At 44.7% G+C, this 140350-nt stretch overlaps 16 protein-coding genes across 19 annotated transcripts; 11 read left to right on the top strand and 5 right to left on the bottom strand.

Annotated features, from left to right (window-relative positions):
* The first annotated feature begins 5386 nt into the window (after positions 1 to 5386).
* Positions 5387 to 6261, top strand: LOC122611825. Its single transcript, XM_043785164.1, has 2 exons — positions 5387 to 5521; positions 6157 to 6261. Exons 1-2 carry the CDS (start codon positions 5387 to 5389, stop codon positions 6259 to 6261), a joined length of 240 nt encoding a protein of 79 aa, XP_043641099.1.
* A 28746-nt stretch (positions 6262 to 35007) lies between these two features.
* On the bottom strand, positions 35008 to 36134 carry LOC122626331 (casein kinase I). Its single transcript, XM_043806542.1, has one exon. The coding sequence runs from the start codon at positions 36041 to 36043 to the stop codon at positions 35084 to 35086; it is 960 nt and encodes a 319-aa protein (XP_043662477.1). The 5' UTR covers positions 36044 to 36134; the 3' UTR covers positions 35008 to 35083.
* Positions 36135 to 36300: 166 nt separating this feature from the next.
* LOC122616132 lies at positions 36301 to 36813 on the top strand. Its single transcript, XM_043791461.1, has one exon. It carries the CDS (start codon positions 36360 to 36362, stop codon positions 36783 to 36785), a length of 426 nt encoding a protein of 141 aa, XP_043647396.1. The 5' UTR covers positions 36301 to 36359; the 3' UTR covers positions 36786 to 36813.
* A 13-nt stretch (positions 36814 to 36826) lies between these two features.
* LOC122616124 (E3 ubiquitin-protein ligase RBBP6) lies at positions 36827 to 40855 on the bottom strand. 2 transcript variants are annotated; one of them, XM_043791449.1, is made up of 3 exons: positions 40589 to 40855; positions 38499 to 40528; positions 38288 to 38433 (listed from the first exon to the last, which is right to left on the bottom strand). In XM_043791449.1, the coding sequence occupies exons 1-3, from the start codon at positions 40755 to 40757 to the stop codon at positions 38422 to 38424; spliced, it is 2211 nt and encodes a 736-aa protein (XP_043647384.1). In that variant the 5' UTR covers positions 40758 to 40855; the 3' UTR covers positions 38288 to 38421. The 2 variants fall into 2 exon arrangements, with proteins under 2 accessions (XP_043647374.1, XP_043647384.1); XM_043791439.1 differs by having other exon boundaries at positions 36827 to 40528.
* A 736-nt stretch (positions 40856 to 41591) lies between these two features.
* LOC122626518 (probable proteasome subunit beta type-2) lies at positions 41592 to 42373 on the top strand. The gene is made up of 2 exons (XM_043806807.1): positions 41592 to 41738; positions 41794 to 42373. Exons 1-2 carry the CDS (start codon positions 41648 to 41650, stop codon positions 42336 to 42338), a joined length of 636 nt encoding a protein of 211 aa, XP_043662742.1. The 5' UTR covers positions 41592 to 41647; the 3' UTR covers positions 42339 to 42373.
* Positions 42374 to 42636: 263 nt separating this feature from the next.
* Positions 42637 to 43895, top strand: LOC122617958 (odorant receptor 23a). Its single transcript, XM_043794029.1, has 2 exons — positions 42637 to 43352; positions 43404 to 43895. The coding sequence occupies exons 1-2, from the start codon at positions 42637 to 42639 to the stop codon at positions 43825 to 43827; spliced, it is 1140 nt and encodes a 379-aa protein (XP_043649964.1). The 3' UTR covers positions 43828 to 43895.
* On the top strand, positions 43846 to 44631 carry LOC122617968 (probable proteasome subunit beta type-2). The gene has a single exon (XM_043794041.1). It carries the CDS (start codon positions 43955 to 43957, stop codon positions 44585 to 44587), a length of 633 nt encoding a protein of 210 aa, XP_043649976.1. The 5' UTR covers positions 43846 to 43954; the 3' UTR covers positions 44588 to 44631.
* Positions 44632 to 52154: 7523 nt separating this feature from the next.
* Positions 52155 to 53338, top strand: LOC122626414. The gene is made up of 2 exons (XM_043806666.1): positions 52155 to 52290; positions 52345 to 53338. The coding sequence occupies exons 1-2, from the start codon at positions 52238 to 52240 to the stop codon at positions 53282 to 53284; spliced, it is 993 nt and encodes a 330-aa protein (XP_043662601.1). The 5' UTR covers positions 52155 to 52237; the 3' UTR covers positions 53285 to 53338.
* A 4546-nt stretch (positions 53339 to 57884) lies between these two features.
* Positions 57885 to 60260, top strand: LOC122611827 (gustatory receptor 23a). Its single transcript, XM_043785166.1, has 3 exons — positions 57885 to 58757; positions 59958 to 60116; positions 60177 to 60260. Exons 1-3 carry the CDS (start codon positions 57885 to 57887, stop codon positions 60258 to 60260), a joined length of 1116 nt encoding a protein of 371 aa, XP_043641101.1.
* Positions 60261 to 65861: 5601 nt separating this feature from the next.
* On the top strand, positions 65862 to 108868 carry LOC122619378 (protein O-mannosyl-transferase TMTC1). Its single transcript, XM_043796283.1, has 9 exons — positions 65862 to 66258; positions 72076 to 72370; positions 93764 to 93874; positions 99761 to 100298; positions 100365 to 101184; positions 101279 to 101393; positions 107827 to 108307; positions 108368 to 108452; positions 108507 to 108868. Exons 2-9 carry the CDS (start codon positions 72354 to 72356, stop codon positions 108845 to 108847), a joined length of 2508 nt encoding a protein of 835 aa, XP_043652218.1. The 5' UTR covers positions 65862 to 66258; positions 72076 to 72353; the 3' UTR covers positions 108848 to 108868.
* On the bottom strand, positions 83816 to 84921 carry LOC122619387 (TATA-box-binding protein-like 1). The gene is made up of 3 exons (XM_043796296.1): positions 84810 to 84921; positions 84499 to 84753; positions 83816 to 84443 (listed from the first exon to the last, which is right to left on the bottom strand). Exons 1-3 carry the CDS (start codon positions 84821 to 84823, stop codon positions 83825 to 83827), a joined length of 888 nt encoding a protein of 295 aa, XP_043652231.1. The 5' UTR covers positions 84824 to 84921; the 3' UTR covers positions 83816 to 83824.
* An 11739-nt stretch (positions 108869 to 120607) lies between the features above and the next one.
* On the top strand, positions 120608 to 131062 carry LOC122614687 (ATP-binding cassette sub-family G member 1). Of its 2 annotated transcripts, none has more exons than XM_043789314.1 (11): positions 120608 to 120731; positions 126849 to 127121; positions 128271 to 128560; positions 128703 to 128848; positions 128949 to 129187; positions 129330 to 129640; positions 129709 to 129877; positions 129937 to 130037; positions 130106 to 130261; positions 130325 to 130533; positions 130596 to 131062. In XM_043789314.1, the coding sequence occupies exons 2-11, from the start codon at positions 127031 to 127033 to the stop codon at positions 130732 to 130734; spliced, it is 1851 nt and encodes a 616-aa protein (XP_043645249.1). In that variant the 5' UTR covers positions 120608 to 120731; positions 126849 to 127030; the 3' UTR covers positions 130735 to 131062. The 2 variants fall into 2 exon arrangements, with proteins under 2 accessions (XP_043645249.1, XP_043645242.1); XM_043789307.1 differs by having other exon boundaries at positions 120667 to 120914.
* Positions 131063 to 131288: 226 nt separating this feature from the next.
* On the top strand, positions 131289 to 134783 carry LOC122620352 (hepatocyte growth factor-regulated tyrosine kinase substrate). Of its 2 annotated transcripts, XM_043797778.1 has the most exons (5): positions 131289 to 131449; positions 131624 to 131708; positions 131764 to 132028; positions 132447 to 132821; positions 132929 to 134783. In XM_043797778.1, the coding sequence occupies exons 1-5, from the start codon at positions 131419 to 131421 to the stop codon at positions 134483 to 134485; spliced, it is 2313 nt and encodes a 770-aa protein (XP_043653713.1). In that variant the 5' UTR covers positions 131289 to 131418; the 3' UTR covers positions 134486 to 134783. The 2 variants fall into 2 exon arrangements, with proteins under 2 accessions (XP_043653713.1, XP_043653721.1); XM_043797786.1 differs by lacking the exons at positions 131289 to 131449; positions 131624 to 131708; positions 131764 to 132028 and adding an exon at positions 132192 to 132387.
* A 23-nt stretch (positions 134784 to 134806) lies between these two features.
* Positions 134807 to 136371, bottom strand: LOC122620366 (phosphoglycerate kinase). Its single transcript, XM_043797798.1, has 3 exons — positions 136162 to 136371; positions 135999 to 136107; positions 134807 to 135917 (listed from the first exon to the last, which is right to left on the bottom strand). Exons 1-3 carry the CDS (start codon positions 136314 to 136316, stop codon positions 134838 to 134840), a joined length of 1344 nt encoding a protein of 447 aa, XP_043653733.1. The 5' UTR covers positions 136317 to 136371; the 3' UTR covers positions 134807 to 134837.
* An 89-nt stretch (positions 136372 to 136460) lies between these two features.
* LOC122611599 (pre-mRNA-splicing factor CWC25 homolog) lies at positions 136461 to 138590 on the top strand. The gene is made up of 3 exons (XM_043784793.1): positions 136461 to 136617; positions 136673 to 136895; positions 136958 to 138590. The coding sequence occupies exons 1-3, from the start codon at positions 136600 to 136602 to the stop codon at positions 138523 to 138525; spliced, it is 1809 nt and encodes a 602-aa protein (XP_043640728.1). The 5' UTR covers positions 136461 to 136599; the 3' UTR covers positions 138526 to 138590.
* On the bottom strand, positions 138523 to 140159 carry LOC122611600 (phosphoglycerate kinase). Its single transcript, XM_043784794.1, has 3 exons — positions 139962 to 140159; positions 138948 to 139892; positions 138523 to 138892 (listed from the first exon to the last, which is right to left on the bottom strand). Exons 1-3 carry the CDS (start codon positions 140021 to 140023, stop codon positions 138652 to 138654), a joined length of 1248 nt encoding a protein of 415 aa, XP_043640729.1. The 5' UTR covers positions 140024 to 140159; the 3' UTR covers positions 138523 to 138651.
* Between the last annotated feature and the right edge of the window lie 191 nt (positions 140160 to 140350).

Below are 140350 nucleotides of genomic sequence, written 5' to 3' on the forward strand. Positions count from 1 at the left end.
TGGTGTGCGTTGCTCCGTTGCTCATGGAGGGAGTCTCCATGTTCTATGGTCTATGTGCACATGGTCTATATGGGTATATGGTCTATATGGTCTATATGTTTTCTATGGTCTCTATGGTGTATATGTTTTCTATGGTCTATATAGTCTATATGGTCTCTATGGTCTATATGGTCATGTGGCAGTGTTCGTAATGCGAAAGTTTTGCTTTTTTATGCGTGTGTGCGGCACCCTGGGGACGAAGTAGTTTCCGCTGTCGGTGGCGTCAGGTTTTATTGCCCCACGGCTTTGGTCCTGCGATGCGATTGTGATGATTCCGGGTGGGTCAGGTTACGGGTGGGGTTAGGCTCCTGGTGGGTTTAGATCCTGGTGGTTCAGGGCGGTGGTGCGGTGGTGGTGGTGGCACGTGCACTCCCACAGGTGACGATGGCCTCGTTTATGAACAAACAGCAAAATGTTGTCAACATTTCAAATTTATTTGTTCAATATACAAACACACACAAGCAGATGGCGACATGTGTATGTGGTGCGCGTTCTACACGTGTCTCTCTGTGTGTGTTGTCTCTTTCGCAGTGTGTGTGTGGGTGTGCGGGTGTGTGTGCGTGTTATTAAATTAAACACAGAGCTACCATCAGTGGGCCAAAAGCATTCATTAGCCACGTTTACTGCACCCGTGGCGACCTCCATTCCGCCTGATGAGTTTTTTCCCATTTTCGGTTCTTTTTTTTTTGTGTCCTGTCTTTCATCCTGGCAGCGAAACTTTCTGTGTTTGTTTTTTCTATGTACTCGGGGTATAAAATATTTTATTTGGGGATTATGAAATGCAGACTAATATTAAAGTGCAAATATACAGCAATGAATAAAAACTGAAATATAAAAAAAAAACAATATAAAATTATATACTTAGAACATAAAAACCTAACTACTGTGAGCACCAATTTCATTGCTATATTTAAGAGATATGATTGGAGATTTGAAAACCAATAGCAGCTTGTATATCATACCTATAACATTATATCATTTTATGAAAGCTAGAGCTCTGTGTACGGTATCGGTTATTCGAATGTCTGGCAGTTTTCGCATTTTTTTCATTACTTTGTCTATTTGCTTAGCATTGTGGTGGCAGTTACTGCTCAACTCCTGTTTTTCTCGTCCTTGCTGGCGGTGTTATTATTGCTGTTGTGGTGGCTGCTGCTGTTGCTGCTGGTGTCGCTGGCACTTCGTGACTTTGTGAATGTTGGATTTTAATATTTCGTCCTTGCCGATTTGCCGGGTCCTTATTTGGCCCTCCAGAGCGTCACGATGACGACTGCTACGTGAGCCCGTGTTGGCACACACAGAAATGATTATTGCACACCATTTTGCCTTGCCAGCCATCGTCCCTTTTCGTCCTTTCTCGTCTCGTCTCGCTCCTCGGCGGCAGCACATTGGCATTTAAATGTAAACATATAATACTATACAGCGAAATGGGCCGGCTGCTGGTGCACTCAAATGCGATTCTGGAACAGAACGGCCGGCGCATTAATTCTAATTAACTTTCTGCGGTCGCCTAACCCAAAACTCGCTTTATGAGCACTTTTTTGGGTTTCCGCAGAGCACAGTGAAGTAGAGTAGAGCCTCGGGTCCGAATTGCGTAGCAAATGAAGTGCAGGCAATAAAAAGCGACAAAGGCAAATGGCAAATGGCGAGTGGCGAATGGCGAATGGAGCATGGAGATCCGTGGTCCTGGGCCTCCTTACAGCGTTTTCCGTGCGTCGAGCCATGAAACTGGAAATGAAAATTTATACGCTCTGCGGCGGGGGCAGCGGTACGAAGGACAAAGGACGAGGGACGCAGGACGCAGGACGAGGCGCCAAGGGATGGGAGTCGCAGCTTGCCGTGATTAAAACACCTGTGCCGACTGCTGCCTGGAACTCTCACACATACAGCTTCATAAAATTAGGAGTAGCATTTAAAAGGAATCAGGAACAAGTTCCTTGAAAAGTTTTACCAAACTTCATTTATTCAACTCTGTAACTTAAGTTGCTAAACCATGTTTCACTTATTTATTCATATTTTAAAAACAAATACAATTAATGTGATTAAATCGTTACTTGTATCTGGTATTACTTAACTGCATCCACTGCTACCGACTTGAACGCGACTGTAGCTGGGCATTAGTGTCCAGGAGTTGGCCAGAATAACTGGCTTGATTGTCTCTGGCAGCTGGCTAGGCGATCATAGCTTTTCATTTCGCCAGGCTAATGAAACGTCATGTTATTTATGGCCAGGATGCGCTCCAACGCTCCAAAGCTCTAATGCAAAAGCATTTCTCCTCATTTAGGCCTTGAAATTCACGAGCAAATGGTGTCAGTAGTTGCTCCTTTGGGGCTGCGTGTATATTGCAGTGTAATAAGTGGGCAGTGGGTAGTGTGCTGTCCAAAATGATAATTTCACTGCGATTATCAATTGGCCATCGGAAATGACCCTTCACTGCTGGAAATCACTTTTCGCAATCGAGAAACGAAGCGTCACCAAATGGAGTCATCGATTTCGTTGGCACATAATTCATTCCGACTATCCCAGAAACTAAACAAGCAAAAAGTTGAACTCGAGTCGGGCCATTTGACACGCTGTTCAATTTGTCTTAAAAATCAGTGCCGGACTTCGAATCCCCCCCCAAAAAATACTATAGAAACCCAACAAGGAGCGATCCAGACATATTGCTCACTTGTCACTTCACTGAATGCGCTTCACTGCGTGGGAGCCAGGATATCTCCAAGGTGGGGCCAATCCTTGGGTTCCGGACCAGTCCAAACCATTCCAAACCAGTCCGAAACAGAACAGACCTTTGGCAAGGCAACCCAAACGTGTTCGGCATTGATAAATTTTGGGGGGAAAGCGGGGAATGACTTCCAGCGGTCACGCCATTAAGAATGCTAATGTGTCTATTCAATGCGAGTTTTATGCAAATGGCAAGGTTAAAAGCAAAATAAGAGCCGCGCTCTGGTAATGCGATAAAAAATTTGACACATCATCACTTTTCAATAAAATCAACAAATTTTATTTAAGTCACCCCCAGAGGATACTTTTTGCTCACTCGTCCTTTTCTTTGTGAGCTTTTCTCTCCCCCATCTTTTTTTTCGCACAAAAGCGGGAAGCAGGAAGGATGTGGATTGGTGGGTGGCAGGAATGGCTGCTAAAATGGCTAGAATGGCAATGGTAGTGGCACTGGTAGTGGAGGTGGTGGCACTGGGAGCTTATCCATTTTGGCCATACGGTTTTTGCCAGCGCCTTTCTTCTGGCTTTCCGCTTTTGTGCGACTGCTGGCCATTGTGTGGGCCACGGAAATAGCCCATAGTTGGATGCCAGCATTTGGATCGGACTCAACTCGAAAATACTTTGCATTTGGAAATTCGAAATCCGGTTATGCTGCTAATTTCCACCCACTCCTCCCCACCCACTGTGCTCCCTTTCTCATCCGGCTTACTGGGGCATGGCAGGATTTCGGCATTTCAGCCTCGATTACAACATCCAGCTGGGAGTTCTCAAAACGCTAACCCGAATGTCAATCACGTGATTGATGGCACTGACAATTGAGCCGCCAGCGAAACGGATTGGATTCAGCTGCTGGTATACAGTATGCAGTTGGAAAAGCGCCCTTACGCTTTGCTCCTTCGAGTTTTCCACAGCCAAACTGCATTTTCCGCTGTCAACTGAAGCCGCAGTTGGTCAAATGTGGCAGTTCAATTACGCGATTAAACGCACAGCATAAAATGTGCTAGAAACGGAACTCTTAATCCAATCAACTTGATATCTGCTGTCATGAGCAATTTTATGCGGCAATACCTTTTGGTACTATGATTAAAAGCAATCAGTAGTATCTTTTTTAACTATTTCATTGGTTTAGTTAGTTACCTTTTTGGTCATCCAATAGAGTTAACACCTGCTTCACGAGAGGGTGCCAAAAACATTTACGTTTATGTTCAGTGGTAAATTGCCTGGGTTTTAATTGCCTCGCTGGCCTTCACTCAATTTGCCTCACCTTTCGTGTAAACATCGCGTGCAATTATTTTCCCTTTTCCGCTGCCCCGAAAAAATCCCATTCAATTGAACAAAACGAAACGCTTATCAAAAACATTAAGTCACCTCGCCAAAGTCGCGACAGCCAACAAACAATTAAGATTGCCAAACAGATTTCCCCTATTTTATAGCTATATATAAATATATATATTATTTAGAACTGTTGCCTACTTTAAATAATATTTTTAATGATACTGCACACGTAATACTTTATTGCCAATTTAGTTTCAAAGCCATCTTGTTTTCTCTCTCATTTTAATCACGTTTCAGCAGGGATTTTGCCCTATCTAGATCGGGCCCATTAAATATGGAACCCTTTTACACACCCAATCTGACATAAAAGTCGGCTTCATTAAAAGAAAGGATCTCTGTTTGGGCAAAAAATGTAAAAAAAGGGGAAATAAAAAGAGAAATGTGACGGCAATTTAATTAAAAACTTATGAATGAGTGAACAAAAAAGTTTGCTCATCCTCAGACCTCAAGATGTTTTTATCGTTGTTGTTTGCACAAATGGAATCTCTCCCCCACACACACACACACTCGCACTCACACTCACACACACTTAAAAGCACACACACACACTCGCTGTGAAAGTTTTCGCTGTGTGAGTAGTGTTTTGTTGTGTGTGTGTGTGTGTTTGTTTTGGCCTGATGCAGATCAGCAAACGAAGTCAGCTCGGCATCAAACTTTCCATAGCGTAAAAATATAATTGGAGAAATTTAAAAAGTTTTGTTTTAGTTTCTGGCTTTCGGCCCGTCAAAGGATCCGCCTCAAAGGCGTAGCATTTCTGCTGTGGAAATGGCCAATCATTCATTCACTTATTCAAATACACTCTTCTTTCATAAAAACAGATTGCTAAAGTACACATTTGAATTCAGTTGGTTTTGTTTACAAAATGCCGGGGTAAACTCCACAACGGAACTCAGGGTTTTCGATTATATGCGGCCCGCAAATCCAATTGGTAAATCAATTTCCAAGAGTTTTCCTATTTGGCCAGGGCTCAAGAATGCATTGTAAATGTGTTTACACAATATTGTCTCTTAGTCGCAATTTCACTTGGCACGTTTTCCGTTCGCATTTCTCAACGTTTACCTTCCAAGCCAGAAATCTACAAATCCAGCAATCCAACAATCCAGCAATCCAACAATCCCCCCGGACCAGTGCCAATCCGTTGGTTTAGTTTAGTTTAGTTTAGTTCAGTTTCGTTTCGTTTCGGTTTGGGATTGGGTTTGGTTTGGCTTGCCCATTTCATTGTGTGCACTCGGGAAAAAGTGAATAAGAAAATTTGTTTGCCAACTTTCGGTGTAATTTGTAAACATCAAAGAGAATGGCAAAGAAAACATGTCGCCGGCTGAGTCAAAGGGATCAAGAGTTGCTTTGCGAATTCGTGCGGAAATCTTCTACGTGTGCGGCATGCCAAGAGCCGGAATATGTGCTCCGTGGAGGGAGTGCTGCCTCCGGGGTCGGGATTTTCCGGGGTCACCACCCACTCCATCGCCCAGCCATCGAAACTGATCCCGCAGGGGGGTGGGTTCAAGGTGAACTGAGTGGCCTGGCCAGGAATAGCATAGATAATACATTGAGAAAAAAAGATTTCAATGTGAAAAGAAAATATTAGGAAAATCAAGTTATTCTGTGTTTTTACAGCAGAGTTGTTCTAGTTTAATGAAGGTATTAGGGAATTTCTTTAGCATTGATTTTCCAGCTTGCTAGCCAAACTCAAAATGTTAGTGCTAATGAAGCGTCCAGTCCCAAAGTCGAGAAGTCCAGAAGTCCAGAGAACCAGAAGTGGAGAAGTGCGGGGCGCAGCCGTTCAGTTCACCAAAGTTATGATAACAAAGAACTAATTAAGAAACATGACGTCCTTATGACAGGCCCAGCCTCCGCAGGACCACACTTCCAGCCCTCCTCCTTCTGCTTTCAGCCATCTCAGCCAGCTTTTTGGCCGCATCTCAGCCGCGTTGATGGTCTGATGTACTAATTAAGTTTTGAACGTGACGAGAAATTGCAAGTAGCAATTTCGTTGTTTGATTTTTCGCTGCGAATTTCTCTGGCCCCGTCGATTCTTTTGCCCGGTTATTTCATCTGAATAATTAGCTGCAAAGTGGGCAAGTCTCTGGCGGCGATGGCGATGGCGATGGCTTGATGAGCTCCACGTCCGGCTGTGGGCGTGTGGTTTTTCCGGGCGGAGCTGCAAATTAGAATTAATTTCCATGATGCTTCGACAGCTTCACGCATAAACAGATGAGTGGCTGGACGAAAATAACTATAGTTGGGAGTTAAATTACATTTTAGTACAACTAACGTAAATTTGTGTATAAAATGGGTAATCAAGGATAAAGACATCGGAATGCATAGCTAGGAATCACTCATATGTACCCATAAAAGTATGCTACGTTTTTTAACGATCTTAGTCACAATGAATTTGGTGGCATTTGAATCAAATTGCAATAGTTTCCTTCAGAGCATTTACCTCTTTTTCACTCTTTTAGTTTATAAAATATCAAACTAAGTTTTTATAATTCGTATTTCGCTTCCAACTCATGAGCTGAATGTGGATTAAGTATAATCCTTTTCCGCATTGTCCGACATTACTTTGCTTCCTATTTTCCATCCAAAAGGTTTATACGGATTTCCCTGGCACTTTCCCCGCTATTCAGATCGCTTTTCCAGAGGTTTCATTTCGCTGTGAAAATGTTATTGCAACGGAACGCTTTCCTTTACTTTAATATGAGTTTACCACGTTTTCGCCTTTGTCTCCGCGCCTTTTGTGAGTGGGAAAAGGCGAAAAAGCGATGATAAAAATTACCGTTGCGGGGATTAAGAAGTTTCGCTATTATCATTCAAATTATAATTACTCGCAATTGTTTTTGTAATGTTCATTACCATTTAGCGCCTTCAGAAGCCAGCGCTTTTCGCCTTTCGCAGCAGACATTTTCATAATTATTTTTAAAATTGCCATTTTCCAGTGTTTTCCGCTGGCTTGGGGCAAGGATTTGCGGCAAGTGCGATAGCATGTGTTAATTAGTTTCGGGATCTTCCGCAGAGGCCATAAGCTTTCTTAATTTTCCCATTGCAATACAGTTGACCTTTCCAGCAGATCGCAGACTGTTGGCGAGCGTTTGATGTGACTTTGCCAAGTGTTAAACTTGTGTCGCTCGTTCTTTGTTTTTCTTTTGTTTTTCCCGACAACAAATTGCCCGCAAACACGCAAGTGTATCTCGCAAGCGAAATTAATTTTTCATAGACACGAAGCTCTCTTTGCAGTCAGTGGAAGGTGGTGGAGTTGTCTGCTTCAATTTATCTGATGATAGTTTAATTAAATAATTTCCACTCAATGTCAGTCGCACAAAGCGAAAGTTCAATATGACAATGCAAATGTAAATGTAAATATAACCCGCTCATTCTTCAAACTCCCCTCTTTTTTATTGCAAATCTTTATCGGTCTGTGGCGAATTTATGATTTATTTCGGTTTTTTTGCAGTTCAACGCCCACAATTAGTTCCACTCAAATAAATCAAAAGAAAATTTGTGCAAATATTTACACAGCCAGCAAATATTGCACTTGCATTTACAGTCATATATTTTTATGTGCATTAAGCCACAATGCATTCGCTTTTGTTTTTTATTCCCTGCTCTGCCATAATGCTTTATTTATTTGTATTTGCACATACATATATGCCAAAAATTAAAGCCAAGAGCTTGAAATGCCCATCAGTTGGCATATTTAGATGGCACATATTAGGCGGCCTTAAGCAAATGACATCGCAAAGTAATTAAGTGGTAGTAAGTAAGTAGTTGTCTTGTTCAAATGCAAGCGCACACATTGCATCCTGGCCAAATGCACATTTGGTGCACTGTGTGTTTAATTACGTCGGGCATTCGGCTGCAATTGCCATTAATTTGAGTTTACAAAAGCCTATTTGTGATTTGTCAAAATTGAATTTGCTCCTTATCAAGATGTGATTGATGGCCAAAACGTTGTACGTGCTCTGCCTCTGCCTCTGCCTGCCATTGCTGACCATCCACAGCTCCTGCATCCTTCAGCTGCATTCAGGACTTCAGGTCTTTCACTGAAGGAGTCCCAGATCGGCGGTCCTGGCACTTGGGTACTTCGTGCTCCGTACTCCTGGTGGTAGTGTGTGTACTTGGTGTACTTGCGAGTGCTGAACAACTTTTCCCAACAGCACAGCACTTTGTTCCAGACATTTGATTGAGAGCTCTGCGAAATGCAAATGCAATGCGGATGTCATTCAAGGAGTGGCGAGAAGTTGTGCGGGACGGCCTCCCTGGGAACAAGTCACTCAATGCCATCGCCCAGAAAAGCGAAAACCACCACCCACTGCACTCCGCACTCCACACATCAGCACATCAGATTGCATTCGATTGCAAGTTGATTGCGGCACTGCAGCATGCGGATGCAGATGCGGATGCGAATGCGGATGTGCATGGAGTGGCGATTGCGGAGGCGGAGACGGAGGTATCTAACGCTTTTCAGGCGCTTTAAAAGTGCAACGGCCATTACTCCAGGGGCTCTAAAATGTTTCAAACATAAAATAAATTTCGGTTTTTTATGCACAGCATTCGGTGCGGGTGTTAGATTTTACAGGGTGGAGGAAGGGCATTCCATTCATATGCAATTTCATGCATTTTTTGCTAATATAAATTTCACAAATATTGCCATTCCCTTTGCGAATATAAAGTATCAGTTTGGTTTATGTTAAATTGTGATTTTAGTAGATATACCTAGTTAAAATTGTTTTTCCATCAATAGATTTATGAAGAGATATTAGTTTCTAGTCTGTAATTTGTTTTCAAGCTTCGTTACAAGTAGAAACTATATTATATCATATTATATTTCTCTGAGAAATAGCTTTATTTATTTAGCATTAATCGGTATCAAAAAGTCGGCACTCCTTGGTCAGCTTTAATCCCTTGCAGTTGTTGTTTTGGCCGCGCAAATCTCAAATGGAGTCACATTTTCAATGGCTGCTGCAAAACTTTTGTCAACTTGTGGGCGGTCAGGGGTGGTGGGCGGTGCTTGGGGGGGCGGGGCCGGAAAAAATGGCAGCCGGAAGTTGAAGTGCTGTTGGGAATTGCAAAAATTTGCTGCCTGCCATTGTCATTTTTGTTTTGCGCCGCGCGGCTGCGATGGCGGCGCATTCGTGCGTTTTATTCCCGGCCAAAACCCGTGAATTCAAACCCGTCGGCGCAAAATCGAACAACCAAACCCAATCCCATAACAGTGACAGCAAAAACAGCAAAAACTACAAAAACAGCAAGAGCAATAGCAAAAGCAACAGCAAAACTACTACCAGCAACTGGGGACTTTGGCAGCCATTGAAATTTCGCAGCTATTGTCAGATTTTGGTGTTGGCTGTCATGCAAATCCCCGGCACAACGTGAGCAGCCCATCAAAATTATGTTTGGTTTGACTCTTAAATGCGAGAATCCAGCAGTGCAGTGCAGTGCACCTGCATGAAATATATTTAAGGATCGAATGCAGCTTATGTTGCCCCTAAGTCCCTCGTTCGATTTGCCAAACATTGTGGAGCAAATGTGCCCCAAAACCCGCAGCCCGCCCGATGTCCACTTAATGCCATTAATGGACTTTTAAGTGCCCCGGCCAGCAGTGCTGTTCGTTCCTTTGATTTTGCCGTGCATCTGCCGTGCCACGCCCCCCTTGCCCCCCTTGGTGGGCGGGTGTCCTGTGGTCCGAGGTGCTGATCCCGATGATGCCGTTGCTGCTGCGACATTTAGCCCATAATCCCGGCGCTCGATGCTCCAGCACGTGCGAACTTTTCGTCACTCGCCTTGTTTCACTTGGCCGGCGAACTAGCAAAGTTTTCGCCCCAAATGGCATATATAAAATATATTTAAATTGAATGATTGCTTAAGCGAACTCAATTATTGGGCAATGACTGCAGCGATAAAAGACTTCTAAAACAAAGATGCCTAAAATGTGGTATTACGCATCAAGTGTTATTCTGAATATTACATGCGAATACTTTCAAAAAGCCGTATCTATTCTGTGACAGGCTCATTGAAGGCGGCAGAAATCGATACGCCAGCCAGCCAGTGTGTATCCCCAATAAGGACTCCTGTTCGTCCTTCTAATCCCACGAACACAATGACTCCATGTCCAGATTAGACGCATCCAATGGAGCGTAACAAGTGGTTGCTCTCTTGAGGGTTTTGCATTTCAATATGCTTAGCATTAATGGACCTCAAGTTCAACAACCGCACGAAGTACGGTGACTTGGGCTCTTTCCAATTCGAAATCCATATTTCCCATGGAGCGCCAGGAATTTGTTTTATTTATGATGCTGGTGGGTGAATCCCTGGCCATATGGCCAGCTCATATCCCATCCGTCCGCCTGCCTCTGCCACAAGATATTTAAAATCAAATTTGTTTAATTTACATGCATAAACGCGTCAAATTTGCTTTAGAATTGTGTAACAGGCCGGACAAGAGCAGCGGATGCGGATGAGGATGGATGTGGATGTGGATAGATGTGGATGTGGATGTGGGTTCCAGCTGGGGGAGCTTGTGTGCTCAAAGGCAACAACTGTTTCCGTTAATATAAAATGCAAATTTTGAACAATTTTTAGCATCGCCCCGCAATCACCTCCCCCCCCACCGATCCCGTAATGCCACATCCTTTGGTCCTGCGGTCACTTTGGTTGCGAGCCGCACAAGATATGAGTTTGTAATAACCAAATCGGTTGGTTGGTCATGCCATGGCTGGGCACCCCGTGTTTGGCCAAATGCAATGAGTAGTGAAGATGGGGCTGTTGTGGAAATGATGGCCCGCAGTCGCCGGATGTTGTTCATATCCCTTCTGTAAACGCACGGAAATACGTAGCCAGCCAGCTAAAAATGGAAATTTTCGGCCAGCAAATGATGTTGGAAAAACAATTTCATGATGTTTTGATTTCAGCCACCACCATATGTGCGTAAACACACACAGCCAGCACACTCAGATAAGATCCTGCTGGTCGTGTTATCCTTTCGCCGATACGATTGACAGTTGTAATTTAAGGCAGGCCTGCGAACAATTTACAGGACTCGAAGGACAGCCGTTTCACATTCATTTCCATACGAATCACCCGGCGGCGCTTGACTTCGATTTTTGCCATATTTTTGCAGTCATTTATTTACATTTTCTCACCCTCCGTGGGCATTTATTTATTTAGTGCTTATCTTTGAGGCGCATAAATGAATATTGAATCGACTCGCTTCGCCTCGAATGACGAGCCACCACCCAATATCCTTGAGGGGATGGGATTGCTGTCCATTTCTATGCGGCTGTAGCGTGGTTTTCCCAGCCTTGGGCAAAGTTGACAACTTGGCCTTTTTCTAGACAGATCTGCTATACATTTAATAGCTTCAACCCTGGAAATGGAAGTCAACGTTTGAGGATGAGCCACACCGAACCACCAGTGCAGAATGTTGTTTATATTTTCCAATACTCTTCAGCACCTTCTTTAAATACTTATATATGAAAGTGAGGCATCTCTGAGCGATGGTTCGACCCTTCGACCGTTGTCCAACTGTTGGCCAGAAACCCACTTTTGGCCAACTGCGTCCTTTCTCCTTTCTTTGCACTCGTTCGAGGGGAAAGCGATACCCTCTGCTTCTCGCTTTCAAATCCGATTAGCATCATTTAGTTGGGCCACTGTTGTCGCTCTCGAAGGGTCTATTATTTCCATTAGATTGATTTCCTGCGAAGAGCTGCCATTAGAGTGTCCCAAATGGTTAGCATCTCACAATCGGGCTTAAGGTGAACTGACATTCAGTGGCGAACATAAGAAGCGAACCTTTTTGTGAATTCTTTATTCCATTTTTATTCCTTCGCATTAACTACTAGGCATGTTTGCGATCCACTTTGCATTTGAGGGCACATATCAAGCGCCCGAAATGTATTCAAGATGTTTAAGGACATGCCCAGGGAGTCGTACAAAAAATCAGTTGACTCCTATGTTTAATTGTCTTGCAATTGCCTAAATCTTTGAAATGGAACCGCACAGACAGACAGACAGACAAATGCGACCTGGAAAAGTGCCACCTCCTCGACTGAGTGACTTCAATTACCCCACACACTTTCGGATGGCAGATTTCAGATGGCAGATGGCAAAGTGTTTCACTCGCCAAACAAGTTCCAGATTGCATCTTTATCTCGGCCCGTACATATTCTTGCAGGCAATAAAAGTTTCTGGGCAATAAATCTGCAAGTTTCTGGAGCGAGACCTCGAACTGAGTGGAGGAAAAACATCTGCAGTCGGCGGCGATGCACACAAATTGCCAAAGAGTTGGTTGGCCCGGGGAACAGGTGGCCCAGGATGGGACGGGATTTAATGTCTTGCAGGTCACTGAGTCACTTGCCCTCCATTTCTTTGGCCTCCAATTCCTTGCCGGTGTCTTCCAGGCGGTCTTATCAATAGGGTTTTTGATATTTGCGTTTGATAAGGACGAGGCTGCATGCTCCTCCTCCGTTTTTCGGCTGACGAAAGTGTTGACGCATACAAATTGTGCATTAGCGCAAAAACTCGCAGCTTTCGACGCATTAAGTTGCAAATGCATTGCCCTCGGGTTCACGGGTTTTCGGAGGTTTGGAGTTTCCCCCGGTTACGGAGGGTAGTGGATACCCCACTCCGGGGCCTCTTTTTGTGCCGGACTAACGCGACAGCCAGTGGCGAAAATCTGCGAGCATCCGCATTTGCATAAATGCAATTTAAAATCTGAATTATTCATGAGCCCCGCCATTTGGCCATTTGTCTGAATGACCACTTGTGGCTTGCTTCTCCCAAATGCACCACCATCATGGCCCATATCCCGGCACACAACCCGAACCCAATCCGAATCCGAATCCCAATCCGAGTCAGAGTTAGAGTCAGCGTCCGATGTGAGGCCAGCCAACCGGGCGTATACGTATTTATTTTTTTATGGCACTGGCAGTGGCAGTGGGATCGTCGGCTGCATGTGACAACTTAATGGCTTCCGTTATTTGAAAGCAAAAGCATCGAAACTGCTGATGTCAAATTGTCGATGAGGATTAACTCTTCCGTCTGTGTACATTTCATATTAGCAGCTGCACATTTGATTTGCACCGAATGTTTATTCTGGATTTAGAAATTACATCGTGTGTGTGCTTAGTTTATTGAGCAAACACACTACCCGGATGTTTAATGTCTAATGTCCAGTGTCCAATGTCCATTACTCGGAGGCGGTTAAATCAATCTATGTATTTGCCAACACGCCGTCGTTAATGACTCACTTTGAAGTGGTAAATGCACTTAGGGCTCCGTTTGCATTTACTGTAAAACTCGACTACAAATCACTGCAATTAGTTGAGTACATTGGCTCGTGGCTAATATACAATTGTGTTGCATCAAAACCTAAATTTTATTAAGAAATTACTCATCAAAGCGGAGTGAAATATAGCAGTTTACAATAATACTTACACCTCGAGTCTTGTTTTGAAAGTTTCCCTTTGAAGTTCGGCTAGGCTTTGTCAAAAACTTAACCGCACTTTGCAAATTGCCTGATAATGAAAAAAATAAATATGAGGAAAAGTCCTATATAGCAAGAAACCAAAGGCAGAAACAAAGCCAAAGTTTTCCACTCTGCCGCACAAAATGTGTGGCCGTTCCTCCTTTCATGTTAACAATATTATAAAACTTTGGCGATTTCCTTGGGCCTTCGCTTGCAGGTGTAAAAACTTTGGCCCCGCGGCCCGGCAATTGTGTTTCCATTTTCAATTACGGAATGTACTACAGCTGACCCTTATTGGCTCCGATAAGTCCCGGAATTAGTTGGACTCAGCCTACGATTGCAGCCCATCCGGCATGGAATATCACGGCGTCCGGGGAATGGGAATGGCAATGGGAATGGGGATGGGAATGGGGATCACAACAGAGTGAAATTGTTTTGGATGCCGGCCAACGAGCAGAGCAGCCCGTCTGCTGCGAGATAATTTCCTGTCATTATTTTGTGGTCTTCCGCAGTCGAACGTAAAAATTGCGACTCAAAGGTTTATATCCAGCACGGCGGACAAACAAGCGAGCAGGACAGATTGGGCCTCCGTAGTCCGTAGTCTGTAGTCCGTGGTCCATAGTCCGTAGTCCGCAGTCCGTAGTCCACAGTCCGTAGTCCGTAGTCTGCTGTCTGGCAGTTGGAAAAATTGACTGCATTGCCAACGGGTCAACAAATAAATTGGTTGGCCGGGCTGCCATGTTGATTTTGAGGTCATCGCTGATATTGCGGATGCGAATCGTTTTTGATTGCATTGGCCAACTGGAGTCCCGAGATGATGACGCAGTAACCGCACCGCCATGGCCATGGCCACTCCATTCCACTGGACACACGGACAACGGACAACGGACGTACGGACAACGGACAACGAACTTGGGAGTACAGACTACCGATCCCCGGACTCCAAACTCCGAACTCCGGCTGCTCCGACGACTCGGGACTGAAAGCTGGTCCGGCTCTACGGTGTATTAATTGTGGTTGCCACTGGTGAGAATTTCCATTTGCCATTTTAAGTGCGGCTTGACGTTGTTTTCATTCCCGTTAAGGCCATAAAAAGTCCGTGCGTCAAATATTTATTACAAATGGCCATATTCGCACACACACACACCCACCGACGCACATCCATCCACTCGTTCGCAGGATGAAAGACAGTTGGGTTTTTTTGGCCACCACACCTGCAGAATGTTAAATAAATCAACTTACTGCCACTCACTGCATTCTGGCCGACTTCGAAATACACGTATTTGCAAAAAGGACTTAGCAAGGATGTACATAAATAGGAACATTCTTAGGGTTAATGCTTAGATTTATTTATTAAATATTTATCATGCAGCTTAAAGAGTTTTATTTAAGTATTATTGCTTTTTAAAGCTAAGCTATTTTATTTTGCCAAGTGTTGCTCTGCCCAAAACAGTATGCTACACTTTTTGTTAACCCCTTTGCAAAGCAATTATTTCAATGTGGCTTAGGGGAACACTTAAATCAGCTATCTTGTTGACTCTATTAATAAACCAAACACATCGTGACACTTTAAAACGCAGTGTAGCCCTCATGTGGCATAAGCCATAACACTAACATCCATACAGTGGCAGACTGTGAGCAAGTGTCCTGTTTTTGCGACTAACTCACTCCGAAAAAATGGACACAACCCGCTTTCGAGTGTGTGTGTGTGTGAGTGTGCGTATGAGTTTTGGTGAATATTTCACGAATTGAGCTGTCATGCAAATGTGGCATTTCTGTTTTTGAAGTTGACAGGCCTCGAAAATTGCAGCGTACATCTAGATTGAGGCATTGACATGGGAACGAAGTCTCCTCCGTCTGCAAGGACATGTGTGTGTGTGTGTGTGTGTGAGTGTCAGTCGACTTATTGTTGCAGGAATACTGCCGCAATTGTCAGTTCCATCAGTCAAGGATGTGTGACAGCCACTTGAAGGCGAACGCGGATCGTCAGCGAATTGAAATGCCACAGTATTTACTGAAACACCATTTTTGGTAAAGTTAAATCGAATAATTTAGACCATTAAAAGCCTCAGTTTAAGGCAAAAAGGATATATAAGCACTATACACATTTATTTTCTTAGAAAGCAAATCAAACTGTTTGTTCCTTGATTCGTCAACTCACGATTTAGTTTGAAAACATTGATTAACTTTTGATTATACCACTGTCACAGTGAATTGCTAGATTTTGGCTTTTCGAGTGGCGCAAGAAAACAATTTCCGTCTTTGGCTATCACACAAATTTTGCCACTTAATGCGCTAATAACTCAGCTGGCCGCACCCGAAAAGGCCAGAGCCCAAGAAATGGTAAAAGTTTTATTGAAAGCGCCACACAATTTGTTTGTATATTTAAATTATCATACAATTTCCAAAAGTTTCGCCCGAAATGAGCGCTGACCCCAACACAAACCCACCCCCCATACCGAATACTCCCCGTTTCCACCCAGTCATTATGGCCCCCATTTCACTTTGGACTCGTTTTTCGGGTTCTTTTGGCCGCCTTGCCATTTTGACTTGCGCCATTTGGTGTGGGATGAATGGCTTGGGTGGCAGGAGGTCCTGGTCCTGGTCCTGGTCCTGGTTTTGGTCCTGCAGTCTCGTGGCTGAATTACATTTGTGTAATTTTGCGGAAAAACTTTTTTATTTGCTAATTTCGTTAAATTAGAAGCGAAAATGAAAGAGAATTGCAAATGGCATTATAATATGCGCAGCGAACGAATTTTTGACAGGCACGTCGACGACGTTCGCTGGCGGCCAAAATAATTACACATGTAATTTGAAATTCTTTTTAGTGTCCTGCCAATGGCGGAAAACTTTTGCAGAAAATTCCTTAATTACCCGAAAGTGAGGCTGTTTCCTTGGACATTTCCACAGCTTCCACAGCTGAGCACTCAAACATGCAGATATTCACCACAAAAATGCTCAATTTGAATAAATGCTGCTGAATAAATAACGCGTTGCGAGTTCTGAGCTGTGAGTGCCACGAGATGGGCAGATGGGTTTTCGGGGCAGCTGACGTGCGGCTTTTATTCTCGTGAAAGGTGTTAATTGAGTGGCTTCATTTGTCCGCCGGAAATGCCCATCAATTAGGGTAATCACGCAACAAAGTCACAAAATGCCACGCCCCCCGCCCCCGAACACCTGAGGGAAAAGGAGACCAGGACGAGAACGAGACAGTCTCTGGCTGTGGCTTCCAGAACGGCGGCTTGAAGCGTCGGAAAAACTGCGTGACTGACATGCCACGCCACGCCATGCCACGCCACCAAGTCGACATCACATCTATGTGCAGGTCCAGGTCCAGGTTTGGATGCGGATGTGGATGCGGATGCGGATGGGGATCCAATGTCCACGGGCCCGTATCCGGGGCTTGGCCACCGCCGCCTTTGTGTTTGGCTTTGTTTGCCGGCACAAAAGGCAGAAAGCGCTCTTAATTGGGCGGCTAACTGAAAGTGGCTGCGTCTTTGCCCATTCACATGTCAATCAAGGCAGCACCAGGACACATCCACATCCACATCCACATCAGCAGCCCTTCCTGAACCCGGTCAGCCATTAGGGGTATCAATTTCAAAAAGAATCGAGTCCGTTCCTGGGTCGGATTGGGCATGGCCATTGGCATAGGGGTCCCAGACGCCTCCTGCTGGCACAATCAATTTATTACACACCGCTGCTGACAAGTCCTACGAATCCTGGCAACACAAGGACCACGGAGGGAAAAAGTAGAACCCTCCAATTTACATCTTCTATGCCAGCACACACACACACACTCGGGCACAAAAAATACTTTAAACCATTTTCCACAGGTTACATAAAGGAATATTAAATATCTGTTACCTTTTTGTTAGTCACAGCAACTGCTTTGCATTATTAAATAATTATACAAGTTTTGTAATAGGCTTTAACAAGTCCTTTGCACATAATGAACCCATCAACTCGTTTCTCGCTGTGCACAATGCAAATATTGTAGAGCATAAAATGGGCATTGACGAACGTGCTGCAACATCAAATGATGAGATTATCGTAAACTCGAGCAGGACCATAAAGCAGGCCTAGAGAGCAGGACAAGACTGGAGGAGCAGGAGGAGCAGGAGGATCAGAAGGAGCAGCAGGAGCAGGAGTAGCTGGAGCAGCAGGAGGAGGAGCAGCGGAGTGGCTGGAGGTCAGGGCCTCTTGTGGCCGTAAAAGCGCTTAATAGTCCATTAAAGGGATTAAGAGGGGCACCAGCAGCCGGGGATTCCAAGGAGCAGAAGAGCCGAAAGAACAAATTTCCCAATCCTGTCCCCATGTCAATAGATGGCCGGCGTTAAAAATCAAACAGACGTATGGCGCATGGCGTATGCGTATTATTGAAAACTTGCTGGAAAAGCGGCGCGGCGTTGGGAAAAGCGGTACAATTCTTTATTGCTGCCCATTTGGCCGGGCTTAATACGAGCAAATTAAACTAAGCTCGGCAAATTGCGTTTCGGTCACGTTCCGAGGCCAACGGAGAAATGGCTCCATTTCCATTTCCATTTTCCGTGGCATTTTCTCCACTTTCCATTCGCAGTATCAAGTATAAACACATGCATAGAACGACGGCCCCCGCTGAAAATAATGCAATAAAAGCGGCATAAAAATAAAAACCAAAACAATGCGCAAAAGGAAAGCAAACAGTATCAGTATCTTGGCGATGGAAAAGTGGGGAAAATGGCAAAACGCGCGCAAGAAATCATAAATGTAATTGAGAATTTTATGTGCGGGAGGGTGCATGTTGTGCAAATAAAAGTTGAAATTGTCGCATAGAAATTCTAAGAATAAAGCGGCGAATTTTCCACAAAGCCAAAAAAAAAGGGCGGAAGAGGGCGATACAGGAATTTCCACCACCCACCCACTCGCACACACTTACATACACTTACACTTACACACACGCACATGCATGACGTTGACGCTTTCCATTTACACTTTGGTGGGTGGCGGTGGGTGGTGGGTGGAAAAGCGAGAGGCACAAAGGGCGCCTGTTCGGTTTATTGCCGGCAATCAATTAAAACGGCAAAGTCATTTGTGACAAAAACATTCACAGAAATTTTGACTTTCTGTGCGACGGGGGAAAACTCTGCCTATGGCACGCAAAATCGATGGGCACATTTTACACACATGCATACATGTTATTGTAATATTTCAATGTCACGTCCCTGCGAATGAGGGGGCGGCTGTGGGGTGGGGGGTACTGCCAAAAAACTGAGTAAGTCCTTCCATGCACTTGCCAAATTGAATGGCAGAAGCGAAGGAGCAGAGAGAATGACTTTCCATTCCAGGAAAATGCCAGCTAACGGGGAAATACTTCAAAGTCTTAAGGGAAACAACCAAAAAACGTGAAATTTTCATAAATGCTTTAATTAAGATGTATAGATTATACAGAAAATCACCTAAATTCAGTAATCATGGCATTTTCTGTGACTTTAAATAAACTTTTCGTTTTCCATGCCTGTGATATCAGCTGATTTGAATAAAGTAATTATATTTGGCCATCAATTTCATTGCTTACTTCTTCTTTTCGCTTTGCAGCGCCTCGTATTTGCGCATTTGAATAAAATAATCATATTTAGCTATCAATTTCACTGCTTACAGCTAGACAAATCCAATCAATATTTGGTTATGTTCAACGAAATGTGTACGCTTTTCACAGCTTTACTGATTAACCCAGCCCATATTTAATTGCTGCTTAGTAAGTTAAAATCAATATTGGAGGCAGCATATTTGCAGATTTAAACATGGCAACAAATCGCACAGCCAGTAGCCCCCCAAAATATCGTAATTTTCCTAATCAGCTTAGGTGAAAACAAGCGGAAAATGGGGGGGAAAAGTGGGATTTCCACGCACAAAAGTCGCGGCGACTTAGTTCGATTGCAATTAACTAAATACACGGAAATGCGAAGCGGTTTTGGCACGGCCTAATGAATATGCATTCCATTCATTAAATCAACATTAATTTATGTAATGTATTGTTTCGGTATCATTGTTTTTTTTCTATTTTTTTTTTACTTTCTTGGGGATAAATTCTAATGAACAGCCCATACATGCGTGCCATACAATAATTGATATTGATGGTTGTAATCTTATTTAATCCCTAATTACAATCGCATTCAATGGCAGCGAGCAGGTCGTCGGCTTTGGGGGCCACCATCCACTATACACACTGAGAGCAAACATCATACATAAATTATTTTTACACAGACAAGACGGGTGGTTCTATATACACATATTCCATGTACATACACCGCCCTCTGAATTGCTAAAAACATGCAAATACTTGAGGGCACACACACCGCACCCCCCGCAAGAATGGAAATAATTTCCTAATTAGTTTGATTAGTCGAAGTACTCGCGAAAATGCCTCTATGCCACCGCCCACATCCATTAATTAGCCCCGCCCACTTGGCCCCAAAGCATCGCTTTAATTGCACAAACAACGCGGGGCATTCCCAGTTAATGCCATGCCATAAACAATAATTTGCTTGATTAAGAATCAATCATAATTCGATTGCCAAACATTAAAATTTGAATGAAAGCGCTGCACATGGCTGACTTCCAATCGCGGCTAATTAACATGTATTCTCTAATTGAAAGTCAGTTGTCATCTATGCAGTTTTTTTGTTTTTTTTGCATTTAATTAAGTTACTGATTGCCAAGCGTGAAAAGCACTAATCACCACTGTTTGTGATTTATTATTTTTGGCAAAAGGGTTTTAATTAGTTTAGTGCCATTAAATAATGATTGGATATGGTAAATTTGATTGCGGCACCAATTCAACTCTCTCTCCTAATGGACTTCTAATCCGCACAGCCAAACAAATTGCAATATGCATGGAAAAAGTTTTTCGATTTTACTTTGCTATTTGCTTAAGTGCCGGGCCACAAGGATTTCCGCTTGTCAGCAGGAAATCGAGAGAAATAAAGGAATAAAGAATAGGATTTTCCCTATTCCCCAATCAGTTTCTTTCCCAAAACCTGCACTCCACTCTCTCTGGTGCACATGAATGCAACAAATCCGCGGAATAATATGGATGTGGCAGCCACGGGGATTTCGCCAACCGGCCAACTGGGATTTACCGGGTTTTCGCCCATTGTCACATGAGCGACCAACGGCGTTGTCAGTTGTTGATTAAATAAAAGAGTTCCCTAAAAAGTGGAAAATATATATATTATATATCATATAGAGGGAGCAAAGCTGGGCTGTGATAAAAAACTAAGCTGAAAATGTTTACATTTCTCATCGATTCCCGCTGGGCGGTCGGAAAAGTCGGGGGGTGGGGGGTGCTGGAAAATGTGGAAAGTGCAGCGAATAAATAATGCAGGCCGAAATGTCAAAGAGCGTTGTGTCAGGACGATTGCTGCGGAAGTCCTTGCGATGTCTATGTCTCAGCGCAGCACTGCGAACTTTGCAGCATGAATAAGTCAGCTCAGCCATTGTCTGGCCGCCGGGAAAGTCGGAAAACCCCCTGGAAAAGCCCCCATGCCATGTCCTTGCAGCATCTTCAGGACTCGTCGCCTTTTGTTAAAAAGTTGTTGACGTTGATGCTCTCTACGTGTAAAAAGGTGAACAACATTTGTAGACTACAACGATCCAACTCCCAGCTCCCAGCTCCCAACTCCCAACTTCCAACTCCTGCTCGCAATCCTGACAATTGAAGTGGCATTTCGCACTCCGGCGTCATCTGTCTGCCAAGTGCCTTTTGGAGTTCGCTCACGTCACAATTATTTGCAGCAACTTGAAATTCATACCCAGCCCCTATCCGCATCCCCATCCCCACATCCGCATCCTCATCCCTATGCCCATCCGCATCCGCAGCACTCTCCGAATTAATACATCAAACAGCTATCCGCATCCCCTTCAGACCGCAACAAAGCAAAACAAGTAATTTCCATTGGGGGTGGTGCTGGGTGTACTGGGTGTTTTAGTGAACATCCCTGGCGGAGCTGCGGAAAATAAGCTGGACGAGCCCTTTTCGGGCTGAAGTTCCATTGTGTTTCATTACTGGATACTGGATGCCAGTTTATTAAAAAATTTGTGAACTTAATGTCCAGCTGGAGGAGATGGCGATGCACGCAGCTGGAATTTAATAAAAACGTCAGAAGCGAGAGCCCCTGGCAAGAAATCACAGCCCTCTAAACTTGCAGCTAGGGATGGCATGAAAATGTAGTTTAATTACAATCCTACACTCTTTAATAATAACATCTAAAATATATAGAACGCAGAAAAAAAGGTTGACCACAAATCAATAAATTATTTATTATTTATTAATTTGCTTTAATGCGACTGCTTTAGAACTAAATTGAATGAGTTAGGAAAAAACATTTCCTTTTCATGAAAAACATGCATATTGAATAAATTCTTTGTTTGATTTACATTTAGCGAGGGGTTGAAGCTCATTAATTTGTATTCCTGTTGTTAAAAAGGGTTTGAAAGGTTGGAAAACCACACAAGTGAAGTGGGAAATGCTGCTTTTTTGTCATCTCTATCTATAATTGCTTGCCCACCCCTTGCGGTAGTTTTCCTGCCCTGGGAGAGGTTTTCCTTTCCCACTTCCCACTTTTTCGTAGTTACCACAGAGTTCCCCACTCCTTCCTTTTGGGGGTGTTGCAACCCAGGGGGTGGCTTCCGTTTTCCACCCTCCCCCATTAACACACCCCTTTGCAACGACTTGTCTCGTTTGCAACTGTTGCTTCTGCTGTCTGCCCCTTCGTTTTCCCTTCTGCGTGGCAGGGGCCTTTGTTTTGTTTTTCCAATGTGTCGCATCATTAATTTCGCACAGATATTTGCCTGCATCCTGCCAACGGCTGCCTTCGTCCTGCGAACGAATCACGCCTTTGTATTTGGGCCGCCGTTGTTGCCATAAATTTCGATAATGTGTCAATTTATGAATGGCCAAAGTTATCCATACACCCGGGCAGCAGGATTTGCAGCTGTCAGCGTCTATTGATTGTTTTATTGATGGGCCCGGATTGACTTGGCCGGCGTTTTTTATGGCCTGCCAAGTGAATGGCCAACAGCCAGACGGCCAAGATAAACAACTCTGCAATATATGGGTGAGTAAGTTGTTCTGGCCGACAGATGTTTCATTTAAATATCACTCAAAATGAAGCCAAAGGACATTGAACCAAATGCTAGCTGGCACCTTTTCTCCACAGTACATTATGAACTTTTTGGGAGCATGTAAAATATCATATTTATATCCCTGTTTATACGAAACTTTACCAATTATTTACCTATCAGCAGGGTGCACATAGGAGTTCATTAGCGGCAAAGGGGCACTACATCCTGGCTCGAGTTGAGCCAGCAGTTCGCGTAATTAGTTGGCCAAATGCTGGGCCACTTCGAAATGTACGTAAATTGTTTAATTGTTGTGCCAAAGGAACTGAATAATTTGCTCAATTTTCGTTCATTACTCGCATTGCCTTGTCTCGTCTCGTCCTTGAGCAACTGGCTTTATTCCAATCCATTCTCCTTCATCCTGTCTTCGTCCTAGCTTTATCCTGGCTTCGTCCTGGCATTTCGCATCATCATCAGCACCAGCGTCGTCCTTGGTCGCATCTCATCTCTCGGCGTCATAAAAGGCACTTCATTTGCATAAATGAATTCTGTAAATTTTGAGTAGCACTTGACGCTGCCAAAGAGATCACAACCGAGTGAGGAAGGTACTGGGAATTCCCCATCTGGGGGAAGGCTTATCCACAAACCGCAATTCAATGCGTAGGCCAAACAAATTGATATGAATGGCCTCGTTTCGCCAGGACGAAGCCAAGGTCCTCGACTCGAGAGTTGACTCGACTTTCGAGTGCAATGCATCGGCCCCGTCGGTGCTTTCTATTTAATTAACATGCAAACTCCTCGAGCGTATGCGTATTCAATGTTGCCATTCAAGAGCTCACTTCATTCGCTTCTTCATTCGCATTTTTATGTGCCTTTCTCTGCCCTCAATGGGGAATTGGTTGGTTGTGGGGGCTGGGATGAATACTAGTTGGGGAAAAAAGCCAACCAGCTATTTCGGTACTTTACAAGATTCCAAAAATCAGATAGCAGATATGATTTAACCCAAGGAACAGAAGATAGTAGATATGATTTAACCAAAGAAATCAACAGAAATCCAAAGGAGTTCTAAAGCAGCTGTGAAGGTGTCTCAAAGTATGTAACTCTATTTCTGGTTTAATCATCAATTGCGCTGAGGTGTGTAATTATTTAAAGCATATTTCGCACCCGTGCACTATGGGGAATTCGACCTGTTTTTTTGGCATAAATTAATATCTCGCAAACTATTTGAGATACGATGATCATTTTTTTTACTAGTCTTATACACACCTTTAAAATTATTTTGGAAAAGTGGGTGACCACCCCCAACCCCCCTCCCACCCACAAAAAAAAAAATTTTTTTTTTTAATCAATATATTCTTCAGCATCTATTTCAATGTTAAATAATAAGTCATTTTCATATTCCTCTCCAATATGAGGATCATCCAAACATTCGTCTGCATGTTTAAACTCGCACGACAACAATTCAATGACTTCTCGCGGAAGAGGAAGTCGCCTATGTTTTTTAGTGCGCCTGCCTAAATTTATTGATGATATTATGGGGTCCGAAGTTTCCAATCCTCTGTGAAACACATCTGTAAAGTTTGAAATTCGACTGTGCTTTCTGGCATGATGAAGTCTGTCGGACTTGTAAATTTTATTTCTGGCTTCTGCAGCCTCTTCGCCAAAATAGCCGACTGGAAGAACTGTGTTTTCAAGAATCTGTTTTGAGTGAACCAGAATCTTGTGAACGGTCGCTGTCATTGGAAGCCAGGGAAGCCGATCAATAATTAGTTCTCCGGTCTTATGGCACAGTTGTTCATACTTATTCAGGTCTATTGGCAATTGACAAGACAGGCATATTAAAATTGTCCTCATGTTCAAAATAATTTGGATGTCAACGCCAGTTATATCGGAGAAGACTTCGAAGTTGTTGAAGGCTCGGCGAGCAGTATTACCAACATTGGTGCTTCCAAATCCTCCTTGTTTAGGTTGGTCAACCCTTAACGATAGCTTTTTCCAAAATGATTGCTGAATCTCCTTTTTTCTTTCTGAAACTATGCTTTTGTCGACGGCACTCGCTATCCTCCATTTCTTTACACCAATTTTATACCCAGCATGAAGTACAAATTCAAAAAATCGAATCCAGCAATGTAGTGGACTTACACCATGTTTTAGGTTGTCCAAAATCGGTACGAACTTAAGGCTCTTAAAATTTTTGTTGCACAAAAAATCTTTTGGAGTCGCATTGCAAATGGGGCAAGCCTGGAATGAGTTTGTATTTGTTAAGGCGTTAAGCACTTTTCCGTCAATAACTGTCAAGTACAAATTAAACTTAACGTACAGGATTTTGTTATTATTCAGGATTACTTTACAGGATATTAAATTTTTGATTTCCTCTTGTACCAGCCAATTTTCTCTAATAATTACACTTTTTGATTCCTTCAGAAACTCGAGTTTCAGAGGCCGACAAAATCGTATGCTTTGTGGGGTACGATTGTTCCACAACACGTTGCCTGACGAATCTACAAGGCGCAGAGGCGTTACTGTCGTTGCAAAAAGAGATGACTCGTCTTCATCTGACTGGGAATCAGTGTACGCCTGGTTGTATTTGGATTGTCCCGTGCTTCCATCAAAACCGTAACTTAATATCAACTCAGTGGATAAGAAGTTTGATTGCTGATTTGTCATCGCCATTGTAACAGCCTCCTCTTGATAACTGGCTATTCGTGCTACTGTATGATCTAAAAGATCTTGTAGGCTTACTTTCGCTACGGTATCTGCAACTTGAATATTGACTGGACGACAGAAATTTTTTTTTCAGCCACTGCCTTATAGTTAAGATAAATTGCAGCCTCTCTGTTCTTTGCGTCCTCCTGAATCGCACAGTACTGGTCCTTTGTGAGTCCATGATCCAGAATTAGGGCCAGAGCCTCTTCAGCGGTAGAGCGCACCGGATGTTGTACGGGCTTGCTGATCCACTTCCTAATTATCTTGGCTTTAGCTGGGTTAAAGGCCAGTATTTTGAGTACTGCAGCCAGATCGTTGAGCCCATTCTTCCGTGCAGCTATACTCGACGCTTGCAACAATAATCCGTGGTTATGTTTTTGGAGTCTTGAGAGGTTGGTTGCTTGCTTTCTCTGCCCTCTTGGTCCTTTCAACCCGAATGTTATTTTTGGACGACCAGCTTGATGTCTTTCAGGCTCAACTTTGCTTAAACTTCCAAGTAAGTTCAAGCTAAGATTGCCTTCCGTCCATGCCGAGTATTTTGCTACAAATGTATCCAGATCTCTATTGCACATTTTCCATTTCTTCAACAAATTTACATGAAACATGCGCGCTTTCTCCCATATGTGACTTTTATTAATTTCCAAAATGCATTCGTCGATATGCAAACAAATAAATTTGAATATAGCATTTAGTTTTTCACGAGCTACCCATTGGGTGCGCCACACTTCTAAGAGGGCCGCATTGCCAATTGAGAGGTTGCTACCTAAAAATTTAATTTTCGCGAAAAGCGGCAAAAATTTGCAAATGAAACCAATATGTTTTAAATAGAGAATTAATCACTCTACAACATGGACTAACACACTTACTAAACAAATTTCAACAATTTTTTGAAACTCTATTCAAAGTTGAAATTTTATTTTAAAAGTTGGACGAAGACATCACTTGCTAAATACACAAATTGTTAAGTTTACACGCACACAATAAGCAACATATTAGTAAAAACACATAGTACACACCTGAAGGTTGATTATTCATTTCAAATTTGACGGGTTTAGGCCTTGTGGTTCAAAAAATATTAATTTTAGTAAGCACTAAAAAAAGAAGCTCGCAAATGGCATGTGCTTTTTGTTTACAACAGCTGACTTTACAGCTGTTAATTTTAACAGTGGACTGTTAATTTAACATTTGCGTTACAGATTATAAATCTTTGATCAATTCTTAATATGTTAAAAAAAAAATTTCAAAATTTGAAACACTTTAAAAAACACATTTATGCCAAAAAAACAGGTCAAATTCCCCATAGTGCCGTGTACACCCACGTATTTAGCTGCATATATCCTTTTGCTGCAGGGACATTCAACTTTTATCATTATGATGCGCAAACGGCAGCAACTTTTTCGCACCGTTGTAGCCCGCAAAGCAAATTAGTTACAGTTCGCGCTGCTAAGCGATTTAGTTTGTTGATTAAACTTTTCGCATAAACGCCAGGACCTCGCCCGAGGGTCGAGAGCGAGGAACCCAGTGAAAAAGCCAGCCCAACTCGTGAATTAATGCAGCAATTTGCGTATTATGCGTATTATTACGCATACGACGTGAGGACGAGCTTTAATTTGGCAACTTTTAACTGCACTCTTTCAATTATAGCTCACACAACTCAATTATGACCCAAATAGGCATTAGCCTATATGATTTAACGATTCCTTATCTTATATAAAAATGGCAATTGCCAAATCTATATTAATTAGGCTGAGCAGTCACTTTCAAACTTATCACGCATGCAAATGACGTTTGGAAACGAGACAAAACACAACGCACTCACCTGCTGGAAAAGTTTATTTTCCATGCCATTTTGAAGAGTGCAATTTGGAAATTACATTTGAATAATTGAAACAACAAATGTTTGGCAGTAGAAATTTTGACATTTTAGAGACTAACGAGGTCGCTCAATTTGATGAGACAAAGCCGGATGAATAATTCATGCAAAAAATAAACTAACTGAGCCCCCAGCCTCGCCACTCAGTCACACATGTAAGAGCACTTGTTTTTCGGCAGATCTGGGATCCCGAGACATATGTACATTTAATATAGCACCCAGGAGCAGGACACGCAGGACGAAGGACGAGGGAGCCAGGCACACAATGCCCTGGCATTTTGCTCGCCAGCTGTGGGTAATTTGTAAACGTCAGAAGGCAAACATCGAGTCCTGCCGACTATTCCCAGCTCCTGTTTCCGCTCCTGCTCTTGTTCCTGTTCCTGCTCCTGTTTCGAAGCCAGAGCCTGCCATGTCAGAGATCAGGACGAACGCCACACGTCCTGAATGAATTCGCACGTGTCCGGAATGAACGAAGTTGCCCGGCGACTGTTTCATTTTAAATACAATTTATTGTGCATGTCGGCTAGCTGAAACTAAACTGAGCCACACATCCCAAGCCCAAGCCCAAGCCAACCCGGCATAATCCGCATTTGCTTGCCTGGCATTTAATATTTAATGCGGCACCGAAATGTGGCAAAAATGCGATTAATAAAATAGGCCACAGAACATGTGTCATACTCTCGTACATGCCGTACGGCTATGAGTGTCACTCGCTGAAAACTATTCCCATTTCTATTTCTATTTCTATTACTATTTCCATTTCCACTGCCATCTCGATTCCCATTCCGATCCTGGGCAGGACTCCTCATGGCAGGACTCACGTCTTCGTACGTGTTCGATGCCAATATGCCGCTGTATTTTCCATATTTACCCGGCATAAATTCTTAATAATCCGCTCGCAAGGCTGCCACAATTGATAAGTGAAAAGCCAAAGAGCCAGCATAAGTGCCACACACTGTGGCATGTGTGTGGAAAATGTTTATGTTCGTCTTCCCCAAAACTAATGCAAAATACAACGAATACATTTTTAAATTAAATCCTTTGCACAGAATTATAAATAATTTAATTGACAAATACAGTTCTATTTGCATTTTCTAACAACAAATGGCCTTTTCAGTTACGAAGTGATTTATACATAAATAAAACTGACCAATTTGCTGGCGAAAAATGTAATTATGAAATAAATGAGTTGCTCGGCATTCAATTAAGCAAAATATGCTTCAGAAAACTCGCTTCCTTAAATTCATAACCATAGCCATTGCCGGGGAGGCAGAGCTCATTTCACGTTTGAAATATTTAATTTATTTTAATTGCGAGTCAACTCTTTTGATTCCTGCACTGCCATTGCCACTATGAGGCAGTTGTTATTTTCGCATTTATTTCTCCTTTTCGGAGAGCGGCAAGAAAGCGTTTCTCGAGCAGCCGCGACAAGTGGCAATTATGTGCTCACCCGGCCACCAAGTGGAGGAGAGCACTCAAATTGCCGGCAAGGCGGGGCCAAAATGCATTTAATTTCTTAAAGGGGCGCGTAATTAGTTTGCCTCGTTGACGGGCAGCGCCTCGTCCTCGTCCTCATCCTCGTCCTCCACGGTGCACACATAAGCAGGTGCACCACGGCAGCTCCTGTGGCACAGCTCCTTTGGAACAGCTCCTTTGGAACAGCTACTGTGGCACAGCTCCTTTGGAACAGCTCCTGTGGAACACTTCCAGGAGTGCCCACTAATGTGTTTCTTTGAGGTTATGCAATTACACACTTTGCAGTCAAGCAGCAAAATGACGTTTTTTATTAGCAACATTTCCAAGGGCTTAATGGTTGCCATTACTCCAAAAACGTAAGTGCTCTAGGAACTGCTGAAAATGTATGAGCAACCAAAATTGATAAATTTATTCAAGGCAAGAAAGGGTGCCATACAAACCTAGTGACTTTAAGACACTAATAATAATAATATCTGAACACATATATCACTTATCACCTGTATTATCATCAATTATCATCTCACCTACTTATATATTATCATTAATTATCATCTCACGCACTTAGTACAACTTTGGATAGTTGAAACCCAATACAGCTGCTGCATTGAAGCAATCAAAATTCTCCACTGTGTGATTGCAATTTGGGGCATTCGATATTAACACATTTCGCATTTGTACCCCGACATGCAGTTAATGGCCATTCCTGGCATAGAGCTCAAACACAGCTCAAACTCACTTCCAAGATGCAGCCGAGTGCAGAGCACACAGAATCATGCCGACTTCTCCTCATGCCACCCCAGGCGACTTGGGGTGGCAAAGTCCTGGGGCTGGTCATGCCACACACCCACACACTCACACACTGCCCCATTGTTTGACCTGGGGTGGCTGGCACTCCCCAGTGGGAGTGGAGGCGCCTGTTTTGGAGCCCACGCCACTTGGCACGTACACCTTGGTGCAGATGGATGCTGCTGCTGTTTGGCAACATGCAGTCGAGTGGCCACTTGAAGGGGAACTTTGTCGCTCCGCCAGCTCTCCATTTGCGGCCCGCAGGCGCTGCCAAAGATCAAGGATCAACGAAGGAGCCGAGCCACTTCATCCGGGCTGCGACAACACGAGGGGTCCATAACAAAGGCCCGGGCACTTGAACTGCGTAATCGCGCCTCTCTAGAGTCCTTTGGCGCACTCGAAATTTGCATTTTTAATGCACTGACAATGCAATGAACGCAACAAATCACAATTAATGCTATAGAGAGGGGTCTTATGGAAAACTAAACAAAAAGCCTTTTACGAAGGGCTGATACCTACATTAAACCCACGCCCAAATGGCAAATATCCTGTGGGGATATCCTGGCCACACCTGCCACATGCCACCTGCCGCTGCAATCAAAGGCGAAAGTCAACGCCCAGGCTTTTGACCCCGACTTTGGACTGACAACTTAATTGTGGTCCGCGGACAAACAAGTTCTATTTTTCGCTTTTCGCGGCGAACTTTCAACGCGCCCAATCCCAATGACAACAGCATTAATAATTCAATTTCGTGACGGTAGCGGAAACGGAAACGGAAGGGGAACTACCAACGCGACTCGCACCCACCAGCCCACCAGCGTTGTCTCAATATTTGGCAATTACTTGGCCTAAACCTGTGGCAGGTGCATAGCCACGGCCCACGCCACTTGGCTGAAAGCGATATCCCTGGCATAATCCGTTTAACCTCCATGTCAACTGGCTCCGTTATGACCCGACGGCAGACGCAATCTAAATTACCTTTCCCTCGCCTGGGACTGGGATTGGGATTGGGTCTGGGTTCTGGTTCTGGTTCGGGCGCCCCAGGATGTGTCGTCACATCCTGTCACAGGGCCAAAGTGTCGTTTTAATAAGCGATTCGCAGCCTCACCTTTGTCGGTGTGTTTCTGAGTATCTGTGTGCCTGCGATGGGATGGCCTTGTTTTCATTTTTGCTAATGGCCCACAAGTTGGCCATTGTAAATCCGACCTAAGACTTACGGCTGGCTCTCCATGCCGTTGATGATGTCGTCTCAGCCCAGGACATTAGCCAGTGTGGGTCGGAGGTAACTGCCTCCGTTGGAGGCGACACCCTCATAATGCATTCCGGCAAATGATCTTATTACGCTCCGGCTACAAAAGGATGTATGAATGGCCGGTGTTCCGCCTCAAAATTGCAAAGTCCCAGCACTTAAGCACCGGCTATTGAACATGCCCTGCCATAGAAAGTGTACCCCTAGTAAACCGTGTTAATGCCACCCTAAGAAGCCGTACATACATGGGAATTTTACTACCCATTAGATGCTAAAGGCTGAACTCTCAATCTGCACAACTCAATCTGCGGAGAACAAAGAGCTGCTGTGGTGGGTGGATAACTACAAATGCGTTGGGCAATTTGTAAATGTAACTAACAGATACAAATCTGCTCGGCAGAAGAGCGCACATAATCAAAATTAAAATAAGAATCTCATCGCTCAGCCGCAGATACAGATACAGCTACAGCTACAGACATACAGATACAGATACATTCCGAGAGATATGACACTGTGAACAAACGACCCAAACAAATTACACATTTTCCTTCGCTTTATTGTCGGCAATTTATTCGCAGCTAAATTGAAATACACACCATTTACCTGCAGACAACAACGCAACGCACAGCCGCTGACTCCCGGTGACATTGACAAACTGGAGCAGCGAAATGGATGTGAAAGTGGGGTCCACCAGTTGGTTGGGGTCTTGGTTCTGGAGCCGAGCCAGATCGTGACATCATCTCGTCCCATTGCCCCCGGGAGTCACAGTTGGGGGTCAAAGGCGCGTTGGGTATTGTGGCTGCTTGACATCATCCAGGCCCGCAGGAAAATTCCATTAAAAATATCAATTTCGATCAGCTTGTTAATTAAGCCACGGCGAAATAAAAACGTTCTCTTCGAAGCTCAAAATCAAGTTTAGTCTTCAAAATACCCTTACAAATATTGTTTACTAGAAATAACTCGAATATTTGGAGCCAGTTAGAGTCATTTAATTAAAGTTTTTGCATAAGCTTTAATTTAATTAATATTTAATGATGAATTTGCTTAAATTCCTTTTCCATTTAGCAAAGCAATTAACAACTAGAAACCGCTTTCAACGCAACTCCTGCAACGTTTTGGCCAAGTGGAGTGTCCACACGTATCCTTGCCCACTATGTACCCATATATACCCACATATATCCTGCGACTAACTTCCAGGAACGGCGCTCAATTGGCGTGCTGAATGAATGGCGCTGGGTCGGCAGAGTTTTTGATTTTAATTTAGATAGAGTGCGCTATGGAAATCAGTTTCGCTGTAACTTTCCCGCTTATCCGCACTCGAATCGCGGCCCCAGACAACTAAACACTCCATAAATACAATAACAACAACAGCCGAAGAGTGGGCGTGGCAGATCGGGGGGCTGAGCTTAAGGTAAGCTGTAAATTGCACGCTTTCATGTAGATAATTAATCACCGCGAGCGCTAGTTTCGTGGGTAGTACTCTTTCACTGGCCATTGAAGATTTGCTTTTGCGGCGAATGCAAAATGTGAATGCGAATGTGAATGTAAAATGTACCGTGTACCATGCAAATTTATTCCCGATCTTATCCGTATAATTTTAACCCGGGAACACAATGCGAGTCCTGGCAGCATTGTGTAGTTCGAGATTTATTGGCGGCGCCATTTTCGGCGGCATCCGCGGAAGTCAAATCAATTATACGCCCTGTTGGCCGCTCGATGCACGAGAGGAAATTGAAATGATTTGATATAAATTAATGCAATTAACCACTCAGCTAAGCGAGTTGAGGGATTAGTGTTTTAATGGTTCAGCTGCGGGATCAGATGCAAATGCTTGATTAAAACATTTATTTGGTTATTTTGCAAAAGGTGCAAGCTAAACCAAATCTCCACATACATTGACAATTTGGTTTATTTTTGTGCTAGGAAAGTGCACTTACAGCAGCAAATCAAATGGAATGCCCATTTATTTAGAGTAAAATAAATTCATCGGCTGAAGTAACACATTTATAAAGTAACACTCTCTAGTCTCTGGCTATTGCTGGAAAACAATCAGAAGAACGAAGGCACTCGCAACTCAATCGCCAGAGCAGCTGGTCCTGGGATGGGAGAACTAGGACCTTCACATTTGGCTTGGCAGATGGGGAAATATTTAAATGTAACTCAATTTCGAACGCAATATGCGCTTCGGTAGCACTTCGACTTGCACTTCCACTTCCTCTGCCGTAATACATGATATTTTGATTTGATTTATTTACAAGTTCAATTTGTGCATATTATTTTTCCAATATTAAGCTTTGATGCGACTGCAGTCCGCCGGGAAATGCAAACGAAAATCAATTCAATTTGCCGTTGGCAAGCGCAAAGCGAATGCCAAATGAAGATGACTAATACTCGTGACGATGGGTGCATAAATCCCATCAGCCATCAGCCGCCATCTCCTTGGAAATGGCAACACGGCCAGGACTCTTTCACACATCGCAAAAAAGTTGTGTCCTTTGCATTAGCAACCTCAAGTTCTTCGTGTCGTGCTGGAAAAGTTGCTGGAAAAGCTGGAAAAATGCAGCAGACGACGAACAATTGCCGGCGAAAATAAAAAGAAGAACGAGCGACTTTTCCTTTTTTGCGAGCTGTTTCTTCAGTTGCTGCACATAATTACATGAAAAGAAAATTAGTGTCGAGATTCGCCTTGAGCGGCTCTCCAGGTGAAAACTTTTAATGAGCAATTTTCTCACAAATTCCCAAGTGTTGCCGCATTTAATTTTTTAATGAGAGCATTTCTTTCTTTCGGCCGCACACAAAAAAGAGTGCAAAAATCTGGCAGCAAAGATTTCCATTTCCATTACGACCACTTTCCCCTTTTGGGGCTCTCAATCAGTTTCGACTTCATTTAGGACTCGCATATTTCTTTGGCCCTTGGACCGTTTTCGAAGTGCGTAATTGGGTGGCTAAGTGGGTGTGGATTTGGAAGTGGGTATGGGTATATGGGTGTGGGTGGTGGTGCTCAAACTAGGTGTTTGTTTTTATTTATCGGCGGCACAGGGAGAGCGCCCCGACCCATGTTAATGGCCGATTGACACGCCACTTGGCCTTGATGGGGCTTTTAGCCCGGCTCGCACTTGACTGCTGCTCCCAAAAACAAAAAAAAACAAAAAGAGAGACTGCTGCTCCACACTTTCACAGGATTAATGGGGGGTGGGGGAAAAGTGCTCGTTCTCGTCCTGGCGATTCCCACACTCGACCAACGAGGTGCTAAGCGAGCGTGCTGATTGCTGCCATTTTTGATAAGAAGTCCGCATTAATAATTCCCTTGCGTTGCTCGCCACCGTTTTGTCCAGTTCGGTGATATATGGCTTCGACTCCAAATGCCTCATTAACACCAGCCACTTCACACCTAACATCCTGGCATGGCAGACAATTTAGGAAGTCATATACAATTAGTCCTCGGACATAAATAACAGCTCATAACTGAAAGGCCTGCCAAACTGCAACGCAGAAATCTTTCTGAAAATATGCTCAACCAACAACTATTGCCATCTGTACTTTCGAATTATATCTATGATTTATAAATCAAAGCTGAACGCCAAACTACTTTCGACATATTGCCAGCAAATTGAAAATTCTGCCCTCCACAGACGGCTTTCTTGTACTAAATCCAAGGATGGCCGACTACACGGACCTGTTCAGGTGCCACAAGGCAGCGATGATCCTAACCGAGGAGCTGGGACTCCCACTCGCACCCGCTCCCTGCTGAGTGGATGCTGGTCAAGATTGCTGCCACATAAACAGGCAAATAAAGAGCCATTTGGTGTGCTTTCATATTCATAAATCTGGCCATCGACTGGCCACGTCCATAAATCGACATTTCTTCCCAGAACCAAGTGACTGGTGGGTGGGTGGTTGGGTTTGCTCCTGGACTCCTGGCTCCAAGGACTGGCTGCCGACTAAATCAAGTGTCTGTTCGGTGTCAGTTTAATTGCAAACGTAAATTGGATGCTGTCATTTGCTACGTTTTCATTTGTTCGAAACTTGCTCAGCCCTTCTGCTCTCAAATGGAATCTGTGCACCATGCAGCATGGAGCATGGCACCCCTGGCTGTTTCCATTGACTTTTGCTGCCATCCCTTCTGTTCTGACGGACACTTCTGCCAGCTGCTGCAGAATCTCAACTCACAACTCGTAGCTGCTGCCGGGAATGCAAACGTTGCACAAATGCCAGTTTTGTTAATTGGACTCATTTTGGTAGCTGGCAGCTTGTGTATTTTAAATTGGCATTTGTGGCATCTAGAAAAGTCCGACGCTTTTATTCAACATGCAACATGCAACATGCTACCATGTCCTTAGACGACTCCTAATTCGACCTCTTTCCCCACTTCGCCGCCACCTTTCTCCGCGTTACTCTCGACCTGGTCCCAGTCGTAGATATGGTCATTGATGTAGTTCAGGCTGTACATCAAGGTCAAGAAGGAGCACCTGATCGTCCGATAGTCCGGCTCCTCTTCGAAGCCCAGTTGCCGGGTGTAGTTAATGTAAGTGTAGAACTCCCTGGGATAGCCGGCACACAGGCTCTTCGGCGACGTGGACAGCTTCATCTCGGTGATCATCTCGTGCTTCTGCTCCCTGCTGTTGGCCAAAAGGCCTTGCCACGGCAGTCTACCACGTAGCAGATACATGAGGACGTAGCCCACCGACTCCATATCGTCCCGGCGGCTCTGCTCGCCGCCGCACAGCGCATTGATGGAGGCGTAGCGGGCGGTGCCGGTGAGCCGGGTGCCACGCCTTTGGCGCACATGCTTGTTCTCCGTCATGTCCCAGTAGCGCTTGGCCAGACCGAAGTCGATGAGGTAGAGGCGGTGGCTAGTGTCGCCGCCGCCCATCAGGAAGTTGTCCGGCTTGATGTCGCGGTGCAGGTAGCGATGGGAGTGCAGGTACTCCATCCGCTCCACCATCTGCTCGCCCAGCATGAGCACCGTCTTCGTGGAGAAGCGGCGATCGCACAACTCGAACAGGTTCTCCAGCGACTGGCCGAGCAACTCCATCACCAGCACGTTGTGCCGCTTGTTCGAGAGGAACTGGTAGGTGGCCGGGATGCCCATGCCATGCCTGAGCAGATTGTACACCGTGTACTCGGTGGGCAGGTGCGAGCTGCCGACATCCTTGCGCTCCACCTTGAGGGCTACGTGGAGGCCCGACCCCAAGTGCTTGGCCTCGTAGATGTCGCCAAAGGAGCCGCAGCCCAGTTTGCGGACCACCACAATGCTGTTGATGCGGAGCATGGTTTCCAGTTCGTAGTCCTCCATCTACTCGCTTCCAAGGTTTTCTATTCTCTACAAAATGACTAAATGATTTTATCGCAAAGCTTTTCTTCGCGCACACTGTTGCAGCGGCCAATGTTATCGATAAACGTCGATTTCCGGACTATCAAGCGATGGGGTATTCCTCCAACTTCCCTTGCAACAAGTTCATGATCATTTAAATATCACATTTTAAACTAAACAGTGCTGCGTATAAACTTTTTAAATAGAGCTTTTTTATCTCTTATTCTCAGAAATATATATCAAACCTGTTTCACATGATCAAAGCTATCAAATCAAATTATAATAAAGAGCATTCAAAATGTTTGCGCAAAAAAATAAGTCGCGTATATCCGATTCCCAAGTATTTAAAACAATGCAATCCGAATACGAACCGAGGGTGAACCAACTGGAAAAAGATGTTTACGAGTGCTGTCGAATGTTGAAACAAGACGAAAAAGTCAAAGATAGCACCACCATGAGGAAAAACCACAGGGAAATGGAAAAGTATGTATCCTGGAAGTTCGATATGCGCGATTTTCCCATGGAAAATATTCGCATTCAGCTGAAGGATGAACTCGTTTACGTTCGTGCCTATTATAAGAATCTGAATATCAAGCGAGAAATTCTTATGCCCCAAAATGTGGATGCCTCAAAACTTACGGCGTTGCTAACACCCCGCGGAATTCTTACTATATCAGTTCCTATTGTACTGCTGATATCAGACGACCAGAAGATGAGGTTCTGAACTATTACATAGAATGAATATATTCTATTTCGTGTTATAATTATGTTATATTTTATTAAATCTTAATTATGACTTTGGAGCTATGTCCTACTGCAGGTCTGCTGAGAGTGAAAGATGTAAGTCCTTTGAAGTGACCAATCCTCAGATGGAATTCTGTGGCTTGGGGCAGGTTGTCCAGCACATCACAGACTCCGGTCTGCGGAATAGATTGGGATTCAGATTCATGTTGACCCTGGGCTGGTACATGACATCGGGTGGACAGGGGAATATCATAATCTGCGGAGTGGGTCGAAGGAAAGGAGATTGACTCCTGATTTGCTCGTCGACTCTGAAGCTCTGCAAGAGCTCTCGTTTCAGCTCCTCCACAATGCTTTTCGGGCTGAAGGACTCCTTCTCCACATCGGTAAATAGCTTCGGACAACACAGATCCCCTCGATTGCTCGATTTTGTGCTATCCAGACCTCGCGTAGCTGTGAATCTGCTTCCATATTCACTCTGGGACTGGCCAGGATACGATGATTTGGGATCGGCATCGGGATAGCAAACCATTTGCATATTCTTCGGCTTGTGGCTAGTTTCCTCTACATTATTTCCTTGTAAGGAACCACTGGAGCATCTACTTATGGTGGATACTAGACTTTGAGTGGATGTTCTGGGTGACAATAACCCTTTTCCTAAAGGTTTAGGATTTGTAATGTGGATCGGTGGTCCTAGGAAACTTCGTGGACTTTGGCGCGGCCAACTGCTAGTTTTTCTTGGGAATACCTCACATTTTCTATCTTCGCCAAAGTGAAAATTGTGACTCTGTGATCTGTGGCATTCACTTCTGTCTTCGTTCTTTCTGTGCCGATTTTCCCTTGTGCAAAGTGACTTCGTACTGCTACCAGAACTGCACAGTGTCCCACTAAGCGAACTTTGCGAGCTATTTGTTTGCAGGACTACCTTCTTGGGCGCTGATTTTTCGAGGCTGTTATCCATCGTTTTTAGGCTCGACCTTTTGGTGACATCGCTTGGCAACAAAGTCGGTGGTCTAGGGGACCAGCAGTGGTCTGGTTCTGGCTTAGAACTATGGGACTTGGACCGACTGGTCAAGCTCCATTTGGTGACGTGGTGATGACGAGGAGGAAGGTGCTCCGAAGAACTGCTAGTACTCCTAGGTATTTTGGGTGGCTTGGAACTCGCCTCAATGCTCATCCTTTTGCTGAAATGCTCTGGAGAAGTCCTGGCCGCTTGAATTCTTGAAGAACTGCTTTCGGAGCTGTTTTCGGCAGAGGAACAACTTTTGTGGTCAAAGTGCGAGGGGGAAAACCTGACATTTCTGAATTGGTTTTCCCCACCAGCACTTTCACAAATTGTGCTTCCACTACTTTGTCTCAATTCTGAAATATTTTCTGGCCTTGAAAGGGCTACTTTAGCTACAACATTATTGCTTTTACAGGATATGCCGCGTTCCCCAACGATTTTTGATGACACAATCCGCGGACTGCCCGTCAAACTCACATCGGTGGCCCGAATCGTAAGGCAGACGTTAATTTCACTTGTCCCGATGGAATCTTCTCTTTTTCTCTCACTGTAGAGACTGCAATTTCCACTGGACACGCGATCGAATTCCTTGTAGGTTCGCTTTGTAGACAAATCAGCAGTTGGCCTGAAATATTGACTGGTTCGTTTACTTAGTCCCCAATCGAAGTGTTCATAGTCATCGTTATTTACCTTCGATCGTTGGTTGGTTGAGCTGAGAACATTGTACATGGAGTACTGGTGAAAGATCTCAGTATTATTTTCGGGCAGCTGATTGTGGGTTCCCCTGTAAACAGTGGGATAATGACACTCCTTGCCCCTTTTTAAGCCATATCCTTGGGGTTCACTATCCTGAGAGGGAACTTCCACATTTTCGTAACCCAAGGAGTGATCACTTGCTACGGGAGAGTTCAATATGAATTCGGACCTCTGATTAAGGTTAGGGTTTGGCTGCCCTGTCTTACAACTCTTCAACACTTTAGATTTGTTTCTAAAAATGTTCGATTTCGACAAACGCAGTTTGGATCTTTTAAAAAATCCCGATATTTTCTGCTTCATTGTTTTTCGCTTCCGATCTTTACCAACATCATAAAGTGATGTTTGCGGCCTAAATGACTTATCGGCAAAGTTATCACAGCCCGAATGTGATCTTTCGGGTATATATTCCCCTTTTTGGGAATAGGTATGCCTTCGTTGCTTCTTTTTATACGGTATCTCGATGGTGAAGAATATCGACGATGGGGATTGTCCGCTCTCACGAATTCTATGCGGAATTTCTGAGCCATCATTGCAGTCTGTGAAGCGAACAAAGTCAACCGACTTTTTTCTATCTGGTGCAGCTTTATGACTACGCCTTTTATAACTACTATTTTCCCCGTTTGACTTTTCGTTCTGTCCAAAAGTTTCAGTTCTTAAGCTTCTATGTGGCTTAGGTATTTCGTCTATAACTTTTTTCGGCCGATATCTGTGAGGAAGTTCTTCTTTGAATATTTTTTTATGGGTGCTGGATAAAGAACGTTCTGCGTAGCTGGGCAGTTTGTATCTGTTTTCAGATGCTCTTTGAGAATTCTCTTCCACATTAAATCTATCATCTTGGACTTTACTTGCATACTTCTTGGGTTGAGTAAGACGGAAAATATCACTTGAAATTTCTTCGTAATTTATTGGTTCTTCTCTTTTCTCTCTAAAATGTTTGAAACCTTTTCTACGTGGAATTTCTTCTGGCTGGTTATTTCGTTTACTTCTATTAGATTTCACATGATGAGTTTCGATATGTGCAAAAGGCGATTCTTTAACCTCGCTGACTTTAGATACACTTTCAGGCTTATAAATTTTTGTTGGATAGCTCTGGGAATGTCCTTTTTTGTAGTATTGATGTAGGGGTTTCGGAAATGGTGTCGGATATGCTTTACTGTTTTCTCTGTAATCTGGGTATTCGTAGTCATGGTATTCTTCATATGGCTTTTGGTAGGCTTCACGCGTTGGTTCCTCATAATACTCTCTATAATTCTTGTAATTTTCAGGATTTCCATCATAGTCATCGTCACTTCTGTATTCCGTAGAGTCACCTGCGTAATAATTTGAGGCATAGTTGGGTGGCAAAGATCCCGATGCCTGCCTATAATTCGGTTTCATCCTATAGGAACTAGATCTAAAGTGACGGGGTAAAGTTCCTCTGACATCCCGATAGTAATCATCTTGAGTTGGGTGTTTAGGGAGGAGATAGCGATAGTCCCTTTCAGATTTTCTGTGGTGTCCATTGGTTAACCTTCGACCACTAGGGTAGTCAAAAGGACTTTCATATTCGTTGTTTATTCTTGGATCTTTCTCTTTAGGATAATCAGTGTTTGGGACGACTCGATAGGGCTCATCCTCCTCCATTTCATAGGATGCATCTGGGTAATAGTTACCATACGTTTTCTCAGTCTCAAAGTCTGGAAAGTGGATCCTTTTACTCGCATAGTAATCCGCTGAATCGGCCGATGGAGAGGGGGAAACTAAACCCATTTCGGCACGACTTCGTCCTGGTTTAATTGGACCATAATGGAAGTGACGATGTCGGTCGGAATAGGCAAAGTTATCTCTTCGCCGGCCAGAAGTTCGTGGCGAATAGTTCCGATGATCCAAATCAGAATGTCCGTGAGTATGGAATTTATTGGGTGCCCCAAATGACATCGCACTCTCCGTAATTGGATTGGACAATCCTCCGCCGGGAGCTCGTCCTAGATTTGCGTTTAAATGCGGGTTAGTGGACGATTGGCAAATGTTGTTAATCAACTCACGCTTTCCATGGCCAGCGGAGGTCCTTGGCAGCGTAATCTGGTTTCGGTGGTCACGGCACACTCCGCCGGAAATATCGACATTGAAAAACATTAATGTACGATTCCATGCATCCGCGTCCTTGGAGCTCTCCAATCGGATTAAGCTCTGATTCGTCAACGTAAATGACATTTTCAGCAGCCACGGAACTCATGCTCCCCAGAGTCGTCATCAAATTGAACTGCGAATTTAATTCATACCGACTGTTTGTTTATGTCACTGTCCGATTTTTTGATACTCTTTTCAAATGCGTAGGCTTAACATAACAATTGGATTTATTTGAAGATTAGAAGATCTGCACATCTAGGTAAACAGAGTGTCCTGCGACCCATTTTATTATCCCAGCGAATGCCATTAACTTTCGCTTCCTTTGCTGTTTGCAGCTTCCGCATTTAATTGCAGTATAAATGCCTGAAATGGCAAACACAAAGGATGTGCGAACTGGGATGGAAATCTGGATGACGATGGAGCGATGGTCGTCATTACTTGAAGGGTGCTAGAAAATATGTTTTTAATTGCGGAAATATTTCCATTTCACAAATAGATGCGATAATTATTCAGAATGGCGCGAATTTCCATCACATTAAAAGTGCAGACAATGGCGGGATAGTAAAATGCAGCTGCAGCTAGCGGGATAATGAAAATCGTGTTCAAGTGCGGAAATGCTGAAAATTATTTCAATGAAACACAACTAAGTGCTTTTTAAGTGCCCCCAACGGTGGCACAAACCGAACGGAAATGGACGCAGACGAGAATCGGTTGGGTTGGGTGTTTTTGGTCGGCACAGGGAGGACTTGGTGACAGGACGCAGGACACGCAGGACCCTTGCGACCCCCCGAACTTTATAAAGTGCACTGAAAAGCGACAAATGCGTGTGCTGATATGGAAGGAGATTAAGTGACTTATTGCTTATGTTCTGCTAACTGATTGTTTTTCTGTCTCTATAAACCAGAAGTTGCTAAGAAGGCTTTCGAAACTCGACTCAAATTGACTGAACATACGTAGTACGTACAACATTTAAAATGGAAACCATTTTGGGTGTGAAAGGAGCGGATTTCGTCCTGCTGGCCTCGGATACCATGAAGGCCAAGTCGGTGATGTGGCTGGATGATGGTGAGTAGGCAATAGATAATAATATATAGTAGTAATACATTATAAATAATCGTAGAGAAAACAAAGACGCACCGCATCACGGACTACTGCATGATGTCAACGATTGGCGACGGCGGAGACTGCCTGCAGTTCTCGGACTTCATCCTCCGGAACATGGATCTGTACAAGGTGACCAACGGATACGACCTGACCGTTCGCGGTGCGGTGCACTTCATCCGGAGCAATCTGTCCGCCTACCTGAGGTGCAATATGAAGTACCAGGTGGCCTTGTTGGTGGGCGGATTCGATGCGACCACCGGTCCCGAGTTGCACTACATCGATCAGTTCGGAAACTCGGTGCCCATCCGGTACGGTGGCCATGGAGCTGGCATCAACTTCTGCACTCCCATTTTCGAGGAGTTCTACAGTTCGCACATGGACTCGCAGGCAGCCTATGATGTTATCAGAAAGTGTGTGATTGAGTTGTCTAAGCGATTCGTTATCAACTTGCGCAACTTCGACTTGTTTCTGATCAGCAAAGAGGGCATAACCAAGATGACTCCCATCAACCAGGAGTCCCTCAGAGCGGATAACTTAGCTGGTCCCAAGCGAAGGTTATGAAACACAAAATAATAAGCGAAGTTCTTTATATTTTTTGTAGCTTACTAGCAATTCCTTAATAGAATATATTGTTATATAATTACTCCCTCGCTGAATGGCACTTAAAGGGTGTGCTTTTTCCCAAGTTTTGGCTATACCTTCGTGTCCTTGAATGACTTCCCTTCTATAACATCGATAATGATTTAATTGGGAGTTAATAACCCCCGGCTAATAGCGCAACTGACACAGCTAGGTGATATAAATGGGTCGAGTCCTTGCCGAATGCGAGTCAGTGGCAGAACGACACCAAGAATTCCAAATGCAGCTCAGCAAAAGCCAGCAACAGAACTATTTTCGAGACCAGTTGAAAGCCTGGCGAGTTTGTGGCGCCTTGGACCTCAGCGAGGGTAGGTACTGCAGTTGGTCAATGCTTTTGTGCATCTTGGTGTACCTACCAGCACCCATGCTGCTGAAAGGCGTATACAGCTTCGACGATCCGGTGGAGAATAATTTCAGCTTGAGTCTGACGGTCACTTCGCTGTCCAATATCATGAAGCTATCCATGTACGTGGCCCAACTAACCAAACTGCTCGAGGTCCAGAGGCTCATTGGTCAACTGGATGCCCGGGTGGCTGGCGAGAATCAGTCCGAGCGCCATAGGAATATGACCGCGCATCTGCAAAGGATGTCCAAGCTGTTTCAAATCACCTATGCTCTGGTGTTCATCTTCGCTGCAGTTCCTTTTGTATTCAAAAAAGAGCTAAGTTTGCCCATGCCCATGTGGATTCCCTTCGACTGGAAGAACTCGCTGGTGGCCTACATCGGACTTGTGGTTTTCCAGGAGATTGGCTTTTTCTTTCAAATAATGCAGAGCTTTGCAGCTGACTCGTTTCCACCGCTGGTACTCTACCTGATCTCCGAGCAGTGCCAACTGCTCATCCTAAGAATCTCTGAGATCGGATATGGTTCCAAGACACTGGAGGAGAACGAACAGGACCTGGTTAACTGCATCAGGGATCAGAACGCGCTGTATAGGTAATCCTCCCATCTTCACTTATCCATTTCTGATGCTTTCGCTTGCCGCAGATTAATGGATGTGACCAAGAGCGTTATTTCGTATCCCATGATGGTGCAGTTTATGGTTAATGGCATTAATATCGCCATCACCTTGTTCGTCCAGATATTTTATGTGGAGACCTTGTACGATCGCATCTATTACCTGTGCTTTCTGTTGGGCATCACCCTGCAGACATTCCCACTGTGCTACTATGGAACCAGAATGCAAGACAGTTTCGCGGAGCTCCACTATGCGGTGTTCTGCAGCAACTGGGTGGATCAGAGTGCCAGCTACCGTAGGCACATGCTCATCCTGGCGGAGCGCACTAAGCGGACGCAGCTCCTCCTCGCCGGCAACCTGGTGCCCATCCACATGAGCACATACGTGGCCTGCTGCAAGGGAGCCTACTCCTTCTTCACCCTGATGGCCGACCGAGATGGCCTGGGTTCGTAGTAACCCAGTGATTTCACTCACATTCAATCGATTAGTACGATTATCACTGAACACAAACACGAATACTTTCAAAGTAAACACACAATTTTCACTGTAGTGTATCACTTGAATAAAATTTGCGGTTACCATGGCGATGGAGACTATTCTGGGGATCAAGGGACCCGACTTTGTGATGCTCGCCTCAGATACAATGCAAGCCAAGTCGCTGGTCTTCATGAAAGATGACCAATCAAAGATCCACCGACTGTCAGACTTCAACATAATGGCCACGGTAGGCGATGGCGGCGATACCATTCAGTTCACGGACTTCATATCGAAGAACTTGCATCTGTACAAGATTGCCCACGGCTACCACCTGAGTGCCAAGTCAGCGGCCCATTTTACCAGGAAGACACTGGCGGACTACATAAGGACCAACACCAGGTACCAGGTGGCAATGCTGCTGGCAGGATACGATGCCGTTGAGGGTCCCGACCTCCACTACATCGACTCCTATGGCGCGGCTCAGTCCATCAATCATGCAGGTCATGGTTGGGGCAGCATGTTCTGTGGCAGCATTCTGCAGCGATACTGGAACTCGAGGCTCAGTCAAGCGGATGCCTACGCGCTGATGAAGAAGTGCGTCCTGGAGATCCAGAGGCGACTGATCATCAACCAGCGCAACTTCGAGGTGTATGTGGTGGACAGCAAGGGAATGCGCAGGATGGAGGCCATCAACCCAGGATCACTGAACAAGGAGTCGATTAGCCTGAGTTGGTAGAACGGAAAGCATTAAAACCGTAGTCGGGCCAACTATGAAGCATCCTCTAATGCCTAATAATTGTGCAGTTGGTTTTTGGCAAACTTTCACTGTGATGCTCGAACAACTTCCAAGGGATTAGTTGACGTGACCGGTTGGATTTGAGTGGCCTGTAGGAGGGGGAGGAGGTGAGGGTATGCTACATGCCATGGTCGACTGCCTCCGTGTATTAGCATATGTGGCCTGCTCTTGTTCTCCATGTGAGCCATCTGTCTGAATGTGTGTGCCACTGTATTTGTTTGCGCAACAATGACAGAAGCTGCACTCAAAAAAAGAAATAATACGTAGTTTGTATATAAATAAGTTTTATCTGTAGCATTGGCATTAGTCCATAGTCCACTTAGCTGGCACCGTTTGCCGGCAAGAGCTCGTCAGATGTGGGTGTACAAAAGTATTTAAAATACGTTTTTTCATGATTTCTCCAAGTGTGTGCCTCACATACGGGTAACATATACGGCTGCGAATCGGAAGCAGAAAAGCCAACATGTCTCTATTTCCCATTTGAACAGCAGTCCGTCAGCATGTCGTTGGTTTTGGAGGAGGTGGAGCGGAGTCGCCAGCAAAACTCATAAAAATGAGCACAGATTGCTGCAAAAATGCACTGAATTGTTCGCTGCTTGCCAGAGGTTTGAGTGAAGGGGTTTTTCGAGCTGTGCTGCCAGCATTTTCCCGGATTTCTATGCTAGTCAGCGGGTTTTGTTTGTCCGCCAGCGTGGCAGTTGCCATTGCTAATTGGCCGCACATGACAAAGTATCGCCAATTGAGTGGATCGCCCACTTGCGGTGATCGGAACCGTGAAATGTCAACAGTGACAAAGAAAAGGTAGCGCACGAGTTTACCTCAAAGGTACTGGATTCAATGTAGCAAACAATTGGCTCAGAAATAGAACAATGCATATGCATTTAAGCTACAATTTAAATTGCTCATTTCATGTTGAAAATCATTCCTTCATTTAGTTTGCTGTCCATGTATGGAGCCAATTTAAATGTTTGTTTTAATTAAATTTTTTTGGCGCAGCACTTGGCAAGCTCAGCACGTAAAACGCATGTCATTAGAAATTAATTAGCAATTAGCAATGTATGGGACTAAAAAGCGGTTTGAATAACATTAATCTATCTCGTCATGCAATATAATTTGATGTGAAAACTAAGTTAAGGAATCGAATATCAATTATTTTCATGGCTTTCTTTTCAGTTTCATACTTTAAGTTTCCCTGTCGCACAGCGAACTTTTCCGCAGAAAACTTTTGACATGTGAGCGTCTCAAATGAACGCGCCTGTCCCAGGACACCTGTCCCCCCTTTTTTCCCCACCTGAAGCTGTGAAATATATTCACAATGTTCAAGGGGAGCAACTTTCGCGGCAGTGGGAGATAATGTGCATGTAACCCCCAGTCACTCCCCCATTTCTCGACTCCCACCCCCACCAACCATTCCATTCCGACCGGCAATTTGTGACGTTTAAGGGCGCAACGAGGCAGCGACTTCCTGACAGGACATTAACTTTCTCGCATCTTCGCAGTCCTGGCTCCATCCGACTGTCTCGATGTCTCGCTGTTTTCTGCTCTCTGTTTGCTGTTTGCGTGTGACGACTCTGATGATGATTCATGATGATGATCCTTGCAGTTTTCCTCCCCTGTCATTTTTCATTGCCTCGGGGCCAGTGGCTTGGGTTAGTTGCCTTTTTCGACAGCCTATTAGTTTTTATTATTTGCTGCAATTAGTTGTTCGGCCTCGACTGCTCAGCTCCGCACTCTTATGACATTTTCTTCGCATTTTTCAACGGAATGAGCGTCATCTGTTGCCGCCGGCAATGTTCTGTAGCGTGCACACAAAAAAATAGGGGCTATTACATTCAAACTTACAAACAATGGTTGAAAATATGTATGTTCACTCTATTATACGGCTTCAAGGATCTTTGAAAAGCGGTGCCTTAGCTACGATGGCTAGTAACATTTTATTTTTCTTCAAGTGCAGTTGCTGAATCTGCTGTTTTTCTCGCTGGCATTGACAAGAGCCCAACAATGGCCCGCTGGCTGGCTGGCTGGTATCTATGATAAATTATGGCCAAAAGTCAAAGTCATCAATCAGTGGGCCTTGTTTTATTTGCCGCCCGCGGCCGTTTGCCATTTGTTTCGGGCCAAAACCAGCGGCATATGCAGCGCCAAAGGATGGTGGATATATAAAACGAGAGGAGGACAAGGAGCAGTAGCAAAAGCAGAGCGGCCAGAAAGGATTAAATATAAATCGCAGACGCGTAGACGGCGTTGGCACAGGTGTCGGTGGCCGGTGGCCGGACGACAAGCATTTCGATTTAATTTTCATTAAAATTCAGGCATTTAATATGCAAAGGGTAAACTGCGGCAACAAAGTCCTTCTTGCCCGCCCATCCGAAAGCCCATTAAAATTCCTTAAAGACTTCGCCGCCCTGGGCCAGGTGACTCCTTTTCATTCTCGAGTGCTTATTAAAATTGCAAAGGTCCAGGATTTGCGGACATTATGATGCGGTGGCCTGCGAATTTATGCCGCAACGGTCGACATCAGCTGCGTTTTCCGTTCCTCGGCTGTTTAATTATGCATTTTTATCTGGAAGTCGTTGTGGCAAAAGGCCAAGCCGTTTTCGTACAACCGGGCAAACCCGCAGCCACTTTTTGCCACTAGGGTTATGAAAACTGCAAAAATATACGGCATAAGCCAGGAATAACTGGATGCTGGAGCGTGAATAAGCCCTTTCTTTCGTCTGAGTGACAGATATCCGGCCACGTTGCGTATACGCAACTTCTGATTGAAAGCCACACTGCCACGTGTTCGTTCGTCTATCGATTTGCTGCCTCCTGAAGTTGGGTATTGATGTCGGCAGCAGAGGCATCGCTCGTGAGTCCTGACAATTGACAACTAAAGTTGCAATTAGGAGCTATGGCAATCCTTTCTGCTATTTTTCTACCAACCACCGTGTCCTCAGGATTACCGAAAAAACGAGCACTTTTTACATACACGCATTCGTTCGGCTGGAGGTTTTAGTTATGCAGGGGAAAGCCTTGGGGAAATTAGCGAAAAAGGTAAATGTTTACGGAAACATTCGTTCGAATGGCTTTTTCTCCGGCACGCTGTTTATGGCACCCAGTTACATCATTAAGAAAAACCTTTGAGGAACTTGGTAAAAAGGTAAAGCGGGTTTTTGATGGGGTTTTCATTTAATACGTTTGATTTGTTTTTATAGCATTTTTCAGTAGCTTCTGTTTTAAAGCCTCTGACTTTAAGGCTGAAGGCTGCCCTACTGATTGATCTCTGAGTGCCCTACACAGATTCTATTCCCATGGCATTACAAATTACAACATGCATTCAGTCGCCGATAAACGGCCTATAAATCAGCCAGTTGGCCGGCGATCGCGTCAATATTCGCCTCTTATGCAACCAATTTTATTTCGTTGCACTCGACGGGCATAAATCACGGCTCCTGATGGCTGAAGCGGCGGGAAATGGGGCGTGGAGATGCCGTTGCTGCAACAAAATGTGCCCGGAATTAAACACCAGCGTTGGCATAATTTATGGGCACACCGGATTCCGGGCTCGCGATGTCCGGAGACAGATGTGACATCAGCAATGACCATCGGGACATTAATACCAGTTCTCCAATGCTAATGGATTGCCAACTGGAAACTGAGGAGCCATCTTGAAGAACTCAGCAGGAGATGTACTATGGCACCCTAGATGTTAGATACTCGTTTTAATTGGTTCTGAAATAAACACGGTAAAATATTTTCGCACCACAGTCAGTCGATCCTTTGCGACAGTTGTAAGCCAATATTTTCGCTCGACCATTGTTTGGCGAAAAAGTTGGTGTGTGTCCATGTGATGGAGTCCATCCTGTCCTGCATCCATTGCAGGAACATCCTTGTTGATAATCCTTTTGCCACGCACTGCAGTCGAAGGGGAAAATTCAGTGGGGGCGGCATATAAAAAGTTGCAGTTAAACTTTTCAGCGTTTGTCAGAGTCAGAGGATTTGTTTGCCTTTGGGGCTGGCCAAAGCCAACATCCTGCCAGCATTCCGAAGCCTGCTCCTGCGAAGGAGAGCTGCTCCTGTTTATTGTGGTTGTGTGTGTGTGTGTATGTGTTTTTGTTTATTTTGCCCGTTCGTCCCACTATTTGTTTTCTTTCCAATTTTGTAATTTCAAACTTTTTCTATTGATTTCTTGGCACGCATGAACACCTCCAGCAGTTGCCAAGTTTCCTCGAGGGTGGCGACTGCGTATGGTTGGGGATTCAATTTAAGTTGCGGGGACTCGACTCCCCCCACACCCCCCTCCCCCTCAATGATGACCATGCGTGGCAGCAGTGCAAACACAGGAAAAGAAAGGAGTCCATAAAAATACTGAAGAAAAACGAGGGATAGCAGGAAAACCGAGCGGCAGTGGCAAAAGTTTCCAATGCACTTAACACTCTGCTCGAAAGGATGGAATCGGAATCGAGGAAAAACTGTCAGTGGCATTGGCAACACATTTATTAATGTGTCAATCGGATTGAAGACTTTCCAAGCCAACGGGAAACGATAAAGTTTTTAGACAGCCAGAGATCCGTGGCTGGGATTACGGTTGCTGTTGCGACAAATTATAAGAAATACCAGTTGGTCAAGGGACAAAAGAAATACACTTCTTTTCGCTCCTTTGTAACTGGGAAAAGTATAACTTTTAGAACAAAAGGTTGAAGCCCCTTTTCATCTGATACCTGTTCAGTTTTAATCAATTCTCCAGCGAAAATGGAAACATTAGGAGCCACAAAATGATTACATGACCCGTTCCCCAAATCGCAGACCTGAAACTCATGCCCATTTCCATTTCCCCGTTTCAATTGCCGCTCGCAAAGGAATTGTAATTATTCGAATTGTTACCCGTCGCTTGCCTAATGACTATTAGCTAAATGAAAACATTGCGTGCCGGCGACATTTTATTCGAGTGCACCACCATCACCAGCACCATCACCAGCACCATCACCAGCACCACTAACTCCACCGAACAGCCCCAAAAACCGCCCCAAAAACCACCCGCCCCACCGCGTGCTTTATTTGCTATATTTCATGCCTGCCTGCACTTATCTCCGATTGTCCATCGGTCTGCTTTTCAAAGGGGGGAGTGGGGGGATTTGGGGACTGAAACCAGCGACTCTCCTCCGGTTGTAATGTAATTTGGCTTGGCCGGTTGGCGCTTCGATTCCACTTTATGTTCTAATTACTTGCACAACACAAAAACGCCACTTCAATTTGAATTAGAATGAGTGGGCAACGCCACCGCCATCGCCACCGCCACCGACTGCGGAGGAGGATACGCCCCCTTTTGCGCCCCCATCCCCATCCCCATTCCGATAACGGTTAAACCTTCATACTGGCCACAGTTGGCGCCACAACTTTTAATTACAGCGGCGCAAAATTGCAGATGCACTGCCGCGGTCTGCTCCCTAGGCCCCACTTTCAGCTCCATTCCCATTCCCATTCCTATTCCCATTCCCATTCCTATTCGTATTCCCATTCCTATTCGTATTCCTGTTCCTATTCGTATTCCTATTCGCATTCGTAGAGTCCTGTTCCCCCGTCCCCAAAAGTCCCCAAAAGCAGAAGCCCCAAAGCAATGGCCGTGGCAATGGCAAATCCAAAAAGCATATTAATTGCGCACTGCGTAGGCGTCGCCCGTAATGGTCTATAATCGATTTAAGCACGGGCATTATGTGGGCTAGGGTCTAAATTGCAATTTCGTGTATGACAAATGGGCTATCGGAATACTGCTGGCTACACTCGAAAGTATTGGGCTGCGAAATAGCAAAATGCAAGTTACAAAAGTGCTTAAAAGTATGCAAATAGTAGCTTTTAGTTTTGACTGCTTAAAAGTATGCAGCAATGTAGTAAGTTTTATTTATTTTAGACTGCTTAAAAGTATGCAGCAATGTAGTAACATATATTTTTTGACTGCCTAAAAGTGTGCAGCAATGAAGTAAGTTTTATTTTTTACTACTTAAAAGTATGCAGTATTTTATTTTAGACTGCATACCTTTGTACAGCTTATTTTTAATTTTTTACTTTATTTACTGCTTAAAAGTATGCAGCAATGTAGTAACTTACATTTTTAATTGCCTAAAAGTATGCAGCAATGTAGAAACTTATATTTTTTACTGCTTAAAAGTATGCATTATTTTATTTTAGCTGCATACCTTTGTACAGCTTATTTTTAATTATTTGCGATTTTAAGCATAAGCATATTCTATTCCCTAATTTAAGTGCATCTAATGAACTTTGAAAACTGCATTTTTGCAAAAGGCTGTGCGAAGCCAATGCAATCTAAAACCAACCCAGCTTAGTAGCTATTTTTGCCATGTTCGCTGCACCAACGAAAACCCAATCGATATTTTGGCATTGGTCCACCATCTTGGCTGCATGTCCTTGTTTATTTGGTTATCCCTCATGAAGTTTCCTTCCAATTAGAAGCTTTGCCGCGTGGCAATTGACCATCAAAATCAGTTCGACTGCAAAGACAGTGGCCCCCAATCTGCATGCTTGATCGGCTGACGGGTTGATGGGTTGACTGGTTGATGGTTTGCTGGGTTGCTGGGTTGCTGGGTGGCTGGCTAGTGGCTACCTTCGATATGTGAAGTAAACCACCCAGGGCTCGTTATTGTTGCCCCTGGCTTCGCCGTCAATTGCAGCTGGCGGTGGTGGCTGCACCACAAAATTCAACGCAATTTGTAAAATGAAATCGATTCAATTGATTGTTGACTTCGACAAACACACATCCACACCCACTCACTCACACACACACATCTCTGTTTCCTGGATTGTATAACCCGCACAGGCAGGTCGGCAGGACCAGCAGGACGAACGTGGTGCAGGAGACGATGGTGACAGGTGTCTGGGGGTGGACGTGTTCATATCCTTGTCGTCCTGCCGTCTGTATGTGTGCACACATATATGTGCACGGCACACAGTAAGCTCGCGCTCGTGTGAGTGTGTGTGTGTGTGTGCACTGCACTTTGCTTGATTAAATTTCAATATTTACTAAAATGTCGCCGAACTCTTTCTGACAGCTCTGTAAATTTCATAACCGGAATCGACATAAAATATGGTCAACTGGGTGTAAATATAAGCTTGACAAGCGCATAAGTTGACTGAAATGCCACGCTTTTTTCATCCGACGCTCCTTTGTTGCTGGTAATTTGTTATAGTTTGTCATGTGCTTACAGCAACAAATGGGCTATAATGGGTTATATCCATCTAGATTTCATGGCTAACTGATATGCGGGCTTTGTGAGTGCGCATCAGATGGCCAAAGCAATTACTCAGCGGAGTGAAAGGCAGGATTAACGTTTTGCTTTTGCCAATCAGAGTGATTACTTTGCATTCATAATTTCGAATTACGAAAAGAAATTAAGACATATTTCATCTGTTATTATCCATACTGATTGATGAATATCATGCAATTAAAACACTCTTTTCTTTGGGATCAATGTTACTTGATGAATAGGAAACAAGAGTATCGTTTTGCTTTTCCTTTCAGAGTGATTCATTTGATTCAGTCATAATTTCGAATAACAAATATCTATTTCGAATACACAAAGAAAGCGATTGTCCATGGATTCGTTGATCAGAAGGTTCAAGGCGCTACACCACGTGGATGATTTTGAGTGGGTTACTGCGCATGGTTATCCATTAATTACTTCCTAATGTGCCATTTACAGAAATGACGCTAGATTCGAGGAGCTCAAGATAAAGGAGCCGGCAGCTAAAATATCCAGTCTGGATAAACTTTTTGAGGAACTTAGCATCAACGAAGGAAGTTCTGCCGTAGAGGACTTGATCACCAAGCCGATAAAGGAGGAGAACTACCCATATAAGGATTACTTTAGCAAGAGTCCCATAGATTTTCCGTGGCAAAAGGCCTTTGAGAAGGGGGAAAGTTCAGTGGCACCCGACTGGTATATCGACTATGAGAACATCTTCGAGAATGTGGCCAATCTCGCCGAAGTGGAGCAGAAACTGGAGTTGCTCTACAGACCCTTCACCTGTGTGATGGACGTCAATTGCCGCTTCAATATGTACGAGTTGTGCCTGCTGATGGCCGAGTCCCGCTTCGATCCGGGTAGTCACCCATCCGTCGTTGTGAAGATCACCCATCCCAGTGCCCAGGTGAAGATCCATGCTGGTGGCAAGATTTCCTCCACCGCCCTGAACGCCGATTCGGCCAGGAGTGCACTCTTCAAGGTGATCAGGATCCTGAACGATCTCGACTACAAGGTGGAGATCAAGAACTTCAGCAAGAACATCGTGAACGCCTCCTTCAGCATGCCCTTCAAAATCGATCTGGATCTGATGAGCCACCGCCATGTGGTCGAGGCAGCTCGGAATAGAAGCAAGAGACCATTCACCACTTGGACCACCGAGAAGTTGGGCGTGAGATTCGCCGTCTTTCCCACTGGCTTCGTTTTGGTGCTGCACTCCAGCAGTCACTTCGAGACACGTGAGGCTATAGCCGACTTCCTGCCCATCCTGGCCAGACTCCAGAACGGATATCCCACGGCTGAGGAGAAAGTGGGACAACTGGTGGGCGATCTCACCTACAAGTTGTTGTGGGAAAAGCGCTTGGAGGAGGACAAGGAGGGCCTGTTGCTCTACTCCTAACATAGTAATATTAATATATTCATTTAAATTCGTGCCTAGCTTTGTTTAAAGAATGTTGAAATCAAAATCTACTGAAATGTACTTTTAATCGAAATGGAGCTTGCCAGATAGCGAGTATCCTGCTATCGCCGTGTTTCGTCCTGCGAAGTGCGGCGAGCATTTGTCATAAAGCAAAGTTCTGCACGTGCCCTGTTTACACTCGCCAGCAAAGTTGGGCAACTTGTTTAAATACGTGATTTATGCGCCCGCCAGCTGCTGAGCGACCACCGAACACTCCAGTGACACTCCACTCGGGCCAACCACTGCCACCATTTGCTGCATGCTGCATGGTGGCAGGTATAGGGTATAGTGGTACATAGGGATCGGGCCTAGGCCCGGGGCCAAAGTTTCAGCCAAACAAAAACAAGAAACAAATGACCGAAGAAGTTGCAACTGCGAACGGCGAACTGCAACAGGCGCATACATAAATAACGAAACATTTTCGCACACTTGCCGCAACTTTTGCCAGCAAAATGTCACATTATGCGGAACAAGTGGCCGCCTTGAACACGTTTCCGACGTGCCACAGCACCTTTCCCGCTGCTCCGGACTCTTGCCCCGGAACTTTTTGGGTGTCAACATTACGGGAAGTCATACATTTCGTATTTGCGTAATTACCGCAGGTGGGTTGCAAGTTGCAAGGCTGAAGGGGAGAAAATTCCTTTAAAACTCAATTTTTTTTCCAAAAGAAAATGATTTAATAGAAGCGCAAACCTGAACTAATACCTATTTCCAAGTCATGCATTTTTAAAATTGAAACAAAGGTACTTCGTACTCATTGCAAAGTCTACGGCAAAACTTTGTTCATTAGATGTGCACACATCTTGCAATATCAGTTGCTTGAAATCTTTGGCATTTTAATGCCCTTTCACAACAAGCAACTGGAAAAAGTAATACTCGTATTCGTAAGAAACTCTAATGTGCCAGGGGATATCTAAATGGAACGAGAAGAAATTCCGATGGCAGAGCAAAATAATACGCAATTTATCTATGTTCAGCAGAGGTAGGCGAACTTCGAGGGCCCGAGGCGCTTTTTGGCCAAAAATATGCTGGAATATTGAGAAAAAGCGAGCGGAGAAAATGGGAAATGGGTGGAAAAACTACCGATACGATATGAAGATGTGGTGGCAATCGAGCCACCAGTTTGGGGGAATGCGAGGGAATCCGATTAAAAAGTTGAACCATCAAAGTTCAAGAAAGGAGACGAGCGCGCAGAGCTGCAGATTATGAATTATGCATTCTTGCCCGGGGACTTTTCGCTTCAAAGCCAAAGCCGAAGCCAAAGTCGAAGCTAAAAAAATTATCCAACGCAAAAGGGTTGCGGCTGCCTTTGAAGATTAGACAAGTTTCCCGCAGTAACTGTTTTCGCATTTATAAGTGAGCATAAACGGCACGAGGGCAGGAAACCGTATTGGATTCGAAATGAAATGAGTGCCGGAGGACGAAAAGGACTCGTAGGAATTTATTAGCAGTTCTGCCCACTTGCATTTTGTGTCTGCGGTTAACCGCAAGGATTTCACTCCCCAAAAGGTGTCGCAAATGGACTTTTGCAATTTTAATAACTACTCAAAGTGGCAAACTGGTTCGTTAACTAGCCGCACACACACACACACACTCGGCACTTTTTGCATATTCAACCAACTTGCATTTAAATGGAAATTAATCCGAGTCCAGAGGCTGCGGCTGCCCAGTCCGCAAATGTGTTTGCTTGGAAAAATGAAACTGCAAACGAATTACTGCGTATTCAGTTTCTCCGCACACGTGAATATTTCATTTCAAAGGATCTGTTCAACTTCGCAAACAGAAAAGGAGGTTATTCAATCAATATAGATACAGTAAGCAAATTGTGAATGCATTATGCATTTCGCGACGTTTTCTTAAAGCTGAAGAACCAAGAACTTACAAATCCGCAGAATAATTCAGAATATGCTGTTCAGAATATGCTGTTCAGAATATAATAAAACCCATATCAATGAGATGCGTACTTTTGGGCATCGGAGGGTGGAAATACATAAATCTAAAATGCCAAGCGCCAATAAATTTTCATTTTGATAAACCCCCGTAAGCCTTTTCATGGCCGAAAACAAACTTCTGTGATTTATGAAGTTCTCTGCCGCTGCTCGACTCCTTCGGCAATAAAACACAGAAGCCCATCACTGTCGTCTATGGCAGGCGATACAAAACTTCTGCCCCTCATAAGTATTCCCAATTTAAAGACTCGATTTAGAGACGCGAAATGTATAAAAATATGAATCACTAATCTTTATGAGGCGAAGCAGTGTTTTTCTGGCCATAAAACGCGAAAAGTTTTCGCGCAAATAAACCAGAGTGTCGATGCGTTGATAAAAACCGTTCATTTGTTAATAAAATTTTCATAAAAATCAACGATTTAAATTACAATAACATGGCATTTGCCGCTGGCCGTTTTGGTCACAGCTTGTCCTGATTGAAATCCATAAACCATAAGCACAATGAGACATGTTTGCCCTCCAAGCGATGAAGGGATTCCCCGCCTGCTGTGAGAGAGAGAGAAGTTATATCCGGATAACGATGGGGGACATGTCATCATGGGCGACATTTGCGTCAGCTGGCGATCAAAGTCAAATTAAATTGGCACAACTTTCCGATGTCACATATGGCGCATAGCGAATGACTCGTTGTGCAGCGAAGAAATTGCTTAGTGCCAATTATGGATTTTCGTCTGGAACGTGACCAAATAAACAGCGAAAATAACACATGTGGAGTTAAACAAAAAATGGGAAACCTTTTTGTGATTTCAGTTTAATTTAGTTAATGGCAAATGCCCGCCAGCTCTAATCCCGCGATTATTTCGGAATATATTCACAAACGCAGCTAGCTAATTTGCATTTACATTAATCGATTGACTTTGTGCTTTATTCATTTATTAATGTGTTAATTAGCTCAATTATTGCGCGATATCTAAGCTCATGGCTCGCAGTTTCCCCTATTCAGTTGTTCAGAGAATGCCGAGCACTCGTTACATTTATAAACATTTCATTAAGAGTGCTTTCGTATGTATATACGGCATTTGTTGTTTCTTCAATCTGGGCTCCTTTCGCTATGTCAGAGAAACTGGCAGGCTGAGGAAACATCACGTCTGCTGGCAATGGAAAGTTTTTACCGTGTGCCTAAAAGCAGCTCTACTCTGCCTGGAAATACCCTTTCTTTTCGCCTGCTTTGGCATTACCTACTACTTCTTGCAAGGAGATGCAGCAAACCTGGCGGAGAACGGCATCTACTACTGTGTGCACTTGGTGTCCCAAGTGGTCATGTCCACCATATCCACCTTCTGGCTGCTGCTTTTAAGTCATAGTTCCACCTACAACTCGATGTTTGTATCTATGGGTAATAGAGTGCTCCAGATGAATCGCTTGGTTAGGAGGTCTTTTGCAAATGAACACATATGGTATGATGAGTCGCTTGTTATTAGTTTTGTGATCAAAGTTCTACTTACTTTGCATCATATAGCGGCGCAGTATACGCCGCACGACAAGGTGATAATCAAAGTGCGATTTCCCACGGTGAATGTGATCATATTTGAGCTGTACTATTGCTGCTACTTTCTGTATCAACTGGTTCTGCTAAGCTGCTTAAAAGCCATAAATGCTTTCCTAACTTCTTATATACAAAATGCAAAAGACTGTGGACAACTCAGTTACGAGTTGAGTCGCAAGTTAATAGCCGTCTTTGATATCTACAGAGAGATGGGAGTTATTCACTTTCGTATAACCAGGACTTGGTTGAGGACCTCGTCCATGCTGTTCATCAGCATTTACTACACCGCCCACGAAAGCACCTACACCTTCTACTGCCTGTTTGCGCTGTCTGAAAAGCCGATGATTGATCGAGTTTACTTGTTAATATTCAAAAAACTGGGCACCTGCTTGCATCCACTGCTGGCGGTCTTACTCATGGGAATTGCCAACGATCGCTTGAGCCAATGCCAAACGCAGCTCTGCCAGAACATCCTGCTCGTGGAGCTGCTGCACTTGCCGCAGGACCACTTAGTCCTGCAAAAGTTCGCCAGACTTATCAGCTGCAAGGTGAGCTTGGCATAGGTAAAACATTTGCTTTATTTACTCATACTAGCATCACATCCACAGCATCAGGTTCTTCTGCTGCAGCAGCAATCTCTGCCCATTCGCAATTTTATCTGGAACAGAAAGATCGTTTGCGATCGTGAACTTGTCTTTGAGATCTACGTTTACCTCGTCATCAATGCCATCACATTTCTGCAGTTCTTGATCAGCGACAATGAGAGCGTTTGCGAGGAAGGACTTTAGCTTTTCACACATCTATCAACATTAAGTGCTGGGGAAATAAGTAACTTTCAAGCTGTAATTAGAGCTAATCTATATACATGTCATGAATCAATGTCAAGTGTAAAGTACTGCGAGCAAACTGACTAGTCATGATTCAATTAGCAAGTAATGATTCAATGAACTAGCTGTCTGTTATAGAGTAATGCTTCAATGAACTAGCTGCTTGTTATGGAGTAAAGCAATATTAAGCCCAATCAGTTTCAGTTTGCAAAGGGAACATGAGTCTTCATCTGGAGTGCCTGACCCGCCGCTTCCTGCAAGTGATCTTTTCCCTGCTGGGCCTGGTGCCACTTCCTCCAGTTTCGCAGTGGAGATGGCTGCTCCTTTCACTGGCCATTCGCTGCTGTTGGATAGCTTACATTGTGTATTTGCTGGAGGTGGCCATCAGCTTTTCGTGGGTGGCCATCGAGAGCGTGGGCAATGCCGTGGGCACCGTGCTGTTCGTGGGCAACTCCGTGCTGGGACTGGCGCTCCTGCTGGAGAGTGTCCTGCAGCAGCGGACGCACGGCCAGCTGGAGGATCTGCGCCTGCAGACGGAGTTGCAGCTGCAGCGCCTTGGCATGTTTGGCAGATCTCGCCATGCCGCCTACCTATTGCCACTGATTGGAGTGCAGTTTGCCTGCGATCTGGTGAGACTGGCGACCAATTTTGGGCAGACGGTGTCGCCTGTGTTTGGCATATCCTTGCCACTGATGTGGCTGCTGCGCTATCGCTACGTGCAACTGGTGCAGCACGTCATGGACCTGAACCAGAGATCCATCCAGTTGCGCCGCTCCCTGCTGTGCCTGGCCTGCGGCAATGATCTGTGGCAGCCCTACGGCGTCCACGAGTGCCTGCAACTGCAGACGCTGCGCAGCGCCTACGAGCGGATCTTCGAGTGCTACGAAACCTTCAGCGATTGCTATGGATGGGGCATGCTGGGTCTCCACCTGCTGACCAGCTTCCAGTTCGTGACCAATGCCTACTGGATGATCATGGGCCTGTACGACGGCGGCACTGTGCGTGCCCTCATCTTTAATGGAGCCACTGGCATTGACTTTGGCACTCCCATTGCCACTCTGTTTTGGCACGGCGACTCAGGTGCGGAAAATGTAAGTCAAATCAAGTCAGGGAAACTTCAATTAAACCAGCTTTCATTTGAAAGCAATCAATCAGGCGGGACAATGCTAAGTGCTAAATGCTAAGTAACTGGCAAATCACAGTTAATGAACGATGACAATGATGGATTGTCACTTTGTCTACTGCATTTCCATCCAATTAAATCCCATTTAGTAGCAATGTTTCCACCAACAAGAGTGCAAGCCACCGCACGCGTGGTCCTTAAGATTTTCCAGCTCATTTTATTGGCATTTTCCTTGAGATCCATCAGACTGTCGCGTTTGGCACTGTGGCTACGCTTTCTGAGTTGGCTAACCTGGTTCGCATTCATATGGACGCATAGTGTGATATTGGCCCAATCGTTTGACTGTCCTTTGGACTGCACACTGCGGCATATGCTCACATTCTCCCAGACCGTCTCACATGCCTTCATGGTGATCACCACGTTCATCAGTGGTTTCCAAGTCCAGGATCAGCAACAGGATCAGGATCAGCAACAGGATCAGCATCAGGATCAGGATCAGCATCAGGATCAAGATCAGCATCAGTATCAGTTGGACGAAGTGCTGGTGCTGGAGGACAGCGATCCCTGGGTGGCCTTCACTGCACTGGCGATGCTGGTGCCCATTGTGGGTGTGGAGTATCTGGTCTGCTCCAATGCGCCTGAATATCCCTTTCGCATCTGGAACTATCACCTGAAAATGCTGCCCAGCATCCTGGCGCTGCAGGTGCAGATCATATCCTTCATCCTGGAGGTCATGCAGGTGAACATACGAGTGCGCCAGACGAAGTTGCAGCTGCAGATCCTGGCCAGGGAACTATCCAGTCGCTGGCCACAGCGGAAGCTGCAGCCGCTGTTCTTCGATCAGCAGATTTACAGGGTCAAGGACCTGAAAAGGCGCTACAATGAGCTGCATCAGCTGTTCGTGCGGATTAATGGCAGTTTCGGTGGCAGCCTGCTGACCATCATCATTGTGTACTTCGCCCTCTTTGTGTGCAATTCCTATTGGCTGTTCGTGGACATCAGAACCAGACCGCTGAGAACTTATGCCATCCTGGCCAACTGGGGGTTCATTTTCAACGTGGCCCTGCAAATGGCCACTGCTTGCTGGCACTGCCAACAGAGCTTCAATCTAGTGAGGAATCTATGGATGGTTCTGTATCTTAAAAACATAATATATTTATCTTTTCAGGGCCGCCAAATCGGTTGTCTTATCTCGAAGCTGGTGAAGCCCCAGGGCAGCAAGCGATACAATGACTTGGTGAGCGAGTTTTCGCTGCAGACACTGCATCAGCGTTTCGTGGTCACCGCCAAGGACTTCTTCAGCCTCAATCTGCACCTGCTCTGCAGCGTAAGTACAGCCAGCTACACTGAGAGATAAATCAATTAACTTATATAACTTATAACTTAGATGTTTGCAGCTGTGGTCACATATCTGGTCATTCTCATACAGTTCATGTTTGCTGAAAGGAGCTCCACGCGAAGTAACCAATGAGCATGTAGTTTATAATAGTAAATGCAATAAAATCCACAATCTTGGTTTCTTTTCCCAACAGAGTCTGCTGAGTTTGCAACTATTTAAATGCTCAATGATTTAATTATGAAACACACATTCACTCGGCACAAAGAATCCTATAAGTTGTCACAGCTCCTATGTATAAGTGTGTAACCCTAATTATTTATGCCGCCCACGAGCTGGGCGTGGCTGGGGCTGAAAGTTAGATTGCGCAAAGTTTTATCTTCGTTTTTCTTAAGCGCATTTTACAAGTCGAAAGGATGAGGAAGGATGAGGATGTGGATGTAAAGGAGGCAGTAGAACTACTTCACGCATATTAAACTGACATTTCACAAGCAGAAAACTTTTTCTAATATGCAAATTCAAGGCGACTAGGATAAAACTAAACTGGCAGTGTGAGTGTGTGAGTGGAAGTGGGCTGAAACAGCCGCACATCCTTGAATTAACACGTGCGAGTTCGCATTAATTTGTGTAAACTGGTGTTGGAACTGCTCGGGGTTATTCGCAAGGATCTGGATGGGGATCGGGAACTGGATCTACTCTTAGTAGCAGGAGCAGTTTTTGTCGTTAGCTATGCAAATGCCGGGCCATGTAAATATTATTTACCGCACCAGCAGATGCTCAAGATGTAACTGTGCCGCCACTTCTGCCCCAAATTAGCATATAACCACTGTGGCAGAGTCGCTTATACATATTTATGAGCCGCCTGGATTAGCACCACTTGTACCGTGTACTCTTGTTGCCGCTCAAAAATATAATTCCTACTACAGAATATACCTTACCATTTATGCAGGCAGAGTGCCCTTTCTTTTCCAATACTAGAATTAGTACAAAACTATCCCTAGTCACATTTCCCAGCTAACCCATCTCTAATTTGGCCAAGATGACTCGTCATTTATGCACAGCAACTAAAACTGAGGTGAGTGCACAGCTCTACTGATATGTATTAGAATAAAAACTAATGCATAATGTGATTAATCCTAACTTATGAGCCAACTATCTGAATCGTTGGCCGGGAAGTGCCTTTCAGCCCTTGATGAATAGGCAGTTGGTCAGCGCTTGAAGAACCCATCTGATACACGCAGGATAAGGACATGGTTACGTCGAGTTTCATTTGCAGGAAGTGCCTGCTCTTCACTAGCGTCTGCAGATCGCAGAAGGTGAGATCCAGTGAGCTCAGCTTCCAGAATGAAATCCATGAGCCAGCCTGAATGGTTATCCTGGGAGGAAGGACTAAGAGAGATCTGGATTGGTTTAGCATCATATTTCTTTGTCAGCAGCTGCTAGTTCAGCCAGCATTGCTTGTTACAATATATTTTTTACAGTATATTTTGCTATACTTGACAAAGGCTTTTTTGACAAAATTCTTACCTTCAAAACCCAATCTAAGCGCTTTTACAATGGCCGTTTAAGTTTTGCTTGCGGGGGAGAATGCTAATTGGTTTTTAGTGAATTATTAGCCAATCCAACTTTTGGGACTAATAGAAACTTGCATGCATGAATATTTTATCCACTTTGCGAACTGTTCAACTTTTTTGATGAATTCCCAATTTGAAGGAGGCTTTGTCTTTCCCTTCCAACAGGAGGGGAATCATTTTCGGGGGTAAAGTTTTTAAATATTCATAAAATTTCGAACGGACAGAACTTTCGAAATTGAATTAGTCAAATGAACAAAAGTTCATTTACACTCCACGTACGAGGCTCGGTTGTCCATACTTACAGAGAGCATTTGTGTGTGCCGAGCTCAGAAAGTTGGAATAAATTACTAATTAATGCAGAGTGTTCCGTATTGGGTTAAAGTGTGTGGTTTTGCCACCCCATGCCACATGCCCCACGCCGCATGCCCCATTTTATAGCCATTTGCATAATTCAGGCCTTTGTTTTATAGCTGGCAATCTATTGCGATTTGTTGGCTGGCTGCAAAATATGCTTTTCCCCCCATTTTCTGCATCGGACACAGTGTGTGAAAGCGAAATTGAAGTTTTATGCTAATTCCAGTCTGCCCCCCATTCACCACCCACTCACCACCCATTCAGCTGGCTGAGCCCAGGACCTTATCTAGTTGTCGAGTCCTGTCAACACAAGGCATTACATGGCAATTACGAATTTGTTTATGGCTCCGAATCTCTGAATCTCGGAGTCCCGATTCATCTTTCTCGGCAGAGCAGCACTGGGATTGCCAGCATGAAAAAATTCACTCGAAATCGGATTCAATTTGAGAGGAAAGCCAGGTTTTGTGCATCGAATGGCCTGTGGCCTTATCATTAGCAAGGCCAAGAGAAATCAGTTCCCCACACAATTTGTGGCTATATCTGCTTGAATTTTGAAAATGGTAATTGGGCTGTGATTCCAGGCAAACTCAGTAGTGTTTGAGCTTCAAAAAAGGTGGCTATTTGTTGAAAAACCCACTAACCTGATTAAGATCATATTCATACTTACGACAACTTGTTATAGAAACAATTAATATTATATGTCAAGGTTTAACACTTATTTCAAAGTAACTTTTATACCCCCAAGTCACTCCCATCTGCAATCCCAATCATTTCGCAGACTAATGTTCTTTGGCAACTCCACTCCCAGATGAAGAATTTAATCAAGAGCCACTCGAATTTGTTGTCATACATGGTACGAGTATAAATGTACTACACATGGCCCATAAGTCAGGCCTAATAAAATTCCACTCTGCCAAATTCGAACGACAAAAGTAATCTCCCAACTCGGGCAGATTTTCCACAAGGAAAAGGCGCAAAGTAGTGGGTGGTTTCCTTCGTTTTTGGGGTGAAAAAGTGCGTCACTTAAAACTTTGGCACTCACTTGACCAGAAACTTTTATTTTCCGTTAGCAAATTTCCCACGGGTAAGCAAAGTAAGCGAAGTAACAAAGTGTATACTATATACTCCTTGGGCATCTTGGCGAACGGAAACTTTTTTCGTGTCCACAAATTGAAAATATTTCACAGTCATATTTAATTTTGAACCTTTTGCGCTGCGAGAATCTCAGAGGTAATCAAAGAGGTGGCTACGATCGGGTATATGCACTTAATTACTGGGTATGCTGGGTATGCTCAAGCACCGGCCAGTGATACTTGTTTACCCCCATGAAAATGGAAAAGTCCTCGCGGACAAAGGAGTATAATGAGCGCGTGGGAAATGGGAAGTGAGAGGGCGGAAAACGGAGGAAAAACTAAATAAATAATTCAGTATAAAATGTCAGGTGCACTGGAGATGTCTTGGTAAGTCGTCGCCTCTCTCTCTCGGTTGCAGTCAAGGAAGCAATTGTATTGTCTGACTGCTGTTTTCCACTTTAGTTTGCCACGCCCCCATCGCAGACGCCGCCCATTCACCTAGCACCACCCACCTTCCACCCACTGGTAACTTGTTGACGTTGATAGTCGTACGTGCCGAAGGTGAATGGCATCTGTGGACGCGAAATTGAATTCGTGCCTGGCAGTTCCCGTTCCCGATCCCGATCCGCCAACTGGATTGAGTCGCACTGGGATTGGGACACAGGGACACAGGGAAACTGCAGAGAAAACTGGAGAAAACTGGGGAGAACTGCGGAAAAGTGGGATACTGGCGGATGGCTAGGATGTGTCAGGTGGCTTTACCTGCTGACTTCAATATTTTGTCGCATTACGTTGACAATTTAGATGTTTGTCTCGCGCATTCTCGCTTCTCGCAGGATTCAATTTGGAGCAAATGCAGCCCGTCAGCCGGGGAAATCTGCAAAGTTGCCAGTAAGCCGGTAAGGGAAGCAAGGATCTGGCCATGTACTTATTCCCTGCCCTCCACATGGGAGCAGGGATTCCGTATTCCAAACATAAAAATCAGTTGGCTATGGCCTGGCCCAGTCGTTCATTAGAGTTGTAATGTCCCTGCTAGCCATCAAATCCTTGCCACAACAATGGCATTTTATAGGGATTTTATGGAGCAACGAATACTGAATGACCTGTAAGTGGCCCCGTTTCAAGGGTTATCTCGCTTTTCCATACGATTTATTAACATATACGGAGTAGGTACCAAAATCAGTTATAACTGATAACTATAATTCGACTTTGTATTAACTTGACCTCGGTTAGATTGACCCCTCATCCATCCATTCAGATTTCAATTTACGTTTCTAGCTGCCAAATACTCCGCAACAACCAGTATGAGTATAAAAATGGCCCCAATTTTTTGGCTCCCGCTCCAAAACTGTCACCTTCCGGGGATGAGGGTCCTTCAATCCGCCAGCGAAAACCACTTGCCGCCATGCCCGAGATTGTAATGTGACTGTCGCTGGCAGCCAGCCACCCAACTCCACCCACGGGATACCACCCCCACCCAGCATACTACAACCCCCCAGCAGCCTGGCTGGCATTTCATTGTTGTGCTTTTCCTCTCCCATTTTATTTATATAATGTGTCTCGAATGTGTGTGTGTCTGCGGGTGTGTGCGAGTTTTTCTATCAAAGCGCAGGAAACACGTGCGGGTGAAACATTTTTCAAGCTTTTAGCGCTGCATACAAATCAACCCCGAAAAACAAAAAACAAAAACAAAAAACCAAAAAAAAGCCATTCACAATAATTTGTTGAACTTCATAAGAGCCAGCGCTTTTCGGTTAGTCGCATCGGCTGAGTTGGGTGGTTGGGTGGTTGGGTGGTTTGGGTGGTTTGGGTGGTTGGGTGGTTGGTTCAGTTCGCCAGCCAGCTGTTGCATTATGTAAAGCCCAAGTGTAATAGATCCCGAGGATGCGGGAAAATTGAAAACGCAAATGCCAGGCGAACAGCACTGAAAACTGACGACTGTCGGCATCTGAAATGGTAGTTTCGCTTCGCCGTTTTATTTTTCTTGCCCAACTAATTGGGTTTCACATAATTTGAGGCACTTACTTATCAAACTTCATTTCCGTCTTCCGCGGCACTGTGAGCTGCATATGCGAGTGTGCCCATTAAAATGCCACAAATGCAAATTAATTTAATTGAATCCAATTTGGCATTCGCATTATCTTTTTCATTGTTCCCCCAGAACTTCAGAATTGCAATTTAACGTGGGATGGAGATTATGTGGGCTGGATTAACAGCACGCTGGGAACTGGGAACTACTACTAGTTTGTAATCCAGATTTATAAATTTATGCCAATGTGCGGTCTTAAAACGAATAAACCTATAAGCTTATTAGGAAGCCAGGCGAAACTTCGCTGAAAAGAGCTAAATCTGTAATTTAGAGGTATTTTTAATGAAGTTGTTCTTATATATATGTGCATATTAACAAATTATTCCCACACTTACTTTTCATATATATTTTTATGTAGAAATCCTTTTTATATATGACATAATTTTCAAAACTAACATGACATTAGCAGTAGTGGAGTAACTGGTTAACAGCATTATAGCAAGCGGGGACTGGCTGTTATGACAGCGGATAATAACTGGCATTGAAAAACAGCACTAACATAACATTTCACAGTTTCTCGGAGAGAGAGAGAACTCTGCACATTAACAGCGGAAAGGCGCGCGTCTGCGCAGTGCGTTATCAAAGTCACCACAGCCGAACACACAAGCGCTACTGCAGCGAGTCGTACACGGAAAAGAATATTTAACATACAGCATGTGGTACATGGGCAGCTGTACGGAGAGCTCACTCGCTGCTGCGCCGCTGCTGGTGAGTTTAGTCTGCCTGCTGCACTCGAATCGCGTGGTGGACGCCACGTCGCTCGTTCGGTTAACAGTTATCGGTATTCGCCGGCTTGTTTCACGAGTTTACGAATTTACGAATTTACGAGTGTTCGAGTTCGAGTTTGTGGTGGTGGTGATTTTCCGCCCGCTGTGGAAAACAGCCTATGCCAATGGCGATGTGTGTGGAACATGCTGCAACATAAATTAAGTCGCATTAAATCCGCACAAGATGCAAGCCACTAAAGTGAAAATATAACTTATGCAACTAATGCAACTTATGCCGCAATTTCAAGTTCGAAACGGAAAGTAAATGAGATGAAGGTGAGTCGCCAGTTGCACATGGAAATCAATACGTTTGTTAGCTAAAAACATAATTCAATTATAGCAGTTGAGTGCATAAATATCCCAATTTATTGCCTGCTTTTCCTGGGAAGCCAAACACATTTCACACACTTTCCATAAGGCAAATTCAAAGTTAAAGCTCGCTGACTTTCTCCTCCGCACATCCTGTGGAATTTAAAGTCCAGGACTATACCTATAACTATACCCATATATATACCTATATACCACATTGGATATGCGCATCATAAACAACGTCCAGCAGCGGAACAGACAGCATATTAAAAATGTGACTATAACCTTGGCTTCCAAACACAAGCCACGTGGGCGTTGTTGGCCATCTTGGTGTGGGTGGTGTGCCTCCACTTCCGGCGCCACTACTTCCACTTCCACGCCCGAATCCTGGAAACCGCACCAAGGCCACAGCCTCCACGGGCATTGCAATACCCCAGCCAGTGCTGCTCTGAGCTCAAAACTCAGCTTCAAATCGGCTATTAAACTATTTCCTATTAAATTGTTAAGAGCTTGAAGAAAAGGGGTTTTGCACTAGTATTATAGTTTATTTTAAATATGTAATAATTAATTAGTAAAAGTAAATTTAAATTTTCCTTATGAACTGACAGTTTTTAGCACCAAACTGCTTTATATCCTGTTAGTCAACTTTTTATTTTGGCGTGAAAACAGCGGAGACAGCACCTCTGACGCAGGACCTGCTCCTTGGCAGTCTTGCTGCTTGCTGTTTGTTATTTGTTATTTTTACTGTACACATGACAATAACGCCGGCGGCTGGCACTGCACCGCCTGCATCTCCAGCATCCCTAGGATCCCCCAACATCGCCAGCATCCCCGGACTGTAATGCATCCGTGGAGGAGGAGGAGCCCATCTGAATCCTTTCCAGCTCGGCCAGCTAGGGGCTTGTGCAATAGTTTCAAGTGGCCGGGCAACTTTTTCCATTATGAATGGTGCGGTTGCGCTTTTTTCCATCCATTATTTACGAGTTTTGAGTGCAAACTTGTTTCGCCAGCAAACAAGTGGCGGCCAGAGGATTAGAACACTCGCTCGACCGCTTGGCAGCTGGAATGGGAGTGGGAGTGGAATTGGGAGTGGGAGTGGGATTGGGATTGGGCTTTCCAAAGGCACTAAGTGCTAAAGTTTCTGCCATAAGCCAAAGACAAAGCCACGCCTCATTCGCAGCAGGCATATACAGTCGGATATTGTTTGAATCCCAGAAGCGATTTGATGCCCCTCAATTACGTGGCTTGCCATATTCATAGAACACTTAATGGTGATTTTGCCAACTGCTTTTCTTATTCTTATGGTATATGGTATTACTCTTTGTTAGTTTGCGTATGATTTCCACAGTCTAAATAGCTGCAATTTCTGTGTTGTTCTGTATGCCATGAAGAATGGCAAAGTTTGGCGCAACCGATACAAGAGTGTGATGCACTTTTGTTGCTCGTGGACTGCAATTTTGATAAAAAGTTTCGAACATGTCTGCGATGGCGGGCGATGCATTAATGCGTGTGCATAATTTTCAAAATCACTTGAGCACTTTTGCGCAACAAAGTCTGAAGTTTCGCCAACTTGTTTCACGCACTTGCAGGCACTGCACCACCCAACCACCCATAGAACCACCCAACCACCCATAGAACCCACCCAATATCAGAGGCCGTCGCAATCTGCCGCCATACACAAGTTCTCTCGTGCGGAGAGAGAATGTTCTGCGTTCTCTGACATTGATAAATGATTTTCCACCACCCCCCCAACCGACCGCCCCCCAAAAAGTTTAGCTGAAGAAAAGCCAAAACAAGCGGATGGGAAATGCTGCCTGGCAAAATGCATTCATGGCAGCAAAATTGTTGTTGCTCACTAAACCGTGAACGGAGAATTTCGCCTGCTGGAATTATCTCGAGGGCCAGTGACAAGGGCCAAAATACTAAAAGGCCAAAAGGCAGAGCCTGAAGCAATCATAAATAAAATATAGAAGTAGATATGGCAGAGTATGTGTGCAGAGCTGGTACTTGTGCCCAATTTAATTATCCTCGGCTGCAGGAAAGAAGAAGTGGCCAGGCCAAGAAATTCCCATTCACTTAAAACTCCGGGACGAAGTTCCGCCGAGCGAATGCAAATGGAAAACCACAACGCATGCTCAAGCCGAGTTTTCAGTTTGTGAGTTTGAGTTTTCCCCCCCGCCATTTTCCGGCTTTTCCAATCCCCCCCTCGCCGCAACGCTCAACATGTAATTAGAGTGCGCGCGGTTGCCAAAAATGTTGTGGTCGTGGGCGCTTTGATGTATATATAAATATATATATATAAATGGCGACATATATATGTACATAGATACATATGTGCGAAGAACTGTGGAAAATGTAAATGCAAGTCTCAACATCTGGCTGGCCGCAAAAGTTCAAGTTTGCTGCTTGTCTGCCGCCGGAGTCCTTGCTCGAGTCCTTGCTGGAGTCCTTGCGCCACCGCCTGTGTGTAAATTGGACGAATGTGTCGTTATGTCGATGTGTTGACATCCCAAGTGCACGCCAAAGGACGCCCGGCAAAATAATACAAAAAAAAAGTACAGAAAATGTGGCGAAAACTGCACAAACTTCGCTGCAAGTTGGCCAGAAGAGCAGCCGAGGAGTTGGATGGTGCGGTCAAAACAGACAAAGTTCCTTTTTCAAAAACCCACACACACACACATGCTCGAGTGTGCAACAATTTCAGCCAGCTGTAGCGCACATATACAGATGTACTTCGCAATGAGTCCTTCTTGCGACGAGTCCTTCTGCGTAGCTGAAATTGAAAGAGTGAGCTGCTGGAATGCGCCCGAAAAAGGGGGTTAAATATATTGGAAATTTATATGCTTACACATTTTGCATACGCACATTGAAATAGAGCAAATATTTAAGACTTTTGGTATAAAGTAACCCTGCAATTACTATCATAAATAAATGCAAATTCACTAATTTCGCGCGTTACGCATTCTGCTCTTCGAGTCCTGATCCTGCTGACTTACTTAAAACGGCTACCAAACTCATCATTAATATCCTGCACAGCGCACATAAACGACGACGGCTAGTTTATGTCCATATTGTATTGGTTATACTGCGCGGAATAAATTGCTTTTGAAATTTCAGCTTTTTGTACATAAAAAAAGAAGGGGGAAAGGGGGGAAATGAATGCTGAAACGCAGGCAGTTGGGCGATTCGCATTATTAACGCACATAAAACTCGCATATAAAGTGATTTAAATTTATTAAATATAAAACGCCACCACAACGCAGCGCAGCGCAAACGCATCGCAGCGAAGATGTGAGCGCATAACAATTGCAATAAAATTTAACGTGCTTCGATATAAAAAGAATATGAAACCGAATAAAAACAACAGCGGAGCGAAACGATCCGCTTGTGAGAAGAGAACTTCATTACTGCTTTCAATGGGTGGGGGGAAAAGTGCAGGAGGAAAACAAAAAGCAGAGCCAATATGATGGAAAAACCGCTCACAATGGGCTCGACGGATACGCGACCATACTTCCCCATATCCATACAGGCTTTATGCGGCAACAAGCAACAACGAACAAGAAGCAACAACGAACAAGCAACAACCAAACAGCCAACAGCCAACAAATGAAGCGAATGAGTCGCGGCATCAACAAAGGAGCGCGTTAAATGTTTTATATTTAAGAGCTCGCCAAACAGTATAGTCATTGCTCCACTTGTATAGAGCACTACCTCCCTCCCCCCCATCGTCATGAATAATTATGATTTTCAATTTAAAGAACATTTTCCCACATCACTGGCCATTTAATTGCTTTTCCTTCGATCGACTCGATACGGAAATTGACTTATCGCCGTCGCAGCCGCAAAAATGTTAGGGTTGCTCGCAAATCGAATTCAATTGCTTCGCAGGAATCCAGTTTATAACAAAAATATTTCTCATCATTTCGCTCTCGACCAGAAACAACACATTTCCACCAGTTTTAGTCTTGATAATATTTCCAGAAATCGAAAATGTGTTTTTGCCAATTGGTTTGCGCTCGTTCTAAGCATAATTTATGCGTCAGGCGGTAATGTTATTATTGCAAATCAGCGGGAATTATTATTGCACTGCCGATACACATGCGCATATATAAATGAATATCATTTGATATCATCATTCCGCACTGCATGCAAATGGCATAAAAACGCGGCTAATTTCCTTGGCGCCTCCAAACGCGAATTCAATGGCAACTGTCAGCACGCCAAGCCCCAAAACCCCAAACTCCAAAAACCCCAAACCCCAAAAACTCCATTTCACTCGAAGCTGAATAAAAACAATAAATAATAGAAAAATGCGCATAGAAATTGCCATTGAAATGGGTGCCAAATTGGGAGGGTGAAAATGTGCGTGACACTCGCTCGACTGCTGGGCTTGCCAAGGTCTCTATAAGAATGCTTTTCTTGCAATGGAAACGGACTTCAAAGTACCCTGTATAATTACTAAAATACAGCTGAACCAAGTCATGTATTGAGCAATTATACATCAATTAGAAATAGAACCCTTGGAACTTTCCTAGAAATAGTATGGTTTATTATCATAAATTAGTTGGAATTGTTAAGTAAGAAAGCCAAAGAGGGCAGCTCTCTAGTCTAGTCTGCTCCTTCGAGTTTCGAGTTTCGATTTTCAATTTTAAAATGAGTCCTTTGTGCTGTTGACTGCGACATTTAAATGCCATATGCGCATTTTCACACAATAGACACTGTGTGCATATATGTATGTATGTACATTTTGGCGGTTGGCATCCTGACAGTGCTGACATCCACGACGGCTATTGATTTACACAGGAAAACAGGAAAACGCGGGGGGAGGGGGATGGGGATTAAATGCGGCTGAAATCCTTTTACTAATTAGGCAGCACATTTTCAATTACGTGCCGCCACACTGCACAATGGATGCCACTAAATATGCGCCAGCGAAAGTGGAAAGTGGAAAGTGGGTAACTGCGAAAGAGAGAAGAGTAGAGAAGCGAATTTCAGTACTAATGAATCGAAAACAATTGTCCGACATCAAACAAACAGCGGCATGGCATGTCAGAGATATTTAATAGCCAGCCGCAAAATAATTACCCCCGAAATAATTTACTATGAATTAGATACAAAGCCAAACAAAACAATACGAAACGAAACAAAAGCGGGGCAGCTGGCGCAATATAAATTAGAATTTGTTGTTTAATTGGAAATTTGATGCGAATGGCGCTGCAGCAACGCAGCCACGCAGCCCGCTTAGCCAGCGAGCAAATTGAGCTTTTCTCGACGTATTAAATTCCATCAATATGTACCCATTATTCCCCAGCATGAGCTTCATTATTTCTGCAAAATAAAACGTGGCCCCGCCAGCAACTGGCTCATCCTGGTTCACTTTACACCGCTGCAGGCATGCCAAGAGAGGTCCTGGCCAAAGGATCCTTCCCGTTTGGCCATCAATTAGATGCTGTGCTGCTGCTGGACAGTGGCACGGCAATGGGAAACCAACCTGTAATGGGAATCAGCAAGGATAACCACCTTTTCTTGGCCTGAATAGAATCTAGAATTTCATGCAATGCACAAAAGGAGTAAAGATATTTTGATATTTTTGCAATACTCCATGGACTGTCTAAGTTGCGAAGTAGTACACACATTTTATTAGAAATTTGTATGCAATTTAATAAATTAATTGTGCAGCTGAGCGAACGCAGTCGGCTTCAGCGAAGCCACACATTATAAAAACACTTCTATGCATCAAAAACATAATATTTAATAAATAAATATTTCACATTTTCCTTGCAGTTCCAACGGCAAAAAAAAACACACACACACACTCATACACACACGTGCGAATCTAGCAAGGATCAACAGCATTTTAATTAAACCACAACGAATACACTTGATGGCAAAACATGAGTTCGCAAAAAAGCATCGGCCGTCCATCCGCCTGTTGTTGTTGCTGTTAAAATTCCTTACTTGCATAAAATATGATATTCATAAAAGTTTAATACTGCCATTTGCGTTAATTAAACCATGAGCAATTCCAATCACCGGAGCCACACAAAGCCAGTCGCTTAAAAATGCACACTCCCAAGAGGTAAGTTCTGAAAATAAACACAATAATAATAAGAATAATAAGAGATATGCTCCTCTTGAAATACAATATTTTCATACAATTATGTGTGCTGAGCAGGGGGGTGGTAAATTTAATAAGAGCCAAGAGCTTTTCTACACATTCAAAATATTTTGACAAGTTTTTCAATAATGCAATAAAGTTGCCAACTCGATGGCCAGGGGGTTGTGACGATGGGAGGAAGTAGCCCCAAGGCGCTCCAAGGACACTCCTGATGAAATGAAAATATTGCCCACAATTTGTTAGCAAGAGGACGCAGTGGTGCTGGTCAGAAGCCGTCGTCCTGGCCATTTGCGGCTACTTGTTTATCTTCCTGCATTACTTGCTCCTTCTTCTGCGTTTCGCGTTTCGCGTTTTACGTTTCCCCCGCCGCCCAAAAGGAAAGATTTTTCAATAGACCAGAACGGCGGACGGGCAACGCATAAACAAATAATCAAAAAAACAACACAGCGACCCTGGCAACGACCTTTGGGCCACTCATTTGTCAAGGCAGTGGATGGACTGTAGTGGAGTGGAGTGGAGTCCAGGACACAGGACGGAAGCCAAGCACCCGCGGCCCGAGGCATTCAACTTGCTGCCGCTGCCTGGCAACCAAGACATATGGCCGCGCTCTGAGCAAATCGCAAATAGCCAACCAAAAACAAATTAAAGCCCCACTTTAAGGCCAAGCCAACAAATCAAGTCCTCTGACTGAAAACCAGTTCCAGGACATCACCGCAACGCAAACGAAACGGGACGCTGGAGACAATCTTTTTACAGGACCTATGTACCTGACCGGCATAAGTAATCAGAGTGGATTCAAGTTCCAGCCGGGCCAATCGAACTCTAAACTGTCGTCCGAAAGCGATTTGGACACAATACTCAAATCGGGCATCACAGGGCAAGGACACGAGGCCATCAATCTCGAAGTCAGATTCACTGAACAAAATATTTGCATTCAAATGGAATCTTTAAAGATTTCAGCTTGGCTCAGTCTAAAAATTCTAAAAACTGTAGAGATGGCTGCTTGGATCAGTCTTAACAATTAATATTTAGTGTAAGAAAATCTTATTTTAAAAACCCAATTTAAGTTTAACTCAAGCAGCATTTTACAACTCATAATCATATCTTTTGACAATGAACCCATGCGAATTTCGAACGCCATAAACTGCCCCAAAAGGTATGCTATAAATTGTGGAACCAAATTAAAGTTTAAGCGTTTCGGGGGAACTTGAGCAATTTCCTGACCTGCGACCTCCTCGGCTAGCCGACAATGAAATCGATTAAGCTGTGCATGTCCATGTACACATCCACATCGATGTCCTTGTCGATGTCCTCAAACATTTGCAGGAGCAACTCATTAAAAAGCATTAAACGCCAGGAACGGAAGTCATTGAGGCTATCAGACGGAGACACGCTTCCGTTTCTCTACTTGAACAGTTCCCTCCTTTCCTTTCCTTTTTTCTCTCCTTTTTTTTGCCTCCTGTTTTGTCTTCCTCTACGGCACAGATTTACGGGCCCAAAAGTGCGTAAGGAACGGGTCCGGGAAGGCGGAAGGCGGAAGCTGGCAGCTGGAAGCTGGAAGATGGAGGGAGTACGTCCGTCCGGCAGAGATTGTCACCGGGCCAATGGTGTTGGAGACTTCAAATGATTTATCGCCCGATAGTTGAGTTCAAAAGCGAGACGCAACGAAGGACTCGCCCGCACAAATATTTATTTATAAAATTGTTATCCCAACCGGTCGCCTCGCTTCGCTTTGCTTTGCCTTGCTTTTGCTCTGTGTTTCAGCTCGGCTCGAGTCCTGTTTCCGAGTCCTTCGATTCTTTTTTTTCATCCTGGGCTTCCATGGACCGCGCGTCTTGCTCATTGCCAGGCATTCGCTCATTTTCAAATCGGATTTTATCAACTGAATGCCATTCTTGTGCAAATATCTTATCTCGCTGCCGCTGCCACTGCCGCTGCCGCACAGGATAATGGCAACTTTTTTGCGTTCATCTCTGCTCCTTTTGGCTTTAGTCGCAGCTCAGCCTCGGCTTTGGATCCCCCGGCTTTTGTATGGCTTTGGAATTATTTCGAAAGCGGAAATTGATTTTCCCTTCTTATTGTGCACGGTTTTTTGTGTTGCTCTGCTCAGTTTTGCTTTGCTTTCCCATTGCTTAGCTGATTTCCCCCGACTCGGCGACAGTACTCGCTTTCCATATAAATAATTTGGCCAGAAGCTGGGGCCATGCAGCTCCTGCCATTTGTTTAGCCATAAATGGAAACTCACTTTTGCTTTTCTCCTGATTTTCCCCTTGCCATTAGGATGATAATGCGGTGATGATTAGAAGTCCCCGAGAGCGGAGCGCAGATGGTGAACCAGTAAAAGTGGATTTTAACCCTGTGCGGATGCATTCAACTTTGGCAAAATCCGAGCATCTACTTTGGTAAAAACTATACATTAAATTGAATTTATCAACAGAAATTTAAATGTAAAGTGTTACACACGCGAAACGAAAAATTCAACATACGCAGTGTGGACACAAAAGAGAAGTTGCTCATACGCAACGTTGGCTGTGGGGGAGCTAACCAAATTTGGGAAGCTAACCCAGAAGCACAGCGTTTGTGGGCCAAGCTATCAGTGGTCCTGCCCTGACCTGGGCCATTCATTCTCGCCACCGAGGTCGAGCCTAGTCCGAGGTCCTGCGGCACAGCCCCTTATCCTTTGGCGCGTCTTTGACATTATGAATGATCAGCATAAATTTCCCAGCGCTACCGCGCTCCAGCTGCATATTCTCCGGCAGCAAAAAAAATATGAAAAAATATGAAAAAAAAAAATGTAAAAAAAGAAAAAAAGAAAAAGAGCGGAAAATGCGGGAGCAGCGACCAAACGAAGCCAGATAACTAGCGAGCAAAGTGAGGGACGGCTCAGAAATTCATTTCATTTCATTTCCTTTGTACGTGAGCAACATTTTTCATGCAATTCCCTGTAATAATTCTCAGCGTTGTCGCCTCCTCGCCTCTTCACGCATGAATATTCAGGCGGCCAGTCCCGAACACCGGGCTAATGAGACTTTCTATGGCATTTGAAGATTTCCCAAACCAAATTCGTATGCGAATTGGTTCATTCACGGCCCGAAATGCAAAATGTTTGGCCAACAAACTTGCACAATGGACCCCAAATAAGGGGCACAGAGCAAATAATGTCAAGCAGAGAGAACAGGCGGTGGAGAAATGGAAAACTAAATTCGGTTTACATAATATAGCTCATAAAATATTTTTCGCACATTCATTGTCCCTTGAAGCCCCGAAAACTAGGCCACACTCCACTGCTCCGCAAACACACAATATTCGGGCATAAACAATAAAGTAAAACGACAATGGAGACGACGACGAACTTGAGGGCAAAATAACTTGAAACTTGAATATTTACATATGAAACGAAACCATCCACGCGACACAAGCACACCCACACACACCCACACACACACAGCCAGGAAAAGTGTGTTAAATTCTGGAGGAGATGGGGTGAACCGGGATCTGGGGTCGGGTCTCGACTTGGAGTTCGAGTTCGAGACTAAACAGCACTAAATTAATTCTGCACAATTTGCATTAAAATATGCAAATAAAAAAGAAAAAAAGGCGGCGAAAAAAGGGGGGAAACCACCGTTTAAGGCCTGCTACGCCAACTATAAAGGGAATCCATATACCATGTACCATCTACCATACAGTGGGTCCCAAAAGTAAGCGTTAAGCATATGTGTGCTCCACTTGAGCCTTTTTTTTCGGTTTTTGGGGGAGTTTGCCTTTTAAATTTCGCATGAACCGTTTATGGCTTTAATGCGGCTCGAAGCTCCGGGAGTTGCGTCGGTTTTTGGCTTTCTTTCCGCCTGGCGCTCGAGTGTTTCGATTATGAAAGTGCCACCCACATCCTCCACATCATTGCATGCGGTGCAGCAGGATGTGCCGCTGCTAGGAGGAGGGGGAAGAGGTGGAGTAGCAGAGGGATAGCCAAGGAGCACGGCCACATGTCTGACGGGCTCGTCCGGAATATTACACCCGGAGCAGCTCGTTGCAAATTTGATTGTTCTTGGAGAGCGCGTGCCCCGTTGTTGCCGCCAGGAAAACGGGCTCCAAGGATCCCGGCGAATGGGCATCCCATCTGCAGATGGAAGATGGGTGATGGGAGCTGGGAGGTGGCAAAGGGGAGGTGGGAAAAGGGCCCCGGGCGTCGGCATCCAATGAAGCATGAAACTTTAGCACACTTGCAACAGTTTCCCATTTTTTCATACTTTCCTCTTCCTATTTCTTTCCTTTCTTCAATTCTTTTTTTCTTCCTTGCTTTTTTTTTGAAAATATGTTAGCTGCGACTTTGGTAATCTGCAGTGGGTGCTGCATATCCGTATGTATGTATATCCACACATCCAGTGAGCAAAATAAATATTAGTGGGGGAAAAGTGCGTGCACAGCGAAGTGCAAGATGTTTAAGCACAACAGCACAGTATATATATTGAAAATGCCTTTAAAGCAGGAGTTGCTTTTCTTACTCTGCTCAAGGATTAAGCCAAATGTCAAGGTTAAAGGTGCAACTAATACTCGTAGTTGCTTAAAAACTTCTCAAAGCTACACTTCTTGGAGTAAGCAATACCTGTAGTCCTTCGACTTCCTGCAGTTAATTGCAGTTTCACTAGCATATAGTGTATACAAATACATCTGCACATTCCCTAACTCACAGGATGTTCATGATTAATTTGAGCACGGACATGTCAATATACTCGCTCCTTATTGCTACTCTTGCGAACTCGCATTGCAATGGTTCATCCTTGGCTGCAGGATATCATATACATATGTACATGGCTACATAGCCACACATACGCGTATCTATAGATATATATGTATATGTATCTATGGGAAAGTTGCAAAGCCACAAGCCAAACGGGTATTATTGCTAACCCGCTGCACACGGATGGATGCATCAAGTGCATGTATTTTTCCCATTCGGATGTTTCGCATCTGCGAACGTGTGCCAATCGATTTTTAATAAAAACTGCAAACGAAATCTGTAAGCATATTGTTTGGCTATAAAATTAAAAACCAACAAGCGCTCCTGCGAATGTGAATGTGTGTGTCCGTGTGTGTGGAATGGCGAGTTTAGCGAAAGTTGTTTAAAGAGAAGCACACTGAGACAATTTCTAAGCAACTTCTCTTTAACTAAATGATAAAGTTGTATGAACTACTCACTTAAGTGCCAGATTTATTGGAACAGAAACTTTAATTAACTTAAGTGTAACTTAATTCTCCCGTTAGTTCTGATTTCTAAGGTTTTTTTCTCAGTGCCGGCGTTAGAGGGAAAAGCAGTTGTATTAGTACCCATTTACGGTTACATTTCCCAGCAGTGGATTTTTAGATTTCCATTTGCGATTTCGCTGCCCGTTGCACGTTGTCCGTAGTCCGTTGTCCGTTGTCCGTTGTCCGTTGCCGGATTCGTTGTTATTCTTCCGGAGCTAAACAATTTTCGCAAATGAACGGATTTTTTCCATTGTTCTCGCCTTCCGTTCTGGTCGTCTGGCAAATAAAAACACGATTTTAGTTAATTACCGCTGCTGAACAGCAGAAGATGATGATGGACAGACATCGTCTGCCTTTTCTCCTCTTTTCAAAATCCCAGCTGCAACAAAATAGAAGCAGAAACCCCTGCAAAAAAAAAAATCTAAAGAGCTCGACGGAACAATAAGAGCAACAATGCAGTCAATTGGCTCAAAATGAGTTTTTATGGGATTTGCATACGCTGAATAGAGGAATAAATGTAAACAGCACGAAAATTGCCTGCAGTCTGCCGCATTTTCGCTCCAACTCCAAAAATTCCAAATTCCGCACCTTCTTTTCAGGGTTTTTCGCGGGTTTTCCCGCCGTTCTGGCTTGAAAAAAACTTTGAATTTGCATAATTTTAATTTTTATGATACGCGCGCCGGTTTTTCTTAATTGTTTCTCGTTAAGAGAGTTAAGCCACCGCGGCAGTTAATAAAAACAGAACATACTCGTATTTAATGCGCGCAATTACTTTGCATACGTTACGGCGCAGGACGAAGGACGCAGGACTTCCGAGGACTCCGAGCTCCTGAGCTTGCGCCTAAAACACTCCACACTCTGCACTCCACACAGATTTGTGGACTTCGAGTGTGCGTCGGCTGTTTTTACGGCCACGGAGCTGAGCTGCTTGTCCGGCTCTTTACATAATAAAAGCGTAAACACGTTTTCACCATCGCCGGACTGCAGGACTCCGGGACTCGCAGGACTTGAGGACCGCAAGAGCTCGGACACAGGACCTCCATTACAATGGCGCCAGCAGCAGCAGCAGCAGAAGAAGAAAGGAAAGCCGCCACTTACGCGTGCCTGGGGCGAATAAAATTGGCTTTTTGTTTGGGCAGTTTTATGAATTGCTTCAATGCTCATTTACCGGTCGGCCTAATGGGTGCATTGCCACATCGCCACATCGCCCAGCCGAATCCAGCCAAACAAACACCCACAAGGTCGTAATGCTAGTTCTCTGCGGTAAGAGATCCATAAAGTGCACAAGTTTTGCTATTTTTATGGTCGGGTGTCGGCCTGAATGCGGATTGAAGTACTCATTATCCTTCGCCTTTAGCGAGGAGAAATAGTGACTAAGTTGGACTAAAGGATGGGTGTATTTCACTTCTTATATGTGAAGTACTATGGCTGGCCGAAATGAATTCAAAATAGCCCGCTTTAAATGTTTGATCGAAATAACTGCGATTTTCCCTTGAAGCATATACGTTTCCTTTTCCATTCAAGAAGGAACTTTTGCAACATTTCAAAAACTTTGGCAAGCGTCACTCATTAACGCCCCAGTCACTCCACTTGCAAATCAATTATCTGATGTGCCAAAAAAGTTGAGCAAGTATCAAAAACTCGTTGATTCACTGGCTCAACAACAAGGCAGCTCCTTCCATGGCCACAAAAAGTACTCGAGTGCACATATATGCTGCATATCAGACGTGGAAAGGAGCTCAACAATAAACTGGGTTAGGAATGCCAGACTAGACCGACACGATTTCAATTTGCTTAGTTGATAAATGCCAAAAATTAATTCAGCTGGCTGGCAGCCTTACTATTCTGGTACTGGCTTGTAAAAGGAACACACCACACACACACATATTATAAATATGCATGGAAAATATTTTCACTTTTTTTTCTTTCGCTGCGACTGCGAAAGAAAGTTGCCTTTTCTTGTGGCCGTGTCAGGCACAAAGTTGCACCGACTTTGCACCCACTTTCCACCTGCCTCGTTCGCAGATGTACTAAATAGTTTCTCACGTGACTTTCAACCATAAAAAATGGCTTTATTGCTGCACACGTATTCATTAATGGCAGCAATGAACTCACATGTGAACCCTGCGGCAGTTTGGCGCTTCTCCCCACCAAATGCTATGTGGCATGGTATTCAAAACCCATCTCCATGCACCCACTACTACTTGTTGTTGTTGTGGGCTGGAAAAAGGGCTGCATTTGTAGCTGGTTGCAAGTCGTCTGCACCGGAAGTGCATATTAATTGTGAAAATTTGTGCGGATATTTCCTCGAAAAATAGCTGCCCTGCATTCTGCTTTTCTTTTGCAGCCAGCCAAGTGCATGGCATGCGCCAAAAATATGGCATTAGCTGCCATTTTCTTGGTAACTTTTCTTGAAATGTGAGCTCTGGAAATGCACAGAAAGCCAGAAATAGTCGATAAGTACTCACTTCACTAATATATTGTTGATAACTAGCCAGGCATAATCTTTACTTAAGTACCACTGTGTGGCTTTAACGAAGCCATAAAGTAAAAACATATTATATGCACATGTACAAAAGATATTACGTTTCTCAATCGTTTTTTTACAAAAAAGTTTTTATAAACTCGCAATCAATCAAATGGGCAAGTAATTCACTGAATTCAATGCAAGCTTGACCATTTCACTGCCATTTGCATAGTTTCCCTTTGGCGAGGATAGGGAAATAAATAAATTTCCATAATGAGCGAAAATGTCTGGCTGTAAAACACTGAATTTTTCATTGATTTCGCCGAATTGCACACCACCTTGCCCGATTCTTATATTTTTTGTCCTGGCCGCCGTTTCATTTCAATTATTGGCGTGTTGCGAATAATTCAATGCAGCGAGTGCCTTCGTCGCTGTCATCCGATTGTAATTACGTAATAAGGCAGGGAATGCTTTAAAGCCGCTTAACGTTAACAATCGTCCTGGGCACACACACACACATGTAACTGGAGAAAAAGGCGGCAAAAGTCCTGTCCCGGGCGAAATAACATGTTATTGCACTTTTCTTTCAACTGAATGCAGTGCAGTGCGCGACGTGGGGAACACACGACAATGGCAAGGCGCTGATAAAAGTCGCAGTGTTTGCGGTTGCTCCTTCATCCTGCAGCCCGCCCATGTCCATGTCCTTTGCCAGGACAGGCCACCACCCACTGGATGGGCAGTTGGGTCGGAGAGGGTAGACTGTCGTCGGGAGATGCATTTTCAAACCACAAAAATAATTAAAAACTTTACGCCCTGTCCCCGGGCAGCAGCTCTCGCATTTAATCCTGTCAGACAGTCCTGTACACCAGGACACTGGGACAGCAGGACATCAGGACGTGTCAGAGTTCAAGCGATAAAAATCAAAGGAGGCAGAGTCTTGGCCTTAAAGCGGCGCGCAGAGGTTAATGAAATTGTCTGGACCATAGTGGGTCGATAGTGGGAGGCCAAAGCCTCCACCTCGATGCAAAGTCACCTTTTGTCTCCGCCACATTCCCGGTTTGCATTCTGTGTTTTTTCTTTTTGATCCTTGCCTTCACCTTGCCGCAGAAGTGCAAAAGCCAAACGGTTTACGCACCATCGCCTGCGACTTGTCAAAGGCAGAAACAGAAAAAAACAGAAAAAACGAGAAAGTTGCTGTTTGTTAGTGTCCTTCCTTTCATGCAGCTCCTGTTTTTCCGCCAGCCCCGTTAACCTACTTATTACCTGGCAAACTGTTTGAGCCTGAATTAAAGGGAACTGAAAAATCATAAAGAAAATTTTACATATTAGAAAGTTATGGCAGTAATTGCTACTGTTTATGAAACTAAATAATCACTTTTCATTACTTATTCGTTGTCATATTCAAATATCTAGCACAATAATTATGCGCAAATTGGAAAGCCTTTCATCAGCATTCCGTTGGAGAAGATAATTTCTAAAATATTGCGTATACGCCCCGAGCACCCGTTTCCCTCTCTCCATTCTGGCCACCGTAATTATTTGAGAATTGGCGCAGCGAGCAACTTTTCATTTGGCCAGAGCCACCAAAAAAGGAAAAAAAGTATCTGGCACCGCCTCGAAATGGGTTAAGGCCCAAGGCCACCGGACCAGCAGTCAGTCATCTTTAACGAAGGAGCTGCCCATTTTCTGGGGGCAAAACCAAAGCAAACACAAACCAAACCAAACCAAACCAAACCAAACTGAACCAAACTGAACTGAACTGAAGTGAATTTCTGGACTGGCGAAAGTTGCTCCTGCTAGGCGCGTAAAAAACATTTGCGCAATGTCAACAAATTTGCGCGCTTATTAGATTTTCGTGGTTGCACACAATTTCGCCAACTAAGACCGCCGCACCAAGATAAAGTGCAGCCTGTGAAAATATGAATAAAATAGCTGCAGCCAAAAGGAGAATGAGAATGGAAATGGGAACTTTTCGCTTAGAACCGGAAGTGCACGCTGCGTTTTTGCTGTGTGGCGCTACGAGTTCGGACTCTGGAGTTTTCCACCGATTTCCCGGGCTGCGGTTGACCGGCGGCCCACGCCCACTGTGCAGGCGGTGTGGGCGTGGTGGGCGTGGTGGCACGCCCATTTGCGCGACGGTCACGGTCGCCGGTTCTGCTAATGAGTTTTGTTGTCACTTCTTGCTGGCCAAGCACAAATCGGGTGGTCGGGGATCATTTGGCTGGCCCATGTCCTTGCCTTTGCGCGTTCCTTTACTTGGATTTATGCGGCAGGACTCGCTCGAATGTATGAGTGTGTGTGTGGGTTAGTAAGTCTGTGTGTGTGGTAAGTTAATATTTGCTGCATAAATTCCAGTGCGTCGGAATTTACTGCGCTTCGTTTCGCTCCTCTCGTTTTTTGTGCTGCTCTTGGGGGTTGGCCGACTCTCCCCAGCGTTTTGTTCGCTGTTGTCCTGGAATTATGAAAATGCAGTCCGCCGCAGCTCCACTCACCACCACGCTGTCCTGCGGGATGCGAATCCTTCGGACCAACACGAACACAAGAATATTAATTACTTTTTGCATTTTTAGCTCTGCGCCTGGAATTCAAATGGGCAGATTTTAGTTAATTTGTTTTCCAGCGTAAATACACATCTATTTTTTTGTGTTTAACTTAAGCTCTTAATCCGAGTTCGCTGCACAGTAGTAAGCTCCTCACAAATCCGCCAAAAACTGCGTGCTTACTTATGTGGATTTAGTTACCGGATGAGCCGCAAAAGGGAAACGTGCCCTATTTGATTAACTTAATTGCACCGCAGCTGTGCAATGCGAATTAAAATATGCATTGCCTTGGTATAATTATGCAGAATGTTGCCATTAATCGGAAAATGTGAAAACTGATTTCACTAACTAGCACTATTATACCATATGGAAAAGCAAACAGCAAAGTTCCAAATTATTTGCACTTTACTGGGCAAGAGTGGAAACTCCATTTCCGCTTTTCACAACAGCAACCTAAACCACCGAGGCAATTCCGATGAGCTGCGTTTACAAAACAAACACCAAAGGCGGGCACACAAATATGACACTGAATTGTTTTTCATGTCGGCCAGCGCAAATCGAAGCCACCTGGTCAGGAGTGCGCTGTGGATTGTGGCAGGAGTGGGTCAGGAGTGGGAGTGGGCAAAGTGGGTTTTTCAGGTGGTGTCAGGAGTGATGGAGCCGCCGGTTTCCAATTCCATTTGACACATTTTCGCCACCGATTCGATTTCGTTCGGTTTTGTCATGCTCGCTGTCACTTTTATTATGCTAGTCGGTATGCCATCCACCAACTCAACCCACCAACTCAACCCACCAACTCCACCCAGCAGTGCCACCACAATAACCATTCGAAACCATATCCCCCAGGTGGCTGGGCACTGCAAACATTCGATTTCCGGGACGGAGTGCAGTGGGAAATCTGCATTGTAAATATGCGAGTGATTTCGACTGACTCCGCTTGTGGGAATTTCCACTTAAAGCCAATGACTTGGCTGGCTTAGTAATAAAACAAAGTTTTGAGCCCAGTTTAAAGCAGGCATAAAACTCTACTCAAGTGCGTGTCCCCGGGCGTTTTTCCGACATTTATGAGATCTTAAGAGCGTCAAGAGAACACAACTTTGTGGGCATGGAAAATGAAAGTTTATTTGTGAGCAACCCAAAACGAACTCATATGGTATGTGGATTTCACCAATCGTTGGTCATGTCGCCCTTCTTCTGGAAGTGATTCTCCCACAGCAGCTTGTAGTCGACATCGCCGCTGCTCAGGCTCAGTTTGCGCTGATCCTGCTGCGGATCCTTCAGGCGATACAGTATGGGCAGTATGTGGGCAATGGCCAACTGGGTGATGCCTCTGGTGGTGGCAAACAGCACGATGACGTAGCCCGTGGGAAAGATGGCCATCTCGACGGTGGTGCCCATCATCTTGTACATCAGAAATGGGTGCATCGAGGTGTCGTATCGCGTGAGTACCGGATTCTGCTGGTGGAACTGCCGCAGACTCAGATGGAAGGGCACACTGAAGGTGGCATTCACCGCATTGACCTTCAGCCGTCGCAAACGCAGCCTGTAGCCCAGATACCTCAGCTCTCGCATGATATTGGACATTCCCTCGCGGGCACTGCTGCTGCCAAAGGCCTGGCAGTAGATGTTGCCATGGGGATAGATCTTCAGGCTGCAGATCGGCGAATAGCGCTGCACGAGCACAGCCATTTGCTTCTCGGGCTCGAAGGTGGTGTTCTCCAAAACCAGGTCCAGTTCCGAGAGACTGAACTGGCACGTGGTGATGCCCAAGCAGTAGAAGGGTCTACGGGAATAAGATTCAAATAGATGTGGTTCCTGTGCCTTCACTCTCAACTCACTTGTACAAAATGTTCAGGTAGCGCTCTATGTCTGCCAGTTTGGCCACATTCTCGTAGATGCTCAGCACATCCTTTTGCCTTGGCACCCTTGGAATCACGATGGGCAAGGACTTTTCCTCACTTTGACACGCTGCTTTGTTCAGCAGGACATGGCAATCAGGCGGATCAAATAGAGTTTCCCGGATCTTCGATGCCGTTTTCATGACTTTAGTTTTGATCGCAAATTCCATGGGCTTAAAGCGCTTCGACTTGTTTCTGTTGATCAACGAGATTAAGCGGAAGTACTTTAAATATCTCTAAGTGTAGCGTACCTGGGTGAATTCATTGCAAATCGGTTCAACTTAATGCGAAAATTGCCAATTAAATTATAGCAAGCTTCAATTAGTGGGACCAGATCTTCTTAAGAGTAGAGTGGTACCAGATCATCTTAAAAGTAGAGTCGCCATATCGATAAATCGTTGAAAGTGCAGCCCTGAACTCATTTCGAGGTCTCTTCAAGCGCATTTTTGAGTTTTAAACATTTTAAAATAATTTCTTTGAGCTTTTAAAACAAATGTGTGATTAGATTAAACGCAAATCAAGAATAAAATTGTTATCGCATACGAATATAATCATAGTATGTCAAAAAAAAAATGTTTAGTTCTCGCACTAAAGTGTACTTTTTCAGCTTCCATGAAATATGAATGCCAATAAGAAGTTTTCTTAATGAATTAAAACGCACTGATGCTAAAACATCAAAGGCTAGTCAAATTGCGTGTGGAAAAACACGTTGAATTTTGTCCATTTTAATTTGCAAAGTAAATTATTTAACAATTAATTGACGCTCGACTGAGTCCCATAGCCAAGCCATTAGCTCCATGATTAAATTAAAACAATGCATTTGTATGCATCAATTTTGGGAATCCTCTAACAAATGCAAGCAAACAATCAAAATATCATTCAAATTCAAATCGCAGAAATTGCATAATTGAAACCCCATTGAAGTCCATTAATAACTTTATGCAGCAGTGCAAGTCAAACACACCGACACGAGGAAATCAAACACACCCACACCCACACACCAACTCATATTTCTCAGCCGGCAAAAGTGGGCGTGGCGTGGCGTGGCAAGGCTTTTGGGGGGCGCCAGAAGGACTTGACGTTAGCTCATCAAACCCGAAAAACCACTTTGCTCAACTCTTTTCAAAGTGCATACATCATCAGCGCTAAGCCAAAACAAAAAAGCAATGCAAAGGGAGCGAAATGAACGATGACGTTGGTGGTGGCGGTGGCGGCGTCGGTGGGTGTAGTAAGTGGGTGTAATGGGTGTAAGTGGGTTGTTAGTGGGTGGTGTCAGTGGGTGGTGCCGGAGATTGGCGGTACGAGGAGCGCTGAAAACTTTTGTGCAATGTTGATTTTTCCGCAAGAGTCGTTTTTTGCCAGCGCCAAACGGACGGACGCACAGACGAACGGACGGACGGAGACGGTCTACGGGGTCCGTGAAATCCACGAAGTCCACGGTCGACGATGATGGTGATGGTGATGGTCTAGGGAAGCCATGCCGCAGGCACTTTATAAAACCCGCAGCTCAGCAAAAGTCTTTCAATAATAATAATATTGGGGCGCAAGAGGGACAACAAATGGCGAATGGGGGAAAGTGCTCGGCTTAAAACTCCCCCACCAGCACATATCCGCAGGTCATAGGTGAGAAGGTAACGAAAAAGGCCCGTAGAAATAATAAATATATCGCTGGATACACAAATTAAAGCTGTAATCAAATTATATGCACTTATAAGGATAATTTTCAAACTTTAAGGCATACAACATTTTCTATCTGAAACATACTTTTCACTTCTGCTTTTCACTTCTGCTAAAACTGCAGTAAAACACAATCATTTGGATAGAATGCGACTCAAGTTAGCTATCCTCGGATTTAGTGACGAGTTCTATGCTGGTGAGTCCATTAAAAATCAAATGGCTAGTCGTGTAAATCACAGCCTTGACTTCGCCCCGTACCCTTGTCCTCCGGTGACCCCTGACCTCGTGGCGGGAATGGGGAATTGAAAATGGCCAGGAGTGCGGGGTCTCACACCGGGAAACGGGAAATGGTTCTTGGGTTTGGGTTTTGGGTTTGGTTTTAGGTATGGGAGTGATGTTGCTGATGGCGCTGCTGCTGCTCTTCTGCTGATGATGATGATGACAAACAAAACAATGGAATCAAAGCGGTTAATGGCTTTTGTGTGTAAAATGAATGAATGCGGCAACGTTTCCTGCTTTCATTTGCAGCGTCATTTGCTCTGCTAGCCACACACACACACACATACACATGTACCGCCCCTTGACCCCGCCCCCTCTTTGCCAACACCCCAGAGGGGAGGAGGGGATTGGAGAGGGGCGGCGAGGTCATCGACAACAGCAGTTTTAGTAACTTGCTTGTTTGTGTACATTGTAAATGGCACTGCAAGAAATGAGTTACTTATATCTAAACATTTCAACAGCTAAGCGTTTCTAGACAGTTTTGGGGATAAACTTCATAAGATTTTTCGTTCAGTGCACTCACATTCCCATAGGTAAAAGCTGTTACACGCGCTAATCGATAAAGGGGGTGGGAATTCTTTGCCGCTGGGCAGTGGGAAGCTGCAAGGGACTGACATCGCCGGCATTGCAACTCCACTTTCATTATTGGTTTTTTGTTACAACCCTGCAACATGCCACATGCCACATGCCACTGCCACTGCCACAAGGATATGCCCTCGAAGCCCGGCAAGATTTCGCCCGCCCAGCTCTTTGTACAACCGATAATTAAATCGAACAAAGGCTCAGATTTGACAGTCCCCTGCAGTTCCGCTCGTTTATCAACTGGCGCAAAGTTGCCGGCACTCACTCGCCGTATTTGCATGCGACTTTTCGCTTTCCACTCACCATATCCGCCATCTTCAAGGGGTTTTCTTCTGGCCAGCGAAATGGATGAGCTGCATCTCAGGGGTTTGTTTTATGCCTCATTTTGTTGTATGCCTCATTTTGTAGTATGCCTCCTTTGGTTGTATGTCTCACTTTGCAGTATGCCTCCTTTTGTTGTACGCCTCATTTTGTTGTATGCCCCCTACTGGAGAACACTTGCTTCAAAACTGAGTTCCAGATTAATTTCCAGACTTGGCTCCCGTTCGCAGTCAAAGAGTGGGGCAAATCAGGAGCCATCCATTCAGCGGGCAGGCAGCTAATTAGCCGATCAAGGACTGCCGGTGGGCATGTCGGAGAACGCCCCATCGTCCTTATTAGAGGGGGTTTAGAAAATCAATAGCTCTATTATTTGGCGGAATGTCGACGGCCAGAACGAGGCAATTTGACTCGACGCGACTCCATTCGATGTGTTGATTGACAGCCTAATTGAGGTTTCTTGACTTCTTCGATTGGGGGTTAGGCCAATGACCGTTTTCTGTTTGTGCTAATAATAATATTGTTGTTTTAATATCGTGGGTGCTGGTAGGGGAAGGGGTAGGAAAACAGCTTGTTTAGTTAGTCATTAGGTTGGTGTGGGGGGGAGGGTGTTGAAACACAGGTCTCACACCCACGAACCGAGAACACATTAAATATTTGCCGAAACTCGCACTTGAATGCCGTTGTAGTGGGACTTCCGTTTTAATTTTTTATTGCCCTAACTGTTTAATGTCAATTGCTGAGCAAATAGCAATCAAACGCTTGGTTTACGCAATTAAGGAGCAAACATTTCCCGAACCTAATTACCATCTACATTGCGTGCAACATGCTGCAAGACATCGAATTAACGCCACACCCCTTGTATCGATTCCCAGCCTTCAATTTGAGTTTCGGACTGGGGAATTTGGGAGCGGTCATTAAAAAGTCTGAGTGGCCAACGGAGTCGGTCTATACACACAACTTTTTGTTCCGCACAACTCTCAATGGGTTGACTGAACTCTTTATTCGTTGAAAAAAAACTGAAAAAAATAAATAAACTGGCAGATTGAACAAAACCTGGTGAGAAAAGTTTACAAACATTTATTCGTTGTTTGGTTCAATGTTCCATTGATGGCGAACGGATTGAAGAACGGCGCCGAACTTTCGATTGTGAACTCAATTATGTGGCACATCAATTCGAAAAGTTTTCATTGTGCATTAAAATACTTTAGCAAAAAAGGAGTATTCCAATTAATTCGATATTCTTACGCTTAAAGGTCAAACTCCACCATGAAGTGCTGGAGTCGCAGGCAGTTGGCCAAGGAAAACTATCAAGCTGAAATAATCTTTAGCATAGAGCAGATTTCGAGTGTTTTAAAATGATTTCGAGTGGCACTCATGTGCTGCTCCATCGGCAAGGACACAAAAAAGTTCAGACACAGCGCGACTTCCGTTTGTGCTCATTCAAATCGCATGCAAAAGCTATCTAGCATACTTTTTTTGGCACTCACACCAGTGAAAGCAGCAAGGAGTCAAGGATTGGAACTGTTCCAGATCTGCCGCCAGCCAGGTCCTTTGGCTTCGCGGGCGAGGGTGAGGAGAGGGGGCGAAGGGAGCAGCCGAAGGACGAAAGGAAACTCAAGCCGAAACGGAAGCGCATAGCGCTGAAATAAAGTGTTGCATACTGTTCGGGGCAACAATAATAAAATATTGCATATTTTGCGGCTACACAAAATCCAAGGCAAGCAATCCGCTTCATGCCACTTGGCACGAGCATATTTACTTTGGCCTTAAGCTTGCCACAATATTATTTATTTGCCAGCTCTAGCACAGATTTTAATCGCTTTTTGCGGCTTTATTTATGCATTCGAAAGTTTCGAATCTGGAATTGCCCATAGAGTCGTACTTTTTACGTATTTTTGTGAATAAATAAACTGATAAAAGATGCTCAAAATTATGCCACGATTTAAATGTAACTTTTTGTATCAATTTTTTCTTTAAAGTGCACTTTAATCGTAAGGGTATACAAGTTGTGCTGTGTATTTAAAGCCCAGCTCCTGGACTTTCTTCAGTGGTTTACGCTCAGCTGGCTACGACCTCCCACTTTCACCGCCCCTTTGGCCCACCAAGGACCTCCTGCTTCCAATTTCAAAGTAAAACTTTAATGGCAACAAATGCTCCCCTGCCAGGACCATCGCCATTTTATATTTGATATTTTATTACATTACATTTCCCTGGCTTATTACATTTTGGCTTTTAAGCTGTTGACACAACTTGATTTCCGTGCGAACCGGGTTTTTCGGACAGGGAAAGCGGCAGACAGAGTGTGAGAGAGAGACAGAGAGTGAGTGAGAAAGAGAGAGAGAGTGGGAAAGAGAGAGAGGGAAATAGAGAGTGGCCTGGTCAGCTTTCGTACATCCGCCCAAGCAAGCATTCAACTCGTTTTGTTTCAATTTCTCCCCTTCAGACAGCTTCGACTTTTTCCCTGCCTGGGATTTTCACTTTTTCACTTTTGGGAAGTTGCAAGTCTGCCGGCTGACCCAGAAACAAAGTGTGTCTAATGGGTTTCTGTTATGTTTTTTGACATTTTGGGAATAATGTTTCCGCATCCGGTTTAAGGTGTGCTCCGCTCGTATTTTGCTGCAACTTCCGTCCGTCTCCAGTTGGCCCACAAAAACAGGGTCAGCTCTTCAGCTCTAAATAAAGTAAAAAAAAATCCCAAACAAGTGAAAAAGTGAAAAGTCATGGAAATGTCCGCCTTTGCGAAATTCCTTAGCGCTGCGCGAGATCAACATCAAAGATGTGCCGCTGCGATACTGCCAGCTAATTTCAGCGCCGTAAACATGACAACCTAATTATTTTTTCTCCATTCCGCCCACTGTGCAGCTGCTGTGATTAATGGAGGCAGCTCGACTGCGACTGCGACATTTGCATACGAAATTGAAAATAAATATTTGCACTGATAAATAAAAAGGGAGACTGCGCCAGCAGCCAGAAGCGAGCTGCCTGCTAATTGCACTTTGACTTTTCGAGCGCGTCCTTGAAACAGCTTGCAAAAGGACACGACTAGCGGATATCCTACACTTCAAGTTTAGACATGACACATAAAGCGGTTATATATTTAGCATTGCATACTTTTAGACCCAAACTTTTCATAATATCTTCTTCAGCTAGCTACAAAAATAGCCAACTTAATAGACTGGTTGGGGTTGTGCACAGTTGCCGTGCAGAATTACATCGCCAGGATACAAGGACAGATGGCGCGCGTCTGGCGCAGGAAAATTAGCAAAGTAATATCCGACGCCAGCTGAGGAGCCGTTCGTCAGGACCTTGAGGCCTCTTCATGTCTGCAGACAGGACACGTCTGAAGGGTGCTCGATGTCCTCGTTTCGCTCGCTCCTGCCGCTGCTATCCTTGATTTCCCCGCTACCAGTTAGTGGGCTGTCCTCGCCAGGACTGTGGCGCCATTTGATTAATATATACTTGCCCGCCGCTCGTCGTCCTGTGATTGTCTCGCTTTATTTTCGACAATCGAAATTAATTGGACCGCTCGAGGAGCTCCTGTCTGCGCTTTGTTCTCAACTTTTGGCCCAACACCTGGCGGCGTCTGTCAGGGTTAGGTTTTGCGCGGAACTTCGAAAGACATGATGGTCGACATGCCCCGGAGTTCGGCCTGCAGGCAGCAGCAAACAACACAAAGCTTAAAGTGCAAAAATCAATAAATTTAATTAAGGCGGGTTATTTAAAGTATCAGCAGGGAATTACGGGATGTCATTAGAGCGCCGGAAAAAGGTCGAAAGGAAAGCCCATGTCTGTGTAGCGGATATTTGTGTAATGCGATTCGAATTATGTTTAAAATTGTTTCAATTAATTTATTCTTTTGTGGTCACGCTTTGCACGCCGGTATTCAAATGTATAATAGTTTAGTATTCTAAACAATAAGGAACTTTAATGGTGTTCTTAGTGGAAAATGTTATGTAAGACAGAATTATGAGCTATCTATTTTACATAAAATTAGACCTGCCTAATCTCCATAATTTGTAAGGTCCTTTTTATTTAGGAATCATTGAAAGAGTTCCCAAAATAATGACACTAATGAGTTTGCATGGACATTCAGCAGTTTTCATCGAAAATCACTTTGGTATTTTTGGGGAAATCATTATATTTAAGAGGCACATTCCGGCAAACTATCACTTTCATCCTCGACGTTGCCAATCAGTTGCATCCCCCGGGCCTTCCATGCCCCATTATCATCCCCGGCAAATGACGGCCATTCATCCGACCCATTCACATTCCCCTTCCCATTCCCATTCCCATTCCATGGATGGAATGGATGTATTTATGAAAGTATTTCGTATATGAGCCTGTGTATTCACATTTACTATTTGCGTGGGCGTCATTATCGTCATTATCGTTATTAGAGCTCATTAGCAGCGTCATTGCGAAGCCAAAAAGGGAGTCCTTGCAAGCGTACTGCTTGCTCCTTCAAAGGATGTGCGAGTGCTCGGCTCAGGGATTTGTGTGCTCATAAGTAGGACTAAGAATAGCTGGAAGTTCTACTATTTTGGGAACCTAACTGCGCTACCAGGAACTTTTATATATGCTTATATATGCTCAATCAAAATATGATTGAAAATTTTCTTTGGAAGCCATTTCAAAAAGCCACTTAATGAAAACCCTCATAATTTGGCATATTTAACTATTTAAGTTACTACATCGACTTGTTTTGTATTAAGGACCAACCAAACTATTAAAACTTATTATTGCTATCGATTTTGATACATCGTTTTACCTGTTTGCCTTGAGTGTAGGTCACCATTGTCATTTGCAACTGGTGCGAACTTAATTCGTATTACCCCGTCTGCGCCTGAATCTGAAACTGAATCTGAATCTCAATCCCAATCCGAATCTGGATCACAATTACAGTCGCAGTGTACATACATGCGTGGGGCAAATGCCTGTCGGAAATCGTCTGCAATGTGCGAGATAACAATTTTCGTGTCCTGACCAAGGCATGACTGTTCAGTCCAGTTATCCCAGTCATCTAGCCAGCCAGATAGCCACCCAGATAGCCACCCATATAGCCAACCACCCAGCGATCCACTGAGCCGCTGAGCCACCAACCACACTCATTATTCGTAAATGGCGCTGATGGTGATGATGACAACAACACAGGCATGGTCAACACCACCCAGAAAGCAGATGCGAATGGATTTGGACCGGGTTAGGGATTCCGGGGATGGGTATAGTACAATGGGAATGCCATTGCCATTGCCATCGCCATTGCCATTGGCATTGGCGTATTCTGCATTTCAGAGCCTGTGCCCCAGTATATTGCATGTTCGGTGTCTCGCTTGGCAGGACGATCCAGAATCCAGAATGTCGTCGTAACATTTAATTTCCGACAACGGACGTTGGTTGGTTAGTCGAAAGGGGTTTTGCAGGCGAATTGCATGGACGGGTTCCACGTGTAGACACAACATGTCTGCGGCTAATATAAAACGAAGAATGCCATGACAAACGAGAGCAGCCACGCTGACCACCACACAACTGCCAACTACACTGGAACTACATGCATACGTCAATGATGGTGATGAGCACTATGGTGATGATGATGATGATGGTGGCATTTGTCCCTTATCATTCCACTCCACTCCAGTCCAATGCCACTCCATGAAGGATACTTTGCCCCACTGCGGCAATAATCATTAGGCACGTGCGTTTCGGTTTGTTTGCATTCAACAGTTTTGATTGCTGATTGGGCAGGAGAGCCAATGTTCGATGGCCAGAAATAGGTGTGCTTTGTTGGCGAAAGGATTTCCCTAAAAAGGTAATTATGCCTTAATAGCTTTCCCTGCTTTTGGGGGAAAAATAGTTGAGCACTAAGCGTTCTTAAGCAGCTTAATAAGAGTTTGTTTTGCAAACCTCTTTATTGCAACTCAATAAATGCCTTTTAAATGTATTTACACATTATCAAGAATTCCATGACGCCCACCTTGAATTTGCTAACCGAGAAAAAAGAAGAAATTAAGTAATTAAACCGTGTTTAAGGGCATCAGCAACGGGCAACAGCATCGGCTGGATAAAAAGGGAAAATATGTAAATGTAAATGTTGTCATAACGAAAATGCCGCAGAGAATGGCCCATCTGCACGAGTCGGAGGACCTGCCTCAGTCAGGATTAAGTGCTTTGTTCTTGCCGCTGCTGCCGTTGCTGCCGGAGGAGGCTTCGGGAATGAATTTCAGCATATATTTTATGACACTCGACTTTTATATATTTATATTCCAACTCTCTGTCCGTCTCTCTGTCTCACTGTCTCTCTGTCTGACTGACTGTCTCACTTGCGCCTTGTTTCCGGTCTCTCTTGCAGCATGTCGCCAACGCTCTCCCACAAGGACCTCGCAGGACTCGCCGGCTGCTCGGCACTCGCTTTTGTGCTGTACCTAAACACACTTAACGCTGGATTTGTCTACGATGACAGGTGAGAAAAATTTAACCGAATTAAAAATTCCATATGTCAGCAGGTTGACGAAGGTAAATGGTCTGGTTTTACTTTTTGGGTGTCTCTCGCCTCTCGTCCTTGGTCCTTTTGGCTTTTCCGCTTTATTTTCCCGTGATGGCCAATGGCAACGCTTTGTCGCCAACACGAAACACGAAACATAAAAAAAAAAGAAAGAAAGCCCGGCGAGAAATACAAAAGTTTATTATTAATTGTGCGCCAAGTGCCGCCATTTATTTGATAAAATCACCATCATAAATTCTCGGCCCGCCTAATTGTAAAACTTGAGGCAGACCAGTTGCTGGCTTATCGCCTGCGTACTGTTGATATATATGCGGCGCATTCAGTTGCCATTGTCAGCATCAGAATCAGCTTCAGCAGCAAATTAAAAAACAAAATGTTGATTTATGCCCCTCTGAGAACTGGGAACTGGGAAGTGGTAGCTCCAGAACTCAGCGCTCTTCTCACTCTCACCTGGCCGCATTGAAATGCTGCAAACGCAAACGAAATTACCCATAAATATCAAAAGTCATGTACAATGGACAGGAATTTCCCCAAGGACACTCGCCCCAGCCCTTCCAGCGCCTAGGATTCAGGTCTGCCTTCTCACTCTGGCCCTGCAAGCAAGTGACTCCTGTGCTGCTCCTGCTTCAACTACAATGCCAGCGCACAATTGTCCTGCCGGATCCTGGGGATATACGATACGTATGTATGTGTGTGGATGTGGATGTGGAGGGAGATATGCACAAAGTGCTCAGCTCGATGCCTTGGCCGTTGCTCGTTATTTTGTGCTGTCCAGAAAACAAGCGCAAAACTTACCGCCACACACAAACACACACAGAAACACACACGCACACACACTCTCGTGCAAAATAATAAACGCAACTTATGTAACTCAGCTTCCCCTTAGTGCCACACGCAAAAGTTGGATGCGAGTTTATGTTTTTTGCTCGGGCGGAAGGTCCTGCGGTCACTTGCACGCAGTTGCCAGGCACTGCAAAAAATGTAGTTTGATGCAAAACTACTTCGATATATCCTTATCTAAAGCCTACTACAGATTTCTCCCAGTGCAGGCGCATACCTACCTATCGGCTAGTTCTTTCGTATGCTCTGCGGTCATCCCACAACATGGCCAACATGACCACACGAGCACAAGTTATTATTGTCAAGCCCCGGCCAGACAAAACATGATTTATTAAATGGCAGAATTCCCTTCAATTTGTTTCCTATCAACTGGAAAAAGACCCATGGAATTGGGCTCTGCTCGGGGGGGGGAAAGAAGGAAAATGTTTTTGGCACTGGGCAGCTCTGTGTGCTGGCAATTGTTAAAGGGAGATATGAGATTTTAATAAGTTATGGCTGGCAACTTTGTGATAAAGTGTGCTGATCGAGAAGTTTGTCAATAATGCAGCTAATGCGATATAATTATGTGTGATTGGTGGCGCACTCATTTACCTTTTATTAAACTTTGGTTAAATATTTGTGCTTAAATTGGATTAAAGCGAGCTTGGGCACCTTGAATATGCCTGCTTTTATTGGTCACCCGATTCACACCTTCACAAGTTGATATATATCCATTTTGGAAAAAGGTAAAAAATCCCTGCCAAACATCCCCCAATCTGCAGTCTTACAATAATTTATGTGCCGTATTAAAAGGACAGCGACAACAATAACAAGAACAGCAACAACAACAACAGGAGCAGCAGCAGCGGCTGTAAAAAATCAACAAGAACAAGAGTAACAACGTTACGTATACGTAATTTTGATGGCACACGACCACCGGACGCTAGGCACTCTGCTCCTCACAGGCGATGGCTGTGTGTTAGGGTGTTTGGGTGCTCCTTTGCCAGCAGAGTAACCAAAATGGGTGCTCTTTTTTCGTGTACCTATATATAAAATCGAAAATTTTCACTTTACATAAGCACGGCGGCAGCAACAAATACAAATGTTGTGGTGGTTAGCCAGGAAAATGGGCGGGGGTGTGGGGAAATGGGAAATGGGAAAGCGGAGGAGCTGGGGCAGTAGCACCGAGCGGAAGGCAAGAATGGTGTCCACATTCGGTGCTGATGCTATGATATATTGTCTTCAACAAAAGCCAACCACAGTCCTGTTTGCCTGTTGGTGCTTTTGTGTGTGGGGCTATGAGCCACACAGTGGAGTGGAAAGTCCAAACATTTGGGCACATTCTATCATATCAATTTTAAAGCAACAATTTGGCAAAAGTTTGGTAAAAGAATATGGCATTCCATAATCAGTGACTTTTTGATACTTTTATAAAGCAAATATAGCATTTTTATTTCATATTTTATGCTTTAGTAAGTTGCGAGTGTTGTGTTGCATATGTTGTGCATTTATCCTGTTAATTTGATTTCCAGTTGATGGCCATTGGTTCCACTGTGCAGCGAGTGTGTTGTGGCTGGCTGTTCCTCCTCGATTGCCTGAGACTTGGTTGCAGCTCCTCCGCCTCCGCCTCTGTCTCCGCTTGCTCTGCAGGATCCTGATCCTGTCTCTGGCCTCCTGGCTGAGTTGAGAGTGAAAAGCGAGCGATAAGGGCAGCAACATGCCGCACTTGTAAGCTGCTTCAAGCCGGCCATTGTTGTTGCTCTCCAGTCCGCCTCTCCAGTCCGCCCACCTACCGCCCTCCTCCCCCTTACCCCCAGTTGTAGTTGCTGTTGTTGTCGGTGGGTGTTGATGTTTTGGTTGTTGCTATTCACTCACTAGTTACGATGATAAAGCACAAAAAAAGGAACTGCGGAAATTCTGCTGATGACGATAATGTTGACGCTGACTTCGAGTTGACTTCACCTTCGACCCCAGCTCCTCGATGGGAGTTAAGCCCATCTCCTTCCATTCCCCCCCCCCTGCGAGTAGTAAGCGACGCAAATAGAGGTCCTTTGTGTGCATTCGCCCTGAGGTATGCAATGAAATTTCTTTTATACTCGAACGCCACCTTGACATCGCCTTGCAAATGAGGCGTGGAAGCATTTTTGGTTCGTTTTTGAGCTGCAGGAAGCTCGGAAACGCTTGCAGCCTGAAATAGTAGCAGTAGTGTACCCCAAATTTGCCTAGGTGTAGTACAGCAACGGCCATAGGATTAGGAGTAAATATATAATATAATATAATTACTTACCAGCAATCTGCAACTGCAATAATCAATACTAAATGGGTTTTAAGTGTATAAAAATGTACAATTTTCTCTCATGCTTATTGTAGTCATATGTATATAGAATACCCTGGTATTGCAGTCATGTGTAGATAGAATACCCTGGTATTTCAGCCACAACTGTGTGCCCAGCATGCGAGTATTTCCGACTTAGCAGCTCCTTCATCTGCGTTCTGTGCTTTTGCTTTGTGCTCTTCCGATAAGAATTTGTTTGCTCTCGAGGACATTTTTGTGGCTGCTTTGGCGCAAACTAAAAGGGATCGGTTGAAGTGCGGGGAAGGGGGGGGGGGTGCTGGTGGCGGTGCTGGTTTCTTCGGAATGCCAATTGAAAGTGAAGTGCAGATGAGTGGGGATGAGTTCACCCCGCAAACCCGAAAACCACTTACAGAAAAAGGCACCAGCGACGCAGGTCCTTGGCAATAAGTCTGCTTTATAGTTGGGCACGTCGCAGCGGCGAATTTGTAAACCCAATTTGTGGCAACGCCATGCTGCACCAGCTCGTTTTTTATTACCATATCCATTCACACACACGTGCAACAAAGCGCCGCCACAATTCACATTTCCGGTCACCCATGCCGTGGCATTCGAATTCGAATGATAAATAAAATATTAAATTGAAAAACGCAATTTTTATTCAAAATGCTCTCTAACTTGTGTGTTTGCACATGACTTGTCTTTGGACTTTGCAACCCACAGTGGCATCCAGGCTCAGTGGATAGCTATTTGTTTGCAGGACCTTTGAACTTCTGTGCACCCCAAAAGAACCTAAAACTACAGCCTGGGGCAGAAAAAAGCTAAAATATACATCAGTGCGCATAACTTCATTATTTAACAGAATGAAATTAATTTTAGATTTGTGAAATGAAACGATACACGTTTCTGTTATTAAAAATGTGACTTTAAACGAATTTGGTTCTAAAAAATCTCAGTAAAGTAAGCATAATAAATTGATGTGCCAGCAAATCGGCAAATATTCTATGTAAATACATTCAATTTATTAATGGAAAATATTTGGTGCTTCGAGCTATTTGATGGAATTTTAATATTAGCGCCCACAAAGATTAAACAGCACTATTAACTTTTTGCCAAACAGCAAACATTTAAGCCAAAAGTTAATGATTAACACTGTGTCATTTATATCTCTGCAAAGTTATTGAATTCAACGAATCGTGTGACATTGATAAATATATTGATGCAATATTGAAAGCACAACTGAGAGAGAAGTTCAACTCGACTGCTGTGTAAAGTTGGAAAGTTAATTAATGACATTTGCTGGGCACATCTAAAAACTAATTATGCATAAAATGGCCAAGGTATTATTGCAAGCCCTCTATAAATTGCCACAAATAGCAGCAACAGCAGCAGCAACAACGTTGATAACAAACTAACCCTGATTATATGGCCACCTGACCCGGAGCCACTGTGGCGGCCAAATCGATTAGGACAACAAGGAGCGCTACAACGGCGAGGCAATTACCAAGGACCTTCCACCACGTCCCCAATACAATGACACCGGTGTGTGTTGTTTATACTCGCTTCCAGGTGTATGTGTGTGTGTGTGTGCTGTTTTACAACAAAGGCACAAAATACGCCAACAAATCGGCAATTAATCAAGTGGCAAGTGCGCAGCAAGGACGAGGGGCGGCAGCTCAACAACAGAGGGGGCGGGGCAGGCGGGCAGGAGTCAACTGTCGCTTGGCACTTTAACAATATTTATGCCGAGTGCAAAAACAAAAGGACAATACAAATGGGCAGACATCAAACTGCCACCGAGTAAATACAGCAGACCATGGCACACGCTATCTACTTACACAAAAAAAAAGTGGCTTCCATTAATGAAAAAAAAGGCTACCAAATGCAGAAGTACTAATTGAAACTATTTTTTAGCATTTCAAAATAAATCAAAGTTAAGTACATTATTATTACCCCTTGCATAACAAACATTCAATCCAAGTAAAAGCTAAATAAATGGCACAGGAGGCGCAGACACAAGTGGTCCCATAGAATTCAGGACACTCTACTCCTGTTTCGTGTAGACAGGAAAGTGGAGACGAAAGGAGTCAACTTGGGGAGATCCGGCCACTTTGGGGCAGAGGGGCACTTTGGGAGAGGTGTGAGCAATGGAGGGAGATAGACCAAGTCCCTGGCTGCACAATTAATCATTTTAATTAATTGGACAGGTGTGCCACAGGTTGCCGTTGTCCGTTTCGAGCGGAGGTAATGTGAGTCGAACGCCTACATATCAGTTTCCGGATACAAGGAGCCACAAAATGAACACAAAATATATGTATATATATACTTATATATTATAACTAAGCTATAATGCCACTTTCTTTTCAATTAGTTCGAGAAAGTAACAATATTTAAGGAAATACACTGGTACTACATACTATATACTCATGATATCATATATGTTCAAGTTTCCTATTTACTCATGATTTACTCATCAATTTTCTATTTACCTTAGCCTTTGCACATTATATACTCATGATATAATATATATCATCATATATGTTTAAGTTTCCTATTAACTCATGCTATTTTTTTTTTTTTTTTTTTTTTTTTTTTTTATTTACTCATGATATTTTCATATCTAACATATATGTATTTTCTTTCCATTATCTAGCTTTTGCAAGTAAAACTACTTTCTGTCAGTGTAGCAGCATAAATCTTGACCTTACTCCTTCTGTCTCTTTTTTTTACAGGCGCGCCATCTTGGCGAATGGCGACGTGACCGGAGCTCGTCCACTGGCGCATCTTCTGCGGAACGACTTCTGGGGCACTCCTCTGGTGGACAGCGGATCCCACGGCTCCTGGCGACCGCTGTGCGTGCTCAGCTTCCGGCTGAACTTCCTCGCTGGCGGACTGGCACCCGTGGGCTATCACCTGGTCAACGTCATGCTGCACTGCGTGGCCACGTGGCTGGTGTTCCTGGTGGCGAGGACACTGCTGCCATCTCGCATGGCTGTCCTGGCCGCCAGCGCTCTGTTCGCCGTGCATCCCGTCCACACGGAGGCGGTGGCCGGTCTGGTGGGCAGGGCGGATTTGGCCTCCTGTGTGTGCTACCTGCTCGCCTACCTCTCCTACCGCCGGCACATGCGGAACCGAGAGTGGGGATCCCTGTTGCTGACCATTGTCCTGGCGCTGGCTGCACTGCTCTGCAAGGAGACGGCCATCACGGCGCTGCTCCTGTGCGCACTGTGCGATGTCCTGTCGCCTGTCGGTCGCGAAAATAGCGATAAGGTGTGTGTGTGACGGCTCCTTGGCCAAATATGACAAGTAATTTGATGAACTTCCTTCAACTTACAGCGCCGCTTGCGGTCGCTCAGCATTTTGGGATTTACTCTGCTGTGCGCCCTCTACTGTCGCCTGAGCCTGCTGCCACGCCCCTCCGCCGCCTTCTCGGCCGCCGACAATCCAACGGCCCACGAGTCCTGTTTGTGGACAAGGACGCTGACTTTTCTGTACCTGCCGGTGGCCAACTTTCGCCTGCTCCTCTGGCCCCAGGAGCTGAGCTTCGACTGGGGCATGGAGGCTGTGCCGCGTATCCGAACGCTTTGGGATCACAGAAATATCCTGACCGCCGGCTTCTACGGCACCCTGATTTCCCTACTGTGCAGGGCAGCTGGACTGCGTAGGTCGGCCACATCGTTGGATTTCGCGGAGCTGGCGAACATTTCGCTGCCCCTGCTGCGGCGCTTGGGCGGCAATAGCTGCCACACCTGGCTGGGCCTCAGCTGCAACTGCCACCACCAGCTCTCTGCCCCCAGCTATCGTGCCGTGTCGGCAATCTCCACCAGCTTCGCCTCCGCGAAAAGCTCCTCCATCTTGGGCACTGCCTTCGTGGTGTTGCCATTCCTGCCCGCCAGCAATCTGCTCTTCTACGTGGGCTTCGTGATGGCCGAGAGGGTGCTCTACCTGCCGAGTGTTGGCTATTGTCTGCTCTTTGGCCTCGGTTTCGGCCATCTCTGGCGGCGCGTCAACAGCTCCCGGCGCTGCCGGCTGTTGCTCCTCTGTGGGCTGGGAGTGCTCCTTGGTGTCCAGGCACTGCGCACCTGCAGGCGCAACTTGGACTGGCGGGATGAGGAGCAGCTCTTCCGCAGCGCCATCACCATAAATCCTCCCAAGGGTAAGTGCTTCATTTCTTAGTTTTGTATATTAACAAATTATTATCTACATATATTGGTATAAGTATAATGCATTGCTTTGCTATATTTTTTCAGCTCTCGGCAACCTGGGCAGCGTATTGAGTGCCCAAGGCAGATACGAGGAGGCGGAACTCGCTCTGCGGATGGCCCTTGGACACCGGCCCAGCATGGCTGATGCGCACTTTAATCTGTGAGTAAACGCTACCGACCATGTGGTGGTTCCCAAAAACCAAACCCGAAACCCTTTGCATTTTGAAGCGAGACTAGCGCCTTAGCCGCGCCACATGCAACCTGAATCCACAAAATGATGTCGGTTTTTGCTCGCAGTCTTTTCAAAATTCAAAAGCACAAAGTGAATGGCTGTCGCGACCTTGGGCATTGGGTGGTGCGATGGTGCAATGGTGGGTCAGTGGTGCAAAGGTGGGTGGCTTTGGGTGGCTGTTCTTAATGCCGAATGGCAGATGCTTCTGTAGTCGCTGTTCTGTGCCCTCTCTTCCGTTTGCCGGCAAAAACGTTCGGACAACATCTGAAGAGGAAAAGCGACAAAAAAGTGGGTGGTTGGGTGGTTGGGTGGTTGGGCGGTGGCTGAAGACTGCCCAGATGCAACGCGCATACAAATCAACTCGGTCAGAAACTTTAGCTGCCGCGCACAGGGGGCACATGTTTTGCATCTTTTGGGTGGCAATTTGCATGCACTCGGCAGCCATCAACAGCAAATAGCTGCTGGTTTCAGTTTTTTAAGCCGCCCACAGCCACAGCTACAGCTACAGCCATAGCCACGCCCCCGTTTTTCCCCATTTTCTCCATTTTTCCGCCGGCTGTACTCCTTTTGTACCTTTGTGAGGTGGGGAGGGGGGTTGGAAAACAGCAACGGAACCGGAACCTTTGAAACAATACGAGTGAAATGAATGCAAGAGCCATTGCGCACCCTAATCCCCTGCAGATATGCTGTTAATTAGGCCAAAACTGAATGGGCTTACGAGTGGTGAGACTCTGATTCCTCGAGATACTCGCCATTGCTGGCCAGCTGCTAAGTACACATGGAGTTGCAATGCCCCATTTAAAAGGGTGCTCGAGAAAGTTAGGATTGGGCCTATACCAATATTTGCTGGGGGATACATATGTTTGCTGGAGATTAGTTTGAAATTTGTAAGCTACAAATGCATAAGTATTACTTATTAAGTAAGCAGCCTTCGAAGGATACGGCGATACTGGGTTTTGAAATCATGTGCCCCAATTTGAAATCATGTGCCTCAATCTACAGAGGCCTTGTTCCTTGATCTAAACATTCGCTCTAATTTATACCCAGTTTCATACTTATATTCATTCCTGTGCACTTCAAGCATTCGTCAGTGCAATAAAGCAGCAGCTGCGACAATGGCATTCCTCGGCATTCCGAGACTTTTTCCCTTGTCTAAAACAATAAATAAACAAAAGCCCCGACATATATAATGTGCTGCACAAACATAACAACATATCGCATATCTGCGACTGCAATTGCGACTGCGATGGGTATGTGAATGGGAATGGGAATCCGTATCAGAATCGGAATCAGAATCAGAATCAGAATCAGAATAGAAAACTAGTAACACAACATGGGTGGAATTGGCATTTCTGCTTACAAGCTGCACTTGATGCAACAATATGAGAAAAATAAAACTGCTGACGCATGACGTTGGCATCCTGCTTATCCCCCGCATTTTCCAGGCTTTTCCAAACCCCTTTTCCCACTATTTCCCGCATTCCATTTTCCGGGGCCAATGACACTTCCACTTTGGACATATAGCAGGCACACTACGAGCCAGCTTTGTGCAGTCATAGTGCAATTTACTCGTTGCATCGACGCTAACGGCGACCGCCAACTGAGAAGCCTGGGCCCAGACTGCCACATCCTCCTCCTCATCCTCATTCTCGTGCTCGTCCTCGTCCTTCCTCCACTGGGATTTGGGCAGCAGGACTATGCATTACGAGAGAAGCGCAAACATGCCAACGCTTAACGAATGCCACTCGGCGCCCCATCGAAGACACCCTGGGCAGAAAAGCGGAAGTGCTTGTCAAAAAATGTGTGCAATTCAATTAGCTGATTGCAAGCAAAGCTAACAATGGGAATTTAATATAGTGGAGCTTTACATTTTATAATAAATACAAATATAATTAAACATTCATTAACAATAGTAAGAACTAGCACGCTGAACAATGTTTTCCAGGTCATATTACCAATCGCTTTTGTGTTTTGCTGCCATACCAACCACTGTTGCTTTTGTTCGCCGGCTGCTCCACTCCTTTTGCATATGCAGGACGTCATTTCCACTCCTCACGATCCTCACACTTTTCCCAATAGCCGCGTGTCCTTGCAGCGACTGCCAAGCAGCCGTTGCTCATACGCCCTGTTGTCAGTATTGTTGCTGCTGTTGCTGTTGCTGCTGCTGCTGTTGCTGTCGCCTTGCCGCTTGTTGTTGATTATTGTGTTTGACATAATAGGCTTTACGCTCCAAAAAAAAAAAAAAAAGAGAAAGGAGAGACGAGGACCCACGGAATAAATCCGTTCGCTTTGCTTCTTTGGCAAATTGTAGGTAAATCCCTTTTCGCTCGCTTGCCAAGTCATTTTTCCAGCTTTTCCGCCGGGGGAAAAGGCTGCCAGGCCCAAGCCCAATACAAATAATTGCTGAGAACTCCCGGGAGCCACGGACAATGGCAGCATCTGGGGAATCTGCGAGTCTCCTACCTCAGTCCATTCATGAATACCATAATCGTTCCTCGCCGAATTGCCTTCGTTTCGAGAGAAAAGTGAATGCTAAAACTATGGCAAAACTGAAAGCAGGGGAAAAGTTCACTATATGAGTGTATTAAGCGCTTTGTTTCAGTGGAAGCCAAATATGCAGTAATTCCGTTTTTCCTCATTTAAATAAATATTTAACCAGAGCGATTTGTTTCACTCAAAAAAGCCTCTTTCAACTGCTTATTTGTGTGGATGTGTTTATATATGAGCGGATTATCGGCTTATGGAAGACTGTTACATTAATGCTCGTAACGACGATTATTTTCAAAAAAGAAGTGCAATTTTTATGCATGAGCACTTTCTAACCATACCTGAATGAGATTTAATAGATATTTCTCGTTTATTGCTCACTGAAATGTGATGGGTATATAAATCACGAGGTGAACTGTTTTATTTTTCAATAAATATACCTAAAAAGCAGCATATCTTCGCTTAAGATTAGGTAAACATTTTGTATCCCTATAATGATCTGTATTACCAACTAAAGTCTATTTGCTTATCCGCTCTAATTGGGTAACAAGTTCCGAGGGCAAAAGCTTCTGCCGCACCGCAATATCCTTCATAATCCTCGGGGAAGACCCTTGTATAAAATATGAAAAAGCCAAGAACGGAGGCAAAAAAAGAAGGAAAATGAAAATACAACTGTTGACGGCTTAGATAAAATTTCAAATAATGTCAATGACATAAAAGCAAAGCGCGAACTTCATAACTGCTAAGGCTTCGCTAGCCTGCAGGTTATTAACTTGGCTCAAAACGATACACCAGACGTTGGCCAACTCCGCAGTGGGTGAATGGCCATGGCTTTGGATCCTACTCCCACTCTCTACTCCGGATGCCTAGCCGCTGGCACATTGGCCTCTGACCAAGTCCAAAGTGCTGGGAAGCCCGGGCAGAGATTTCATTTTAGTGCCGTGGAAAGTTCAAAACGCTTTTCTCGCCCACTTTCCCACTTTCCCACTTGCGAAAGACTGCGTTGCCTTTGCAGCTTATCGAAAAGTTGTCTGATTGAATTTTTCGCCCACTCCACTTGCAGAATGCAGCCTCTCATTTCCATGGCCTCCGATTTGGCTACACTATGCAAAATTCCAGCTTAAACGAGAGCTGCCCCATTAAAAGAAAATCTATGAGGCAACGCATTTAACCATTGTAAAGGTGCTTAAAACTTTGTTTTACAAAATGTATTTCGTATTAAGTACCCCGACTGCTAAGCTATGCTGTTGCATACTTCTTTTAGGTACCATTTTAATACTCTATAACTCCGTAATCCAAAAGTCATAAGAGCAGATTGAAACATCTGCATAATGAAGGCTTTAAGCGCTGTGGCGAGCTGTGAATTTCCGATGGCTCGTGATGAAGTGGTGTGAAGTGTGGTGTGGTGTGGTGTGTTTCACAATTTTCCGTTCTCTAATCGAAAATCAATGGCAGGTGGCCTTCAACCCCCTGAGCCCCTGACAAAAAGCAGCCGGGATTGGAGCACCCGGGGTGCCAGTGCGTCGCGGATAAGCAGCTGTTTGTACATTATTTACTCGTAAGCCATCAATAGCCGGTGTATCTCTAGCCGGCACCTTGCGCCCTGTGGCTATGGATATTGCGATGCCGTGCCACGTGCCACCCGCCCGGAACATAAAGCATCCTGTTGCTGCCTGTTGCAAGGAGCAGCTCCAGCTTCAGCTTCAGTACCTCAGCTCCTGCTCCTGTTTCTGTTTCTGATGCGCCAGTCAACTGTCAGGGATTTGTTGTGCGGGGATGCTCTGATTTTTAGCTGCAAAATGCCACAGCAAAGGATAAGTTCGGGTGGTGGGTGGTAAAATGGGTGGAAATGGGTGGTAAAACGGGTGGAAATGGGTGATGGAAAGTCAAAGTAACAGACAGCCAAACACCAAAACCAAAAAATCACTGAGCTGTATAATTCGATTTCTCGTTTTCACTCTTTCTGCTCGTTTTATTTTCGTTCACTTGCCGTTTGCTTACCTGCGCAAAAGCAAAAAAAAGGGGAAAATGGGGGAAAGCCATGAAAATAAATAGAATAACATGGCTTGTTTTTCTTTTGGCCCGAATGTGCAGAGCGCACTATAAAATAGAATACTCAATATTCAGTTGAGCAAATCCATGCGTTGTTCGCTTGCAATTCGCATGCATTCACTCGGCTCCTTTTTTCGCTTGTTTTATTTCGCCCACATCATTTTTTTATTTTATTTTGGTATTCCTTGCTATGAAAATGCAGCCCCAACTGCAGCATACAAATTTTAGAGAGAGAGGGGTTGGAAAATCGGAGAATGAAATTGTGGGCAACGAGGGACTTTCAACATGGAATGTCGAATGGCTGCTCATTCGAAAATAAAATTTAAACAAATTCAGCTCTCCATGCGCCGGCATATGCGAGTGTTCATTGAAAAGTTTGCTCACACCCACTCCACAGTGGAGTATCTAGTATCTAGTAGCTAGTATCTAGTATCTGGTATCTGGTGGAAAAGCTAATCGGCAAATCCATGGGGTTGGATATGTAAATTTTGTATATAACAATAGGGTGGCCTGTGAAGAAAGCTGCACATATTAAAAGTCAGCCCATGATGACAATGTGTATTTGCAGGTTTTTCTGAAAAGGGTTCCTAAAGCAAATATACCAAAGAAAAACAACAAAATCGTGGCTTACTATTTTTTCATGTATTTATTTAATTTGTATGTGAAGTTGCCGAAATTAAATCGTAGTACAATATTTATGTAAAATATTCAAATGTTTACTAAAACAAGTTAGTTAATCTTCTCTCTCATTAAGCAGATATTTTATTTCTATTATAAAATTATATACCTGACTGCAAGTTAGACCAAACATCAATATTTTGTAGCTATGAATGCCCAGTTGGAAATCCTCTTTTTTCTCATACATAATCCGCTTTTTGTCAAAATCTGGAGTATTTACAAGCGGCCCTCTTGTTGATTTTATAGCCTTGTCGCTACTCAACACAACATTTTCAGGACTCGCTGTTTGTTTGAATTATTCTGTTGCTGTTGCTGCTGCGGCTGATGCGGCAGCAATCTGGGCTTGGGTTTATTTTGCACCATTTTGTAGCGCCACATGCTGCCGGAATGTGGCAAACAAAACGCTGCCTTTATTTAGAATCACTTATCCATGCATGCGATCCGTTGGAACTTTGTGTTGTCTATTTTCGGGGCCTCAGACATCCGGGTTTGCAGGATGTGCAGGGATGTGTAGGCATAACCACCAGACAGACGACAAGTGATATAGGTATATGCATATATATTATATATGTATATATATGGAAAAGTGTGGGCTAGTATATAGACCGTTGATTTCATGAAGCCGGCTTAAATCAACTTGAAGGTCAGCACTGTGCAATTAGCCGGTGGAAACCGCAGCAAAGCAAACCCAAAGTTAATTTACTCCCAACACTTTTGGAGGCTCCAGCCCTCGAGTTAAGTAACTCTATTTTCCCTCGCTTTCTCTTTTCCATATTTTTCGCATATTTTTTTGAACAACTTTTTCTGCTGAGTGAAGGGCAAAAACTGTGAAGAGTGCATTTCCTTGGAACTTCAAATTCAAGTGCATTGTTCGGCTGCACAAGTGAAGCCACAATGCCAGAATGGCTTATTGCTAATTCTGTAAAACATTTGCGTACAATTTAATAATAACAGCAGCTTAGGCACTCAAAAACGAGATGGACAGCACAGAAGTAAAGTCACTCTTTTACCTAAAGCATTCGGAAACCATTCATTTAAGCAATGCTTTCAACATTAAGCACTTAAAACCAAATAATTGCTGGAATTGAAGAAAAGGCACTTTGAATGATAGATGTTAAGCCCAGTTTTCCTTGCCACATTTTAGGGGCGTGGTGCACCAGAAGCAGCTGAACTTCAGCTCGGCAGTTCCGTGCTTTCGCAGGGCCATCGAACTGCGACCCCAGCTGTCGGTGGCCTACTTGAATCTGGGCACATCCCTGATCTCCCTGGGCGACCGGCGGCCAGAAGCCATCGCGGTGCTGCGGACCGGAGCTCGTGTGGAGGGCAGTGGGGTTCGGGATCGAGGTGCTCACGTGGAGGCACGCTACACCTGCTACCTGCAACTGAGTGTGCTTTACCGCTCCGAAGGCAGACTTCAGGATGCGGCTGCGGCGCTGAGGGAATCTCTAAAAGCGCTGCCTTTGCTGCCGCCAAAGCAGAGGGCTGTGCTGCATCTGCGACTGGGCGAAATCCTGGCGGAGCTGCAGGATTGGGACGAGGCCGAGCAGCAGCAGCGATGGGCGCTGCACTTGCAGCCGGAGCAGGGCACAGCCTATGTCACCTATGGCCAGACGCTGGCCAGGAATGTAAGCGAGTCAGTTGCAATCCCAGTCATAATGTAATAACGTATTTTATTGGACTTGCAGGGCAGTCGGCTGGCGGAGGCAGAGTCCTGGTTCAAGAGAGCGCTGCAGATGGCGCCTCTGGAGCCCAGTTCGCATCATCATTATGGTAAGAATAAGTCACTTGCGTTTCATAGCTGTAAGCAATTAATTTATATTCCAGCTGACTTTCTGGAGCAGCAGGAGCGGCATCACGAAGCGCTTAGCCTGCGCCTGCGAGCCGCTGCCTTGGCGCCGCAGGATTACAGCCTGCAATCCTGCGTGGCGGATGCACTGCGTCTGCTGAATCGCCTGGCCGAGGCGGAGCTGTGGTATCGCAAGGCGGTCACCCTGCAGCCGCTGGCCGCCCACGCCCATGCCAATCTGGGCGCCATCCTGCAGATGCGTGGCCTTCGCCAGGAAGCAGTGGCATGCTACCACAAGGCCTTGGAGCTGCAGCCAGGACATGCCATCAGCAGAGCGAATCTGGCCAGGATGAATGTGCGCAAGGACGAGAACGAATGAGAAACGGGGGCAGCACTTGTTAGGAATGTAGCATGTAAATACATTTTAGTTAGAAGAGAATATATTTTGTAAAAATAAAGAATACAATGATTGCAAGCTGTTTAAGGTGTTTCGATTTAAAGGCTTTAAATGCATTTAGCTTGCTTTTTAAATCATTTCCGAGTGCAAATATTTGTTTGCAAGAGCAACAATGCAAGACGCATTCCTTTCAACCGCAATTAGTTTAGCCAGCATTATGTGAAAATGCCAATCTGTTGCCGACGCACATTCCAGAAAGCCAAACCGCGCTGCGAATTATTTCCATATCAAGTCTTTCAAGGTTTCAGGGTTTCGACTGGGAAAAACGGAGCCAGGTGACGGGGCTTAAACGCAGACAAAAGCCTGATGAGACCAAAGGACTTGAAGGGCATCGAAAACAGAGGTCCTGGCAACCTGGAGTGGGTGAGACGGGCAGACAGGCAGACAGAGTCACTCAGCAGTTAGACAGCCGGATGGCGACGTGATAATATCAAGTGGCTTGGCAAAAAGGAAAACCGCAGCAACCAGAAAACCAGAATGGGCGGCTCGAAATGGGTGGCCAACAGCGAATGGGGGGTTTCATGCGAGAAATAGTGCTTACTAAGCATTAAATTATAATTAAATTTTAAACAATGAAACTGAGTTAAGAAGCAGAACGAGGAGCAACCTCCCCCCCGCCCCAAAAAAGCTCTTAATCACAAACATGCGCAGCCACTTCAAAGGTGAGTCCTCGTCATATCAATGTGGAAAACGGAGAATGGAATTGCTCTGCTCCAGACTGGCTGGTTGGCTGACTGGCTGGTTGGCTGGTCTGGCTAAGCATATGCGCATATAAATTAACATAGACACCCGAGTATTTAATTAAAATTCCATCAGCAGCACACACACTCGCACACACACAGGCGCACCTGGCCACCCGAATATGACAGGTGGATGGAGCGCAGGTAGACACACATTTTAGCGCTAAGCCGAGCAGATGCCCCTGGAGTAAATCCACCAAAAACCACACACACTCGCACACACACGTCCGACGAAATCTGCAAAACGCCTTTGGGCCCTCGCCAGTCGGGAGTGCAAACAAAGGGGAGTAGCCCCCAGTAGCCCCCAGTAGCAGCTCCCAGTAGCCCCAAAACACACACAAACTCCCGGCGAAGCAATCCCCCGCAAGCCGAGAAGCATAACCCCTTTAATAAAGAGCACTGCAAACAATTAGTGCAATGTTCTACGCTTTTTAGTCAAAGTATGCAAGCGTGTATAGAGAGTTTTTGAGTAACTGCACAAAAAGCATTGCATACTTCTAGGCACCAGTTGCTCTCAAACTGTCATTTATATGCCGGACATGTCTTTAATGCAATTTCCCACTAGTTAACATTAGTTTAATGATTTTAAGCTAAGACTTAGCTGTTTCTCCAGGTGTAGCGATGGGCGGGCATTTGGAAAACAGTTGGCGAACTGGCGGTCGCTGTGGGGTTTTGGCAGCCTCGCCTCGATGCTGACTGATGAAGTGGCACTTCTGACACCGTCGCCCCAAACACACGACTCCGATGATTACGATGACTATGACTATCATCGGGATGAGCACGGAATCCTAATTAAGTCTAGGCCCTTGCGCCGGCTAACGGGTTAACTGCCCCCTGAGAGGTGGGCGTGGGTCTGCAATCCATTATTAAATATGGATTCGAGAGATTCGGGCTAAAACCAACTGAGACCCTTGACATTCAACAGATTTGTGCGTATTATTAAGGCGAATCGCGTGGGCGAGGAAGTCACAATCAGTAGTAATGTTAACACAAAATGAAAGGAAAAAGCTTCGAGGTTATAAGAGTATGGTATTTTATATATAACACATAAATATTCCATTAAATAACTTGATTACTTTCACATCATTTCTGTTCTCATTAGTTAAATATTGCATAGTGACGAAATCAGCCGCATATGGCATGGTATGTCAGAAATCTCGACCAGTCGCTTGTGGTTTTTTTGGTTGAGGAAACGAAAGCCAAATAGTCACCCTGGTGCCAAAATCCAAGTCGGCAACTTGCCCAATGAGTATTTAATGCGTCAAACTGTTTAAATTTCTATTGGATTTTTTGTTTGGTTTTTCCTTTTGACTTTTGTTTTGCCCACAGATGCGCTTGTTGTTGTTGTTCTTTCGGATTGTGCAAAAAGTGACGCTCGGCTTTCAACTTTTCGACCATACACGGTAGAAGAGACGCTTATGCGAGCACAGGACACGCACACCTGCGGACAAAATGCTAGCAGTCATGCTAATTGAAAGCAGTAAGTGGTGCAAGTTGTGGAGTTATCATGTAAGCAAGTGAAGTATTGCAATTACTTAGAGTTGCAAATTGTATAAAGTTGCTATTTGCTTAACCCACACTGTGTGCCAGGCACACCACGCAAATGGTCATCCTGTGGAACCATTTATTTTCCACTTTGGCCAAGAGACAAAAACAACAAAATCATGCACACACACGGAGATACCATAGATATATCTATGCGGGAACATACGAGTATAGGACGGCACAAATCGGAATAAAAACTAAAGTAAAACGAAAAGTTTTTAGTTAGCTTTTGATGAGGGTCAACTCGAACTCAACGGCTCTGTCGCGCAATTTTCAAGTGCCACGCCCCGCTCTGCACCCTCCGCCCCGCCGCCCTTTGCACCCTCTGCACAAAAAAGGATGACACACAATAGTTGGGACATTGTTTTTGACATGACTTTCTATCAAAAACAAATTTGCCCTTCTTTGTGCTTCTATTATTTTGTATTTCCCATTCTCCATTTCCCATTCTCCATTTCCCATTTTCCATTTCCCATTTTTTCGTCACAAATCGAGTCGAATATGTGGGGTCAACGCGAAGAGGAAGAAGAGCAAAAACAATGAAAGTTGGACATTGACAACTTAATTTGTTAAATTTGTTTACAGGTACAGCAAAAAATGCACAAGGATAGAAATTGTTTCACATTGCAATTCTCATTCAAATATTTGAATACATAAACCTTACGAATGAAACTTTAATTGAGCAATAACCCATTGGTTATAAACTTGTATTCTGTATCAAATTGAACTATAATTTAAGCACATTAAACATGGCGATGTGCAGCCTGAACTACTAAAGGTGTAATTATGTGATCAGTACCTCAAAAATCCCATTACCTTGTTTGTGTATCCAGATATATGTATGTATGAATGAGCGCAGAATAATATATGTCCGCTGGTGATGCATTTGCTGGCTGCAGCTGGGCCACAGCGGAAAACCGCAACCAGACAGCCAACAAAATGATTGCATCTGACGCATTGTGAGCCGCAATCAGAAGACGCAACAAAAAGTTGTGATGATGAAATGTGCAAGCCCATAAAATCAATGCAACGCCCACACTCACGCACTGCGGGTGGTTCTGCAACAGGGGGGGGTGGTGCACAGGAGTGGGTGGTGCACAGGAGTGGGTGGTGCACGGCAGTGGGTGGTGCGAGGCAGTGGGTGGTGCACGGCAGTGGGTGGTGCATGGCAGTGGGTGTTGCAAGCCGCACGCAGCCGCTGTCAACTGCAGCGATTCAGTCTGGGCATTCGCAGCAACGCCAGCTGCAGGAAAAGCCAAGCCGGGTAAAACCAACTTGCTGGCAGTGGAATCGCGGCTTCTACATGCCACACAACCACACCAACCAACCCACCCAACCACCCACTCACACTCACACACACACACTCAGTTTCTCAGCTTTCTCGGGCTGTCAGAGGAGCTTGGGCAAGTGGAGAACCTCCTTGAAACAATTAGGTGGAAATTAAATTTTCCCAATCGCATGCAACATGCAACTTAACTTTCAGCCCGACTAATTGCTGGAGAAAGTGAAGTCGTTTCGGGGTAAGCCGCCGTGTCAGCATCAGTTTGCCACTATGGGTCGAAGTCAAATCAAGTACTACTAACTACTAAAGCGATGGACAGAGCTCCTCCTCCGGCTGCTTTCGTCAGCCATCGCCATCAATGATGTATTTTTGATTGCAGCTGCTCCAAAACACAACAATCAGCAGAAATTGCGGAGGCGATGCGGAAACAAAAAGCAGACAAAATGCCAAAGCACCAAAACACAAGACACAAGACACAGAGTAGCAGCAATCATCATAACCTGTAGCTTCAGGCCAAGTGAACCAAGCCCAGAAAATAAGCGGAAATATACTCGACTTTGGGATATGCTCTACAGTATAAGGTGTAGTAAGATTCGAGTTGGTTACTAATAAGCCGGTTTACTAATAAGCTTAGTTACCTTGTAACACATTTTGGTTGTCTAACATATAATATACCCTTTACCAGCACATCATACCCTTTAAGTCCCCAACTACTGAGCATCGAATTGGCGAAAAACAACTCCGAGTTGCTGTGAATCCAAGAGCGAAAGTTCACACTGAAATTGAAACTCGAGGACGGAATCTGTGGCATAATCTGAGGCGCAAAATGGAGATGACAATAAATTCGATTCGATTTTCGGTTTTGATTTAGTTTAGTTTGAGGACTTTAGGGGAGCATCATCATCCTTGGATTACCGCGCACCCGAGGCCCCAAAATGGTGATGTCGAAATGCCAATGATGATGATGATGATGGTGATGGCGATGGCGATGGAAGCGATTGTCGCCTTATGGCGAAGGGAAAGTAAACACAAATAGATAACAGACAACAAATAAAAGCCAGCAGGGCGAAATGAAAATAAGACAAAGCACACACAAACAGTCGGATGGACGGATGGATGGCCCGCGATATTCTTGGCTACCCAATTCACGGGTTGGTCCCAGCAAAGCGCCCAAGGACCTCTGCACCGCCAGCGAGGGAAACACATTCGCCAAATCCCGCTCAGCTTAAGTTGGCTTTGAAATTTTGATTGAAAAAATCAGGGGAATAGGAACGGGTGCCGGGCACAGCGAGGGGAACTAAGGGTACTAAGGGCACTAAGGGAACTAAGTCAGACACATCCCTCAGAAATGGGCGACAAATAGCGAATTGTTGCCATGGATATTCCGATAATGAGGGAATCGCAAATGGCGAGTGGCAAGTGGCAAGTGGCGGAACCCAAAGCGAATGCCCGAATGGCCGAATGGCCACACAATCTTTGCTCAATAATTCATTTTCATTTCCCCACTGTTGCTGGTATTTTGATTTGGCCGAATTCCAATTATGGTACCCACTTCAGCTTAGCCGCTTTGTCCAACTTGGCGGCGACTGTTGATTCGCAGAGATAATTCCGCAGACGCAAACATAATTGGAAATGTAATGCAATGAACTCGGAAAACGAAAATAATCGCCCAAATGTGGATATCATAATACAGTGGAGTAGTCTCTCCTCCAAGACTGAAAACTGGAAGTGTGGTTGCTGTTTTGTTTTATAGGGAATATAGCAGATAACATCTTAAGTACTATAATCATTCGAAGCTTGTTCATTAGCTTTTTCAAGGTCTTATTAGTTAACTGGTTAAAATTAAATAAGAGTTTTACATTCTGTGTAATTAGATTATTAGTTTATTACTCATACGCACTGTTACCGCTGATCAAAAATGTATTCATTACGTTGTATGTAGCGTAGACTCGAACCAAACACTACGTAGTTAACCATACATCATGGAACCAAACCGCACTGGTTTTATTCTTTGCTAGGTATAATGTAAGTACACACTATACACCAAATGTAAGGTATGGATAGAATATAAGAGTTTTAGGGTCGTATGAAAATTCTCTCGACTTTTCCGGCACAACTTAGATAAATGCGTACAAATTCAAAATTTAGTTAATTACTTTGGTCGGTAAAAACATAACAATTACCTCTAGGACGTAAAACCCTTTACTAATTAGTAGTAAACAGATACAATTTAGCAGTACCATAAACCCGACTTGGACTTGCAATCGCTAATTAATTCAAATGGGTTTCTCACGTGGAAACGCGTTCCAACCGAAAGTCTATTGGGTTAGATCAAGTTCAGATTAGACTGGGCATCACGATCACGTTCCAAGTACTACTGTCCAGGGCCCAAATAGGCGTTAAATTGCATTGCACTTCCCTTCGTCGGAAATCGCATTAAAACCGGTTGAAAAGTTAAGCGCCCGTTAAAGATTAATACCATTAGCAATCATTCAATTTGTTAACATGAAAATTACACGGCGAACAGAAGGTATCAATATGAATACGTTAAGGGCGTTTACCAGAGTGGATTCAGTGGGTTCAGTTTGCATGTAAAATAGAAGATCGACGATCGATTTGCACTATGACTATTGACCTACTATTCATATTAAGTCATATTAAGATCAGCCTGTAATAAGCGAGCAACCGTTATTTAATACCGGCAACTTAATTAGTCACAGTTTAACTGTCTCAGCAAGGTAACTTTTAATTACCTCGTTTTATGTAGACGAAAATAGCTAAGCTGTTCAACTGAATAATGTTCTAAATCAAAAAAGCTGCGAAAAGCTGTTCTAAAACGTCAAATTAAGTTTAAAATGCATCGATTATATCTAATGGGGTGACGCGAACAACGATTTTTTAACAGGCAATTATATCATTTTTATCGAACTTGAACGAACTGGAGTTTGCCTCAAAAGCAAGCCCGATTCAAGAACAGCCTGTAGTTAAACTCAATCACTTTGATGGAAACTGTTACGCAAACTCGAAACTGTCACATTAGTTTCGCATAGCACGTCAAATCGAACGGAAGTCAACGTAATCTTTTGTAATAAGAGAGCTTTCGCATTATCATTACTGAAAAGGGACTAAAAATAGCTATGTCTTAATAACTGAATTTCCCCACTTATGTTCTTCTGGGCGAAACTCTGTTATCATACCTGCAAAGGCAAGTCACGACTGAACTTTAAACCTGAAATCAATACGTGTGCATCTATCAATTTGCTTTGATATCCGGGTAGCTGAAGTGCGACATTGCCTATAATTTGCAACGATAGGGCCAGTTGCATCTGCCAACTAACTGACTTTCTGACTTTCCATGATTAAGTAGCCACACGTGAAGCGAATTAAGTCGTGGGCGTAGTGCAACTCCTTAATATCTGGCATTAAGCCGGTTCGTTTTAACTGAAAATGTGCTCGAGCAATTAAAATCTTTACGGGCTGTGATATAATTTTTACACACATACGAAGGTCTTTGGTTATTAGCTGGAGGCTGAGGGCATTCATTTAAAATCGCACCTGCACTAAACAGCTTCTTTTTTAATGAGCTCAGGAATTCGCCTTGAGTAGAATGCTTGGCCTATATATTATATTATATTCCATTGCCCAGTTCCTTAACTATATTCAATGGTCTTCGAGGACCTGCAACTCTACTACTATCTACCAAGATAGAGGTGAGTGCACTTGCCGTTCCGTTCATTCAGAAATTGTGGCTAATAGCTGGGGCTGGCTATTTGCATAGCGTCGTGACTGCCATGCAAATTATATTGATTCTATACCTGCACATATTGAAAATCACTCAAATCGCAGTGCCTAGAACACTTGATCACATCTTCCAGACAGACTTGCAGTTCGATGTAGTCAATAAAATTGCAATTAGATACACGTAATGCATTCATCAAATTGTGATCTTATTCCAATCACAAGTGATTTAGACAGGTGCCTGTTGACTCTCCCACACTTAAGTGATAAATGTTAATGTGCCTAATTGGCTGCGCCTGCAAACTACCAATTACAAAATTAGAACTTTATTTAAACAAAATATGATTAAAGTTCAAGGGTTAACTAGAACCAGAATAGATAATAAGCTGGAGAAGAAAGTGCCTGGCTGGCAGCATAACCACTTAAAGAGACAATAAAATTCTAAAATTCGCAAAACCCGTTTTCAACAAAGTGGCTGGCCATGTCAACTCTCTACGTCACAACCATAAAACAACTCGAGTTATGGACTCTTCGACACTTCTGCTTCAATTATAACCATCTAATGGCTGGGCAGCAGTCAAGTTTCCTGATCGACGCTCCGCAGGCATCGATAATTCAATTTATTATGAGCACTTGACGTTGACGTAAAAAAAACAGCGATTTAATCAACGGAGTTGCGCTATTACAGCGATCCTAACGCTCAAACGTGTGCCAACTAAGCGTTATTTAAGTAGTTTACTGTTTTATGTTTGTTTTGTTTCTTAGAAATACTTCTGGCCGTAGCTTCGATCAAATGCTATTCAACTCATTTCACTGTGAATCACACTATAAGCACTTGGCTTCGATCCCATAATAACAGATAATTGTGGAGCCTTGGGCATAACTTTCGATTCATTGAATGGCATCGCCAAACCATTTGGTTTTATAGGATGCAGTTCATTGAAATTTATCTAAGGTGCGCGAGTTGCGCGTTGGGTTCACTCAACCGTGACGCTGCACACGTCGCCGACCCCCATACCACAAACAAAACTCCCCAAAGGCTTAGACTTCTGGCCAATATAGATACCAATATATACGAGTATATATGGTCACATAGAGGGGCTTTGAGGGGAAAGCAGGGGGATCTTGGCGGGGTCAGCGGCATTCCCATCGAGCTTTTTTTGGCGCTCAGCTTTTATGCTTCGCAGCTACTATATTTGCTTAATTCCGATTTTTGTGGGCTAGGAAGGCCAGCCGGTTGTTGTCGTTTCCAAAATGCTGTACATGCCTTTTGTCAATGGGTTAAGATACTCGGCGATACTCGTGGCTTAGACTGCTAGTTGTGGGTTGTAGCTGCTCGTCGTGCTGCTGCTTGTGGCAGTTGTAGCTAGTCATGTTGCATGTTTGTTTGCTTTGGTTAAAGTGCCACTATGACTGATCATCGTGCGGCTGTTGCAACTTCTCATGTTGCTGGTTTGTTTGGTTTGTTTGCTCTTGATATAGCCGTTTGTGCTGCTCAAGTTGCCGCCTCAAATGCTTTTGCTACTGGCTTAGTTATTCTTACAGCTTTTTTTTGTTTGGTGGCTGCTTCTGGTGTTGCTGTTGTGTTTTTTTTTTCAATGTAGCTGCTGGCTTTTTGTATTCGCAGCGTGTTTGTGTGCGCCACTCACAGCGCACGATGTTCGATGTTCGATTTCAATGTCAATGTCAAACGCGATCGCGATCGCATGTCGGCTCAAAGCACGCAGGAAAACGCCGTCGACGAAGCCGCTGACTTCGAAGTCGATTTGTGGCTGCCTTTCGCTGATAAGCCACACTACGTACTCAACTAAATATATCATGAAATATGCATACAGAGATACAAAGATACAAAGATACATAGATAAAAAGATACATAGATAAAAAGATTAAAAGATACATAGATACAAAGATACATAGATACAAAGATACGTAGATACAAAGAGACATCGATACAAAGATACAAAGATAAAAAGATACAAAGATACATAGATACAATGATAGATAGTTACAAAGATACATAGGTACAAATATACATAGATATAAAGATACATAGATACATAGATACATAGATACATAGATACAAAGATACTATACGCAGCTTGTCTAGACTGCGCACAGACTTTGCGTTTTTCGTGGCCTCCAGCGGCAACAGGTTTATGCCAAAAAAATGGGTATTCCCGAAAGTTAGAACTTTCATAAAATGGGCAACCAGCTTGAGCTGTTTATAATACGAATACATACTCGTAGATCTTGGTCCATCAATCAAAATGGTAATCAGAGCAGCGAGCCACTCCATGTGTCATAATAATATTTATGGGTTAACAATTAATTAATAAGGCTATCTGTGCGAAACGTGTGCGATTCCAAACGATTAGCGAGTGCATATTATTACGTTTTAGGTTACTGGGTAATGCAACAGTTGAATAGGGTGTTTGTTTGGCTTGATTCGATTAAGAATAATCACTCATTACTGAATTTCCATCAATTACTACGGTATTTGCACCTTTATATGGAATATTCAGCGGATGTGGTAAACTTTGCCCATCTCGTTATTATTTTACAAAAGTACAGATTGCCAGCAAGCAGCTATGCATTTAATAGTCACAAATATTTGTATTATTGGCTCGGATTACTATTGGAAGTAGTAATCAAGGGTTTTATGTGCTCAGCAGAATTAATTTGATAAGCCAATCAATAAACAGGTACACACTGCCTGCAGCAAGCTCAATATTAATCTCATAGTGCAGCACAGGAATGTATGGGTAATTCGATTTGCGACTTGAATAGATAGATCATCGCATATAAATAGTACTAGAAATTGGGCTTATCTGTGCCACTGAATCCCGGCTAATCAGCCAGCCCAGCTCACGTTTATGAAGGGCTTAAGGTCGCGAAACGCACTGTATGCCCATATATATATATATATAGGATATATAATGTGGCCCAACGATAACAATCAACAGGCGCGAGTAGAGAGTATTTGTTTCTATTACGTCCGTTATTATTGAAGTGCAAATAACTGTATTCCCCTGGGCGGGGCTCACAAATATGGGGTCGTATATCATGTCGAAGCCCAGATATGTAACCCTTTTTTGCAGCCCGATAAGATCGCCTAATTAAAAGGGTAATCGAAGGGGCGGAAAATGCCATATGCCGAATGACATTTATTGTGTGACGGCGCCAAGTGCCACTGGAGTTTAAAGCCGGCAGCTCGTATTGGAATTCCCATAGACAGCTTGCTGAAATATTTATAGTCAAGTGTAATTGTCTATTATTAATCCACTGCATTGGCAATTACCATTCACGTATTGGCGTATTCGCGTATTAGAGGTGTGAACAAATTAGTTTCGAGTTAATTTGCTGAATATTTCCAATGCATTCGCCGCTTGTCTTTCATCCACACCAAAGGTTGAGCTGCGAATGCGAATACATTAATCCCTTTCTCACCATGCGTTTGCATTTTTCGCGTTATCAAACTGCAAGTGGCAGTGTATTGAAATCGTCAGGAATAATGCGCACTTTGCCCGGCTATATTTGTATTTCGATAGGGCACTTATAATAGAAAGGGTTCCAAAGCGATAATCCGCAGAAGCTACCGCAGAAAAAAAACAAACCATATTCAAGTTCAATCGGATTCATTGTCTAACTTGCCCGTTTCTCATAGTCGTATGTCAAGTCGAGCAGCCGAGTAATTCCCTTTTTGAAATGGCTGCTTAACTTCGACCTTCTGTGTCACATTATCACTGATTATATAATCAACGCTAAGCACTAAATTACAGCGTGTGTGTGTATTGCATGGACAACATCAAACGTGAATAGATCCCGGCTGAAAAGGAAATATAATAGATCTCAACTGGCTGCCAGATAAAGCGGCAACTCTATGACTTGCGGAACTGAGCGGAACGAAATGCCAGTTGAATTTGTGGAACATCTGATGGTACACTGCGATTCAAAAATTATCAACATTTCTCTAAGAATAAATAAATAGATTAAAATATTTGTAAACTGAAGTAGTATAAGTTCCCGATTATAATCAGCATTATTTGTAAACTTCAGTAGTCCAAGTTCCTGATTATAATCAGCATTCTATGGCTGCAAGTGGCAGTACCCTGCGAAAGAGTATCTGACGAATGCGAAAATGCGAAATGTGCATTTTGCACATTGTCCCAATCTGCGAGAATACTGAGAATCGAATTTGATTCGCCGCACAAATCACGCGGCATATCATAAACAATGGGGCCGCAGCTTGAAGAAGCTCCGAGCGACCGCTTTTTATTAATAACCTTAGGTACAGTGGCCACTGCCAGCGGGTGAATCAACGTACCGCTCTGCGGATATATCCATATGCACGCTGGCGCCGGCAAAGGCTTCGAAAAATCAACTAGTCGAGCGGACCGCGTTGTACTTAGCCAGTCGCTGTCTGAAAGTCGCCTCAGTCTCGCGTCGCAATTCGAGCGATTCGGAAGCGTTTTGTCCACGTCCGAGCAAAGAAAGCATACGGGTATATATATATACATATATTCTTGGCCAGACATATAGATACATATGGTATATGGTTCGGTTCTTCTGCGCGCGTGTTACAAATCAAAAGTCTCAAAAGCTTGCATATTTCTACCCGAAATTATAAATAAAATCTTCAGTTCTCGCGCCGGTCAAAACAATCGTGTGCCAGCTGTGTTTTTTGGTGTGTGTTCTTGTGTGGAAAATCACGAAAATCTCAGTGATCGCATAAAATCTCGATCTTATGTTCCCTATTAGCCAGTGCAGTTTGTGTGAGTCAGCAGAAATAAAAGGCAACAAATTGTAAAATTAAAATCAAAATACGCACGCAAATCGAAATTTATACCACAAAAATCGGTTCGAAAAATCGAAAATGCACACCTTTTTGAACTGCGACGGGGAATTGCATTAATTTCCAGCTGTGTTCTATTTCCCATTCTACACATTTCATTTTTACTTTTTGGCACGTTCCCCGGTTTTTTGGTGTGTGTCCCGCTTTTCGGGGCCTTCGCCTCGCTTTCTGGGTCTTATTCTAATTATTTGTAATGAAATCATACAGAAAATAGACCGCAGACACACATCAACAAATGAGGCATAACAATTTATACTCAACCCATTCTTCACAGATCAAAGTTCGCTGGGAGAGCGATTTTGGATTTCAAACGATGCTAGATGGTAGATGGTGTGGTAGATGGTGTGGAGAATCTTTCACGGGGACTCCATGTCGGCTACGCAATTACCGCACGTTAGTAATACGCATACGCCCCGTAAGTCCGTATGTCCGTATGTCCGTATGCCCGTATGTCCGTTTGTCCGTATGTCCGTGTGTCCGTATGTCCGTGTGTCGTTCGGTTTTAATGACCGAAATGTTTGGACTTGTTCGCCACGGCGTCTTGATCAAATAAACTGGAGTATTTATTTGCATTTTATTAGTCAGCGATTATGCCCTGCCAAATTGTGATGATGATATCACTCGCCGCCGCCGCCACCAGAGCAGCGAACGGACATGGCCAGAATGGAATGGAACCAATGCCAAGATGGCCCCACCCTCGCGGACACGACGATGCCATTGTCACCACCGCAGAATGTGGGCCAGCAGGCTCCACTCGGTGGTTGGGGCGGCTCTTATTGTGGGTGCTGTGTGTGGTCGTAGTGGTTCTAGTGTGGAAAAGTACAATTTGTAATGCAATACCCACCGCTTTGCATGGGGCTTCAAGTTCGCGCCCCAATCTAAACACAAGTGCAAACAAAGTCAGTCATTTCCCAAGCAGTGAAAGAAAACAGCAAAGAAAATAGCTTCGTTTTCTGTGTTTTTCTAAATATTTCATTGGGCTGTAATTTTGGAAATTAGAAGGTTATTGGTAATTATAGTAACTCATTGCATGCCACATAATTATAGTTCAAGGATACAACAAGTGAGCTAAAGAAGTTCTTTGCTTGAGTACAATTACTTGATTTTAAAGTGTGCATTCTTTTCTGCCTGTGCACATGACACACAGAGCATTTATGAGTGTGCTTCGGGGGGCGGCGAGGGTGCGGCTGTGCGAAAGGCTGACCCTCCTTATCAACCATTAGGGCAAACAAACGACTTATCGGTCCTAGAGCGAATGCACCAAGGAAATGGAAGTCGATCCGATCCGATCCAATCCGAGTTTCTGCTTCCAGCCCAGTTGCCCTTGAGTTTGCATTCGGATTCGTATTCGGATTCCTCTAATCAGTGGAATAGATGATCACGAGCCAACAATGTAGCCCAGAGCATAATTTGATTTCGTGTAACCTTGCCTCCACTTAATTCGTTATATCTCTTGGCCATATGAACGTATATATATACATACATACTTACTTATGTGTATATGGACGGTATGGGTGAGATGAGAATGCTTGAGATCTTCAGCTGGGCGACAGAAGAATTCTATTTTCGTATTATAAAAGCATGAATGAGCGTCACGCGGTGTCTCCCAGTTGTATTCATCTCTTGTCTAGAGAATTGTGTTGGATTTCTCGCTGTTATCTCTGTCTGTTTTTTCCAAAAGCTCTATCTATGTGGGGCAGTTGAATTTTTTGCGCTCTTCCAGCGAAGAAGTCTAGACGATAGAACGCAGCTATCAGCAGGGGTCAATTTGATACATTTGCTGATGTAAAATGTAAAGTGAGATATCTAGACTGCGTCTAGTTTGCATACCTAAACTCTTAAGATCTAGGAAGTGATTAACTTACAACTTCAACGCATGGCAAATTATTTGAACGGCTTACAACATTGTTGCCAATAATTATAGCGGCACATGTACACAGTTACTATATGATCTCAATAAATTAAAAGAAAGAGCGGAAAAGATTGTGGTAAGCACTTTGCCAAAGGCCTTGTGCAGTAGCAGTAGCTCAGCAATATTGGCGATAATTGCGAAAGGAACTGGGTTCATTGTCCATAGTTTTGGAATTTTTTTGCAAGCCTTCAAAAAGCGTTACTAAATCCGCTGACAGAACCGATGAAAACTTGACACCCTTCCTGAAGTTTTGACAGCCGATAATTGCCCAAGTGGCGGCTGTGTGTGTAGAGATCGCCGCATGAATGAGCTACTATATATTTGCATTTGCCTTTGCATTACGTAATTACGTAAGCGCAATAGCGGCTAATTGAATGCAAAACTTATTTGCCCGACTGCTAAATCACAAAGGGTTGATAGTTGATAGCAGAATAGTAGACGGTTATAGCATCGCGTTATGCGATTATTTATGTTACTTCGCCACTGATGCCGCAATACACTCGCATTGCACAAGTGATGATCATCATCATCGTATCATCACATCATCATCATCTTCGCCACACACACGTGCAACGGGTTCGGGAACTTTTCGCATCCGACGGATTGATGGGCAGGCTGTTTCGCTTTCAGCACTTGCCGGTTTGTTTATACCCGTGCGATTTGTTGTGTTTATGCAAGAGCAAGATTAGAACGTATTACTCTATTACTTGTATGTATCACCAGGCAGGCATCTGTTTTTCCTAGTTCCCAGCACCCGGAACCAAAACACTTGTAGATCCAATTGCCAAGTGGAAAGTGGGAGTACTATCGCATGAGTCATGCTGCTAAATCGATAAGAAGGTCGAAACAAGCACAAACTGACAGAAAAATCTATCAAAAATATAAAAAGATACCACTTGGACATGGCATTTATACTTAATTTTAATTATCATGCACTTTAAAGTATTGATCTTAAGAACCAATTTTCTATGCCTCTTTTAGATTATTTCTTCGAGTGGCAAACGTTGTCTAAACTACTTGACAACTGACAAATTGAATTTCCAGACCTTTCCCAATAACTAAGCACATGTATATCAAATGAACTCAATCAAATTCACTCACTTCCGAGTTTATCTATAGGATTGCTTCATGTTTCCCAGCAAACCGCAGAAACTTCGTAGAAAACCCCCCATGGGTAATATGGGTGAAAATGGCAAGGTTTTGGGGGAGATTCGCCCAGAATGACTCAATTCAAATGTGGAAAAGTCAAAGGCAATGTTATTACAATTTATTTTAATTGATAGCAAGTGGCATTCCAGTCCAGAGTTCTGACTTCTGAGTTCTGCGTTCTGAGCACAAGTGTGTGCCTTCCCAAGAAATGTCTCTGTGTGTTTTTTTTTCAACCTGCGACGCTCGTTGTTATTGTTATTGCTATTGCTATTGTCAATGTTGTTATTATTATTATTATTATTTGTTATTGCCGTTTTGTGCCGATAGTCGGCTGCATTTGTAATTTTATCGAGCCGCGGGTCAGCAGAGGTTTCAATGGCGAAGGTAGGACAGCTATTATTAATTGACATTATTTTTCCCCCAAGCGAATAGATAACCATGGGAGCCCCGCACAGCTGACTGCCGCCCAATAAGTGGTGGCTCATAATGATAACCTCATTTTGTATATTAAAAAAAATACTATACTATACTTTATACTTCTTGTTTATTTGAGCGCTTCCGTGCGCGCTGTTTTCATCACTTTTGTTTACCCCGCGAAGGTTTTTGTGTGCAGCCAAGTGGCGTACGAAATCTTGAGACATTAATTCAACGGTCACGTAATCAAATTCTAAAGCCCCCAAACTCACAGGCCCCCAATTTGAGACGGACTTTTGTCCAGTTTTCCATTCAGAGATGGAATTCCGTGGCGCAAGATTTGCAAAATGCGAAACGAGAACCAAAAATAAAACCAATTACAGTGCTCACTCGCCAACCAGAAGTCCTCACACGTTTTTCGGCGTTTTTACTAAAAAAAAAATTATGAAAATTGCGCTTTTGTAATCAGCAGCTTGGCCTTAATGCAAAGCAATTATTTTAAGGTTGCTAGTTTTAATTGCACGGCAAAGAGCAGAATCACATTGGGCATTGTCATGAAGGTTGTATTACAATTTCATGTAATTAATGTTGGCTTTACCAACTGATGACCCATATCGGGTGCGCACTGTAGTTGGATTGCCTCCTCTCTCCCGTTTACACCTCTTACAACTCTATTCAGCATCACTTTTTCCACGATTGTCGCCAAACCAAACCAGTTTTCAGTTTTGTTCTAAGAACTGACCGGCGCAACGTTCTTTTTTTTCAACCATTTTCAGCGCTTTTGATGTAATTTCGTAATTATCTGTTTCGCAATTTTAGCTGCTGCTTTTCGGCGGTTTGGCAATCTGTTCTGTTTGCTTTTTTGCGGTAATTGTGATCACCTAGTGTGTAAAACCGAGGCATATGAATTGAGTCAGCACTAAAAAAAAGGGAAATCAGTATGTCAGGCGAGAATATTCCCCAGAAAGTGTAGATCATACCAGTTAACAGCAGTTGCATACTAACCAGTGAGCCATTCCCTAAAGTCAATCGTAGGGCAATTTTCCCGAGATCATTTACAAGCTGTAATGGGTATATTGCGGGCATATTATTATAACCCTAGAGAAACTGAAAGTCACGTAGTGGGAGTTTTCTCTGGAATTGAACTACGTGTTCCATGACTAATTGAATAATTTGCGGAAGTTCTTTGAAAACCAGCAAGTGGCGAGAAGTGCGAGATGTATGTAAATTTAAATAAAACTTGGAATTTTCTTGCGGTTGCAGAGGTGTATACATATTTCAAATGTAATGGGAAAAGTAATGAGTGGAATTCTCATAACATTTAAGCAGCAGAAGGTGCTTGAGAATTCGCCCAATATTCTCACACATTCTCCCACATTCTCCACCTTTTGTTTACAACAAATCACAAGAATAGTATTTCGCACATCAATTTTAGTTGATTTCTTGTGCACACACTTCGCTGTTGAATGTTCTGGTTTTTGGACAAGGCCGTTCGCCGCTTTATCGCATTTAATTTTCATAAATATTATACTATATTTCTCTTTCACGCACAGGTGTGTGTGAATGAGTTATAAAATGGAATAGGCATACCTTGTCCAAAAAACCAAAAATCGAAACGAGAAAATAGGCGACAATCGCACGACTTACTATAAACTTGAAATTTAACGCCATTCTGACGACTAACTGCGATTGTTGACTTCCAGCGCGTTTTGCATTGCGGCGCTGTGTGGTTTTTTTTCTTTTTGATTTGATATGCGAGTGTGCTTAGTGTGCTGCCTGATTATAATTTTTATACACATATTGCTTTTGTTTTAGTGTTTTGCTTTTAAGCTGCTGCGTCGGCGCCAGCAGAGGCAGAGACGGCGACTGCGACTGCGACTGCGGCAGAGCTCCCCACTTTTTCATTTTCAGTTGGCGGCGAGTTCTTCCGCAGTTATCAGCTGGCGGCCAACGGGGGCGCATGCGCAGATCGGTAGTTTCATTTTGGCAGCTCTTTTTACTTTGCTAGTTTGCTGTTTTCCCCGCGGAAAATTCACTATAGATATCTGTGTGCAGAGTGTAGGGAAAAATCAAGGGCCTGCAACGGTTCGCCAGTTTTCGTTACGAAAATCCACGAAATCCACGAACCTTGAGGTCACTGCGATTCGAGACGCGCTCCAATTGGCGCTGTGTTTTGCCTTCAAGTGATATCATTTCGATTCCACACAAATTGCAACTGGAAACGTTGGGCTATTCGAAACCAGATGGTTTGCTAATCAATTATAATACACTGTTTTGTTTCCTGCGCGCAGCCACAATCGAGAACGAGAACGATTTTAAAGTGCTCTTCGCCGAATTTGATATGTGTAAATAATGTGCAAGGCGAGCGAGCAATTCAAATAAATATTCCGATAAGCTACCGAAATAAATCAGCGTTGTTCGCAAACGTTTTCGTAAACAGCACGGGAACAATACTCGCAAGAGTACACACAAAATGGATAGCAGCAAATTGTTGAAGAATGTCTACGGCATCGACATTCACTTCGAAGATCTCGTCTACCAGGTCAACGTACCCAAAAAGCAAGGTAAGTGGGTAAAAATGCCTAGAATGTGTTCTCAAATCAGTTGTAAGAAAGTTAAAAGTGCCTTAAATATATGTGCTCAAATTATTTGTAAGAAAATTAAAACTGCCTAAAATATGTGCTCAAATTAATAGTAGGAAAGCTAAAACTACCTAAAATATATTCTTAAATCAATCGTAAGAAAGCTAAAACTGCCTTAAATAAGTTATCAATTCAATCGTAAGAATTCCAAAACTGATTAAAATATGTTCTTAAATCAACCGTAGGATAGTTAAAAGTGCCTAAACTATGTTCTCAAATTAAGAGTAGGAAAGCTTAAACTACCTAAAATATATTCTCAATCGTAAAAAAGCTTAAACTACCTAAAATATATTCTCAAACCAATCTTAAGAAAGTTAAAACTGCCTAAAATAAGTTATCAAATCAATCGTAAGAATTTAAAAACTGCCTAAAATATATTCTCAAATCAAATTAATCGTAAAAAAGCCAAAACTGCCTAAAATATATTCCCAAATCAATCGTAAGAAAGTTAAAACAAGATCTAAGGCAACCTTTTTATTAGAGGAACTTTTCTGTGAGAGCAGCTTTAATCTCTTGGGAATATGTAAATAGTTTCGCTTAGTTTCTCGCAGTGCACTCCATTAGCTCGTAGTGCAAATTGACTATCTCGATTAGCACCGAAAGTGTGCCGGAAGAAAAGATCCCGGAGCACAGGTGCTACTCCTTGATAATCCAGAGTCAATAGAGCAGACGATTGCCCCAAAATGGAGCACATTCACAGATTGCGCATGAGTCGCAAGTGGAACAAGCGATCATTATTTAGATTGACCCATTCTGCTTTATAGTGTATGCACTTTTAATGAGCGTCTTTAACTCAAAGCCTGCCTTCTTCATGGCTCCTCGCCTGTTAACCTTATTGTATGCTGGTTAATTGCGGCGCATGCAAGAAATACTCACATCATTTGATGTGGGAGAAGGCTATGGGTTATGATATACTAAACTAAACTATGAGGCAAGCTGGCAGTTACACAAACTTCATATAAAGCTTGTAACACAACGTATAACTAAAATGTAATAGCTGCATATATGTAAACTAGTTACTAGTACTTCATGTTGTTGCGATTAATTAATCATCCATTTTCATTTTTACAGAGAAGAAGTCGGTGCTGAAGGGCATAAAGGGTACCTTCAAGTCGGGCGAACTGACCGCCATCATGGGCCCCTCGGGCGCGGGTAAATCTAGTCTCATGAACATCCTCACCGGACTGACCAAGTCCGGAGTCAGCGGGAAGATCGAGATCGGGAAGGCGCGCAAGCTGTGCGGCTACATCATGCAGGATGATCACTTCTTTCCCTACTTCACCGTGGAGGAGACCATGCTGATGTCGGCCACACTTAAAATCTCCAACAAATGCGTCAGTCTGAAGGAGAAGCGAACCCTGGTAGGCCATCCAAACACTCTACACTTTCTGTAATAAATTCAAATTCAAGTGGAATAATGATCCATTAACTTTAAGAGCAGCCAGGACTCTTCTATAACCTTCACAATCCAGAGAATAACACTAATTGGCGCGTGATTTGCAGATCGACTACTTGCTCAACTCGCTGAAGCTGTCGAAGACGCGGCAGACGAAGTGCTCCAACCTGAGTGGCGGCCAGAAGAAGCGCCTGTCCATCGCCCTGGAGCTGATAGACAATCCAGCGGTGTTATTTTTAGACGAGCCCACAACGTGAGTGAGAGGTCCCTTGTGTGATCCTCAAAACCAGTTCCACACAGATCGCCACACAGTTTCCAGATTGACACATTCCCTGACCTTGAATCACCCACAGCGGATTGGACAGCTCCTCCTCCTTCGACACCATCCAGCTGCTGCGCGGCCTGGCCAACGAGGGACGCACCATCGTGTGCACGATCCACCAGCCGTCGACGAACATCTACAATCTCTTCAACCTGGTCTACGTGCTCAGCGCGGGTCGTTGCACCTACCAGGGCACGCCCCAGAACACGGTCATGTTTCTCAGCAGCGTGGGCCTGGAGTGCCCGCCCTACCACAATCCCGCCGACTTCCGTGAGTAGCCCTTTCCTTTTTGATTCCCTTGATTGCTCACTTGGAGTGCCTATAGTCAGTAGTAGTCTCCTAATTGGACCTGTTCAATACCGAAGTCAAGGAGAGGGATAAGGTGTCTCATTAAAGGTGTTAATCATTTCAGTGCTGGAATGCGCGAATGGCGACTATGGTGATCAGACGGAGACCCTGGCGGAAGCTGCCAAGGACATCCGCTGGAGATACGACCAGCAGTTGATGCAGGGCGAGGCTGCCGAGGCGCCCAGTGAGACGCAGGTGGCCAAGTTCAACGAATCCCAGTCAGCGGCTGGGCAGTTGCAGGTGCAGGTGCAGAAGATCGAGATCCAGAACATGGAGTCGTCGAAGGACCTGACCAAGCACACCTATCCGCCCACGGAGTACATGCGCCTGTGGCTGCTCATCGGCCGCTGTCACCTGCAGTTCTTCCGGGATTGGGTGAGTTTGCTTACCTCTCTCTCACCTTTTTGATAGACTTAATTGCATAATTAAATTCCCCTTTTTAGACGCTTACCTACCTGAAGCTGGGCATTCACGTGCTCTGTTCCATTTTGATTGGTTTGTTCTTCGGCGATTCGGGCAGCAATGCCACCAAGCAAATATCCAACGTGGGCATGATTATGATCCACTGCGTTTACCTCTGGTACACCACCATTATGCCGGGCATTTTGCGATGTAAGTCTAAGGCTAGGGAGTGCCTACTACTATGGCAGACTATATGTTGCGTATTACAGATCCCGCCGAAATAGAGATCATCCGGAAGGAGACCTTCAACAACTGGTACAAACTGAGAACCTACTACCTTGCCACCATCATCACATCCACGCCAGTCCACGTGAGTGCTTCAACTTTTCCAAATCACTATTAAATGTATTAAGTTATATACTCTTGCACCTTTTTTAGATAATCTTCTCGACGGTGTATATAACGATAGGGTATCTGATGACGGATCAGCCCGTGGAGATGGAACGATTTGTCAAGTATCTACTCAGTGCGGTGGTGATCACGATCTGTGCGGATGGTCTGGGCGTCTTCCTGGGCACCGTGCTGAATCCAGTGGTAAGTGAACACCTCATCCAATCGGAGTTTGCATTCTTTTCTCACTACGAACTTGCTTTGCAGAATGGAACTTTCGTTGGCGCCGTTTCGACGTCGTGCATGCTGATGTTCTCCGGCTTCCTCATCCTGCTGAATCACATTCCGGCCGCCATGCGGTTCATGGCCTACATATCGCCACTCCGCTACGCACTGGAGAACATGGTCATCTCGCTGTATGGCAACCAGCGTGGCCAGTTGATCTGCCCGCCCACGGAGTTCTATTGCCACTTCAAGTGAGTGGAACCATATTCATATTCATAATATTTATATAATTCATGTACTTTTGATTGCATAGGAACGCTGTGACTGTGCTGCGACAATTTGGCATGGAGGGCGGCGACTTTGGGCACAACATCATCATGATCCTCATCCAAATAGCGATATTCAAGGTTCTGGCCTACTTTACGCTGAAGCACAAGATCAAGACGAACTGAAAGAGGGGGGGCTATGCTTTTAGTTCGCTTTTAGTATTCGGCTTAATTTGAATCGAATGTGATTTTATGTTACTTATGTATGTATATCGCTTAGTTGCAAGTAAACCCAAACTTTTATATACCGGCGTGTGATACTTTAACAAATGCAACGGACCATTGCAATCAATATGCGAGTGCCAACTGTTGCGGCAACCTCTAAGCATAGCGAATCATAGTTTTTATACTGTTTATGTATGGATAACTAACCTTTATATATTTACGTGTAATTACTTGTCTAGTTAACCTAATTGTAAGAGAACCAACGAAATAAACAAGAAGCTTAAGTGAATGAGTTGCTCGAGTCTTTTTATTGCAAAATGGGATATTAATCTGGGGACAAAGGCTTAAGGTCTATAAGTTTGCGTAGTTTATTACTTGAATATATTTTGTTTACATTTTTTTGAAAATACGTTACAAATATTTCAAGCTTTACGCGTTAGTCATTTGGAGCTGCTCATATTTCCGTTGCAAGCGCTTTGGTCGTCTGGCAGCACTGTAGCAGTATGTTGATTTCATTGATGTGGCAGCACTGGCGCATTGCAGAAAATTTCTTTGCTTGCAAAACAATAATAATAAACTTTCCTGATTTTAGTCAAATAAGAATAGAAAACCAGCGACAAGAAGCATCATAAAAGCACAGGAAACATGTTTCGATCAAGTTTCGACAAAAACTTAGGTAAGAACCACCAAAACCAAGAAACTAAACCAATGAGCAAAAATGACTCATCGAAAAACAAAAAAAAGAAAAAGAAATTCAGAAGTAACAATAAAAAGGCGATTGAACTCCCAAACAAATGAAGATTTTGATTAACACACAAAGGTCTAATAATTACACACTCTCCACTCGCAGAAAATGCCACCAGTCACTTGCGTTTGGAGCCTGACTGGCCCTCAATTCTCCTGATTTGCGATGAAATCAACCAAAAAGATGTCACGTAAGTTTCGTGGTTTCCCGGAAATCAAATTTATTAAAAAACCTATGATTTGCAGTCCCAAGAATGCCTTCGCCGCCATCAAGAAGAAAATGAACTCGCCCAATCCGCACTCCTCCTGCTATTCCCTGCTGGTCCTCGAGAGCATCGTCAAGAACTGCGGAGCACCCGTTCACGAGGAGGTGTTCACCAAGGAGAACTGCGAGATGTTCAGCAGCTTCCTCGAGTCCACGCCCCACGAGAACGTGCGCCAGAAGATGCTGGAGCTGGTGCAGACCTGGGCCAACGCCTTCCGCTCCTCGGACAAGTACCAGGCCATCAAGGTAGGACTCCTCCGATTAAGTAGGAGATTGCTGCGTTTTTAGGTCACAGAAACTAGTATTCTTGGTTGTATTATCTTTCAAAAATATGGTAGATTCATCTATGCATTACATTTCAGTTATTTCCTATTCAAAAAACCCACAATTTGCATAGTTTTAGCAAGATCCACATTAATTATGCACTAAAAGCTCTAGTTTTTGCATCACCCTAACACACAAAGTTCAAAATCCGGCCCTGTGCTTGACCATTAATTTAATTAGTAGACAACAACTGTTTGACTTGCAGCAAGAGCCAGTGAAATGTCATCAATTGCATAGAAATGAGCTCCGAGGAGGAACTAAGCATAGAGGAGGAATCCCTAGTAGACACACTCACTTCACATAGCCACTTACCATTATTAACATTCCTTATTCTCTGCAGGACACCATGACCATCCTGAAGGCGAAGGGGCACTCCTTCCCGGAACTTCGGGAGGCCGATGCCATGTTCACGGCGGACACGGCGCCCAACTGGGCAGATGGCAGGGTATGCCATCGCTGTCGCGTGGAGTTCACCTTCACCAACCGGAAGCACCACTGTCGGAACTGCGGCCAGGTCTTCTGCGGCCAGTGCACGGCCAAGCAGTGCCCGCTGCCCAAGTACGGCATCGAGAAGGAGGTGCGTGTGTGCGACGGTTGCTTCGCTGCCCTCCAGCGTCCGACGAGCGGCAGTGGGGCTGCTAAGGCGGGAGCACGTCCGGCGGACAGCGAGCTGCCGGCGGAGTATTTGAACAGCACTTTGGCCCAGCAGGTGCAGGTGAGTCACTCTCAAACAAAGCTATCTAATCGCAACCGATTGGTAAACAAATGTGCAAGCTCAAGAAGAAAGAACAGCTGATTAATAACAATCCATTTTCTTTTTAGACACCAGCCCGCAAGACCGAGCAGGAACTCAAGGAGGAGGAGGAACTGCAGCTGGCGCTGGCCCTCAGTCAATCGGAAGCGGAACAGCAGAAGCCCAAGCTGCAGTCCGCGCCAGCCGCTGCCTATCGCATGCAGCAAAGGTCTCCCAGTCCGGAGGCACCACCAGAGCCTAAGGAGTACCACCAGCAGCCGGAAGAGACTACCAATCCGGAGCTGGCCAAGTACTTGAACCGCAGCTACTGGGAGCAGCGCAAGATCAGCGAATCGTCCTCCATGGCAAGTCCCTCGGCACCGAGCCCCATGCCACCAACTCCGCAGCCCCAGCAGATCATGCCACTGCAGGCCAAGAGTGCGGATGAAGTGCAGATCGATGACTTCGCCGCCAATATGCGCACTCAGGTGGAGATCTTTGTGAACCGCATGAAGTCGAACTCCAGTCGCGGTCGCAGTATCTCTAACGACTCTTCTGTGCAAACTCTCTTCATGACCCTGACCTCGTTGCACTCCCAGCAGTTGTCGTACATCAAGGAGATGGACGACAAGCGCATGTGGTACGAGCAGCTGCAGGACAAGCTCACCCAGATCAAGGACTCGAGGGCTGCGCTGGATCAGCTGCGTCAGGAGCACGTGGAGAAGCTGCGCAGGATCGCCGAGGAGCAGGAGCGTCAACGGCAGATGCAGATGGCCCAGAAGCTGGACATAATGCGCAAGAAGAAGCAGGAGTATCTGCAGTACCAACGTCAGTTGGCCCTGCAGCGCATCCAGGAGCAGGAGCGCGAGATGCAGTTGCGCCAGGAGCAGCAGAAAGCGCAGTATTTGATGGGCCAGTCGGCACCACCCTTCCCCTACATGCCACCATCGGCGGTGCCGCAACATGGATCGCCTTCGCACCAGCTCAACAACGTCTACAATCCATATGCTGCCGGTGTGCCCGGCTATTTGCCGCAGGGTCCAGCACCGGCACCCAACGGACATGGGCAGTTCCAGGCCATTCCGCCGGGCATGTACAATCCGTCAATGCAGCAGCCGATGCCGCCGAATCTACAGCCCGGTGGATTAATGCAACAGCCCGCGCCGCCTGGAAATCCCCAGATGATGCCGCCCATGCCCGAAAATCAGTTTGCCAACAATCCGTCTGCAATCCTGCAGCAGCAGCAAGTCCCACAGCCGCAACAGCATTCGATCGCCCAGCCCCCTCAAATGCCATTTCCACCGCAGCCTCAGCCGATGCCTGGTCAGCAGCCACAGCAGATTCCCGGTCAGCAGCCACAGCAGATTCCTGGCCAGCAGCCACAGCAGATTCCTGGCCAGCAGCCTCAGCAAATCCCTGTTCAGCAACCCCAGCCACCACCCCAAATGGGTCACGTAATGCTGCAGCAGCACCAGCCCTTGGCCAACCAGGCTCCTCCAGCAGCACAGGCACCTTCAGTCACCGAAATCACCAACAATCAAGTCCAAGCAGTTGCTGCTGCACCTGCTCCGCCGCAAAACGAACCGGGACCCGCGCCCGCTAGAGCTGAGGAGCCAGCTACGGCGGAACTGATTAGCTTCGATTAATCCAAGATATGTTATTCCATTTGTATTACCCTTCAGGGCTGGGTCAAACAGTTCTCGTGTGGTTGTTATGCCAAAAATGTGTGTTTTGTTTAGTTCGATGCGGTTATTAGTTACTACTTCAAAAGTTTTTGTTGCGCGAAAGGAACATGCTAAATTTTAAGTTTAGACCAAATTTATGGAGGTAAAAAGACAGTTAGGAAATGCTGTACGAGATCTGTTTCAAGTCGAGACCCGCTCTTTTATCAAGTTTTAACCGACAAATGTTATTCCACAATAAACCTAACTTTGTATTTTGAGAGACTGATTGTTTTATTAACTTAAGATATATGTACAAGTAAAGCAGAATAAGCTTTCAGGCATCCGAAAGAGCTGCCACTCCAGGCAGAACCTTTCCCTCCAGCAACTCCAGGGAAGCTCCTCCGCCGGTGGACACATGTGAGACCTTGTCGGCGCCTCCGAACTTCAAGCAAGCGGTGGCCGTATCCCCACCACCCACGATTGTGGTGGCTCCTCTTTTTGTGGCTCCGATCACTGCCTGCAACATGGACTCGGTGCCTTGGGCGAACAGCTCGTTTTCGAATAGGCCTGGTGGTCCGTTCCAAACGATGGTTTTGGACGCACAAATGGCGCCTGCAAACATCTCACTGGATACCTGGCCGTGGTCCAGACCCATCATGTCCTTCGGTATACCGCGTGTGACATCCACATGCTCGATTTTATCCGGCTTCTTGTCGATCTTGTTAGCAATGACAAAGTCAATTGGAAGTAGTATGTTCACATTCTTCTCCTTTGCCTTGCAGACTATGTCGTTCACCAACTTGGAACCCTTCTCGTCGTAGAGGGATTTTCCAATCTCCATATTAGTGAGCACTTTGAGGAAGGTGAAGGCCATGCCGCCGGATATGATCATGGCCGTCACATTGTTCAGGAGGTTCGTTATCAGCGGAATTTTGTCGGCTATCTTGGCGCCACCCAGAATGGCAAGAAACGGCTTGGCCGGCTCGTGGAGAACCTTGGCAAAGTACTCCAGCTCCTTGTCCATCAGGAAGCCAGCCGCTCGCACCTTGTAGCCATCGCCCATCATGGAACTATGCGGACGATGTGCCGTTCCGAAGGCATCGTTCACATAGATCTCGCCCAGCTGCGCCAACTTGGCCCGGAATTCCTTAACCTTCTGGGGATCGGCCTTCACCTTCTTCTTGTTCTCGTCCTTGCTGCTGCCCGTCTCCTCGGCATAGAATCGCAGGTTCTCCAGCAGGACCACTGTGCCCTCGCAGGGATCCTTCAGAGTTTCCAGGGTATGCTCACCCACACAGTCGTCCAGGAATCGAACAGGCTGGCCCAGCACGTTCTCCAGCTCCTTGGCCACCGGTTCCAGACTAAACTTGTTGTTCTTTTTGCCATCGGGACGTCCCAAGTGGGAAGCCAAAACCTGAACAAAGAATTATGATGATTTTTAAAAAGTTATTTATTTTATACTCTTTAGGAGAGTAAGTGCGATATATATACTCACCAGGGACTTGCATTTTTTATCCAGCGCATATTTAATACTGGGAAGTGCGGAAACAATTCGTTGGTTATTTGTTATTTTACCATCTTTCATGGGTACATTAAAGTCCACTCTAAAAATAAATTTATAGATCATACACTAGAACATATTTTTCAAGAATACTCACCTCATAAAAACCCTTTTTCCAGTCACATCGACATTTTTTAAGCTCAACTTCTTTACTTGCTTTCCAGTGCAATCGTCATTGCTAAGAAATCTGTGAAATCTTAATTTAGTAAAAGATTGAACTTTATGATACAAGATCTGTCGCAAAAGAAGCATACTAAATAAAATCTGTGAATTTTCCTAACTGCTTTTGACTGAAAAATAAATGCACGATGTGGAAGTAATTTAAAAGTAAATAAAGTCAATTTAATTTAAATCATTTTCAAATAGTGGTTGAAAAATCAAGCTGTACGGCAACACCAATTTAATAATACACCTCTCCACGATCTGGCAGCCCCGTTGAGCATATGTTTTTGATGAAAACACAAGAAAAGGAGGGAAAAACTGGAATTGCTTGTAACTTGTTTGTTTTGCTGTTAAAACCCAAACCAAACCCAAGATGGGTGGCGGAGATCTAGTAAGTAATATCTCCCAACTCATTATCCGTTAATAAACATTGGTTTTCCCTCCAGAATCTGAAGAAATCATGGCATCCGCACACGATGAAAAATCAAGAGCGCGTTTGGAAAGCGGAGGAGCAAGCGAAGATGGAGGAGCGCAAGTTGCAGGATTTGCGCAAGGAGATCAACGAGGAGCGGGACAGGGAGGAGCTGAGACGATTGGGCGAAAGTTCCGGAGTGCTGAGCAATAATGGCGGAGCCGCCGGCGAAGCCAAGCTGGAGTGGATGTACAAAAGTGAGTCATCCAGGTGAATTTCTAATAAAATATCTAATATCTTCATGTCTATCTTGCTCCAGATAGCACTGAGCTGATCAACCGTGAGGAGTACCTCTTGGGCCGCAAGATCGACAAGTCCTTTGAGACCCTGCAAGCAGAGGAGAGCCGTCAGGAACAGAACACGGTGGGTCTCAAGCAGTCCATCAACCATGTGGAGCACGATTGTGTGCCCTTCTCTATCCGGACGTACCGCAATCTGCAGTCCAACGAACAGGTGGACATACAGCGCAAGACGCTTGAGGATCCCCTAATGCTCATCAAGCAGCGAGAGATGGAATCCCGCCGAAAACTACTTGAGAATCCCGTCAAGCTGAAGGAAATCCATCGCATCCTCAAGACTGAACAGGAACAAAAGGCCGCCAAGGAGAAGAAGGTCAAGAAGAGCAAAAAGTCCAAGAAATCCAAAAAGAAGAAAAAGAACCGACGATCCAGCGATGATGAAAGTGATGACAGTGAGAGCAATGATAGCGACGATGACTTGGACAGAAAATTAGCCCGCCAAGTAAGCAAACTAAAGGGTGACCAGGGTGACCTTAAACTGGACAAGCTGCTGGACGCCCAGTACCGCACCATTTCAAAGCAATTAGACATGGCTACCAAGAAAAAGAGCAAGAAATCCAAGAAGAAAAGCAGCGATACGAGTGACGCCAGTAGTGACGAAGAGGTAAAGCCGAAAAGGCAAAGATCTAGGGAACCAGAGCCCAGGAGAAAGAACAAGAGGAGCCACAGCTCTGAAGACAGAACTCATCGGGAAAGACGCAGGAGCAGAAGTCCCCGGGACAGAAAAAGGCGACAGAGCAGAAGCCCGGAACAAAAGCAGAGGCAACAACGTCCAGACGAGAGAAAGGAACGCCGTAAGAGCAGAAGCCCCCGGGATAGAAAGAAACTACAAAGCAGTAGCCCGGAACAAAGGCAGAGACATAGGAGTCCCGACGAGAGAAAAGAAAGGCGTAGGAGCAAAAGCCCCCGGGATAGGAAAAGACGACAGAGCAGTAGCCCGGAACAACGGCAGAGGCAAAGGAGTCCAAACGAGCGAAAGGAACGCCGTAGGAGCAGAAGTCCCTTAGAGAGAAGGGGGAGAAGAACCAGGAGCCCAGAGGACAAAACAGCCAGACGCCATCGCCCAGAAGATAGCAAGGATAGTTTAAAGCAGCGCGAAAAACGCAGGAGTAGGTCACCTGAAGAGCGTTCCAGGTCAAGACGCAGCAGGAGCCGAAGTTCGAAAAGAGATGACAAACAAAAGATTGCTGAAAGGCCGCCCCAACGAAGGGAAAGCAGTCCTTCTGCCAGCCGTCCCAGCGGCAAGCCCAAGTTAAGCGCAGCCGACCGAGAAGCTCGTCTGCGCGAGATGATGGATAACGCCACTTGGAGGGAAGCGGATCGCACCCAAGTGGTGCGCAAGCACCGAGAGGCCTACGCCCGCGAGGAGGCCCAAAACCGTGAACGAGACTTCGACAAGGAGTTCATTAATAAGGAGGTTAAGAAGGCCATTTCCAATCACAACTCCATAGGCGATCGCATCCGGGCCAATCTCAACAACATACAGCGCACCGCCTCCTCAATGGACACCAACTTTGCCCGCAAATAAACTAGGATTCCTTTATTTCGTATGCATTATATGGTTCCGCAACAAATAGATTCAACACTTTTAAACGTCGTGGTTTGTGCTTACAAGATAAACGATGCGATTAACATTAATATACCGTATTTACGCTTAGGCGCTGGTCAATGCAGCCACGCCTGGCAGTGTCTTGCCCTCCAGGAGCTCCAGCGATGCGCCGCCTCCGGTGGAGACGTGCGAGACGAGTGCCTCCGTGTTCCACTTGGCGCAGCAAGAGGCAGTGTCTCCGCCGCCGATGATGGAGACGGTGCCGTTCTTAGTGGCGGCCACCACGCCGTCCATGATGGACTTGGTGCCGTTGGCGAAGTTGGGGAACTCGAAGACACCGGGGGGTCTAAAATATAAATTATTAGCAAGATCTTCAGAAAGTTGCCTAGTGTGACACCTACCCGTTCCACACGATGAGCTTGGCGCGGGCAATGGGCGCCGCGAAGAGCTCACGGGTCTTGGGACCCACATCCAGACCCATGTGTCCATCGGGAATGCCGGCCTCCACTGTGGCCTCGCTGACGACAGCGTTCTCGGCGAACTTGTCGCCGCAGACAAAGTCCACTGGCAGATGCAACTGCACGTTGTTCTTCTTGGCCTTCTCCACCAGTTTCTCGACGATCTTGGACCCCTCCTCGTCGAACAGGGAACCGCCGATCTTCATGTTGTTGAGGACCTTTAGGAAGGTGAAGGCCATGCCGCCGCCGATGATCATCTCGTTGACCTTGTCCAGAAGGTTCTCAATCAACTGGATCTTGTCGGCGACCTTGGCGCCACCGAGAATTGCCAGGAAGGGATTTGGTGGCTTGTCCAGGGCCTGCGAGAAGTACTTCAGCTCCTTGTTCAGCAGCAGACCAGCTGCACGCTGCTCAAAGCCATCGCCCATCATGGAACTGTGGGCGCGATGGGCAGTGCCGAAGGCGTCGTTGACATAGACATCGCCCAGTTTGGCCAGACTGGCACGGAACTCCTTGACCTTGGCTGGATCGGCCTTGACCTTGCCGCCGCTGGCGTCCAAGCCCTTGCCCTCTTCCTCCACGTAGAAGCGGACGTTCTCCAGCAGAATGACGGATCCAGGGGCGGGATCCTTGCAGGCGGCCTCCACCTCGCTGCCGACGCAGTCGCTCAGGAAGGTCACATCCTGGCCGAGCAGGGTCTTCAGCTCAGCGGCCACGGGTGCCAGGGTGTACTTGATGTTCTTGTTGCCATCGGGACGACCCAAGTGGGACATCAGCACCACCGACTTGGCCTTCTTGGACAGGGCCAACTTGACACTATCCAAGGCGGCGACGATCCTCTGGTTGCTGGTGATCTTGCCCTCCTTGATGGGCACATTGAAGTCGACGCTGCAAAGAAGCACGGACAATGTTTATGCAACTGAACTGAATTCCACGGGAGGAATAGCTTTGCATTACCGCATCAACACCCGCTTGCCAGCCAAGTCCAGGCTCTCGATGCTCAGCTTGTTGAAGGCCATCTTGGGATTTTTCTGGATTTTATGGATACTCCTGGTGCGTGCTAGCAAAGTCCGGATTGCGATACCACTGATTCCGCGAATCTTCTTCGTTCGCAACTGCTGTGCGGCAATGTCAGCGCAAGGTCATTTAGTCGGCGGGCCGCTAGGGTTGCAATTCGACTTCCAGGGCGGCAATCCGTGGCAGGCTGTTTCCCGCCGATGGGTATGTATCATGCGCAGGCCACGGATAGGGATACTCCAATTTTGGGGCGCCGGAGTTCATATCGGGGTGTATTCTCGTTCGAAAGTTGGATACAAGTTGTGCCAGCCACATGCAACTCTGTGTTT

Source organism: Drosophila teissieri, chromosome 2L (assembly GCF_016746235.2).
Source record: "Drosophila teissieri strain GT53w chromosome 2L, Prin_Dtei_1.1, whole genome shotgun sequence".
NCBI lineage: Eukaryota > Metazoa > Arthropoda > Insecta > Diptera > Drosophilidae > Drosophila > Drosophila teissieri.

Coding starts and splice junctions, on each gene's coding strand:
- LOC122611825 (XM_043785164.1), top strand. CDS start 5,387: ATGGCAAAGAAAACATGTCGCCGGCTGAGTCAAAGGGATCAAGAGTTG. Junction 5,522..6,156: donor GAGGGAGTGCTGCCTCCGGG/GTCGGGATTTTC, acceptor CTGAATAATTAG/CTGCAAAGTGGGCAAGTCTC.
- LOC122626331 (XM_043806542.1), bottom strand. CDS start 36,043: ATGGAGGACTACGAACTGGAAACCATGCTCCGCATCAACAGCATTGTG.
- LOC122616132 (XM_043791461.1), top strand. CDS start 36,360: ATGTTTGCGCAAAAAAATAAGTCGCGTATATCCGATTCCCAAGTATTT.
- LOC122616124 (XM_043791439.1), bottom strand. CDS start 40,757: ATGTCATTTACGTTGACGAATCAGAGCTTAATCCGATTGGAGAGCTCC. Junction 40,529..40,588: donor CTCCGCTGGCCATGGAAAGC/GTGAGTTGATTA, acceptor ACGCAAATCTAG/GACGAGCTCCCGGCGGAGGA.
- LOC122626518 (XM_043806807.1), top strand. CDS start 41,648: ATGGAAACCATTTTGGGTGTGAAAGGAGCGGATTTCGTCCTGCTGGCC. Junction 41,739..41,793: donor GGTGATGTGGCTGGATGATG/GTGAGTAGGCAA, acceptor AAATAATCGTAG/AGAAAACAAAGACGCACCGC.
- LOC122617958 (XM_043794029.1), top strand. CDS start 42,637: ATGCAGCTCAGCAAAAGCCAGCAACAGAACTATTTTCGAGACCAGTTG. Junction 43,353..43,403: donor GATCAGAACGCGCTGTATAG/GTAATCCTCCCA, acceptor CGCTTGCCGCAG/ATTAATGGATGTGACCAAGA.
- LOC122617968 (XM_043794041.1), top strand. CDS start 43,955: ATGGCGATGGAGACTATTCTGGGGATCAAGGGACCCGACTTTGTGATG.
- LOC122626414 (XM_043806666.1), top strand. CDS start 52,238: ATGGATTCGTTGATCAGAAGGTTCAAGGCGCTACACCACGTGGATGAT. Junction 52,291..52,344: donor CACCACGTGGATGATTTTGA/GTGGGTTACTGC, acceptor TGCCATTTACAG/AAATGACGCTAGATTCGAGG.
- LOC122611827 (XM_043785166.1), top strand. CDS start 57,885: ATGAGTCTTCATCTGGAGTGCCTGACCCGCCGCTTCCTGCAAGTGATC. Junction 58,758..59,957: donor GCGACTCAGGTGCGGAAAAT/GTAAGTCAAATC, acceptor TTATCTTTTCAG/GGCCGCCAAATCGGTTGTCT. Junction 60,117..60,176: donor ATCTGCACCTGCTCTGCAGC/GTAAGTACAGCC, acceptor CTTATAACTTAG/ATGTTTGCAGCTGTGGTCAC.
- LOC122619378 (XM_043796283.1), top strand. Junction 100,299..100,364: donor GTCGCGAAAATAGCGATAAG/GTGTGTGTGTGA, acceptor TTCAACTTACAG/CGCCGCTTGCGGTCGCTCAG. Junction 101,394..107,826: donor GCTGATGCGCACTTTAATCT/GTGAGTAAACGC, acceptor GCCACATTTTAG/GGGCGTGGTGCACCAGAAGC.
- LOC122619387 (XM_043796296.1), bottom strand. Junction 84,444..84,498: donor TACCTGAACATTTTGTACAA/GTGAGTTGAGAG, acceptor TTATTCCCGTAG/ACCCTTCTACTGCTTGGGCA.
- LOC122614687 (XM_043789314.1), top strand. CDS start 127,031: ATGGATAGCAGCAAATTGTTGAAGAATGTCTACGGCATCGACATTCAC. Junction 128,561..128,702: donor TGAAGGAGAAGCGAACCCTG/GTAGGCCATCCA, acceptor CGTGATTTGCAG/ATCGACTACTTGCTCAACTC. Junction 129,641..129,708: donor TGCAGTTCTTCCGGGATTGG/GTGAGTTTGCTT, acceptor TCCCCTTTTTAG/ACGCTTACCTACCTGAAGCT.
- LOC122620352 (XM_043797778.1), top strand. CDS start 131,419: ATGTTTCGATCAAGTTTCGACAAAAACTTAG. Junction 132,029..132,446: donor ACAAGTACCAGGCCATCAAG/GTAGGACTCCTC, acceptor TATTCTCTGCAG/GACACCATGACCATCCTGAA. Junction 132,822..132,928: donor CTTTGGCCCAGCAGGTGCAG/GTGAGTCACTCT, acceptor TTTTCTTTTTAG/ACACCAGCCCGCAAGACCGA.
- LOC122620366 (XM_043797798.1), bottom strand. CDS start 136,316: ATGCTTCTTTTGCGACAGATCTTGTATCATAAAGTTCAATCTTTTACT. Junction 136,108..136,161: donor GGAAAAAGGGTTTTTATGAG/GTGAGTATTCTT, acceptor ATTTATTTTTAG/AGTGGACTTTAATGTACCCA. Junction 135,918..135,998: donor ATAAAAAATGCAAGTCCCTG/GTGAGTATATAT, acceptor TTCTTTGTTCAG/GTTTTGGCTTCCCACTTGGG.
- LOC122611599 (XM_043784793.1), top strand. Junction 136,896..136,957: donor GCTGGAGTGGATGTACAAAA/GTGAGTCATCCA, acceptor ATCTTGCTCCAG/ATAGCACTGAGCTGATCAAC.
- LOC122611600 (XM_043784794.1), bottom strand. CDS start 140,023: ATGGCCTTCAACAAGCTGAGCATCGAGAGCCTGGACTTGGCTGGCAAG. Junction 139,893..139,961: donor GGCAAGCGGGTGTTGATGCG/GTAATGCAAAGC, acceptor GCTTCTTTGCAG/CGTCGACTTCAATGTGCCCA. Junction 138,893..138,947: donor AAGCTCATCGTGTGGAACGG/GTAGGTGTCACA, acceptor TTTATATTTTAG/ACCCCCCGGTGTCTTCGAGT.